Source organism: Pelophylax lessonae (assembly GCF_965119305.1).
Source record: "Pelophylax lessonae genome assembly, chromosome: 1".
NCBI classification, from domain to species: domain Eukaryota; kingdom Metazoa; phylum Chordata; class Amphibia; order Anura; family Ranidae; genus Pelophylax; species Pelophylax lessonae.
In genome coordinates this window covers 317,364,211-317,508,389 of record NC_138768.1, presented here as the reverse complement: position 1 = coordinate 317,508,389, position 144,179 = coordinate 317,364,211, and the positions used below count along the sequence as shown (strand labels likewise).

The 144,179-nt window shown below is 43.9% G+C and overlaps 2 protein-coding genes across 2 annotated transcripts; one reads left to right on the top strand and one right to left on the bottom strand.

Moving 5' to 3' along the window:
• Positions 1 to 28,306: 28,306 nt before the first annotated feature.
• On the bottom strand, positions 28,307 to 81,183 carry RAB2B (RAB2B, member RAS oncogene family). The gene is made up of 8 exons (XM_082264601.1): positions 81,009 to 81,183; positions 59,015 to 59,086; positions 45,500 to 45,567; positions 43,155 to 43,237; positions 39,497 to 39,589; positions 28,665 to 28,776; positions 28,507 to 28,575; positions 28,307 to 28,420 (listed from the first exon to the last, which is right to left on the bottom strand). Exons 1-8 carry the CDS (start codon positions 81,052 to 81,054, stop codon positions 28,319 to 28,321), a joined length of 645 nt encoding a protein of 214 aa, XP_082120727.1. The 5' UTR covers positions 81,055 to 81,183; the 3' UTR covers positions 28,307 to 28,318.
• Positions 81,184 to 81,347: 164 nt separating this feature from the next.
• On the top strand, positions 81,348 to 138,557 carry TOX4 (TOX high mobility group box family member 4). Its single transcript, XM_082264531.1, has 10 exons — positions 81,348 to 81,392; positions 100,825 to 100,883; positions 103,046 to 103,114; positions 121,205 to 121,447; positions 121,534 to 121,794; positions 121,879 to 122,106; positions 122,554 to 122,634; positions 124,864 to 125,562; positions 130,375 to 130,541; positions 138,381 to 138,557. Exons 2-10 carry the CDS (start codon positions 100,857 to 100,859, stop codon positions 138,436 to 138,438), a joined length of 1,833 nt encoding a protein of 610 aa, XP_082120657.1. The 5' UTR covers positions 81,348 to 81,392; positions 100,825 to 100,856; the 3' UTR covers positions 138,439 to 138,557.
• The last annotated feature ends 5,622 nt before the right edge of the window (positions 138,558 to 144,179 follow it).

Sequence of the window (144,179 nt, the reverse complement as noted above, 5' to 3'; positions counted from 1 at the left end):
TTTTTTTTTGGTGTTGGGTTCTACTTAAAATCTATATCAGACCTGAAGGGCCTGGTATAGATTGGGGGGACCCCACGCCTTTTATTTTTTTAACTCTGGGGAGGAGCCTATGTAATTTTTTTTAACATTTTTCTATTGCCAGGCTATGCCGGCATTCTTTTCTTTACATTCATCTGTCAGTGGGGAAGCCAGCTGACAGCTGATGACTCATCAGTTGTTAAGGACGCGGGCGGCCAGCTTTCTGGCCGCTACTTAACAACTAACTATTCTTCACATAGAATTTGAATCGGTCGATCGTTTTTCAACCAATTTGAATTGTTCTGAAAAGTTGGAATTCGTTAGAAAATGAACAAAACAAAACAAATTTTAACCACTTGCCTACAGGGCACTTTTACCCCCTTCCTGCCCAGGCCAATTTTCAGCTTTCAGCGCTCTCACGCTTTGAATAACAATTGCGCGGTCATGCTACACTGCACCCAAATTACATTTTTATCATTTATTTGACACAAATAGAGCTTTCTTTTGGTGGTATTTATTCACCTCTGGGTTTTTTATTTCTTACAAAAAAAAAGAAAAAATACAGAAAATTTTGAGAAAAAAAAAAAGTTTTTCTATTTTCTGTGAGTAAATTTTGAAAATAAATACATTTTTCTCCTTCACTGATGTGCGCTGATGAGGCGGCACTGATAGGCTGCACTGATGGGCACTGATGAGGTGGCACTTATGGGCACTGATGAGGAGGTACTTATATGCCGCACTGATGAGTGGCAGTGCTGGGCACTGAGAGGCGGCACTGATGGACACTGATGGGTGGCACTGATGAGCACTGATGGGCAGCACCATCAGTGCCCACACTCAGTGCCCATAGTGCTGCTAGTCAGTGCCCAGATGAGCAGGCACTGATGGGCACTGACTGGCAGCACTATGGTCACTGATTGTGGGCACTGATGGAATTTTATTTCCCTCTTGTGTAAGATTTTCCCCGATGCGCGCGCGCAGGATCCTGTTACTAGTAGACCGTTTAAAGACGGCCTCCCGGAACTTAGAGCCCGCGCTGTAGCCGTCTTTCGGCTATAGCGCGGGCGGGAGGTGGTTAACTAAAACTAAACGAATTCCATAACGAACCAAAATTTGAAACATAATAAATCTATGCAAAATTAAACTAAACTAATTTTTCTGTTCTGCATGTCAAATGGGGGGATAACGGGTGCTACTGAATCTGGGGGCAGCCAATTAGGGTTTGCAAGGCCTGTACTTTAATTCTTAGTGGCTGTGGTTGCTTTACACTACTAGGCTAGCCACCTCACTAGCTTGTATTGCACTGCTGTAGCTCACCACTTCACCATGAAATACTACATTGTTGGTGTCCACGTACTACTATGTCTATGTACTACGCTGCTGGTGTTTGCCAGATCACCAAAGAGTAGTGTAGCGCTAGTACTTGCGCCCTGCTGCATATAAGCATAATCATGTGTTTCTAGCATTTCAGCAACATGGGGTAGGGTATGCCTTATATTAGCAAGGACCTCTTCACCATCATCCGAGCTAGCTGTCAGGGTGCTGCTGCTTTCTTGATTCTGACAGTGAGGTCTCCCCTTTGCTCTTATCTGTCATGCTTAGAATCCTGTATGCCTCTCACTAGTGTACCTTTTTTTTGGGATATTTTGGGCACTAACCTTACTGGTAGCTAGTGGCGAATATGAGAGGAAAAAAGACTCCTGGCTATCAATCAGGGACTGCTTGCGCCAGAAATAAAATTAACTCCTAGTGCTAGTAGAGATTAGGCCTGATCTTGCTCACAATGCGGTTTTGAGGACAATGTATCAGAGATGGAAGTAAGCAGAAAAATTATACTGACACTGCATTAGTTGAGGGGGGGGGGGGGGACTAAATGCAAGTGCTGGCAGTGATCAGGGCTGATGCTGCTAACACTGCGTTATTGGGGACACTTGTACAGTTCTGTCCCTGACCAGGATACTGACCCGGACAGACACTATACTAGTAATGGCGGTGATCGTGACTTATATAGGGTGACTGTAATAGTGTTGCAGACAATCAGGCTAACTGACATTGCTAGTGACACTAATACAGCGATCAGTGATAATACTGTATACTGTCACTGTACTAATGACACTGGCTGGGTTATAGGAGTGATCAGGAGGGCTATCAATGGGTAACTGTGCTCAAGAAATGTATGTGTGCTGATTTTACTCAGACTGGCGGGCTATTCTTCAGGATTTCAGCTTTGGACAGTAAGTGAGATCAGGGAGCAAAACCAGCCAGGGCCATCAGCAGGTTCACAGCCAAAAACATTGGCTCTGAGCCGGCTGACAAACTTCTGTGTCTAACGACAGCACGAGCAGCAGGGACCACGTGGGCGCTCTTGTAAAGCAGGAAGTTCCCCTGCAACGTGCAATTGTGTGGGAACAACAAAGCTGGCAGCGAGCAGTAAAGCTCCATGTACACTGGGCTTATAAAAACATATTAAAAAAAAAAAAAAAAAACGCTCATAAAGAGCCTATTTGTACAGGAGATTAGGAGAGCTCAGGGGTGTTTATTTGGGAACTCAGGGGACGTGGTCTGGGTTATGACAAGGAAGCAAAACCAATTGTAGTAATAAAAATAATGTTAAATAGTTCATATATTACAAATGAAAATTTGCGTAAAATCCAAAGGTTACTTGTTGCAGTGGCAGCCGGCTCACATAGAGCTAGAAGGGAACTCTGTTAGGGACATGAAATGGAGAATAAAGCACCGCCATCTAAGTGCTGCAACATTTAGAAGAAAATGAAGAAAGAAAACGAAAATGTATATTTAATCTTTATTTTTCAAAACCTTGTGACAAAATTGAATGAGATCTGCAAAATACTCACAATGCCTCTTATCAAATACCTTGGAGTGTCTACTTTCCAAAAAGGGGTAATTTGGGGTGTGTTTGTACTATCCTGTCTTTTAAGGGGCCTCCGAAACTGTGATAGGTGGTCAGGAAATCAAATGCACAACTTAAGTCCTTTGAAAGTCTGAAGGTGCTCATTGGATTTGGGGCCCTTGTACGTAGCTAGGGTGCCAAAAACGTCTCACCCATGTGGTATCCCCACATGTAATTCCACATATACCCATATTGAGAAATATCTTGTTAAAGTGACAACTTTGTGTATAAAAAAAAACAAACTATTTTTGTCATTTTCCAAAAACTTGTGGGAAAAAAATAAAATCTTCCATGGAGTGGAAATGACAATTTGTGTAAAATCCAAAGTTACTTGACTAAGAAGCAGCTGGCTCACATAGAGCTAGAAGGGAACTCTGATAGGGACATGAAATGGAGAATAAAGCAGCGCCATCTAAGTGCCGCAACACTTAGAAGAAAATGAAAAAAGAAAATGAAAATGTATATTTTATCTTCATTTTTCAAAATCTTGTGACAAAAGAATGAAGTCTGCAAAATACTCAACAAACCTCTCAACAACAAATACCTTGGGGTGTCTACTTTCCTAAAAGGGGTCATTCTGCAGGTGTTTGTACTGTCCTGCCATTTTAGCACCTTAAGAATTCTGATAGGCAATCAGAAAGTCAGAGCTGCTTAAAAGCTGCGTAAATTAAGTACATATTACATAGTTTGTAGACTTTCACACAAACCAAATAATATACATTTATTGGGATTTGTTTTACCAAAGACTTGTAGCAGAACACATTTTAGCCTAAATTTATGAGGAAATTTGATTTTACTGGATATCATTTTTAGTCTTTTTTCATTTATCTAAAGAAAAACAGGAAAAGCCAGTGGTTATCAAATACCACCAAAAGAAAGCTCCATTTGTGTGAAAGAAATGATATAAATTTATTTTGTGTACAGTTTTACATGACCAAGCAATTGCTAGTTAAAATGGCACAGTGGCCAAAATATGGTCGAGTCATGAAGGGGGTAAAACCTTCTAGAGATCAAGTGGTTGAAGAGTTCGACAGTCTTCCAGGTGCCAGAAGTAAACAGACCACACAATGAAAGACTGAACCCTGATAAAACAGGTGATCGAAGACTGGTAAGGGCCAAGCATGTTTAAATGCCAGCTACTAAAATGACCCCTTGCTCCCTTTTCTTGAATTTAGACTTGCAAGATAAAGCAAACCCACCAACAGTACTGTTTTATCGAGCACTGTACCAGTTCCTGGGCCGTGTAGAGGTTTATACTGATTCTATGACTTGTACTGTACACAGAGCAGAAATGGCTCTCAAACTGACAACCAATACCACATAAAAACAATTGCTGACACAGATTTTTTCCTCCAAAAACACTTTTATTGTAAATGCATGTCGCACACAAAGTTAAAACATCTAAAGCAAGGGTGTCCAACCTTCTGACCTTCCTGGGCCACATTGGAAGAAGAGGAATTGTCTTGGACCACACCTAAAATACACGAACAATAAGGATAGAGAAATTGGGTGGAGAGTAGTTATCTATCAAAGAAGAGTACCAGCACAATCCCTTGTGAATTAAATGCCAAAAGTAAACCAGTCTCACAGGTAGGACCCTGTAGACGAGGAGGATGGGGATTTTAATTGATCCATCGTATTGTAGGATGTGCTGCAATACACCTTTTAGATACTGTATTTTCATATGCAGTTATAACCATCTTGCCTTTAATAAAATGTATATTTTTATCATTTGTATTTTATTTAACTGTTATTTTTGGGCACATTAAAATTCCCATCCTCGTCTACAGGGTCCTACCTGTGAGACTTGGTTTACTTTTGGCATAACAATAAGGATAGCTGATGAGCAGAAAATGTCAGGCAAATCACATCACTGATATAGATAATGTACCTATCTGAGTAATAAAACTTTTTTTATTTTTATTCTTTTGTAATATTTTTTATTTTAAAAGAAGACCACATAACATGAGTGTGCTATTTGACACTGTGCTCGATAAACGAATGCATCAATATCTGGTTTGATGGATGTAGTAGCAACTCTCAGATATTTCGGTACTAATAACACTTTCTGTGCTTCATCCTTGAAAATAGTTACTCACCAATATAGGTGCTGCTAAAAACTGATGTCATGAATAAGGCGTGACAGTGAAGAGTAGGATATTTTACTTAGGGAAGATAAAACTTATAAAAGTCCAGTAAAAAGACACTGTAACATTTTTCTTTGCCCATGTGTTTGCTAAATGTAAATGCATTTCTTTCCAAAAAATAAACTAAAAATTCAAACATTTATAAGTTAGTATACAATTTTGTGTTGGGCCACAGGTTGGACACCCCTGATCTAAAGCATTTCAGCCTTCATAGCCGTAGCTATGACGAAGGTTGTGTAGGGCTGAAATTCATTAGTGATGCTTTAGGCTTTGTGTGTAACAAGCATCTACAATAAAGTATAACTAGCAAATGATTGTGTGCCAGCGGATGATTTTTGCATTGTGCTATGGTCCCAGGAAGGTTTGAGACCTGTACCCTAAATAGGAGTTATGGGGTGAGATAGGGAGGTTGAAAAGGTATGTGCTTTGTTTTGTCTGACAGCCAAATACAGCAGGATAGATAATCTTCTTAAGGAATCTGCAGGGCTCAGCTGTCATTTTGACAGCCTGTCCTGCTATCTGCTTAAAGTGAATGTAAACAATCACCTTGTAAACCAACCCCTTCAGTTTAAAATATAAATGAAAGGGAAAACATTTTTTTTTGTGTGTGTATGTATGTATGTATGTATGTATGTATGTATGTATGTATGTATATATATATATATATATATATATATATATATATATATATACATACATACATACAGTGCCTTGCGAAAGTATTCGGCCCCCTTGAACTTTGCAACCTTTTGCCACATTTCAGGCTTCAAACATAAAGATATAAAACTGTAATTTTTTGTGAAGAATCAACAAGTGGGACACAATCATGAAGTGGAACGAAATGTATTGGATATTTCAAACTTTAACAAATAAAAAACTGAAAAATTGGGCGTGCAAAATTATTCAGCCCCCTTAAGTTAATACTTTGTAGCGCCACCTTTTGCTGCGATTACAGCTGTAAGTCGCTTGGGGTATGTCTCTATCAGTTTTGCACATCGAGAGACTAAAATTTTTGCCCATTCCTCCTTGCTAAACAGCTCGAGCTCAGTGAGGTTGGATGGAGAGCGTTTGTGAACAGCAGTTTTTAGTTCTTTCCACAGATTCTTGATTGGATTCAGGTCTGGACTTTGACTTGGCCATTCTAACACCTGGATATGTTTATTTGCGAACCATTCCATCGTAGATTTTGCTTTATGTTTTGGATCATTGTCTTGTTGGAAGACAAATCTCCGTCCCAGTCTCAGGTCTTTCTTTATTTCTTCCAGAATGGTCCTGTATTTGGCTCCATCCATCTTCCCATCAATTTTAACCATCTTCCCTGTCCCTGCTGAAGAAAAGCAGGCCCAAACCATGATGCTGCCACCACCATGTTTGACAGTGGGGATGGTGTGTTCAGGGTGATGAGCTGTGTTGCTTTTACGCCAAACATAACGTTTTGCATTGTTGCCAAAAAGTTCGATTTTGGTTTCATCTGACCAGAGCACCTTCTTCCACATGTTTGGTGTGTCTCCCAGGTGGCTTGTGGCAAACTTTAAACAACACTTTTTATGGATATCTTTAACCACTTAAGCCCCGGAAGATTTTACCCCCTTCCTGACCAGGGGGTATTTTGCGATTCGGCACTGCGTGATTTTAACGGACAATTGCGCGGTCGTGCGACGCTGTACCTAAACGAATTTGACGTCCTTTTTTTCCCACAAGCAGAGCTTTCTTTTGGTGGTATTTGATCTCCTGTGCGATTTTTTTGATCACGCGCTATAAACAAAAAAAGAGCGTCAATTTTGCAAAAATAACAATATTTTTCACATTTTTTATATGAAATTCCCCCCCCAAAAAAAGAAAAAAAAGTAAAAATCAAAATTTTTTAAATTTTCGGCCAATTTGTTTTATGCTACATATGTTTGGTAAAAAAAAAATTGCAAAAAGCGTATTTTGATTGGTTTGCGCAAAAGTTATCGCGTTTACTAACAAAGGGAAAGATTTTTGTCATTTTTGTTTTTTTTTTTAACGCGTAATGGCGGCGATCTGCGATTTTTTTTGCGGTACTGCGACATTGCGGCGGACAGATTGGACCCTTGACTGACATTTTTGGGGTTACCAGTGACATTTCTACAGTAATCAGTGCTATATATATGCACTGTTACTGTAAAAATACACGGGCAGTGAAGGGGTTAACTTTATTTGAGAGGGAGGGGCTGTGTGTGTCCCTAGGGGCGTGATTCGAACTGTGATTGGCTGTGGCTTGAGGTGTAGTTACACTGATCAACGGTTCTACATAGTAGAACCGTATGATAAGTGTTTCTACACAGGGAGAACTGACAGGCAGCTTGTTTACACAAGCTGCCTGCCTTTCTCCCTCTACCCCGCCGATCGACCAGCGGACATCGGGTCCGCCGGTCACACGCGCCCGGGGGCCCGTGAACGCGCCGCCGGCGGCGCGCGCTCGCTCCCCAGACCCTCCCAGGCTAGTGACGTACCGATACGTCACTCTGCCTGTGAGGGGCTGACCGCCGCAGTATATAGTCGTGCGGCGGTCGGCAAGTGGTTAAGAAATGGCTTTCTTCTTGCCACTCTTCCATAAAGGCCAGATTTATGCAGTATACGACTGATTGTTGTCCTATGGACAGAGTCTCCCACCTCAGCTGTAGATCTCTGCAGTTCATCCAGAGTGATCATGGGCCTCTTGGCTGCATCTCTGATCAGTCTTCTCCTTGTATGAGCTGAAAGTTTAGAGGGACGGCCAGGTCTTTGTAGATTTGCAATGGTCTGATACTCCTTCCATTTCAATATTATCGCTTGCACAGTGCTCCTTGGGATGTTTAAAGCTTGGGATATCTTTTTGTATCCAAATCTGGCTTTAAACTTCTCCACAGCAGTATCTCGGACCTGCCTGGTGTTTTCCTTGTTCTTCATGATGCTTTCTGCACTTTAAACGGACCTCTGAGACTATCACAGTGCAGGTGCATTTATACAGAGACTTGATTACACACAGGTGGGTTCTATTTATCATCATTAGTCATTTAGGTCAACATTGGATCATTCAGAGATTCTCACTGGACTTCTGGAGAGAGTTTGCTGCACTGAAAGTAAAGGGGGTTAATAATTTTGCACGCCCAATTTTTCAGTTTTTTTATTTGTTAAAGTTTGAAATATCCAATAAATTTCGTTCCACTTCACGATTGTGTCCCGCTTGTTGTTGATTCCTCACAAAAAAATACAGTTTTATATCTTTATGTTTGAAGCCTGAAATGTGGCAAAAGGTCGCAAAGTTCAAGGGGGCCGAATACTTTCGCAAGGCACTGTATATAAAAAACACACACACATTATATATATATATATATATATATATATATATATATATATATATATAACACATTATAATTACCTTTTATTTTTTTATAAATTATCACATGCCCTCTGTTCTCAGCTGCTTAAGAGCTGGGGGGGAGGAGAAGCAGCACTATATTGAGCTTGCCAGTGAATGGATATGCAGCAGGTACAGGTCAGGACAAGTCTGATCATTGGAGAGCACACTGAGTTCCAAGCGTAGCTAAAGAACTGACCACGATGTGCTCTCCTGTGTGTGTGGTCAGTTTTTAATAATAAAGCCAAGGGACTGGCAGGAACACCATGAATTTCACACAAAGGAAGCAAATAGAAAGAGAACAATATTTCTCATACCAGAACATGGTACAGCAGGCACTTATCAGGAATATGAAGAGTTGGTGTCACAAACGCTTTAAGTGCTCATGAAACACAGACTGTGGGGTTGAGATTTACTAAAATTGGGGAGTGTAAAATCAGGTGAAGCTGTGCATGGTAGCCAATCAGCTTCTATCTTCAGCTTGTTCAATTAAGCTTTGACAAATAAAATATAAAAATCTGGAAGTGGATTGGTTACTATACACAGCTGCACCAGATTGTGCACTCTACAGTTTTAGGTAATCATCCCGTTTGTTTTTGCCATTTTAAAGCACATTTAAAGTTAACTTTTTTTTCTTCTAGTTTGATAGCATGGAGACTGGTTAGAACTTCTGTCAGGCTTTTTTTTTTGCTGTATGTGTCCTGGCAGGGAGAGTCACACACATTTCTAATTTTCTAGGTTAACACTGTAATCTAATATTACAGTGTTACTGAAACAGGAATAGGAGAAAGAGGAGAAATTTACCACCTTTGCCAATCTAATAAAGAAAATTGGAAAGATTTCCACTCATTTCTTGTGTATTTGGGACATGAATGGAAATTTAATAGAAAGCAAAAAAAAAAAAAAAGGCCTCTATTTTTGTTGTAAATTATCCACCATGTTTGGATGCACATAGCTGTTCCTCCATCAAAACTGCATGTAAATTCATTCTCTGTGAATATGGCAATAGCGAATGTTCTCAGGGTATATTCTCTGAAAATCAAATGTTATTCATTGAGGGGAAAAAAAAAAAAAAAAAGTATGAATGGGGAAAACGCCAAAATATGGCCACTAGATGATGCCAAAAAGCATACTTCTTTCATACAATGCTCAGCACCACAATGTGGCATTTTCCTCATTCACATTAAAAGAACCCCCCCCCCCCCAAAAAAAAAACTTTCCTTTTTCAGGGAATAAAATTGGATCTGCAGAAAATAAAGCCGGAGAACATTCGATTTTGCCCACAGAGTTAATTTATATGCAGTTTCTATGGCTATGTTTTGTATGAAAACACCCTTTAAATGTTTTCGCTTTTCTAAAAAGAGAAATTTGGCTATGTCTGCATAGTGATATAAGAGATGCGGTGAGAAATAAATTTAGCAAGTTGTATCTTTTTTTTTCTCTTTCTTTGAAATGCTAGGAGAAATGGAAGACAGACAGAAAGTCTGCAGGTCCATCTATAAATAAATGCATTCATTCCAAGTGAATTGTCGCTGGTCATCTGGCTTCAGTACAACGAGTAACTGACTTAGAACAAGGATGCAGATCTTTGAAGCCAGAGTAAAGTCTGCATAGCTGTTTCAAGTTAGCAAACATTTATTATATTGCAGCTTACCAATTCATAGATGCGATGGTTGCAGTAGTTTTCTTTTTTAGGCTTTTATTCTTTTATTTTTATCTGGTGATCTGGCCAGTAAGTCTTTTTTTTTTTTTACAGCACAAGCTGTCCTGAAAATGTCAGTAAAGTCTTGGTTCACACTAGTGTGAATGGAATTTCTGAAACAATTTTCAATGTTATTATGCAGTGAAACTGATGTTTTTACTTTGAATGTGGTTAATATATTTTCTATGAAGCCAAGTCGCACATGAACCTTTTCCATAATCGCGCCGCACATTGATGTAAGGAGGCACCATTAAAAATAATGTGATTTCCCTTGTAATTGGATTCTGTGTGACAAGTCGCACCAACCAGCACTAAGAGTGTTGAGACAAACCATTTACCACCGACAGACGTGCTTACAATCATCAGCTTTTATTTAATTATGTAAAACCTTTATCCCAAAAGGAAAAAAACTGAATTTTTGTAAAATCTTACCTGTAAAATTCCTTTCTTTGAGTCCTCCGACAGTCGCCGCCGCCTCTAAGTCATCACTGTTGGGTATTGACTTCCGCTCCGCAGGAGTAGCTAGGCATATAGACTTAGTCAAAAGACAAAAGGCATTAGCATATACACACCCATGGGGGCTGTCCCATCTGGTCAATACCCCCCTGCATGACCACTCCCAACTCAGTTTGGTAGCATAGCAGTAAGTAAAAAGAACCCCAAAGAGGGGCGGGGGCGGCGACTGTCGGAGGACTCAGAGAAAGGAATTTTTCAGGTAAGATTTTACAAAAATTCAGTTTTCTCTTACGTCCTCCAACAGTCGCCGCCGCCTCCAAGTCATCACTGTTGGGATGTCCCAAAGCAACCGTAGAAAAAAGGCAACGCAGTACCCACATCAGAGAAAGGAATCTTAAATGCAAGAGAACCACCTGGGCAACAGAAAAAACAATGCTCAACAGGAGCAACAGCCCAGGAAAGCAAATGCCAACAGCCAGGGACCCAGAAAAAAAAACACAAAGGTCCATCATGGCACAGCCGCACTGTGAACTTTGTGGCCAAATGAGGCATCAGCTGATGCCAGAACGTCTACTTTGTAGAATTTTGAGAAAGTGTGCATAGACGACCAAGTCGCAGCCTTGCACACCTGGGCCACCGAGGCCCTATGCCAATAGGCCCAGGACGCACTCACAGATCTGGTAGAGTGCGCCTTAACAGGGGAGGGTGGAACCCGTTCCTTCAAGGCGTAAGCCTGTTCAATGGTCTGTCTGATCCATTTGGCAATAGTCGCCGCGGATGCAGCCATGCCCTTCCGAGGTCCCTCAGGAAGGACAAAGAGGGAATCCGTTTTACGAAAAGATTCCATAGACGATAGGTAAACCCTGATCGCCCTGACAACATCCAAGGAGTACAGAGCAACCTCCTTAGGATGCTTAGGCTTTGTACAAAGCGAAGGCAGGACAATGTCCTCATTAATGTGGAACTCGGAGACGACCTTAGGAAGAAAGGAGGGCTGCGGATGCAAAACCACCTTGTCCCGGTGAATCACTAAGTACGGAGAACGGCAAGATAACGCTGCCAGTTCCGACACTCTGCGAGCCGAAGTGATCGCCACCAAAAAGGCAACCTTCTTAGACAGCAGAGGCAACGAGATGTCCCGAATGATTTCAAAGGGAGCATGTTGTAACACGGACAGAACCAAGTTCAAGTCCCACGGAGGTAAGGGCTCCTTCCTGGGAGGAGCCAAGTGTCGCACACCTTGAATGAAGGTGCGAACCAGAGAATGAGACGCCACAGGGCGTTGGAAAAGCAAAGCCAGGGCGGACACCTGGCCCCTGATCGTGGCCAGCGCCAGTCACTGGGCCACTCCCGCCTGGAGAAAAGCCAACACGCTCGACACCGAGTACGAACGAGGGGAGAACCCCCTGGACTCGCACCAGGCGAAGTAAGCCTTCCAGGTACGGTAATAGATCTTTCCAGAGGAGGTCTTCCTAGTCTTGACAAGGGTAGGTATGTCCCTCAGGATCTGGGTCTCAACAGCCAGGCCGTTAAAGCCAGCGACTGTAAAGCAAGATGGAAGATCGGACCCTGAGACAGGAGATCTTCCCGCATGGGCAGCCGCCACGAAGGCTCCACTGCCAGATAAACAATGTCGGCGTACCAGGACCGGCGTGGCCAGTTCGGAGCCACCAGAATCACCAGGTGCGGTTCCGCGGCTAGCCTGTGGAGGAACCTGGACAGCAACTGAATCGGAGGAAAGGCATACATCAGACGATACTGATGCCAAGGGGCCACTAACGCATCCGAGGCGACTGCCAGCGGATCACGCGTTCTTGCCACAAAACTTTCCACCTTTTGGTTTAGCCGAGATGCGAACAGATCCACGTCCGGGGATCCCCACCTCGCACACAGCCTTTGGAATACCTCCAGGTGCAGGGACCATTCCCCCTCGTCCAGGGTCTGGCGGCTCAGATAGTCGGCCTGCCAATTCTCCACACCCAGAATGTGAACTGCTGAGATCGCCGGGACACGAGTCTCGGCCCACAACAGAATTTCGGTCACCTCCCGGGCCGCACGAGCACTCCTGGTGCCCCCTTGGTGGTTGATGTAAGCTACCGCGCTAGCATTGTCCGTCTGTACTCGGACAGGAAGGCCCTGAAGACGGTCCGACCACTGGAAGAGACAGAGTTTTATTGCTCGCAATTCCAGCACATTTATCGGGAGAGAGGACTCCTCCTCCGCCCAAGAGCCCTGGGCCGACAGGTTGCCCAGGACTCCACTGCAGCCCGACAGGCTGGCATCCGTGGTAATCACCGTCCACACGGACGGACGGACGGACTTGCCTTCCACCACCGACGGGGACTGGAGCCACCACAGAAGAGCCAATCTGGTCTGACGACTCAAGGAGACACTCAGATCCAGGGACTGAGGCAGTCTGTCACACCTGGCCAGGATCTCCGTCTGGAGAGCCCGCGTGTGAAACTGAGCAAAGGGTATCGCCTCGAAGGCTGACACCATCAACCCCAGAGACCTCATACAGGTCCTGAGTGACGAGGACGGGTTGTCCCTGAGGGACCTGATCTTGTCCTGCAAGGTCCGGAGCTTGTCCTCCGGCAAGAACACCTTTGCCTGAGCAGAGTCTAGAATCATTCCCAGATAGGGAAGACGAACCGATGGAGACAACGTTGACTTCTGAACGTTGATGGTCCATCCGAACTCCTGAAGTGTCTGTACCGTGGTGGACAGATCGCGCATGAGGTCCTGGCTGGCCCGTGCCCTCAGAAGGAGATCGTCCAGATAGCCCAAGACCGCAATGCCCTGTGCCCTCAGTAGGCCCAGAACCGGCGCCAGCACCTTGGCAAAAACCCTGGGTGCCGAAGCGAGACCGAAAGGTAACGCCACAACTGGTAATGGTCCTCTGTGATAGCAAACCGAAGGTACCGCTGATGACCTTCGAAAATGGGGATGTGCAGATACGCATCCTTCAGATCTATCGAAGCCAGGAATTCCCCTGGACTCAGAGAGGCCACCACCGAACGGAGAGACTCCATACGAAACTTCCGAACACGCACAAAGCGATTCAGAGATTTTAGGTCCAGAATAGGACGCACTTTGCCCTCCTTTCTGGGCACAGTGAACAGATTTGAATAAAACCCCCAAAACCTGTCCCGATGAGGCACCGGGACAATCACCCCCCGAGCAAGAAGGTCCTGTACCGCCTGGTGCAGGTCCTGCAGACGCCCCGGAGGCAAGTGAAGATTTGAGGGAAAAAAATCTGTCCTTCGGCCTGGAAAGGAATTCGATCTTGTACCCCGATCGAATTATTTCCTGAACCCACCTGTCCGATATCCGGAGCAGCCAAGGTTGGAGGAAACAGCGCAAACGTCCCCCCACCCCTGAAATGGGTGAGGGCGCCCCTTCAGGCAGAGGCGGACTGACCCGCCGAGCCGGCATTACCCGACTTATGCTTACCCGCCCAGGGCTTCTTCTGGTTGCCCTGGGCTTTGAAGGGCTTGCCCTTGGATTGGTTCCAAAAGGCACGAAAGGACCCGAGTGGATCTAGGCGCAGAACCCCGCTTGCCTCGAAAAGACTCGTTCTTCGGGTTCTGGGGCAGCATAGTGCTCTTGCCCCCCCGTGACGCCTTTCACCAGGGTATCCAATGCCTCGCCAAAAAGGAGAGAGCCAGCATAGGGAAAATCAGCAACTGTTTTCCGTGAGGACTGGTCGACCGACCAGCTCTTCAGCCATATCAGTCGCCGGTTAAGCACCGCGACACTAGAGAGGCGAGCCACTAAGGGGGCCTCATTCAAGGCCGCATCACACAAATACATGACTCCTTGGTGGATCTGATCCACCATTTCCAACCGGGCAGGCGGAACACCATCAGACACGAGATTGCTCCTAAGCATCTTAGTCCAATCAGCCACTGTCTGCGCCACCAGAACGGACGCGAAAACGGGTTTGAGCAACGAACCCGCCACCGTGTAGGAATGGCGGGCTAGAGACTCCAACCGCCGGTCCGTGGGATCCCGGAAAACCGGGGTATCCTCAGTAGGAACCAAGGTAGCCTTGTTTAACACGGCCACAGTGTGATCTACCTGTGGGGGCACACACCATCGTGATTCCGTAGCCGGCGCAAAAGGATAAAGCAATTTGAACCGACTAGGTACCAGGAATGGACGTTTCAACGTGCTCCACATTTCATTAACAGTGTAATGAAATTCAGCTGGGCAAGGAAAAACCTGCGCCGACTTGCGGGTCCTCTGCGTCCCAAATGAGGACACAACGCCCGGAGGACAGGGCTCATCCTCCAAATGTAAGGTTTCCTTAACAGAAACAATTAACTCATCCATGGTCGCCCGTTCTTCAGGCGACCCTGGGGAGGAGGTATCAACCCCCTCCACCTCAGCCTCCCCCCTCAGACCCCGGGGGGTCCAAGGATGAGCGGGACCCTGAAAAGGGCACGCTCGCAGCAGCCATATCCCCATCTGAATCAGAGGAGAGAGACAATCTGGGCCTCTTCTTTGCAGCACGTTCAGACATCAGCATTTCCATATTAGACACCAAAGTCGCCACCACAGCAGCCAAATCGGGTCGCAGCGGGGCCACAGGAGAACTGGGGACCCCCACCAGAGCTGGGGGGAATTTGCTATCCTGAGAATCCATTGCTCAAGGTTACAGAGACAAACAGTGCAATAAAATGTGTACTGCCCCTTTTAAAAGCGCTGCGGAATGCGCAGCCCACCGCTACAGCTACAAAGACCCCCAAAAGGAGTAGAGAAAACTGAGCCAGAAGCGATAATGCAGAGGAAAATTGAGAGCGATAACCTGCAGAGCCCGCAGAGTGTTGCTACCGATGTCCTGCTGCAGATGGAAAGGAAGTGCTGCTGAAAGTAGGCTGAACTATAGACTGCCAGACTTAGGGAAAATGGCTGCCCCATAGGAATGCATTGGAGGCTACGCCAAAATGGCCGCCGATGATGCGGTCGCCCACAGAGAAGCTAAACATGCCTGTCCATATAAAAGATGGCGGACCGCGCAAAGTCATGCCGCTGCGGTCGCCACACAAAAAACGTCTGTACCCCCAACAATGCACCGAAGTGACACAGGGAAGGAGACCCCCAGAAAACATACAGTATCTGCACAAGTGATCCCCACAGGGACCGCATCAGGGAGCCACACAGGCACAGACATGGGGAACACACAGCAACACAGACTGCCACCCCAGACAGAGGCCCCACACAGAAATACTTACCTGTACCTGATGGCGTGGGATGCCTCTATGAACGGAAAACCGCTGTCCTCATCTGACAGGGAGTGCCCTGAGCCAGGGACATGACACTGCAGCATCGCAGATGTCCTGTGAGGTAGCCACCTCACGGCTGCATCTCTGCAGCGAGCAGGGATGGGTCGTTCGTAATGCCAGGGCGAACCATAGCTGAACGCTCGAAGGCGGACTGGGGGTCCATCTGACCCTTCTGCCCTGGAGAGCCAGGGCGGTCAGTCCGAATCCCAGCACCGCAATGATCCATCTTCATCCAAAGAAACGACTAACACTAGAAGCTGACAAAATAAACAGCTAGTAAAGTAAGAAAAAACTGACATTTTCAAAGAAAATCAAATAAAAGATTAGGAAGGCTGAGACTGAAGCCCCAGCACAGGGAAGCCTGACTACTCCTGAAGCTAGGCAGATTAAAACTGAGTTGGGAGTGGTCATGCAGGGGGGTATTGACCAGATGGGACAGCCCCCATGGGTTTGTATATGCTAATGCCTTTTGTCTTTTGGCTAAGTCTATATGCCTAGCTACTCCTGCGGAGCGGAAGTCAATACCCAACAGTGATGACTTAGAGGCGGCGGCGACTGTCGGAGGACGCAAGAGAAAAAAAGTTTGCTGTAGCTGTTTATAAAGTGTTAGCTGAAGTTTGGCTTCAATATGTTTAGTGTATCTAAATCTGCTAGTACATCTACCACTCCCCTCCCCCCAGGCTGACAAGGCTGATGTGCCTCCTGTGCTCCTTCATTCAGAGTATACTCTATACAAGAGGTTTGTTACATGACCAGATCACCAGGTGAAAACAGAGAGGGGGGAAAAAATTAAAGTAATGCAGCCATCACATCTGATGATTGGTAGGCTGCAATATATTACATTTTTGGTTTGAGATTTAATACCGCTTTCAGGAAGAGGTTATGGATTTTACAGTAGTCCCTGTCAGTAAGTGACCAGGCTGAGTGTCTGATTTTCCCTCAATGTCCCATTATATCCAGAGAGTTTCAAGCACGCCACACTGCGGGGGGGATTTACAAAAACTGGAGCAGTCAGAATCTGGTGCAGCTCTGCATATTAATAAATAGCAAAGGGGTGTTTCTGCGCTATAAAAGTGATGAGTCAACATGTGAAAAATGAATAGCAAGTGAAGAAAGCAGCTAACACAAAATCAACAGACAGTGATCAATGGTACAGTAATGGTAAAATAGTGTAGCGCTAAAAATGACATAAATAAATATTGTACTGATAAAAAATCATCATCTAAAACAATAAAAGAAATGTCCAAGGGAATTATAGTGAGTAAAGTCCCAAACAAGAATATAGTAATGGTGAAAGTCCAAAAAAATCCAAGTGAAGATACTGAGAAAACGCTCCTTTCCGTGACACCCAAGGAATGTGTGGGATGGGGACACCTTGGTGCACAAGTAATAAGATCAGCTTACCAAAACACATGGCTACTAAAATGAATGAGAAAGCCTCGCCAAGCAAAGAGATGTTTCACTTAAATTCAATGGATCCAAGGGAAAATGGATAGCACCATGGAACGGTCAATCCTGTCTTGCAGAGCAGCCACATCTATTCTTGTTTGGGACTTTACTCACTATAATTCCCTTGGACGTTTCTTTTATTGTTTTAGATGATGATTTTTTATCAGTACAATATTTATTTATGTCATTTTTAGCGCTACACTTTTTTAGAATAGCTCTGCATATTAGCCTATCAGCTTCCAACTTCAGCTTGTTCAATTAAAGCAGAGTTCCACCCTGGGAAAGTTTTTTTTAATAAAAATACCCCCGGGACAGTCAGGGCTAGTGCATTCCACAATGGCTACCTCTGATCTGTCCCAGGTTGCACTTACCTTTTAGAAGAAATACTTACCTTGAAAATGTATTGTCCAGCGCTGCCATCTCAGGTGTGGGCAGCTTGAAGCCAGCGCGATCCTCTTCTGTGTCCTCTTCGGTCCCACGATGCACTGCACTGCACCGGCCCCGCCGTCACTTCCGGTGCCGCAGCGTCATCCCTGCACAGCTTCTGGGCATGCCCAGAAGCTGTTTAGCAAGGTATGACGGCGCCTGCACCGGAACTGACGTCGGGGCCGGTGCAGGCGCATTGATTCCTGGGAGCGATGACGTTCAGCTCCCAGGAATCATTGCAAGCCAGGAAGTGACGAATCGCCGTGGCCGCCGAGGGGAGGAAGAGGAAGTTAGGTAAGTATATTTTCTTCTAAACGAGGTAAGTAAAAAAAAAAAAATTGCGATTATCCATTTGTTTTTCAGGTGACCCGGAGCAAGAAGATGGAGGCAAGTATAATTTTAGGGTGGAACTCCGCTTTAAGCTTTGACAATACAACCGGGAAGCCGATTGGCAGCTACACCACATTTTGCACACTCCAGTTTTAGTAAATAACTCCCTGTGTGCTCTCCTCCAGGAGCTGTGATGGTAATATTATCCAGCAGTTGCCGCTCTGCTGCAATGAGTTCTGGTTGATTCTCTTTTACTTCCCTGCTCTTCCATAAATTGATAAAATAATCCTGGGCATAGTGCATGGATTCTTACAGCTAGCATAACTATTGGGAGTAACATTGCTACTGTCAGGGTCCCAAGACAAGGACCGCAGAATCAGAAGAAAATTACAAAATTGGGGAGGATTTACCAAAGGCAAATAGACTCTGCAAGTGCAGTTGCTGCAGAGCTAAGTAAAAGAGCCAAAGCTTCACTTTACAAAGAATTCACAATCACATGCAAGAAAAAAAACAAAGCGAAAAAAAAAAAGTGTTTGCTCAGCTTTGGAGCAACTGCACAGTCTTTTTGCCTTTGGTAAATAAACCCCATTGGGTCTTTATAAAAAAGCAAAAAAAAAAAAAAAAGCACAGAAGCGCCTTTTGTTTAGGAGGGTCCTACATTTTTCCTGTAGCAGCATAGCATATGGGGTGAGCCTGGCACAATACACGTTTTACTGCTCAAGCCAGTCTTCCAAGTGGCTGGCTAACGGACACATAAGTGGAGCAAAAATTCCTCCCGAGAAATTTATTTTAACACAATAAAATCATTACAGAGAATTTTTTTTTTTTTTTAAGTTTTTGATACTGTGGGGATTAGTTAAAACCAGTCAGTTTGTTTTTGCTGTGTGTGTTGAGGAGATTTATCATGTATGCAATAGGAAGGAAGAGGATATCTGTATAAAGTGAAATCAATTGCCCTCTTAGTTGTCACCAGAATTGGTATCCCCATTAAAAGATTTAACCTCACCTCTTGTTCTGTAAGAACTCAAACTTCTGATCTCCCATTATTTTTGGTCTCTGTAACAATGGTCAGCAGAACAAATAGAAAAGTGATTTCCCCAGTAGGCACACAGACAGCAATAAAAACTTGACAGATGTTTTAACCTATCCCCACTATATCCAAAAATGTTAAAACTACACATATACTTTATTGTCCCTTGTGTATAAGGCTCGGTTTCCCCTACCGCGGCTACGAAGTCGTGCTACTTCTAGCGCGACTTCGTAGCTAAAGCTGTTTGCGGCTTTCAGTGAGACTTGTCCCTCATTAGAGGGAAGTCTCACTGAAGCCGGCTCAAAAGTAGTGCACAAACTACTTTTGAAGTCGCCGCAACTCAAGTCGCGGCAGTGGAAACGGGCCGCATTGAAATCAATGGCTTTTGACTTGCTGTGCGACTTGACATGTGTCAAGTCGCACAGCAAGTCGCACTAGTGGAAACCGAGCCTGAAAGTGCTGGGTGGTGTGCGCCATACCACGGAGTATTTAGGATGACCACCAACAAACATAATAAAATGTCGCACAACACTTTAATCAAGTTGGAATTTCTGTACTGGTCCATTGCCCTAAAGAAATACAGGGGTGATTTACTAAAACTTGAGAGTGCAAAATCTGGTGCAGCTGTGCATGGTAGCCAATCAGATTCTAAATTCAGCTTGTTCAATTAAGTTTTGGCAATAAAACCTGGAAGCTGATTGGTTTCTATGCAGAGCTGCACCAGATTATGCACTCTCCAGTTTTAGCAAATTAAACTCATAGTATAATTCTTGGGCAATAACAAAGCCATTCTAAGTCTACATTCTCACATGTGTGCGTTTTATTCAAGTGGTGCGTTAGCAGTGAGTCTTCGGCACTGTGCTAGCTTCAGATTGCGATTTAGCATATATACAGCTACCATTCTTGACTTCCGGAGACCCAATGCAGTGGAGCAAAAAAAAGAAAGCAGTTCAACAAACTTGTTGCTATGTCGCGCGTGGCCAAAACAATTTGATATTAAAGAGGAAGTAAACCCTCCTCTGACACTTTTACCTATAGGTAAGCCTATGATAAGGCTATAGGTACTGTAAATATCTCCTAAACATGTACCATTTAGGAGATATTTACCTTACATGCAGCCAGTGACGTCACTGGCGCATGCGCTCTGAAGGAATGGCCGCTGGTGCCGTTTCTTCAGAGACCCGTGCCGTGACTGTCGGCTCCCGCACGCGTGCACGGGAGTGACGTCACCGCGGCTCCGGCCAATCAGATGGCCGGATGCCGCGATCCCAGAAGACGGGCGACTGGACATGTCGCCCGTCATAGAGGTAAGCAGGCGGCACGACGGGGGCTCGTTCTAAGGTAAGTATTTCATAATGAGCTAGTATGCGATGCACACTAGCTCATTATGCGTTTCTCTTTCAGCTTGTAAAAAAAAAAAAAAAAATGTAACTGAGTTTACAACCTCTTTAAAGGGTCTGTCTGCTTCACTATTAACAGAAGCGCCACACAGCAAAATGCAATAGGCTAAACAAAATAAAAATGAAATATTTAATGGCAATCAAAAAATTTATTAACACCTTGAATGGCACCGAACGGTTGATAATAATAATAATAATAATAATAGTTGATAGTAGTAATAATAATGATATTAAATAATAATAATAACAGTAATAATACATAATAGTAGTAGTAATAATAGTGATAATAATAAAAAGTAATAATATATAATGGCATTCTCTGGTACCTATTTTCAGGCAATAAAGTGCTAAAATACAATGTAACATTTACAATAAAAACATAACAAAAAAAATAATAATAATAATAATAATAATACAACTCTTCAGTCTGAAGAATAATAATAATAAAAAAAAAAGAAGAAGATTAGAAGAGAGCAAAAAACAAAATTAGTGTCTATTCAAGTAGAACAATAAGACAACTAGCTATAGGCAATTTGAATTCTCATGCTGTGTTTCCAGAAAGTTATATGCACTTTACAAAGAAATTTTCACCAAGCAATGGCCAGTATCTTTACTATCTTAACTGTTGGAAAACCAAAGTTTAACTTCTTTTCCAAGAATCCTTCAGTGTGGTTTACATGAGATATGGCTCTGCTCACTTTCAGCAAACACAAGACTTGAGAGATTAAAACGTTCTAGGATACAGTGGCAGTTTAGAAGATGACTATCCAAATGACCAATACCAAGTTGAAACCTGAGGGTCGGAGCTCTTGCCCAGCAGGATTCTTGGAAAGCAGCTCTCCGGTAATAACTCAGATTTTCCCTGAATCATTTTCCATAACAGGATACATTAAAGAGAGTTAACAAAAGGTTACCTAGGATGGGACTACAACTTGAAGCATCTTCCTTCTAAACACCTAAACCTCGTGGGGAGGAGATTGATGGGAAAGAGTCTCATGACAGTATTTAGGACTGACCATGTAGATGACCTGCACATCTGTTGAGATGCACCAACCACCAAACTTTTCTGCCCAGGAGGTAGATAGTGCTCTGGTTAAACGCACAGTAATTCATACAGGGCAACCCTTACCAGCAGAAGTGCAAGTCAGAGCAGTCTGTCTAGCTATGGTGGAATTTGAAGGTCGCTTAGAGTGTAGTTCTGCACCCCCCCCCCAAAAAAAAAAATTAAAAGTCAGCAGCTACAAATACTGTAAATGCGGACTTTAATATTCGGACACTTACCAGTTCAGGCATCCAGCGGTGTCCTCAGCCGAGCCAATTATTCAATCAGAGGAGGCGGACAAGTTGAGCTTCCCCTTTTGGGTGGAGCTCCACTTTAAGTTTTCAAAAATTTGGCAAGCTTTGAGCAGCTTTATTTAAGCCTTTAAATCGCCCTCCTGTTTGTAAATGTTTTACATAGGTCTTAATGGGAGTGCTGATTGTCACGTTAAAACAAGCTCACAGGTTTCAACAGGCTTTCATCAAGTTTTAGGGTGCTTTCACACTAAGGAGATTTTTTTTAAGGGCTTTTGCCATCCCTAAACCCATCCCAAAAACGCTCCTACCCAGTAAAATGAATGGGAACTGCATCAAAAATACCCCAGCTAATAGTTTTTGGTGCGTCTGAGTCACGTCCTTTAAAAACAGCACCGTGAACACTACAAAAGCGCAGCAAAAATAATCCATTACGGCATAGGCATTTTACTGGCAGTTTTGAAGAGAACCAGTTGAAAGAGCCTTTAAAGTGTCGCCTAATCCACATCATAAAAAAAACAATCAATAAATGAGACCTATCCAGAGGAGCCAGGTGGCGTACTCCCTAAAGGAAAGTGTGAACTAAGGAATTGGAGGCTGTTGGAAAAAGATTGCCAAGGCGGAAATCTTTCCCTTGATGGTGACCAGGGCCAAGCGCTGATCTACACCTCATTGTAGAAACTCCAGCAGACGGGACACAGAAAAGAAACGAGGAGAAACCCCCCCCCCCCCCGAGCCTCACACCAAGTAATGTACGCCCTCCAAACTCCATGATAAATCTCCCTAGAAGTAGATTTTCTAGCTTTTAACAGCGTAGGAATTACCGAATCCGACCCTCTGCCCTTCAGCACCTTGCATTCAATAGCTAGGCCGTTAAAGCCAGCGACTGTAAAGCAGGATGGAAGATCGGTTCTTGAGACAAAAGATTGTCTCCAAGGGGCATCGGCTACCAGCCTTACTAGGCCTGCGTACCTAGATCGGCGAGGCCAGTCTGGAGCTCCTAGAATCCCTTCTGCTTCGCTTCTGCGTAGAAGTCTCAACAGAAGCTGTAATGGAGGAAAGGCGTATATGAGACGATACTGGCCCCAAGGGGCCACCAGAGCATCAGAGGCATTGGCCAGAGGATCCCGAGACCTTGCCAAAAACCTCTGAACCTCCCAGTTGAGACGAGATGCCAACAGGTCCACGTCTGGAGTCCCCCACCGGAGACAGTTGTTGAAACACTTCCGGGTGAAGAGACCATTTGCATGGATTCAGCACCTGTCAACTGAGTTAGTCCGCCTGCCAATTTTCCACCCCTGGAATGTGCACAGTAGAGAGGGCTGGAACAAAACGTTCTGCCAACTGTAGAATGCCAGCCACTTCTCTGGCCACTAGGGCACATTTGGTGCCCCCTTGATGACTGAGATATGCATGGCCGTGGCTTTGTCCAACTGAATCCTTACCGGGCACCCCTGCAGACGATCCGTCTACCGGGACAGGAAAAGCCTGATCCCCGAATCTCCAGGATATTGATCGGCAGATTGGACTCCTCTAAAGTCCAAACCCCTTGAGCTGAATCTGTGCCCAAGACACCTCCCCATCCAGCCAGACTGGCATCCGTGGAAAAACCAGGGACCTCCAGCAAATTAAAAAAGAAAAAAAAAAAAAAAAAAAAAAAACACCTCTCCGCAGATCTACAAGAAAATGGTTGCAGCATTGACTTTAATGGGAAACTTCAAAAACATGGCCGCCGGACTACACAAACATGGTTGCTAAGCTCAAAAGCAGCCATCAACAAGAAAATGGCAGCGGGCACGCGACTCCTGCGACCCCTACCGATCCCACAGGTACATGTAGCCAGCCAGGGGGGCCCTAACAGGGACACCCCCCCCCCCCAGGACATTTTTCCTCAGAAAAAACGTCAATGTGAGCCGTTGGCAGCGCGCTCCAACCCCCCTACAGCCCATCACCACATAACACCGCAAACTGAAGGATAGCCTGGCCACCGGGGGGGGGGGGGGGGGCTGAGAGGGGAAGATGAGGGCATTAGAGCAGGGGGACCACCCTTGGGAAGGAAGGGCACATAGTGGGCCTACCAACCTGAGGGAGGGGCCCGTGTCCACCCTGATAATTCCCTAGAGGAGAGGGGGGGGGGGGAACTACTCACCGCACCTTGGAAACGAGCGGGCGCCACTTTGGCCAACCCACTGCACAACCATCTTGGAATTGGGGTGCTGCAGGCCAGAGGTACGCTGCGACTCAGGTCGTGACCAGGGCTATGTGTCCTCGCGAGGCGTTTAACTCGCTGGCCAGACCCCATCCATTGGGGCTACGTCACGGTCAACCTAGCGCAGGGAGTGCTAAAGTTGAGTCGCTTGCCAGAGTGGGAAGACAGTAAGGATCTAAACTATCCAGTGCGCCACCCAATCCGGCTGTTGATTATAGTTCTCTCAGGAACAGAAAATAATGAAAGAAAAAAATTCAGTTTAAAAAGGAAAAAATGCCAGGACCAGAGATCCCAGCAAGAAACTAGGTCCTCACTCCTGACTAGGCAGAAAAAAACTGAAGTCCTATAGCAGGAAGTGGGAGTATACCCCCTGGGACTGCCCTATAGGCATAGTCAATTTCTTTTTCTGCCTAGTCCTACTCCTTTGGAGAGCAGCATAACCCAAGGGTCAAAGAAGATATGGAGCTGTGGCCATCAATGAGCGAAAGAGAAAATACTGATTTTAACTTTGATCTAAAAGAACGAAATGAAACATTGTAAAACCTTGTGTTTACAGTTATCTAGCAGCCCTAACAATGTTGATAAACCTTTGCATTTTTTTTGACAGCTGTGAGTGATAAGAGAACAGCTCTGTAAGAATCGAGGACATGCAGTTTTAGGATTGTGAGAGGGGGTAATAGAGATTGCGATTTTTTAACGCTTAACCGTGCAGCTCTAATGAAGATAAAAGGAGGTTTCACCTCCCCTTCTTATTCTAAGACGCAGGCTGGAGGGTCGTGACACAGCCTGTGACTGTCAGAAGTCCTCCCACATCATGCTATTGCCAAAAAAATAAAAATAAAGATTTGATTTCAAATATATATTTATATGACAATTTAAAACAAGTTTATTGATATTTATTTTTACTCTGTATGCCAAAACTTTTTTTTTTATTTTGAACATGTGACCAGCAGCAGGGGACTAGAAGCTCCTCCTACTTATGTTTCCCTGCAGACAGACTGGGAAAGAGCTGGGTCATGCAACAGCTGTATATCGATTAGGAAAAAGGTGTGGATGTTTTTTTATTAAAATAATTACAGTGCCATCATCCATATACATAAATAGAAGGGACAATGTAAATTAAACAGTGTGTGTTTAATATCACTTTAAGTAGTGCTGAGGCCTGCTAGCAGCTTGCTCAAAGTGACAATCAGCACTTCCATTTGGACCTGTGTTCAACATTTACAAACTGGAGTTATATCCTTCACCAAAGCTCGCTAAGGCCCCTTTCACACTTGTGCAACTCCAAAGTTCCGCCAACTTTGGAGTGCAACTTTGGATATGACTTTGGCTATCACTAGTGATAATAGAAACTGTTGCACACAAGTTTAATTGCATACCATTCAGGAACGACTTTCATGCAACTTCTGAGGGTTAACATTGAAGTCTATGGCTCTCAAAGTTGCTTAGAAGTTGGACCAAAGTAGTACATGAACTACTTTGAAGTTGCTGCAACTTTAAGTTGCGCATATATGAATGGGTATCATTGGAAAAAATGGGGAACAACTTATCATGCGACTTTGATGTCCAAAGTTGCATGACAAGTTGCACAAGTGTGAATGCAGCCTAAAAGCTCTGCAAATGCTTTGTAAAAGCTCTCTGTTCTTCTACAAGCTGTGCATGTGGAAAACAAGCCTTACCCTGCAAGCTGAAGTGATGGCCACTAAAAAAGCCAACTTAAAGAGGAAGTAAACCCTCCTCTGCAAGTTGTACCTATAGGTAAGCCTTATCATAGGATTACCTATAGGTACTGTAAATATCTCCTATACATGTACCGTTAAGGAGATATTTACCTTACATGCAGCCAGTGACGTCACTGGCGCATGCGCTCTGAAGGAACGGCCGCTCGTGCCGTTCCTTCAGAGCTCCGTGCCGTGACCGTCGGCTCCCGCGCGCGTGCACGGGAGTGACGTCACCGCAGCTCCGGCCAATCAGATGGCCGGATGCCGCAATCCCAGGAGACGGGCGACTGGATATGTCGCCCGTCATACAGGTAAGCGGATGGCACGGCGGGGGCTCATTCTAAAGTAAGTATTTCATAATGAGCTAGTATGCGATGCATACTAGCTCATTATGTGTTTCTCTTGCAGCTTGCAAAAAGAAAAAAAACATTTTTTTGGGGGTTTACAACCTCTTTAACCACTTAAGCCCCGGAAGATTTTACCCCCTTCCTGACCAGGGGGTATTTTGCGATTCGGCACTGCGTGACTTTAACGGACAATTGCGCGGTCGTGCGACGCTGTACCTAAACGAATTTTACGTCCTTTTTTTCCCACAAACAGACCTTTCTTTTGGTGGTATTTGATCACCTGTGCGATTTTTTGATCATGCGCTATAAACAAAAAAAAGAGCGTCAATTTTGCAAAAATAACAATATTTTTCCACATTTTTTTATATGAAATTCCCCCCCCCAAAACAATGTAAAAATCAAAATTTTTTAACATTTTCGGCCAATTTTTTTTATGCTACATATGTTTGGTAAAAAAAAAAAAAAAAAAAAAAAAAAAAAATCACAAAAAGCGTATTTTGATTGGTTTGCGCAAAAGTTATCGCGTTTACTAACAAAGGGAAAGATTTTTGTCATTTTTGTTGTTTTTTTTTTTAACGCGTAATGGCGGCGATCTGCGATTTTTTTTTGCAGTACTGCGACATTGCGGCGGACATTGACACTTTTGGGGTTACCAGTGACATTTTTACAGTAATCAGTGCTATACATATGCGCTGTTACTGTAAAAATACACTGGCAGTGAAGGGGTTAACTTTATTTGAGAGGGAGGGGTGGTGTGTGTCCCTAGGGGCGTGATTCTTACTGTGATTGGCTGTGGCTTGAGGTGTAGGAACAGTGATCAACGGTCCTACATAGTAGAACCGTATGATCACTGTTTCTACACAGGGGAGAATGACAGGCGGCTTGTTTACATCAGCCGGTCGGATCCGCCGGTCACACGCGCGGGGGGTCCGTGAGCGTGTGGGAGCGCGCCTCCGGCGACGCGCGCTCGCTCCCCAGAGCCTCACAGGCTAGTGACGTATATATACGTCACTTTGCCTGTGAGGGGCTGACCGCCGCAGTATATGTACTTGCGGCGGTCGGCAAGTGGTTAACCAGTAAATGAAAAAAAAAAAAACAATGACTAGTCAAAGGATTGGTAAACTGTTATATCCCAGTTGGATTGGTCACAAATTGACTCTAGAAAATGCATGTCACTCCAAGAAAGGCGACAGTTTAACCATAGGGGAGCAGGAGGTTTGAGAAATCTGTCCACACCTCCCAAACCAACCAAAGGTAGAACAGGTCTGTGTCTCTGAGGACTCACTAGCCTTCTCTAGTGTATTTGGCTGGAGAAAGAGAGGCCTCCAACACATGCAGCTGGCCTCTGAGGGATCAGTACACTAGAAGGTCAAATAGAGGCAGGAAGCACAAGAACTGAGGTGCTGGCTCCTAGGAGGCCTTCTTAAATCTTTTTCAGTTTTGTGTTCCTTAAGGTGGGCAAAGACATCTCTCAATGTCTAATCCGTATGTCTAAAGCGTAATCCCGGAGGATGATTCTGGGAAAACATACCAGTAGTTTATACCAAGTCACACCTAACTTAATGTGCAGATGGTTTCTGACTGAATGCTATAGAGAGAACAGGCAGTTTGTATATACAAGGAATTATGTGGTTTAATTTGAACGCTCAATTGTTGAAACCCCACATTGCCCTTCTTACTACAAACGTACTGGTTCAGCCAGCCTGTGTACACTGCTTCCTATTGAAGCCTTTTCAGGTAACTTTTTTTTTTTAAACTATAGGTGTCCTAGCTACCTATTGCCATTACATACAATAGATGCAAATTCTAGCCCCCATAGGCAACTTGGTCTCAAGCAGACAATCTATATACACCTTTAGGATAACAGACTGTAAATATTAACCATGGCACTTAATAATCATGGTGATAAATTACCTTTAAAATGTAACACTTCAAATGGAAACACTTGGGAATGTAAACATATTTTCTCTTTCTTCAACCAGTTTGTAATGTAGTATTTATCAATCACACAGATTACTATACTTGCTACACTTAGCAAGAAAATGAATGTTTGAAGAAGAGATTAACTCCTCATATGTGTGCATTGAAATAGCCTGAATAGGGCCAATTTTAAAATATGAAGAGAAGTACAATAGATCAAATAGGGGAAGAGATGCAAGGAAACGGTGAGTCAAGGGTTGAACCCCATTTGCCTCAAATATTATCCATTCTAACATTTTATTTTCTTTTAGCAGCAGCTAGAAGCCCCTCTCCCTTCTGCCTGGCTTTGTCTTGCTCCTCCAAGAGGCTCCAGTAGTGTCTGCTGTGGTCCAACCTTAATACCATTAGCCTTCAGGAAAAGGAGCAAAAAGAAAATGTTAGAATATCATCATGAGCCACATGATACCAAAGAGATGATCACTTCCTGATTCTTACCTCATTGTTTACATCAAAGAGCCCCTGCTGAATTTTCTTGTAAATTTCTTTGGCAGTGCCAATAAAGGCCTTAAAAACAAAAAGGAAGAGTCATGTGCTTAAAGCCATGAAATGTGGTTGTAAAATGCTCATGTCTGTCATATATGTCTAAATCCTACCTCTTCCACATTTGCTGCAGTTTTGGCAGAAGTTTCCATAAATATCAGGCCGTGTTCTCTTGCAAATGCCTCTCCTTCCTCCCTTGAAACATCTCTACGGCCTTCCAGATCACTGAGGAATAATAGGAAAAATCACTAATGTATGGAATACAGTGTATACATTTTAGTATATGCCTACTGCATAGGGATAAGGGCTATACCAAATTCACCAAACTGGCTGGAACCCAACATCCAGCCCATATTGCTGGGGGTCCAAGGTCAGTGAAGGAGTAAGACTGGCTATGCAAGTGCAAGAATGCATTTGCAGATATTGCAGGAACCCCCTAGATTCTCTCATTGGTATTCCTTTCAGGAGACGAGGCAATCCTGTCCCAAGCAGAACCGCTACAGGGATAGCAGAGATGAGTTTCTAACATTGCTTTCTGGCCCCAAGACAGAACTGAATCATCTTTCTAAGGCACAGCACTGGGCAGGGATTGGAGTGTGGGAGGGTAGAAACAGAGGGAGATGGACGGGAGGAGGCGGAGCAGATCAATCCCTCTCTCCTCTTCCGTCAGTGCGGGGGGATATGACGGGACAGTGCTGACCGGAGACGTCTGATGGATGGTCTGCAAACCTGCCCAGACAAAACGTCTATTGGTTGCAAAAGATATGAACATTTGTGTTCTCTTTACTGACCCCCATTTTATTAGGACAACTGCCAAAAAAAAAAAATCACTACTACACCTTAAAGAAGTAATGCAGAGTTGCTTATAAGCTAAAACAGTTCAGATTTGCCTGAATGTTTTAGAAACATTGGAAAAGGAAAGGGTTGCTTTGAAGAGAACTAGCCAGGGAAAGGGTAATGGTACACTCTTAAAGTGATTGTAACGATCACATTGTAAAACAACCCATTCAGCTTAAAATAGAAACGAAAGGCAAAACTTTTTATATAAAAGATAAAAATACATTATAAATGCCCCTTTTTCCCCGATGTAACATTGTTGCTATAGGCCAATAGCGTTGTAAAACTTTGACACAAAAAACTTTATGCAAAAGTACTACCAACTATATTAAAAGAACTAATGCCTGAATGGATTCATTCCGGGTAGAGAGGGGAAAGAGAACGGGATAAGAACGTTACTATTATTACAAAAATCTAGAGAGGCGCTGGTGATCTTTTAGCTGTATATAAATCTTAGTTGGTTACGTATAAAAATCATATATAAAAAAATATATATAGACAATATAGTATATGAGATACGTGCATAAAAAATATACTTATTAAGGTGCTTATTAATATTAATAATTTATGTCCCAAATTTTTAATAGTGTATAAATTATATAAATACGGTATTGGTATTTTAGGTGTAACAAACAAAAAAAATTTTTTTGTGCTTATAGTGCATAAACTTAATTAAAGTGCAAATGCTGACCTTGATTTACCAATAAATTATTACGTATTATAAAAGTGCTTCATATCTCCACCAATAAGTTATATTCACATATAATAAATAGAAAAAATTAATAGTGCTCAAAAATTTGTGAAAAAAGTCTCTATGTTTCTGGATTTTTCATGCAACCAAATTGTGCGTTTTTTGTGATCTTTAATTCTTTCTTTAAAAAGTGCTCCAAGTGCTGGGGTGTGTCACACGTGGCCTCTTACCAGCTTTCCACAGGTCACAAGGACCTCCAGCGCATGTGATCCCTTTAAATTGGGTGGATCAAACCTCTCCTCGGTACTTTGTATATCCTGCTCCTACGTTACTCGAGGTGGACAATATAGTCCATACATATAAAGATAGGAAAAAAGCCTCCAATAGTGAAATATTGTTTATTTAATAAAAAACACAAACTAAGGATAACAATTTGCCTCTTACTCTTTGTTGTGCCCTCCTGGCACTGGGCAATTAAGCAGTATGGGTCACGGGTGTTGGGAAGATATCCTCAGGGGATCTGCAGCTCCCTCATTATGCCGATCGGCATAAACGGAACAGGGAGAGAGATACATGAGGGAGCTGCAGATCCCCTGAGGATATCTTCCCAACACCCGTGACCCATACTGCTTAATTGCCCAGTGCCAGGAGGGCACAACAAAGAGTAAGAGGCAAATTGTTATCCTTAGTTTGTGTTTTTTATTAAATAAACAATATTTCACTATTGGAGGCTTTTTTCCTATCTTTATATGTATGGACTATATTGTCCACCTCGAGTAACGTAGGAGCAGGATATACAAAGTACCGAGGAGAGGTTTGATCCACCCAATTTAAAGGGATCACATGCGCTGGAGGTCCTTGTGACCTGTGGAAAGCTGGTAAGAGGCCACGTGTGACACACCCCAGCACTTGGAGCACTTTTTAAAGAAAGAATTAAAGATCACAAAAAACGCACAATTTGGTTGCATGAAAAATCCAGAAACATAGAGACTTTTTTCACAAATTTTTGAGCACTATTAATTTTTTCTATTTATTATATGTGAATATAACTTATTGGTGGAGATATTAAGCACTTTTATAATACGTAATAATTTATTGGTAAATCAAGGTCAGCATTTGCACTTTAATTAAGTTTATGCACTATAAGCACAAAAAAATTTTTTTTGTTTGTTACACCTAAAATACCAATACCGTATTTATATAATTGATACACTATTAAAAATTTGGGACATAAATTATTAATATTAATAAGCACCTTAATAAGTATATTTTTTATGCACGTATCTCATATACTATATTGTCTATATATATTTTTTTATATATGATTTTTATACGTAACCAACTAAGATTTATATACAGCTAAAAGATCACCAGCGCCTCTTTACCCATTTTTATATCTATTTATTGTTTCAAACAATTAAAGGGGCAGCAGGTTTTAATATCTTTAGAAAGAGCTAGGCGCCTTCCTTAACGTTTTTACTGACAAAAATCTAGAGGTTTTAAGGCCCCCTGATCTGCTATTGTAAATAGATGCAGAAAAAGCATTTGACAGGGTGGACTGGGGGCTATGTTGGAAACATTGGAAGAACTAGGTTTTGGCCCTAGGATGAACCAATGGCATAGAGCACTATAAAAGAACCCGACAGCTTCGGTAAAAGTAAAACGGAAACCTCTCTCCCCCTTTTGGAATGCTTACCAGGACAAGACAGGGGTCTCCACTTTCGCCCCTATTGTTTGTCTTGTCGTTGGAACTATTATTAGCCACCATTCAGGATAATGTAGATATAGGGGGAGTAAAGGTGAGAACTGAAGAACATAAAGTAGCAGCATATGCTGAGGACGTTCTGTTTTACATCACTAACCCTAGAATAACTCTCCCAAATGGAACAAAAGAACAAAAAAAAAAAAAAAGGGGCGTTATCACTTTAAGATTAATCAAATAAAATCAGAAAATTTTGAATATAGAGTTAAATGAGAGAGATGAAATAGCCTTGCAGAAGGAATATCTATTTACATGGGCGAAATCAGAATTAAAATACTTTGTTTTAAAGCCAGATTGGCTAGAATTTTTCCATCCCAGTCTTGTTGGTGGTGCACCTCATCTGGAGCGAATTTTATGCATATATTCTGGGAATGTGTGGCCATATAGAAGTTTTGGCTGGAAGTGACGGAATGCGTTGAGGAGGTTACTACTCTCTGCATTAGGCCCAGTATTGAAGTGTGTCTCTTGGGATTGGTTGATGCTCTAGCTCCAAAGAGGAATACATACACTGCTGACTTTGTTATTTTTCTATACTAGGAAAATTATAGTGCTCTCCTGGAAAAAGCCTAACCCCCTGCCATCCAGGCTTGGGCCGCCTATGTTTTTTCGCAGTGACGGTAGACCGGAAGTGACGTTACGTCTTGAATGCATCTCACGCTGCACTGTTCTTTATGACACATGGCGTACAACACTGATTCTTGACCCTTTCCTTATTATCTGATCTCTCTTTAATGAGGTTTATACATCGTTTTATATTATATATATATATATATATATATATATATATATATATATATATATATATTGAGCAATCTCAAGTTTTGACACAATTGGACTCCAACAAAATGGCGACGTAAACCGGAAGTGATACATTTTTTATTAAATTTATTTTTATATCAAATACTACACTAGGAGTATATCCCACACGATAAAGGAATAGCAACCATCAGTAAAATACTGAGAGAACAAAGCCTAGATGACCCAGCGTTCAACAACTTCATTATAAATATGCTGGAATATATTCTAAGAAGAAATTATTTTACGTTTGACGGCACACATTATCTGCAAGTATGCGGTGTGGCGATGGGCACAAGCTGTGCACCCAGCTATGCAAACCTCTACCTAGGAACCTGGGAACAGGAATTCCTTATGGATGACCGAAATAGACCATACACAGACCATATACTGATGTGGCAGAGATTTATTGACGACATCTTGATCGTCTGGACAGGACCCGAAGAATCCATCCCAGATCTGAGACGAAAATTAAACAACAACAACTTTAACATGTTTTTCACGTTAAATTACAGCAAAGAGAAGATCCCATTTCTTGATACCTGGATCTATAAGGAAAAAGATGGAACACTAAAAACTACCCTATACCGTAAAGACACTGCAGGAAACTCTATCCTGCATGCAACCAGCTTCCATCCAACTCCCTTAAAACAAGCGATCCCTTATAGTCAATTCCTAAGGATCAGACGAAATTGCTCTAAATATGAAGACTTCAAAAAAGAAGCGGATGCACTGACATGCAGATTGATGGAAAGAGATTACACTAAAACATCCCTAAGGAAGGCGTTCAACAGAGTGGTGAAAAAAGACAGGAAAGATATTCTATTCAAGAAAAAGAAAAAGGACCCAGAACCAAAAGAACACAAGACTAGACTCATCATGAGATATACGAACGAACATAATAAAATAAGCAACATCCTAAAGAAACACTGGGCCATCCTCAACGAGGATCCAACTGTAAAAAGATTTATCACCGAGAAGCCACCAATCACATACAGGAAAGCAGGAGCAATCAAAAACGACCTAATCAGAAGTGAATTCTGTGAAGGAAATCGCAAGGACCCATGCAAAGTCAGAGGGACCTATCCATGTGGAACATGCGATAACTGCAGAGTAATAAAAAAATGCACAAAAACCACTTTACCAAATGGAGAGTCTTTTGAACCCAAACACTATGCGAATTGCCACACTAAGGGCATCGTCTATTTAATGAGATGCGACTGCAATGCGTTTTACGTTGGTAAAACAAAGCAAGAATTTGGCAAAAGAGTAAACCAGCATATGAACAGCATGGAGTTATGTAATTTCTATTTACCTTTAGGACGTCATGTGGCCCACAAACATGCCCATAGAATGCCGAATGTAAGCTTCATGGCCCTGGAAAGGGTACACATCCCCAGGAGGGGGGGTGATTGGAACAAGACCCTATTACAACTTGAGATGAGGTGGATTCAACGCCTCAAGGCCACCACACCACCAGGACTAAACGAAGCAGAAAGTTATAGACCATTCCTAGAGGGCTTCTCTTCTGGGAAAACGGACTGAGACAACTGGAACATATAACGCATCAGAAACCTGGGTCATTTTTCTATTTTCTCTATCTATCCATTTTCCTTTTTTTTTTTTTTTTTTTTTTTATCTTTTTCTATCATTTGCTCCATTATTTGGACATGATTTTTACATCTTTACCTCAAAACGCCACGATCGTTGACTTTCCGATCGATGCTCTGACTCCTCCCCCTTCTTTCCTGCCCACAGTCCAAACCCCAGCCCTAGACACACAGGTGGGCTACCAACACCACTGTCTCTTTCGCCGTTTGGCTCCATATCCCCCATTCCTATATCCATTCCCATTTTTTCCCCCTCCCCCCCCCCCCCCCCCCATAAAAACATCTATCATTGCATCCCCCAATGGTCCAAATATGTCGGTCATAGGCCCTCCCAACCTCCAATCCGATTAGTATTCGGGTAACCACCCCGGGGTATATATATATCCCCTTCCCAGAACATCTGTCATCCCATTGTCTATTCAGATCCTATTGCACACTGCTGTTAATACTTTTGCATATAAAACCACTATAGAGATTACACATGTTTACTTCAGTATTTATTCAAATTATATGCCAGTTCTGTATTATGCATTTTTGTATGTGAGCCGCACAGTTATGACTTGATTTACCCACCAGAAACACCCGACAAGGTAAGCCCCTGTCACCGCCTATCAGGCCGACCGGGGCACATAGAAGCAATGAGGCTTCGTCATCATGCCCCCTCCCACACTGTGGAAGCACGCCCTACCTTGTCGGCGGCCGCCAGCTGAGATCCCGGATGACGTAGGGGAGGTTGCGCGCGCAACTCGCGCACGCGCCATACAACCCAACGTCAGCTGAAGGGAATCAGCGAGAGGTACATGCGGCGCGATCTGCGCATGCGCGAACCTCCTTAAAAGGCCGGGGAGCATCGGGTCCTCTCACTCTCACACAGGCTGAGAGGAGAGGAACACCCAGGAGCCGCGACCAGCCCGCAATTGGAGACACAATCTTGCAACCCTTTAAAGTGAGTTACTGGCCCCAACGGGCCAGCACTGTTCAAACATGTTACAATAAAAGAGTCACTATTTTTGCACACTGCATTTCTATACTCCCACTGGGAGTTTTCTTGGTCCTGCATATATATATATATATATATATATATATATATGTGTTTATATATATATATATATATATATATATATATATATATATATATATATATATATATATATATATATATATATATATATATATATATATGCATTTTGCAGCCAACAGCACATACATTTCCTAGCATAGATGGAACCTTACCTGACAAATATTGGGCTCAACATATCAAGCAAACTCATTCATTTTTGCTAACTTTGTACCAGGAATCGCAATGCACTTAGCGACACACAGTCGCTCAAATTGAAGCAACTATCACTATAAAGATGCACGGTTAGATGCTCCCATATATACTAATATAAGAAGTGGCTAATACATAGCCAGAATTTTTAAAGCCCTGAGATGGCTATACACATAGATTATCCAGAAATACAACGAGCACAAGTGGCCTATACCACTATACCGTCCTTCTTTTTCTACATTTGCTGATTTGTTTCATTTTTCATTACATATATATTTTATATATTTTATATATGCTTTTTATATATATTATATTATTTCCATATAACATACAATACATTATATCCATGCATTCCTGCAGATCTGAGCATACCATCCAATAGGCTCCAACAGGCATACAATCAGGTGCCTGACCCCAGCGCAAGTAAGGAACCCATAAGGTACCAGCCTTTGAAAGGGTCTTTTTCATGCCGGTTGCACTACAATTCCCATACACTGAATTTAACTCCTCATTCTTTCAGAGATTGTCCCTGACTGGATACACTATTCTAATCTAAAGTACAACCCAGCAAGATACCCCAGCATCACCTGAATGGGACCTCTCTGTTTGTCCCATCGGGCAATCCTGGGCACCGAAACCAACCACATAGCTAGTAAGTCTAACCCTAATAACACTCAGTACTGGTCGATACAAATATGATTTCCTAAAACTCACTCAATACCTTGCAGGCTCATAAGGCTCACGCTCTCGCTGTTTCTTGAGGGAACTTCATCTCTACTCGCGGCAAAACAAAATGTATGTAACAATATTTTATGGAGATACCATTGCTTGATATACCAATCAATAGGTATCACCAATATGTAACTTAGAGTATCTATCTGACTATTTCAGGAATTTTATGTGACTTACACCCTTGAAAAAGGCTCCAGGAACGAGCCGAAACGCGTTGGGACGCAAAAGAGGAAAACTCTCTTAAATGAAATAGAGAAACTTCCTATCCTATCTAAGTCACTATTTACACACTGTCACTATTCTATTATTTTCTTCACCCTTCTCACTCAGGGGTCTACAACCCCTCACCATTACCATTGTATACTGTATATATATATGTTTTTACATACAGTAAACAAATTTATCTTTACTAAGTATTGTACTCATTTCTACTATCTACACCTTGCCCATAAAGTCCCACCAATTTCTTAGGCCTGAGGTACCTAACCCCACAAACAACACTAGGAGTATCTCTTTTCTATTAGGACCTATACGCATTTGATCGATGCTAAAACTCCATATGTGGAATCCTTGCAGTGACTGGTTTGGTCTTCAGGACTACCAGAGATCAAGACACCAGCAGCTACATAAGTTATGGCTGACCTATAATTTAGATAGCAGTTAGCTCTGGTGAGTGTGCATTTTTTCTAAAAGGTGGAGGACAGCGTTCACGAATGATTCAGTATTTTCCCTTCTGCACCAGGACACTTTAACTGTTTTTATTCATGTTTTAGGTGTATGTATATTTTGCACTATTTTGCTAGCAGCTTTATATTCACATTTTTATTTCATGGGAAAAAAAAAGAGTTAGGATCATGGTTAAAAGAACAAGACATAAATGTATTGTTGAAAACTGCCCATGATTATGTGGTCTATGTACACATCATTGAAATGAACTACAAAGGTTTATCAAGATGGTATAGGACACCGGTAAAAGTACAAAAATGTCAACCAGAGAAGTCCCCTCTATGTTGGAGGGACTGTGGTATGTTGGGCACCATGGCCCACATCTGGTGGGACTGCCCTAAGATCCGTGAATATTGGCAGAAGGTGCAACAATGCATTGGGGAAATCACAAGAGTAGATATTGTCGATGATTCTTGGGTTTGTCACTCTACTCCATAAAACTGGTAACTCAAAAAAAAAAAGAAGAAAAAAGAAAAAAAAAAAAATGTGTACAAAAGTATGATAGTCCCAAGCTTCATAAATGCAGCAAAGGGGGCAATACCAAAAAAATGGTTAGAATCGGATAGCCCAACTAGGGATTGGTGCAAAAGAGTATAATATGGAGTACCTGGGAAGCAGAGAGGAAGATCAGATGGAGTGTTTTACAAATAAATGGGTATATTTTAAGAAGAAGAGAAGATATGTAGAAATTTGGACAGATTAGGGTATGAGTGGAAGGGGATTAAGGAGGGAACTTGGGAGGGGGGTGGTTGGGGTAATTGTTTCGATAAGGAGATAAATGTAATTGTATTTTTGTATTAACTTGAACTTAATAAAATTTTAATTTTCATATATAAAAAAAAAAAAATAATTCCCTTTTTAATATTCCCTCTGTTCTCAGCTGCAAGGGAACTGGGGGGGGGGGGGGGGAGAAACAGTAGCACGCAGCTTCCCAGTGCTGTGCAGCAGGGGCTTGCCAGGACAAGTCTGGTCATTGGAGAAGAGCACTTTGAGTTCCCAGCATAGCTACAGAACTGACCACGATGTGGTGTGGTCAGTTTTTAGCACAATAGGAAAGAAGAGGGACTGGCAGGAACAGCAGGGATTTCACACAAAGGAAGCAATATAAAGATAACAGGGTACTTTCTCATACAAGTACATGGTCAGCAGGAACATATCAGCAATATGTAGTGTTGGGGTAACAAAAGCTTTAAGTTGTTAGGATTGTGCAGCCTTACCTCAGAGACTGGTGTTTATGTTATTATTCACTCTAATTCTCTTCCAGTCAGAGTAGACATATCAGCTCAGTGTCAGGATGTAAAGTCCCTACATTGAGGTGGCCTGGTCTCCTGCCTGAGCTTCGGACCATTGTACAAGCTGCTTGAGGGGGGTGTAGCTATCAGAGACCAAAGCTTTTAGTTTTTGTAAACCGGACAGTACTTTTCTAATATGACATTTTTCTTTATTGACTTACCAGTGCTGCTCTTAAACAGGAGCTAGGACAGCCATACAGCCTAAATTTCCTGTTCTGAAATGGAGAGAATGAAACAAAAACAAAAAAAAAAAAAAATACCACAGCAATCTGTGAGAAGGAAGGCCCCTTTCACACGGGAAATCCGATCCGCCTGTTGGTTTATCAGGCGGACCTGATGGGATGCTCCATTCATCCCTATGGGGCAGCGGGTGTCAGTGGAGACATCTCTGCTGACACCCGCTATCCGATCCAATCCTGTCCGTGAAATCCGGATGGATGGAAACCCTATTTTCCATCCATCTGGAGGATCGGATCGGATAAGAACGGACAGGCGGTCTGTTCTCATCCAATCTCCCCATAGAACAGTGGTTCTCAACTCCGGTCCTCAGGACCCACTAACAGGCCAGATTTTAAGTATTACCTTGGGAGATGCAGACTGGAGTACTGCAATCACTGAGCAGCAAATTATATCACCTGTGATGTATTTCAGTTATCTTGCAAACCTGGCCTGTTAGTGGGTCCTGAGGACCGGAGTTGAGAACCACTGCCATAGAGGACAGCGAGGATCTGACAGCTCTGTCTCTGCACACAGAGAGCAGACGGAGCTGTCATCCGCCTGCTTGGCGGGGATCAGCGGATCAAAACCCCACTGAGCAGAACGGATTCCGTTGGGTGGTGCGCCCGCGTGAAAGGGGCCTAAGCCTGCACTATAACAATTAAAGAACGAAGAGCCACATTATTACAAAGGCCTATGGGTAGCTGGTTTTGTTTAAATGTAGCGATCTCTCCACTGGAGGGGCAAAGAGGACCACCTACTAAATGAGGGGGAAAAAAAAAAAACACCTTTACATTTGGGTACATTAACCCTTTAATAATATTAGGATGCAGGGCTATAATATATATATATATATATATATATATATATATATATACACACACATATATATACACATATATATACACAGTCAAACCTTGACTTTCTTTTGCTCAGCGTGGAAGTAGTTAGTTATGAAAACTATGTATGTATGGCTGAAACAGAAGAGAAGGAATGATACAATGGAAAGCTCACCTTTTGTTCCCAATTAAAATGATCACCATATTGCTACTAGAGTGTTGTCGCGCATCTTCTAACCATGATGTTAAATGGCTAAAGGTTTCTCGTCTGAAAGACAAAAAACAATTCTAAAACATATGCTCCCACATTTTTACACTTGCGTCTCACGACTCCTATAAAATAACTAATTTCTACTTAAGAAAAAAAAAAAAAATAAGGCCCCTTTCACACATACTGTCCGTTTAGTTCATCAGTTCAGTCACGTCAAAATGTATCAGTTTTTTCATTCGTTTTTTTTACATCCACTACCAATGAAAAAAATGGAGGAATAATGGACCGTTTGTCTGTTTACATTCGTTTTTTGTCCGATCCGTTTTTTTGATGGATGAAAAATAGGGCATTCATCCATTCCAAAAAACAGACATTGACAGAAGCGGATGAAAACGGATGTTAATGGATGATCATCCGTTGCCATCCGTTTTTACATAGAGACGCACTGATGTCCATTTTTCATCCGTCAATAGATGGATGAAAAACGGACAAAAGGACCGTATGTGTGAAAGGGGCCTAAAAGTCACATCGGGCAGTTCAAACAGCTCTTATTTCAGCTTACAGGCTAAGTTCACCTTTTTTTTTTTCTAAAATCCAGCCCCCCTATGTACCAATATACCATTAATGTGCCTCGGATGCAGAAAAATATAGGCTCTCTTTAATTTTGAGAACAAGGCCTTACCTCAGCCTTTGCTATATTTATTAGAAAGCTTCAAAGATTCAAAGACTCCCTCGTATACACACACAGACAGACAGACAGAGGAAGGAGTTTACCAGCTGACCTTATTAGCACACCTTCACCCATCAACTACATTTTCACAGCATCCCGGGAATTTCTCCATGCAGTGGCCTGGCTTCCCCAGTGTGCCTTCAGATGGGCTCAGGCTTCATGCTAAACTCCCTGGGGCCACATGCAGTCCACCGGACACCCCTGATGTAGTGAGAGGGCCTGCTTGATTGGATAGATGGTGTCTTCTCCTATTATATAGTTTTAATACATCTAAAGAAGATTGTAAAATCAGATTGTATAGTGTAAGGCCATATTTATACATCATAAATTACCTAGTTGGGCTTTCAGTGTCAATTAGTAATGGCACACTAAACACAGAAGCAAACACACAGTTTGCCAAATCAAAAAACAGGTGACAAATGCAACTAACACCGCGTCAAAACATACCATAATCTATTTTGCCACTTTTAGCGCAGCCTATTAAAGTCAATGGGCTGTTCTATTTGTGTCACTGGAAAAACGAGCCACTATTCTAGGTGTAAGTGGGACCCGAAGTAAACTTAGTGCATTTACACAAATGAGGCTCCATTCACATTTTCCAAAAGCATAGAAAAAAAAAAAAAAAAAGCACAGAAAATGTGCGCTTTGCCATGCATTTCAGAAACGCTGAAAATGTGCGTTGTGTTTGTGTTGTCATTACAAGTTCAAGGCATCCTTAAGTGCGGCAAACGCACCATGCTCTGCTCCTAAAAATTTCTGGAGCCTAAAGGGCAGCCTATTCAAGTAATTGGGCTGCCCTATGTGTGACGAGTGAGAATACTTCAAAATCCCCAAAGCAAAGCGTGCTGGAATGTGAGTTTTCACTACATGGCGATGTAAACAGGGCCTCTCTGCCCACTCCTTCATATGTACTTGTATAAAGATGGCCATACACTACGCAAACTGATTGTACAATCTGTACAATTTCCTTTAGATTTTCAAGAACTATGGAATAGGAGGACACACCTGACCAATCCACTCAATTTCTATCAAATCAGAAAGGACACTGTACAATCAGATTGTATAGGAAGTGGGTGGAAGGTGCTATTGTAATGAGGGAGGTGTAGTCCAGAGTGGTGAATACACTATTCACACCCTCTTCTGTGATGCAACAGGAAAGTGAAACCAGAGAAAGTGATGGATTCTGAAAATCATTTTAAATATACAAATACACTGATTTTAAACCTCCCGTGGATGAGGCAAGTGAGAGAAAAATCACATTACGATAGCTATTTAATATGAAAAGCGAAATTCTGCCTGAAAAATAAACGTATCCTTTAAAGCCACCATATGATACACGGTGCTTCCAGATAGGCTAACAGTCGAGCCTATCGAGTCCGAAGACAGAGAAGGGGACATCAACCCTACGTAAATTCTGACACCATCAGGCACTGTGCTAATAAAGGGATAGGGCTGCTAGGGAATGAAAAGGACGTGGGAGCGTGGGACCAATTGGAAAATCAGAACATCAAAATTCTATTTTCAGCCACAGATAATTTAGTTACTTTAATTTTACTACTACAAAAAACAACAATATGGTAGGAGTCAATTTACACTGGTCAGGTGCATTGCAGTATGCTATAAAGCACATTTACATGCCATTTAAGCCCAATGCACAATGATTAAAAATTTGTATGTGCTGCATTTTTTTAAAATGTGCGTTTACTGCAGGTTGCACTGGAAGGGCATTGGGGCACTATTCAAAATGAATGGCACTGCAACACACATATTGTGCACTACCACAGTGCAGTGGTGTGAATAGGCCCCAAAGATTTACTAATGAATAGACTAATGTTAATTATTGAGTATACATACAGGGGGAGATCTACTAAAATCGGAGCACCCAGAATCTGGTGCAGCTGTGCATGATAGCCAATCAGCCTCTAACTTCAGCTTGTTCAATTAAGCTTTGATAATAAAACCTGGATGCTGTTCTCTAGGACGAGCACTTTAGTCTTAGGCCTCTTTCACACGGAGCGGACCGTATTGCGTTCCGCTTGGCACTTTTTTTTTTTTTCATCCGGTCCGTATGTCCGCATATCATCCCATCCGTTTGCGGATGATATATGGACATAATGTATGTCTATGGGATTGTGGATGTCAGCGGATGACACCGCTGACATCCGATTTTGCGTCCTTTCCGTTTTTTTTAAACAGAAGAAAAATAGGGTTCTGTTCCGTTCCAAAAAACAGAACAGAACTGAAAGGACGCAAATCGGATGTCAGCGGATGGTCATCCACTGAGATCTGCAATCCCATTGACATGCATTATGTCCGTATTTCATCCGCAAACGGATGGGGTGATATACGGACATACGGAAGGCCCGTGTGAAAGAGGCCTTACCTTATATCTTCATACCCAGATAGCGGTCACACCGCAGATGCAGAAATCCTACTCGGTGGGTATGCAATTTTATGGATGTCACCTGGTCTGGGTACAGCTTGTTCCCCTTGGGGGTGCCCGGACCTCTGGGAGGCTCATCCGCCGGCCTCCATTGTGCCATCCTCCTGCCCATCGCAGTTTCTTTATACAAGTTTCATAGTTTACTTATTGATCTATCTGCTGTTTGACCGCTTGGACACTTGTTACGGTTTGATTAATACTTTTTGCTAATCACGTTATTGCATTTGGCTTGTGCTTATATTTTGTGCATTTTATTTGTACACTGTTGAAACCTCAATAAAAGGTTCTTAAAAGAAGAAAAAAAATTAACCTGGATGCTGATTGGTTTCTTTGCAGAGCTGCACCAGATTTTGCACTCTCCAGTTTTAGTAAATCTCCCCTACATAATATGATCCAGAAGAGAGAACTGTGCCAGTGTTACAAAGGTTGCTTCTGTCATTTTCTCTTACCTAGTGATATCATATACAAGGAGCGCTCCTGCAGCACCTCTATAATATGACCTGGTTATAGAACGGAAACTCTCCTGTCCAGCCTGGGTAGAATAAAGGAAGATGGAATATTTGATAAGCATTAACCGACCACAACAAAGATTAGATGATATTGCATATGAAGTATATTACAAAAAAGAAAATAAAAAGCATCAGATACCCAGTAAATACAAATGCATCAGCCTCTTCTATGGAAATAAATATAAGGGAGCCATTCTGAACACTCCAAGATCTAAGGCTGACATTCTGACCCTGGCAGCTCTACCTAGAAAGCTGCTGACCTACAACATACTTCACACTTTACTGGCTGCATGCTTGTTCCAGGTCAATAACTCACTAAAATGGACCCAAAAGTGAGCTTTTTTAATTAATCACCAATCACCCCCATGCCCAGTTCCTATTATCTACTGCATTGGTGAAATTCCATGCATAACATTTGAGTTTTAGATGCAGTAGGCTCCATTCACACCTGGGCGTTTTTGAGTGTTTTTCAGCTCCAAAAACGCAAAAAAAAAAAAACGTTCCAAAACGCCCAACAAGTAAAACCCCATTCATTTAAATGGTCCCTGTTCACATCTGAGCGGTTTGCAAAACGCCTGTAGCTGAAAAAAGTACATGAGCTTCTTTTTGGGCTGATTACCAGCGTTTTTGATAGATTTCAATGCCTGCTTCCAAAAACGCCTGAAAAAAACGCCTGATAATCGCGGTAAAAAAAACGCGGTAAAACGCTACGCTCAAGTGTGAATGCAGCCGTAGAGAAGGGTTGGATCCTTTCTTGTGTCCCCTGTGTAGGATACATCCTCTGACTTCCTGTTTTGATGAACACATGGGGTCAATTTGCTGAGATAAATACTGCATGCCTTTTTGCCTAAAATAACTTTTAGGACATCTAAAAAAAAAAGGAGACATCATTAAAAAAAAAAAAAAAAAGAAAAAAAAAAAAAAAAAAAGCGTTATTTAACAAACTCGTTAAATATTTATGTTTTATGATATTTAGCACCTGCATCTAGTGTTTTTTTCACAGGCTAAGGCTCTGTTCACATTACTGCGACCTGAAAGTCGCACAACTTATGGTGCAACTTTGCCCGAGACTTCCTGGCGACTTTTCTGTGTCTGCCCCCATGGTAAGCCACTTGCTATGTGGGCAGACATGCAGGCTTGCTCCAGAGCTGGGCTATGTGTGTCCATAGATGCACACAGCACAGCTTGGGCCCCCCCCGCTCCCTCCTCACAGGATTTCATTGACAACAGCGGGAGCCAATGGTGCCCGCTGCTGCCTTTGTGCTTGTGAGGATAGAGCGAGAGCAGCAGAGCTGCTCTCAGGCCCAGCGCTGGATCAAACAAGGAGCCAGGTAAGTATTTGTAGGGCACGAGAGCTGAAAGTTACACTCTGTAGATCTCAGTAAGAAAAACTCTGAAAGCAGATTGGAGGGAATGGACACCCCTCCCCCTTCACACAGCACACAGGAACAGAGCTGAGGCTGTCAATCACAGGATGTGCGCTGGATATCCCTCCCCTGTCATCTTTTTCCTCTTGGTGTCAGGAAAACCTGTCAGAATTAACTCTTGCAAATAGCAGAGGAACAAGGCAGCGGACAGAAATGCCACTTACTGCTCTGGACTGAGACAATTACACACTGTAGAGGGATATGCTTTGTTCATATTTCATGTCTGAGGTTTACAACCGCTTTAGGGTAAATAGAACCTTACGCCTTTAGAACCACTAAATACGAACATTACTCATTCTATTGAAAACGTAAAGTGTATGTCATGGAAAAAAACAAAACTATTCAGTACACCTCTGCAATACATCCCCATTTACCAAAATGTTATCCCTTCAAAGAACCTGCAAGTACAGAAAAATGTTTATTCTGCAAGAAATGCATTCAGTATTCAATATTCTGCTGTGTGCTTACAGCACATTGCCTTTGCTGGATTGAACAGCAAGGTATCAATTGTCTTTTGGCTAAGCTTAAGGACAAGACAGCTCTGCATTTCTGACAGAATTAACGGGGAGACCATTCAGGAGGAAATTTTAATCAGACAAGGAGTTGTAGCTATGCGGTCACTTAGGCTAACCCAAAGTGCTTTGGGAATCCACTGTCATGTATTAATTATTTCGGATGATAAACCTACCTTGGCACTGAAGGTAAGTATTGTTGTCCCATGTGCTTTTTTTTTTTTTGTAGGTATACTTAGGCTTTGAAGACAGCAGGAATTTTATTTTCTAATTTATACTTAAAATAAAGCATACAATCTTTTGAGACCTATGTTGTGCATGAATAAAAAAAAAAAAAAAATCTTACCGTATCCCATATCTGCAGCTTTATAGGTTTCCCGTCTATATTTATCATTCTTGCACCAAACTCAACCCCTGAAAAAAAAAAAAAAAAAGTACATTAGTTGAAAATGTTTTCGTTTGGTTATTTTCTCTTTTAGCTTTCACTGATATAATGGAAACATGACTGCTAAAAACTTGTTTTAGCAAAGGTCTAGGGCTCTAGGCTCTTTCTTTTTACCCCGAAAAAACCCTTTGGTCGCTCCAGAGATGCGTGGTCATTTACTTGAAGTGATAAAGTTAGAATGTTACAGGGTCCATAAGGGTCGATCAGAATGTAAGGAGAAAAAAAAACAAACACAACCATAAAATTAAAAGAAATGCGTATAAAAATATAATAAAATGTAACTCATTATGTAGCTTGTGGATACCCAACAATTACACCTATATGATGTTGTTGGAGATCCTAATCCAAAACTATGTGCAGTAATAAAGAGTTGGCACTCCTTTGCAGCTACAACAGCCTCTACTTTGGGAAGGCTTTCCACAGGATGTTGGTAGAACGTCTGTTGGAATTTGTGGCCATTCCATCAAAAACACATTTGTGAGGTCAGGTACATAAGTTGTAAAAAAAAGCTCTTCCTCCCAGTAGCTGCTCCAATTTATCCCAAGGGTGTTCCGTAGGGTTGCAGGTCAAAGTTCTGTGCAGGCCACTTGAGTTGCTCCACAACAAGCTCATCTACCTAGATCTTCATTGACCTGGATTTACGCACAATGGTTGTAACAAGCTGAAATAGAAAGTGTTGCCACAAGGCTAGAAATGCACAAAATGTCATTAGGCTCAATCCTTAGGATCCTTATTTTTAGCCATGTGGTTTTAAGCTCCTGTTCACACCAGAGCCATTTGTCATGCGATTTGACAGTTCCAAATTGCATGACAAGTCACACCCCATTGTTGGCAATGGAACTGTTCATATCGCAGTGACTCAGGTCACAGCAACTTAGAAAAAGGATGCTGCACTATTTTTTGTCAATTTCATTGCGACTTGCATAGACTTCTGTTATATGAAATAAATATTTCTAAATATAAAGTTGCGCTCAACCAAAATACACTCAAATGAATCAGATAAATATAGTTATAAATATAAAGTGCGTATGTGAATATATTCTTCAAATACAAATGCATGATGACGTCAGTTACGCGCTGACGAAACGCGTCGGGACGTTTGGACTGTAATCACGCTACCTCATCACTTCCGGGTCCCAGTGGAACGCGGAAGTGGCGTTCTCACCCGGAGACCGCGGTTTTTGTAATCCTTCTGCTTGAAACAAGGTTTCTAAATGTAAGTGCATCCGATTTTAAATAAATTTGCTTCCTACTACATACTTCACTATGAGAGTCCTTTTTCCTGGTCACGGTATTTAAGAGAATCATGACCGGCGATAAGGAGACATATAGGTGGATATCTGGAGGTGTATGGGAGATGCCAATTGGAATACCGGATATCTATTGTTTGCGATTCCCTGCCTGAATCAACCCCCTATAATCAAGGGGTCTGCGCCATCTGGTAAGCCTCTAGTGCACACCGGGTGATCCTGTTTTTTCTTTTGGAGGTGTAGGAGACTAATAACAAGTGCTGATTTATTTCCTTGCTGATTCATTTCCTTATAACAATCTATATTGGACTTTATCCGATGGACTGTCACCTATTTAAACACTAATATATATTGTGGACTTTCACACTAATTTATTATTTGCAATCAATGTGAATTGTTTGTATAGTCACATTTATTTATTTGCATATTTATTTGAGTTTGCATTTTTGCACATATTTTTGGATTTGAAGAATATATTCACAAATGCACTTTATATTTATAACTATATTTATCTGATTAATTTGAGTGTATTTTGGTTGAGCGCAACTTTATATTTAGAAATATTTATTTCATATCTCTCTACGTTTTTACACGGTCTGTTGCGACCCCAAATAGGAACCAGTTCCTACACTGCAATATTTAATACACCATTACAGGTCCCTCTCAAAAAATGAGCATATTGTGATAAAGTTCATTATTTTCTGTAATGTACTGATAAACATTAGACTTTCATATATTTTATATTTTAGATTCATTACACACAACTGAAGTAGTGCAAGCATTTTATTGTTTTAATATTTGATGATTTTGGCATACAGCTCATGAAAACCCAAAATTCCTATCTCAAAAAATTAGCATATAATGAAAAGGTTCTCTAAACGAGCTATTAACCTAATCATCTGAATCAACGAATTAACTCTAAACACCTGCAAAAGATTCCTGAGGCTTTTAAAAACTCCCAGCCTGGTTCATTACTCAAAACCGCAATCATGGTTAAGACTGCCAACCTGACTGCTGTCCAGAAGGCCATCATTGACACCCTCAAGCAAGAGGGTAAGACACAGAAAGAAATTTCTGAACGAATAGGTTGTTCCCAGAGTGCTGTATCAAGGCACCTCAGTCGGAAGTCTGTGGGAAGGAAAAAGTGTGGCAGAAAATGCTGCACAACGAGAAGAGGTGACCGGACCCTGAGGAAGATTGTGGAGAAGGACCGATTCCAGACCTTGGGGGACCTGCGGAAGCAGTGGACTGAGTCTGGAGTAGAAACATCTAGAGCCACCGTGTAGAGGCGTGTGCAGGAAATGGGCTACAGGTGCCGCATTCCCCAGGTCAAGCCACTTTTGAACCAGAAACAGCGGCAGAAGCGCCTGACCTGGGCTACAGAGAAGCAGCACCGGACTGTTGCTCAGTGGTCCAAAGTACTTTTTTCGGATGAAAGCAAATTTTGCATGTCATTCGGAAATCAAGGTGCCAGAGTCTGGAGGAAGACTGGGGAGAGGGAAATGCCAAAATGCCTGAAGTCCAGTGTCAAGTACCCACAGTCAGTGATGGTCTGGGGTGCCATGTCAGCTGCTGGTGTTGGTCCACTGTGTTTTATCAAGGGCAGGGTCAATGCAGCTAGCTACCAGGAGATTTTGGAGCACTTCATACTTCCATCTGCTGAAAAGCTTTATGGAGATGAAGATTTCATTTTTCAGCACGACCTGGCACCTGCTCACAGTGCCAAAACCACTGGTAAATGGTTTACTGACCATGGTATTACTGTGCTCAATTGGCCTGCCAACTCTCCTGACCTGAACCCCATAGAGATTCTGTGGGATGTTGTGAAGAGTAAGTTGAGAGACGCAAGACCCAACACTCTGGATGAGCTCAAGGCCGCTATCGAAGCATCCTGGGCCTCCATAACACCTCAGCAGTGCCACAGACTGATTGCCTCCATGCTACGCCGCATTGAAGCAGTCATTTCTGCAAAAGGATTCCCGACCAAGTATTGAGTGCATAACTGAACATAATTATTTGAAGGTTGACTTTTTTTGTATTAAAAACACTTTTTTTTTATTGGTCGGATGAAATATGCAAATTTTTTGAGATAGGAATTTTGGTTTTTCATGTGTATGCCAAAATCATCAATATTAAAACAATAAAAGGCTTGCACTACTTCAGTTGTGTGTAATGAATCTAAAATATATGAAAGTCTAATGTTTATCAGTACATTACAGAAAATAATGAACTTTATCACAATATGCTAATTTTTTGAGAGGGACCTGTATTTATTTATATTTCATTGCACGGTTTTGTTAGTGCTTAACACCATATTTTCCCTCAGACTTCTGTTGTATGACGTAGCAAGCCGCAATGAAATCAGCAGTGCAAATCGCACTGAAGTAGCGTGAATTCAAAGCCGCACCGGCGGGAACGGGAGCTTAAAACAAAAGGAAACATTTATTATATTGCAGTTTACCAATTCTTACTTTAGATGTAAAGGCTGTATTAGTTTGCCTTTTTGGGCTCTCTCATCTATTTTTATTGTTTTTCTCTTCTCTTGCAGTTACAAGGATGAGACAGACCATTTAACACTAGTAGAGGTGCTTAACATGTAAAATTAATGTAAAATCTAAATTCCAAAATGAAAAAAAAATGTTTGCTGCAACTGATTATAAAAGTATAAACTGGAATTTGGCTTCAATTTGTTACTAGATTTAAAATTTGCTAGTACATCGAACACTCCCCTTCACCAGGCAGACAATGCTGCTGTCCAAAAAGGTGTCTCCTGTGCCCCTTCATTCAGAGTGGAGGCACTCTAATACAGGAGGTGCGTTACTGGCGAGATCATCAGGTGAAAACGGAGGGGAAAAAAAAAAGTCCAAAAAATGAAAACTAGTGCAGCCACCATTTAATGGTCGGTGAGCTGCAGTATATTACATTTTTGTTTTGGGTATAATACCGCTTTAAATTGTCATTAACAATGGGCACAGCAAAAAAAAAAAAAAAAAAAAAAAAAACACACAATGTTATCCGCTAGCCAACCGCCCACCAACAATGCACTGAAGACAAACGGCCGCTGTAGGCAAAGCGACATACCCGTACATTGCGGCCTACTTCCAGGTTTAGGACGCGCACATGTGTACAAGCACAGTGGGAGCTTCTCAGCAAGTGCCGGCCACTGATTTATGGCTGGGACCTGCTTATCGACATAGCTGGTAAACACTGAGCTCTGTACAGAGGGAGCAAAGCAGGGATGAGAAACTGAAAGATCATTAGTAAAAATCAGCACACTTTACACATAGTTAGGTACACTTTTAACCCCTTGATCACCCTAGATGTTAACCCCTTCCCAGCCAGTGGCATTAGAACAGTGACAGTGTATAGTATTATTAATGATCACTGTATTAATGTCACTGGTGAGGTCAGTACCAGTTAGACAGTTCCTCCCAGCGTCAGTTAGTGTCAGATTGCCCACTGCACTAAACAGTTTCATTATAAAAGTCGCTGATCGCCGCCATTAGTAGTATAAATAAATAAAATATATATAGCTATCATATACACACACACACACACACACACACACACACACACAATATATATTATATATATATATATATATATATATATATATATATATATATATATATATATATATATATATATATATATATATATATATATATATATATACATATACATATACATACACATACATATACACACACACACAGTTTGTAGGCGCTATGACTTTCACGCAAACCAATCAATATACACCAAGTGGTGATTGAATACCACCAAACAAAAACTAGTTGTGTGAAAAAAAAAATATATATATACACATTTTGTTTGAATACAGTGTTTTACGACCGCGCAATTACCAATTAAAGTGGCGCAGTGCTGAATAGCAAAAAATGGCCTGGTCATGAAGGAGGTAAAATCTTCCAGAGCTCAGGTGGTTATGGAAGGTGACACACATACTTTTGGCCATTGAATATACATAGTTCCATACAGTTACATAGTAGGTAAGGTTGAATAAAGACAGTAGTCCATCCAGTTCAACCTGTGTAGGTGAACATGTGTCAGTGTACATATCCATCTGGTAAACAAAGCAGAATGTTTAACTTTAAAATCAAGAAGTGTTCATTTTGATAATGTATGAACCCAAGTCAATCAAACTTTTTTCCATAGCTTGTCATAGTACAAATGTAATTTTGCAGCGTGCATTTAGACAGACAATCCTAACAGCCATGCTGATGGTCAGAAATTATCACACATATTTTAGTCATACATGTAGGGGGCCAAATCTAGGACTGGACAAACCACTCTAATGACCAGAACGAACTTTTCTTTTTTTTTTCTTAATATATTCTGGTAGTCTATGCAATGGCATTACAGACAATAGAGTTTTTTTTTTTTTTTTTTAAAGTTGTACTTCGGTTTGTCAAAAAGCAATATTTGTGTTTATAAACCTTGTTTTTTTTTTGTTTTTTTTTTTAAAAGACATTAAGATCACAATTATTAAACCTGTGTCTGTAGTGCATGTTTAAAACGGTAATACCATAAACAACAACATGTTATTCGATTTTTACTCCAGGAGTATATAATGAGTTTGGCAATTCTAGAGAAACACTTGAATAACGCATTACAATTTAACTAAACCCATTACATTTTAGTCGACTAAAATTAGGACTAAAACAATTCAGATGACTAAAATAGGACTAAAAATAAAATAGCATTTTAGTCAAAAGACTGACTAAAACTAAATAAAATTTTGATGACAAAACGAACAATGGATCCTACAGTTTGAAGAGTATGGCAGGTCACCCTTCAGATAAAAGGTCTAAGTGTAGAAGATCCTAATGCACATGTCACGTTTGACCTCTACCTAGAAAAAAAAAAAAAAAAGCAGAAGTTTTGGCTAGATATACTTTAAGGTTTATTCTTATGCCCAGATGCTGTTAGGATTAGCCATAATCACTATACCCTGTTGCTGCTATAGGTTAATAGGTGTGGGTAAAAGAGCTGTAAGAGAGAACTAGTTAAGAAGTGTATAACTGTATCTATAACCGCTGTATCCATGTTAGGAAGGGTTAGGGGAACCGTATATATTGCGGATGTCATGTGTGTGTGTCATATGTATGGCTGCTTTAGGGGATATAGGGAGCTGCACAGTTCACCAGTCAAAGCTGCATTTCTGCTGGCTCCTAGATTCTGTAACACTTTTTCAGAACTGCTTACAAAACTTAGCAAAGGAGCACTGCAAGTCCCTGTGCTACAAACTTTATAGTTGCAAAAACCAGACAAACACAATAAAAAGGACTGCAATGCGATATCCTTGGGTCACTGCAGATGCAGCAAGCTAGCAAAAATATATCAAACTCATTTATAATTAACAGCGTGGACTGCACAGTCTAAATACAAACCAATGTCAAGTTTAAGTATTACCTTTTGATAACCGAATATGGGGCTTAAACTTTGCAGTCTCCTCTTAAATAAATGAACATGGGGCAAAAACTGTGAAGTTTACATTCATTTCTGAAGTGTGGACCTAAATCAGATCCTGCCAACAGGGCTCACTCTATGGGCACATTCTATAGATATATACGAAAGAGCACAAGGAAATATGGCTAACCAGTTTCACAGAGCTAATTATCTATCTCTGTTTAACTTGGCCTGTTTTTAAAATCAATGGCTTGGGCACCCAGTATAAAATACAAAAAACTTTTTTTTTTTTTTTTAAATAAACCATTTCTGCAATAGACACACATTATATATACATACACTAATATATATATATATATATATATATATATATATATATATATATATATATATATATATATATATATATATATATATATATATACATACATATACACACACACACACACACACACACATACCCTTTTTTTCTGAAAATAAGCCCCACCCGAAAATAAGACCTAGCATGATTTTCAGGGATGGTTGCAATATAAGCCCTACCCCAAAAATAAGCCCTAGAAAAAATTCTTGATCTCAGCCCCTCCCTCTGCAGTATTCGGAGAGGGAAAGTAGAGCTCCAGGAGGGTCATGTGAGTGCCCAGCAGCGCTGTAAATAAGATATTTTCAACAATAAAGTTACAAAAGGAGACACACTGCACATTACATAATCTTTTTACAAAATCAATTACATAATTTTACAAGGGCTTTATCCAAGCTTTATTTTTGGGGATTTCAGAATGCCATAATGCTGACTCCTGAGCTGACAAGGAGAGAGGGGGTGATAACTTTTTTTTTTTAACATTTTATTACAGGTTTTTTAGAACATAGAGAGGGCTAAATAACACAGCACAAGCACTGTGCTGTCTATCATGCTTTAAAGCAGTGTTTCTCAACTCCGGGCATCAGGGCACACTAACAGGCCAGGTTTGCAAGAAAACTGAAATATATTACAGGTGATATCATTTGCTGCTCAGTGATTGCAGTATTCTAGTCTGCATCTCCTCAAGGTAATACTTAAAATCTGGCCTGTTAGTGTGCCCTGAGGACCGGAGTTGAGAAACACTGCTTTAAAGGATCAGGATATTTGTTTGTTTTAGGATTACAATCACTTTAAGATCGTCATTGTACATACCGTAAATAAATAAGACATCCCCTGAAAATAAGCCCTAGTGTGTTTTTTGTAGCCAAGATTGATATAAGACCCGGTCTTATTTTCGGGTAAACACGGTATATACACACACACATACATAAAATACATACATACACACACACACATACATACATACATACATACACACACACACACTATCCGGGGGCTACCACTGCACACAAATCGGTGATAAAAAATGGGTACGGGTGCACAGCAGAGACTGTAGCGAATATAAACCAAAAAAAGAGTGGCACTCACGGGTCTTGAAAGGTGAACGCACAATGACGATTTAATCTACGTTTCGACGAGGCACCTGAGGAAGACAAGCTTGTGCCTCGTCGAAACGTCGATTAAACAATCATTGTGCAAGATAGATAGGTTAGATAGATTATTTCTATGCATTAGATCATGTTCCTCCTCATGAAAGGGGAGGAGATGTTGACAAAAAAACTTTTACAGAGTGAGGCGAGATGGATCTATAAAACTGTCTGCCACTAAATATGCCAGTTTGAATGAGGCAATGAGATTCAAGCCTTTCTTATAGTAGTTATCCCCCTATATACAGGTTTGTAAATTTTCTCTACATTGACTCGTACTCTGACACCACTTTGTTTTCCATGCCATGCCTAGGAGAATGCATTTATTATGCATTTGTAAAATCATTCTCAATGGTTGTCTGATAGTGTACTTGAAGGGCTTTTATTGGAGGTATTAATGAAACAGTATTTGACCACTATCATATTGATTGTCAAAAGGCTGATTGTCAAAAGGCTGATTGGGGGGGGGGGGAGCACATAAAAAACGGGAATGTTGGCAAACACCACATCACCTGCCTGGAACCTGAGGGTGCTGTTATGTCCCCATGCTTGGTGCCTTGGTGAGTAGTAGAGGATTTGGATATGCATTGTTTTTGAACAAACGTTTCTTGTGAACATCTCACAAATTGCATCCCTTGTGGCCTTTGTTTACTTTAGATGGGAGATCTCTGATCATCTGGGAGTGCTATCTTTGACTATCTTTTTTTCATCTATTTTGTAACAACTTATCTAACTTTGGATGAACATATTTGGGAGGATTATCTGACAGCAGTTGAAGGGATTTAAATCTTTTTAGGATACATGTAGATAGGTGGTGTTTTCATTGATGAGATTGAGTTCAATTGAATAAGGCCCATGTGTGAATATTGTACATATTCTTATACACCTAGTGCAAAAAAGGATAAAGTAAGGTGCCGTAGTTTTAATAATAATAGTGATAAAAAAAATACAAATAAATAATATAATGCAACTCAATATTAAACCCATGAGAAAAAAAAGACAGACATTTGTATTAGTCAAGTCCAATGAAAATACTACAAAACATGCAAAAGATTGTGAATATAAATGAAGAACAGCCCATATATCAATAAATAGTGCTCTCCGCTCAGAGACCACAACCCCCATCACGCATGCTTCTTCATATTTATATTGTGCTCCACCACAATAGGAGGTTTGGTTTCTAACGTCACTTCCTGATAACCACTGCCGTCACATCCAGCTACCCAATAGAATGCACGCCGGGCAGCCGAGCGGAGCGAAAGGGGCAGACTGGTCAAATGAGTTTGTATGTGGGATGGAATATCACGCTACTCAAGCTGGTGCCGGTCCAGGCACCATTCATGTAAGCTGCCAACCATTTGTTCTTTCACTCGGAGATACATTTTAATAAACAGGGTTGCACTATTATCCTACTTCTTTGCCTTTTGTGCATAGGATACTGGCCATTGGAGAGGAAATTGGGTATTGGAGTGCATGGTGATATTGTGAGAAGGATTTTCAGACAGCTTGGGTGATCCCATACCGGATAAGGCTTTGTGGTCCTTTGGACCAGGGAAGTTTGGTGAGCATATTTACTTGCCATTTCATGTGGTGGAGCACAATATAAATATGAAGAAGCATGCGTGATAGTGGTTGTGGTCAATTAATGAAGAGAGCACTATTCATCGATATGTGGACTGTACTTCACATTTATAATCACAATCTTTTGCACGTTTGTATTATTTTCATTGGACTTGATTATTATAAATGTCTTTTTTCTCACAGGTTTAAAATGGAGTTGCATTATATTATTTATATGTATTTTTTTTTTTATTACTATTATTTTCTCTACAGCACCTTACTTAATCCTTTTGCACTAAGTTTAATGTGACTCACATTTAAATGGGCAGCAATTAGTGATCATTTTTGTTGGATTGGTGCCTTCAATTAGGTCATATTATATTCCTATACACCTGTATATATACCTTTTTTTCAGCTACCCTGATCAGGTGTGCTCTCCCTACGATCTATTGTCACCGCAGGAGCTGGCTTTCCTCTTTATATCAACCCTAGGATGCCTACTAGTGTTCAACTAATTATGATATATGCATAAGGTGAATGTTTATGTATCATTTTCCTTATATGTAGCACTCAGACTATCATTGCAAATAATGAAAAATGTAAGAATTCAGTATCTTTTTGACAAGTCCCTTGGAAAATACTGGTATATTTGTGTAGCATGCACATATATGCAAAACGTATATTAGCAATAAATGAGAACTGTTACGATTTGTGTGCTTAAGTATGTTGATTTTATCCAATTTGCTGTCCCCTCAAAATAACTCAACACACAGCCATTAATTTCTAAACCACTGGCAACAAAAATGAATACACCCCTTAGTGAAAATGTCCAAATTTGGCACAATTAGCCATTTTCCCTCCCCGTTGTCATGTGACTCTTTAGTGTTACAAGGTCTCAGGTGTGAATGGAGAGCAGGTGTGTTAAATTTGGTGTTATCACTCGCACTCTCACATACTGGTTACTGGAAGTTCAACATGGCACCATCTGTAGAAGAGGCTTCCTTCTGGGATGACAGCCATGCAGATCAATGTGATGCAGCGTGTGGCGTATGGTCTGAGAACTGACAGGCTGACCCCCCACCCCTTCAACCTCTGCAACAATACTGGCAGCACTCGCACGTCTATTTCCCAAAGACAGCCTCTGGATATGATGCGGAGCACGTGCACTCCACTTCTTTGGTCGATCATGGCAAGGCCTGTTCTGAGTGGAACCTGCCCTGTTAAACCGCTGTATGGTCTTGGCCATTGTGCTGCAGCTCAGTTTCAGGGTCTTGGCAATCTTCTTATAGCCTAGGTCATCTTTATGTAGAGCAACAATTCTATTTTTTTTTTCTTCAGATCCTCAGAGAGAGTTCTTTACTGACAGAACTATGAACAAATTCTCTAGGGCTATGACGCTATGGGAAGAATGGAAAGGGGCCTGCCACATTTTGGGCCAGTCCTCAGGGGATTGAAGGACATCTAAATCTGACTCCCATCGTGCTCAGTAAGAGGGTGATGAAGTGTTAGAGGCTCCCAGAAGAGAAGAATAAAGTAACAAGACTAGGCCCTGAGTAGTCAAATGAGCATGGCAACTGATTTTGAATGCAATTGAAGGTCGGGAACTATCCTAATTTCTAACCAGTTGACATGAAATTTTCACCACTGTCGGTAACCACCCATGCAATCCATACATACAAAGAAAGCAAAAACAAAAACATGTTAAGAAGTTTAGTTATGTGTAATTTTTACACAATTTTATTACAAAACTTAAATTTCTGAACTTATTTGTTTTTCGTTTCTTTGTATGTATGGATTGCATGGGTTGTTACTGACATGTGGTGAAAATGTCATGTCAATAGCTCCTAGAAATATAAATATTTAACTAGAAAAATGATGGACGTGTTCAATACCTAATTTTACCCGCGGTATACATACATACATACATACATACATACATACACACACACACACATGAAGGGCATTCAATAATTTTTTACATTTTACAGGAATAGAAAAGGATGCTAGCACGGCGGTACTAAACACAGTAGTAAGTGGCAAGTGTGTCCTATTACTGAATGGAGGCAAAAATGTTGTAGGCCAATCCAGAGACCATTAATCAATATATTAGACAACAATGTTAGTGCAGTGAAAGCATCACCACCACCAAAAAACTTTCAAACAATTGTGTCTGCAGGTAAAGCGATGGCAAGTGTTCTCTGGGACAAACGTGGCGTTATTTATGTGGATTTTCTACCCTGTGGTGCCACTATAAACAGTAAATACTGTTGTGTTCTGAGTGATGTGCACACCCTTTTGTGGAAAAAACAGCCTGGTTTGATCAGTAAAATTGTCCTGTTTCTCCAGGACAACACGCAAGCTCATACTGCTTACCGCACTATGCACATTACAGCAACTCTGCTGGGAGGTTTTGCCACATCCCCTTTACAGCCCGATCCTTGTTCAGAGTAATTTGCACCTGTTTGGACCCCTTAACGATTTCCTCAGAGGTCAGCATTTCAGCACTGATGACGTAGTGAAGCAGGCTGTCTTAGGATGGTTCAGGTGTACTGACAAATCTTTCTATGCTGAAGCTTTCCAAGCATTAATTAAAACGCTGGGATATGCGTATTAACGTTGCAGGGGAGTATGTTGAAAAATAAATGCAGTTTCAACTCCTGGAATTTTTTTATTTTCTTATATAAACTCAAGTCCCAGTTTGACTAAAAATTATAGTATTGACTAGGAATCAGCCGATATCTTTTTTCAGGGCAGATACTGATTATCCGGGCCACCCTTCAGGCCCATAGCCAATATTCTGCACATTTAAAAACATTTTTTTTTTTTTTTTTTACACTGGCCTTTTAAGAAAAAAAAATGTTGGATCACTTTTATTGCTGTCACAAGGAATGTAAACATCCCATGTGACAGTATTAGGCAGTGACAAGTACTTTTTATGGAGGGATCTTTGGTCTAAAAGACCCCAAACCCCTCATCTGACCTTAAAAACGCCAGGTTTGGCTGTTTTGAATGATCTAATTTTTTAAAAAAAAAATCTGGTGCCTTTAAGGCTCCAGTACCCAGATGTGATGTCATGACGTCGCTTTCTAGTTTTTACATGAGAGATCCAAACAGAGCCGAATGTGGCTTTGTTCGGGTCTTCAGCCAGCCGGCAGACGTGCTGGCCGGTCATTTGGATCTCCTGGTGGGACGGGAGACCCGGGCAACGTCCCCTCCTGCTCCTTGTAATGACAATCGAACAGCTGCTCAGCCACATCAGTTGACATTAGAAGAAAGCCGTCCGTCAGCTCTAAACAACGGTACCGGGGTGATGCCTGTAGCTGCACGCATCGCTCCGTTACAACCGCTTAGCAATATCGGTCATATCGACAAGCTTGTGGCCGACACCGATACTTCAAAAAAGCTGAACACTGGCCTCCGTTAATTGGCCCCACCATTAATCGGTCGATCCCTAGTATTGACCTTCTCTTCTAAATAAATTCCAGTCTTACCTGGAGCATTACAAATGAGATTCTAAATAGAATTAGACAGGGTAACATTAAAACAAGTAAACATACATAGCTGCAGTACATTGCAAGAACATTTTGAAGATTATCACGGGACATACTATATAAAGATGGGAAAACACAAGTAAGAATTGAAATAGACTACAAAAATCTCTTGAAACATTTACCTATTGTAAGATCGTGAACAGGCTGAAATCGCTTATCTGTAAACTGAAGTAGAAGACATGACTTCCCAACCCCTATAAAGAAAAAAGACAGACTAGGTAAAGATATCACAGATGAACAGAATATACTCAATTCCCAAACATACTGCTTTATAATACAAAACAATGTATTAGTTGGAAATATATAAAAAAAAAAAAAAAAAAAGTTTTAAGTGTGCCATCAGAACCATGCATGTTTTAGGACCTGTTTACACCTATGCAGGTTGCTGTAGATGCATTTTCTAGGTGTGTTTTGCAATTTTTTCACACAATTTTTTAATGTATTTTTGGAAGGCGCCTGTTGTCTTAAAAGAGAAACCAGCAAAAGCATAGCTGAAACTCATCAAAAAAGCATACCCTGCATTTTTTTTATGTTTTTGATGTCTTTCCACTTAAGTCTATAGAACCAAAAACGCAACCTGCTTTGGAAAAAAATAAATAAAAGTCCCAGACCCTTTCCAAAAAAAGCACTGGTGGAAAAAACAGATGTGAACGTGACAAATTGGTACCATATTAACTGGACAGTAGTGTGCTTCTGCAAAACTGAAAATGCACTGAAAGATGCATAGGTGTGAACCAGGCCTTAAAACCGAGTTCCACTCAAAAGTAGAACTTCCCGCTTTAAGTGGTCCTGACCCCCTGACATTCCACATTTGGCATGTCATTTTTTTGGGGGGAGAGCGAGTACCTAGTTTTGACAGGTACCCACTCCCACTTCTGCTCAGGCAGCCTAGGCGGCTCCTCACCCCTCCCTCCCTGCAATCTTCTGGGACACATCACAGGTCCAAGAAGATTGCCCGTCCATTCAGGACGCGCATGCGCAGTGCGCACCCGGCTGTGAAGCTGCAAGCGGGTGCCCACACTAGAGATGCCACCACCACGGGGAGAAGATGGAGAGAACCGAGGCTCCCCCCAGGCCGCATCGCTGGACCTTGGGACAGGTAAGTGTGTGTTTATTATAAGCCAGCAACTACACTTTTTATAGCTGCTGACTTTTAATAAACACAAAATTCAGTGGAACTCCACTTTAAAGGCATAATTCACTACTTTACTAGATAAAACTGTCTAAGCGGATAAGGGACGTCTGTAGATAGACTGTTATAATCTAAGATCCATACAAAAATTGTTAAACAACTGTATTGGATCACTTCTCAAAATTCTGCTTGGATATAGGTACTAATAAGTGATCATATACATTTACATGCACACATGACATTTTCGAATAATAATGCAGCTGTCAATGCTTCAGGTATCTAAACTCTGAAGAAAACGATCTTTATTACAGAAATTTATTATAAACAATAGCAGTCAATATACAGTATACAGCAAAGCATATATTTATGGGGAAAACCTAAATAAGCCCTAATTGAAGAACATGGGAATTCAAGAGACAAATGTGCACGGCCGCCTGCAGTGCGATCTGTGCAACAGTGACAAGCATGGCTACTCCGTTCTGACGCGTTTCCCTCTCTTACAGGCGTCAACACTCCATTCCCAGTTGACGCCTGTAAGAGAGGGAAACGCGTCGGGACGGAGCAGCCACGCTTGTCAGTGTCACTGTTGCACAATGTACACAGCAGGCGGTCGTGCACATTTGTCTCTTGAAGGGCCCTGTGCTTTGTGTTTGATGTAAGTGCAATAGTTTATGAATAAACCTACTCGTTTTAAAGATAATGCACTATAATAAGATAATCAGCTCCTTTTTCTCTGCACATGATGATATCTTACATCGAGTGAATCCATCGCCTCGCATACAAGCCTCTATGGCTGGATACTTGATGTACATTGGAGCCCGATCATGAGCTGTGTTATATGTGGTGGGATTTTCTATCGTGCTGCATGACCGCAGCTTTTTAGTAAGCGGCCAATATTTAATAATTAGCACAAAGGTGGATCACTGAGCACCTGGAGGAATAACCATTTCAGCACGGTTAACATTGTGTCACTGGCGGTGGATTTTCGCTCTCACTCATGGGACTGAACTTTTTTCATTGCTTTGTTTTATTTTTTTATCACAGAGGCCATTTTGTTTCTATTATTTAGATTTATATGTAGCGATACATTCTGAGACACCAGATACACAGATTGGATTGGTCTCAATTTGTTTTTTATGTTTGTTTTATATTTTCACATTGTATTTTTATACATTTATAAAGTGATATATTTAGATTTTTTTCTAAAAAGTCATGTATATATAGTCTGGATATTATTTTTTATCACATTTAAGTTTTTATATGATCCCAAGATAGCGCAATTTACTTTTCACACATACTTTTTTCAATATTCATGAATAAGTGCAGCAAACTACCCATTTGTCTATAATCAGCGCATCCTCATTCCCTTTTTTTCTATAAACCTTCTTACCTTGTTTGTGCTCAAATAACACTTACATAACCAAGGAATCCAGCGTTGTCCTTCTGTGATCTGTAACTCCCTGCTGCACACTGGGTCCCGTGCCACCATCTTTTTTTTTTTCCTTGCTTCATCAAGAGCTGGAAGTCTCTTTCTGGTTCTTGCAGCTGGCCCGCAGTGATACAAAGCCAAGTCCAGCATTCTGCAGCCGCTCACTATAAGCCGAAACCTCCTGGGATATCCACGTTGGGTAACCCTCTTAGGACATCTGATGTGGATATCCCAGGAGGCTGCTGGAGCACTGGAGCAAAGTACCTGTCATTTGGACCTAGGTAAGATTGGAAGGAAAGAGACTACAAGCAAGGTATTACTGCACTCATGTTCCATAGGGTCTAATGCCTCGTTTCCACTGAGTGGTACGGTACGGTTCGGTTCAGTACGTTACGGTTCGGAACGGTACACCTTGTGTTTCCACTGCCAATAGTACCCTTTCATGATAAGCGTGGTGTAGCAGGAAAGCTGTTATAGACGATTCTCTGTCAACCAATCAAAGTTCTGCAGAGTGTAGCTCCACCCTGTTGGTACGGTACTAATGTGCTTGGTACCCCAACGAAAGGGTCCCAAAAAAGTGGTACGGTACGGTTCGGAATTAGGGCACCATTCACAATGGAACCGGCATAAATAGCATAACCGAACCGTACCAGAAAGCTCAGTGGAAACGGGTCATAAGAGTCTGTCTGCCACAGAGGCAGATGGGACTTGTAGTTAACTTATTTGCAGATCTCTGAATGAATGATGAGGCTGTGCAGGCAAAGCGAAACACAGCCTTGAAAATTTCAAAAGTGACAGCTACTGCAAGGGAGAAGAATCCCTGCATGCTGTCACACATGGGAGGATCCGATGTGCGTCATGTTACACCCTAAATCTAACATTCACCATGGTCCAAAAGGTGGCGCTAGCCTTTAAGATGGCAGGGGATGGGAGCTGAAGGTTGCAAAGATTCTAAATGGTTTTGGGGGGAGTGAAGGTCTGCTTTAAGGTAAACTGAATCAATGTTCTGATTTTTAGCACACTAAAATCACAAAAAGGGATGAAAAAATTAGAGGTAGCTAAACCTGAATAAATTGTGATGATTTCAGAGCACAGCCATCTTAACCATATGCATTATGTTTCTTGTTTTCTGAGTTTACCTAAATTACTACATGACTGCTCGAGTCTCTCACTCCCACCTGTGACCACAAGATCTTCCAAGGCGCAAAGATGAGAGGAAGTTACTTCAAAACCGTTATCAGAAAGTGAAACACTCCTAAGTAGATGTTATTTCGTTAAGACATCATAGAACGTGGGGTTATTCTATATTTAAAGGGCATGCATATTCCTATACTTTGCACATCATGTTAGGCTAGATTGTCCAAAAATGTATTCCTGAAACAGAACGTCACGAAAAAGAGCATCAGAGACATTCTTGATGCATTCCGCTAACGTCTGCTGTGCAACCTGGAAAGAAATTAGGGACTCCTCAATGGCCTTCCAGTTGATCAGGTAAGTGCACACATTTTATAATAGACACAGAGCACAATACACTGTGGTAATAAGGACTGACTATCTCCAAATAGAGACTTCATTTAACTGTATCAGAAACACTGGATACATGTTCATATCTACACATTCGTATTAAAATGCCTGAAAAAAGAAATGTACAGTTACCCAGGGATTATTCCTTCCATATTCCAATGCTGAACTGACAAAATGAAGGGGAGAATCTGTTTTGGCATGCCCAGCTGATATAGGGATGAATGAGGCCTCTATTTGAATTAAGTCGTTATTTTTTCTGCAGTCCTTTCAGAGTGCCCAGCATGCTGTGTACACAAATCTTAACAGTTGATCTAAAGCCAAAAAAGTTTTTTTTTTTTTTTTTAATCTTAATAATTTAACTCACAAGATAAAAAGCCTTCCACTATTTGTTCCCAACTCCCTCCCTTAACCACTTTACCACTAAGCCTATTTTTGACACTTTTTGTTTACAAGTTTAAATCAGTATTTTTTGCTAGAAAACTACTTAAAACCCCCAAACATTATATATATTTTTTTAGCAAAGACTCTGGAGAATAAAATGTCAGTCATTGCAAAATTTTTTGTCACGCGGTATTTGCGCAGCGGTCTTTAAAACACCATTTTTTTGGAAAAAATTTGAAAAATCACATTTCACTGCATTTAAAAAATACTAAACAGTAAAGTTAGCCCATTTTTTTTGTATATTGTGAAAGATGATGTCACGCCGAGTAAATAGATACCCAACATATTACGGTTTAAAATTGCCCCCCCCCCCCCGTGGGATGGCGACAATAGAGATCTCAATCTGCGACGTTTAAAATTTATTTAACGGTTACCAGTTTAGAGGTAGAGTGCAGCTCTTTTTTTTTTAAATTATTGCCCACGCTCTGGCGATCGCGGCGATACCTCACATGTGTGGTTTGAACAGCGATTTCATTCAGGGCTTGACTTGCGTATACGTTTTTTTTTGTGCGCGAGCTAACGGTGATGGGGGCGGCTAAATTATTTTTTTTTTTTTCCTATTTATTTTTTCTTTTTTTTTTTTGACTTTATTACAGGTTTTTAAAAAAAAAAAATAAATCTGATCACTTTTATTGCTGTCACAAGCAATGTAAACATCCCCTTGTGACACCAATATGTAGTGACAGGTACACTTTATGGAGGGATCGAGGGTCTAAAAGACCCTAGACCCCTCCACTACACTTCCCTGTATGCAAAACGCCGAAAACGGCATTTTTGCACACAGCCGTTTTTCAAATGTGCCGCCTTTTGCAGCACAGTAACCCGGAAGTGACGTCATGGACGCCGCCTCCGGGTTAAGTCATCGGAGACCCGATCGATGCCGTTTCCGGCATTCATCGGGACTCCATCCAGCCGGCGGGACGGGATCCCTGAGCGAAGCCACGGAAAGGCGGCGGGAGGGGGGGGGGGAACGTCCCCTCCCGCCCCCCGGGTAACGATCGAGCGGCTCCCGAGCCGCATCGGTCGTTACCGACGGAAAGCCGACCGTCGGCTTCACACAACGATACCGGGATGGTGTCTCTAGCTAGAGGCATCATCCCGGTATAACCCCTTAAAGTCAGCAGACGTAGGTCTACGTGGCTAGACGTTAAGTGGTTAATACTTATCGGAGTCCTGTGACCATCTGTAGCAGTGCTGGTTCTCTCTCCCCTCTCTTACAGGCTCATTGACTTCTGCTGCTGTCAATCAAATGTTGTGTGGAGGGAACAAGGCTAAGCTGCGCTGTGTGTCTATAGATGTACACAGCCCGGTTTGGGAGTGAGCCCGCAGGTGTGCCACCATAGGAAGCAGCTTCCTATGGGGGTGTACAGAGAAGAAAAGGTGAGGGAGCACGGGCAGGGGACCCGAGATAAGGACATTTGGGACTGGGGGTAAGGAGGTAAGTATAACATGTATATTAGGGGTAAAAAAAATAAAAATAAAAATTATATTATATTATATATATATATATACACATACATACATACATACATACATACATACATACATACATACATACACACACACACACACATACACATACATACATACACACACACTGAACAAATTTATAAAAACGCAACACTTTCGTTTTTGCCCCCATTTTTCATGAGCTGAACTCAAAGGCCCCTTTCACACGTCTGTTCCATTTTCTTCTCAGCGGGGGATTGATCCGCCGATCCCCCGCTGAGCAGGCAGATGACAGCTCTGTCTCCACTTTGTGTGTGGAGACAGAGGTGTCAGATCCCCGCTCTCCTCTATGGGGGAATCGGATGAGAATGGACCACCTGTCCGTTCTCATTCGATCCGATCCACCAGACGGATGGAAAATAGGGTTTGCATCCGTCCGAGTTTGACGGACAGGATTGGATCGGATGTCAGCGGACATTCTCCGCTGACATCCGCTGCCCCATAGGATGCATGAGGCATCCGTTCAGATCTGCCTGAAAAACTGACAGGTGGATCTGAATGGTCTGCTTGTGTGAAAGGGGCCCAAGACTTTTTCTATGTACACAAAAGGCCTATTTCTCACGATTGTTCACAAATTTCTCTAAATCTGTGTTAGTGAGCACTTCTCCTTTGCCGAGAGAATCCATCCACCTCACAGGTGTGGCATTGGCATATCAAGATGCTGATTAGACATCATGATTATTGCACAGGTGTGCCTTAGGCTTACCACAATAAAAGCCACTCTAAAATGTGCAGTTTTATCACATAACACAATGCCATAGATGTCCCAAGTTTTGAGGGAGCGTGCAATTGGCATGCTGACTGCAGGAATGTCCACCAGAGCTGTTGCCCATGAATTGAATGTTCATTTCTCTACCAAAAGCCATCTCCAAAGGCGTTTCAGATAATTTGGCGGTACATCCAACCGGCCACACAACCGCAGACCATGTGTAACCACACCAGCCCAGGACCTCCACATCCAGCATCTTCACCTCCAAGATCGTCTGAGAATAGCCACCCGGACAGCTGCTGCAACAATCAGTTTGCATAACCAAAGAATTTCTGCACAAACTGTCAGAAACCCTCTCAGGGAAGCTCATCTGCATGCTCGTCGTCATTGGGGTCTCGACCTGACTGCAGTTTGTCGTCGTAACCGACTTAAGTGGGCAAATGCTCACATTTGATGGCATCTGGCACTTTGGAGAGGTGTACTATTCACGGATGAATCCCAGTTTTCATTGTACAGGGCAGAGGGCAGACCGCGTGTATGGCGTCGTGTGGGTGAGCGGTTTGCTGATGTCAACGTTGTGGATGAAGTCACCCATGGTGGTGGTGGGGTTATGGTATGGGCAGGCGTATGTTATGAACAACAAACACAGGTGCATTTTATTGATGGCATTTTGAATGCACAGAGATACCGTGATGAGATCCTGAGGCCCATTGTAGTGCCATTCATGCACGACCATCACCTCATGTTGCAGCATTATAATGCATGGCCCCATGTTGCAAGCAGGGCCGGGACAAGGGGTGGGCAGGAGGAGCGGTTGCCCTGGGCACCGTGGTTTATTTTGCAGGGATAGGGGGGTGCCTTGACCCTAAACCTAAGTGAAGGGGGGGCGCAGTTTGGCATCTTTGCCCTGGGCACTGGATGACCTTGTCCCAGAACTGGTTGCAAAGATCTGTACACAATTCCTGGAAACTGAAAACATCCCAGTTCTTGCATGGTCAGCATATTCACTGGACATGTCACCCATTGAGCATGTTGGGATGCTCTGGATCGGCGTATATGACAGCGTGTTCCAGGTCCTGCCAATATCCAGCAACTTCACACAGCCATTGAAGAGGAGTGGACCAACATTCCACAGGCCACAATCAACAACCTGATCAACTCTATGCGAAGGAGATGTGTTGCACTGTGTGAGGCGAATGGTGGTCACACAGATACTGACTGGTTTTCGGATCCCCAATACAGTAAAACTGCACATTTTAGAGTGGCTTTTATTGCGGCCATTTTAAGGGTTACCTGTGCAATAATCATGCTGTCTAATCAGCATCTGGATATGCCACACCTGTGAGGTGGATGGATTATCTCAGCAAAGGAGAAGTGCTCACTAACACAGATTTAGACAGATTTGCGAACAATATTTGAGAGAAATAGGCCTTTTGTGTACATAGAAAAAAAGTCTTAGATCTTTGAGTTCAGCTCATGAAATATGGGGGCAAAAACAAAAAAGTGTTGCATTTATAATTTTGTTCAATGTGTGTATGTATATTTATCTATATCAGGGCTTGACAGATTTGCTTGAAATCTAGGAGCCAGCTAAAAAAGTTAGGAGCCAGTTTTTTTTTGCGCATGCCAAATAGCCAGCTTCTGTCAGACCGGCTGCCAAACACAGGCCCAATAGCTGCCAGTTTTTAATGAACTGGCTGATGTTACTCGGCATTCGACCCCCGTGTACTTGGTTTACTTCTTCTGAGAGATATTAAAGGAACACTTCAACCACCATAACCATTTGAAGCGGTCATGGTGGTAGGAGTCAGAAACACTGCACATGCTGGGAAATTTACATTTTTATGCTAGTTGCACCCTTAGCACATGTGACTTACTGCTGGCGGAGAGTGTGGGGAGCGGCGGTGGATGAAGCATGCAGAGCCGATGCTTCCTGTATCTCTCCTCTCACAGGCGCAGTGCATTTGATATCATTCCGCCTGTGACAGGACGGAGCCGGAAATATATAGGAAGCATCGGCTCCATTCTGTCACAGCTGATACAGACAGCCGGGACACTGGAAGACACCCGCATCTCGCAGGAGACTTGGGATGTCTGGCGACTAGACACCTACTGCAGTGTTCCAGGTGCCAGGCCGATGCCACCCGGCACCTGGGGTTTGTCGAGCCCCTATATATATATATATATATATACACACACACACACACACACACACACACACACACACACACACACACACACACACACACACAACACTTTAATATTTAACTATGGTCAAAACAACACAAAGGACAGGCAGTGGCATTAACAACACAGTCATTGTTTTTCCCTCCATAACAGTTTTATTACCTGGTGATCTGGTCAGTAAGTCTGCTGTTTTTCAACTTGCTTTTACAGACCAAGTTGTCCAGCAACTGTAGTTAGAGGGTTAAAAGAAAAACTAATTTGCAGCTGAAAGAGGTGCCTACAATATTCAGCTTTTATTTATGTAAAACTTAGGAAAAAATAAATTATGCTGTAACTGCTTAATAAGTGTTAGCTGGAATCCAGCAGGCTGAATGAAAAAAAAAAAAAAAAAAGAAAACACAGAAAAGCTCAGGAGGAGCAGCTGTACTAACTATGCAATGTTGGACGATTTCTATTGAACCGGGCGATGCCGCCCGACATTCGTTCTGTGCACTAGGCCTAAAATTGGAGAACGCGAAATCTGGCGCAGCTCTGAATAGAAACCAAATCGACCTAACGGTTACAGGTGTTCACACTAAACGCAAGTTTGAAATAGTGCGAGTTCAGCTGAACTCACGATTTCAAATCTGCATTTCAGTGCGAGTTCGGGGGCGATTTGAATGACATCTGTGCGAGTTCATACACAAAAATGTCTATTTAAATCGCCCCATAAGTCACCAAAAGTAGTGAAGGAACTACTTTTGGAAATCGATGCGGCGCAGCAAAGTTGGCATCGCGCCGACTGGGACAGTGCCGTTGTCGGCAAGGCTGCAATTTAACATGTGAATGGAGGCTTATTGTAATAGCTTAATTGAACAAATAGAAGTTAAAAGCTGATTGGTTACCATTCACAGCTGCACCAGATTTAGAGTGCTCCAGCTTTAGTAAATCTCCCTGGGTTACCAGTCGATTGCCAAGGAAAAGGCTAACTCCACCTTTTGGACCAAGTTACACTAGTATTTAGGAACAGTTATAAGTAGTAAAAAGAAGTAGAAAAAAAAAAATATATAGCTTTGTAAATGTAGGCACAACTAACCTTTATTTTACAAATTTTGTAATTTAGATCAACAGACCTGTAAACATATTTGTTAGGAGGTATATTTTTTCCTATAAGGTGATTATTTCCTGTTAGAACAGTGTCTTAGCAGACAGAAACAATGACAAATATCACACTTTCACTAAGGTTCCTTTCACACTTGTGCAACCTAAAAGTCACGCTATTTTGCCGTGATTTTTTGGCCACAATTTTACTGTGATTTTGACTTGACTTGAAGCAATGCCTGTGTAATCTTGAGGTCTATGCATCAAAGTTGTAACCAAAGTAGTGCAGGGACTACTTTTCAGTCATACATATATGAACGGTACTCATTGGAAATCATGGCGAAAGACTTGTCATGCGATTTCGCAGTCCCGGGTCGCACAAGTGTAAAAGGGGCCTAAAAGGTGACCCCCCCTTTCCTATACCACTCATAGAAAAAATAATTGGATTTTTGACTTACCGTAAAATCCTTTTCTCTTAAGCTCATTGACAGACGCAGTCCTCTTTGATTAATATCAGTAGGGTTATACCGCCCCCTACAGGAGTAGGACACTAGGCAGGAAAAACGTTCTGGCCACACCTTAGGGGCAGTCCCAGAGGGTATATCCTCTCTCTCCCTGCTACAGGATGTCAGTTATGTCACAAAGCAGTGTCAGAGAATTTAACCCAACCCAACTCAAAATAGAGGGGCGGGTACTGCGTCTGTCAATGAGCTTAAGAGAAAAGGATTTTACGGTAAGTCAAAAATCCAATTTTCTCTGTCGCTCATTGACAGACGCAGTCCTCTTTGATTAATATCAGTAGGGACGTCCCAAAGCAGTGCCACAAATGAGGGGTGGGATAACGGAAATCAAAATCCAATCCAGAAGGCCCAACCGGTGCCAACCAGAAGTCTTAAATGCTCATCAGACAAAAGGATGAGACTCAACTGAAAACCCAACAAAAAACCCTCGAGGTAGACCACCGGTCTCCTCAAACAGCGGCCTGCAGAACCTTGCGGCCAAAAGAGGCATCCGCCGATGCCAGCACATCAACTTTATAAAATTTTGTAAAGGTATGAACCGACGACCAGGTAGCCGCCTTGCAAACCTGAACCACTGACGCCTGATGGCGGAAGGCCCAGGAAGCACTAAGCGCCCGAGTGGAGTGCGTCTTAACAGGGAACGGAGGAACCCGACCCTTAATAGAATAAGCCTGTACCACCGTCTGTCTGATCCATCTAGAGATAGTCGCAGCAGACGCAGACAACCCCTTTCTAGGGCCATCCGTGATCACAAAAAGTGAATCCGTCTTACGGAAAGATTCCGTAGTAGTCAAGTACACCCTGATCGCCCGAACCACATCCAAGGAGTGTAACGCAAACTCCCGAGGATGACTGGGCTTAGGACACAGGGAAGGTAGCACAATATCCTCATTTAGATGAAAATCTGAAACCACCTTAGGAAGGAAGGCCAGAGCAATGGTGAACACTGGCCTTAAGGCTGACCCTATCAGGGAAAATATAGAGCGGGATATAGATTCCGCTTTACGGTCAACCGGATCCCGAAAAGACGGAGCGTCCTCCACCGGGATAACAGTAGCTTTATTTAATCTGGAAATCGGTGAATCCACCGACGGTGGTACCGTCCATTTATTAAGGAGGGATTCTTCAAACGGATAGCGTCTAGCAATCAGTTTGGAAATACCAGGGGCTCGTTTTGGACGGACCCATTCTTCCTTAATTATATCTTGAAAACATTTGGGCAAAGGAAACACCTTTGCCATCTTGGTAGGCTTGCGAGTACCCAAAGCAATTTCAGTATCAACTGCTTCCGTAGGTATAAGCTCAAGTCTTAAGGTTTCCCGCACAGACACAATCAGTGCATCTACCAGCGCTTCATCTTGCGCTATAGCGGAGGCAGAAATGTCTTCCTCGCTATCCGAGTATATGGGATACGAGGCACTAGCCCCAGAAGAGGGACCTGCAGCCGCTGCGACAGGCTCAGAATCTGTATCTGAAGTGTCAGATGAAATAGGGGTAGGCGGGGGTCGCTTTTTCGCCCCCCGTCCCTGACAGGCCACCTCCACCCGGGATACAAAAGACTCCAAAACCGCTGACAATGCATCAATAGTAAGTGGGGAACTGGAGGGTCCTGCGGCCACCTCGAGGGGATCAGGTGGGGATACATGTGTGGCAGGGTCCATGATAAATCCAGGAACACCTGTCAGCAAAACAAGGATTGCAAAAGAAAAAACGTTTTTTTTTGTATGTAATCTCCCAGCGCAACAGCGCCCCTCACTGCCACCTGCTTCGGACCCCCACAGAGAAAGAGAGAGAGAGAGAGACCCCAAGGGCTCACCACCTGATGCACAGAAGCTTCTACCGAACTGCTCTCAGCGCTGTCCTTAGCGATTTACCCGGGTAAAGGAGGCGTCTCTGCCCCTTTACACGCCTTCCGGCACTCCCACCACTACTCCTCGAGGTAGCTGGGTGTATCCAAGATGGCCGCCGCCATACAGGAGACATTAGGCCAAGCCAAAATGGCGGTCCGCGGAATGATGGCGGCTCCGTGCGGCCCGTGGAAGGATGGCGGTCCGTGCAGCTGCATCGCTTAATAGAGGACTCCCGTGCGATAGGTAGGTGCCTGATAGTATCACCCCTCTGCACGACCGTTTCAACAATAACGCCAGCGGTGCCCTGTCTTCATCCTTGACCGGCATCAGTCATGGATTCCTTAGTCCTTTTGCAATGCATGCTTTCCTTGCAGTGACAGACTCATATAGATTGTCAGCTCCCAAACCAAGTCTCCTGGAGTGGTATACCTTATTCACCAACTCACACTAGCAAGGGGGAGATATGTGGAGTGTGTCACAGGATAGAGGGGAACCCCGGATCATGAGGGTCCGACCATCCACAGAGGGGCCCGCATCTATTCCCAAAACCCGACAGGGGGAGAGGGGGAACATTCTACTCACTATACTGGAACAGGCGGGCACCCACTCCTAACAGAACCCCTCTCCACCGAGGTGGGGGGGCGGTCGACCAATACGGAGGCCGCGACTCAGTTTCCTGACTGGTCGTAGGCGACCTGGCGAGACGTTTAACTCGCGGGCCCAGTCCCCGTCCAGTGGGACTATGTCGCGGCCGACCCAGCGCGGAGCTAGGGCCTGCACGCGCTCGTAGGCTGGCTGGGGTGACCACTGGATCTCAACATCCAGCCCGTCGCCCAGCTCCAGCATAATTGCTTGAAGATCTCACAGGAACAAAAAACTGGAGAGAAAAAGCTAACTAAAAAAGATTTATCTAAAAAAGCTTGCCAGGACCAGAGATCCCAGCAAGGAACTTAGGTCCTTACTCCTGACTAGGCAGAAAAAAAACTGACATCCTGTAGCAGGGAGAGAGATGATATACCCTCTGGGACTGCCCCTAAGGTGTGGCCAGAACGTTTTTCCTGCCTAGTGTCCTACTCCTGTAGGGGGCAGTATAACCCTACTGATATTAATCAAAGAGGACTGCATCTGTCAATGAGCGACAGAGAAATATATATTACATATGCTGCCCATTAAAGTTTCTCTCAGCAATGCAGTTTAAGGCCCCTTTCACACATACGGTCCGTTTGTCTGTTTTTTATCCATCCGTTGATGAATAATGGACATCAATGCATCTCTATGTAAAAACGCATGATCATCCGTTACCATCCGTTTCATCCGCTTCCGTCCATGTCTTTTTTTTAAATGGATGAATGTCCTATTTTTCATCCGTCAAAAAAACAAATCGGATGAAAAAAGGATGTAAACGGACAAACAGTCCATTTTTCATCCGTTTTTGCATTGGTAGTGGATGTAAAAAATACGGATGAAAAACTGATACATTTTGATGTGACTGAACTGATGAACTGAACGGACCGTATGTGTGAAAGGGGCCTTAGTATTGTCTGCTTTACACAAAACACTTAGAAAATATGGGAACATGTAATCAAAGCCCAACTGAACTTTGTTTAAACCAGCTAAATATATGGCATATCTATCCATCTATATTTTTGTTCAAACACTTGCAGTTGGTTTTCTTTAGAAAGCAGCCACAGCCTGAATATAATAGCCTGTCCCTTGCTAGCACGCTGCAGAGAAGTGCTCACTATTTGGAAGCAGTGGTCTCTCTGCAGAGATTTACACACCTGCTCTAACCAGCAGGAGGATTTATGCTTTGCAGATTACAGATAGCATGGGGTGCATTAGACCTGCATTACTGAACTCCTCCAGGAGCTTAAAATGGGAGTGAGCCCAGACTTCTTCTGCCCATAAAGAGGAAGAGACTGGGAGCAAAGATGGATGAGATCCCCCCCCCCCCCCCACAAGGAAAGTGTTTGTAAAGGCAGAAGTTTTTTTTTTTTTATCCTGCATTTTTTGCATTAAGAAATAAAACAGTGCAGAAGCCCTCCTCATGCTTACCTGAGCCCATCTTGATCCAGCGATGTGGTACAAGAGCCTCAGCTGTCCAAGACTCTCCCTCCTGATCAACTGAGACACAAAGCAGGCGCCACTGGCTCCTGCTGCTGTCAATCAAGGTCAGTGAGCCAATAAGGAGAGAGAGGGGGGAGAGCCGAGCCGAGGCTCCATGTCTGAATGGACACACAGAGCAGCGGTGGGCTCGGGTGCTCCCATAGCAAGCTGCTTGCTGTGAGGGCACTCAGCAAAAGTATACCTTGAAGAAAAAGTCAGAGAGGTGAAGGTATCCCACGCTGCGTCTCCTTCCACTAGGTTCCAAGCGATGCGTTACACACAAAGACTGCCCAGTTCTGTAGGACTGCCTTCTAAAGTTTGTAGTGACACGTTTCCTGTTCCTGGTGGAAGAGGTGCCATGTGCTGTCCTGGAAGACACAGGAAAATATGTGGAACTTCAGAGTATGGGTGAGCATATAACTCACTGCCCCTCCCCCATGTGATAATGCTAGCTGCTCTGAGATTGGCCTAGTGCTGTCACATGGTGCTTGGTTCATAGTTTACGCACTGGGTGAGCTCTGACAAAATGGTTTGGAGCTTAAAGTGGTTCTAAAGTGAACATGTTTTTCACCTTAATGCATTCCCTGCATTAATGTAAAAATTGTTGAGCTGAGCCGCAATGTGTGTCTATAGACATACACAGGAAAGTTCGTAAACGACCCTTAGCAAGTGGCTTGGTGAGCTGGCAGACACAAAAGAGGAGGAGCCAAGAGCACCAGTGGGGGACCCCAGAAGAGGCGGTTCAGGGCCCCTCTGTGCAATAGCACTGAACAGAGCAGGTAAGTAGAACATGTTTGTTTTATTTTAAAAAATGTGACTTCAGTAACGCTTTAAACAGGGGCTTTCTTTCCTAGCAACCAACCATGAGAGTGAGGTAACCGAGTATGTATACTGCTGGGGGGGGGGGGGGGGGGTCACTTTAGTGTAAACCTCCTCTAACAAAGCTATGTATTAGCAGGGTACACGAACATACATTATTATATTTGCATTGGTCGAGGGGGCCCACAAACCTTAGGACTAATTTCTAAGGAAGTCTAGGGCTTGTCTGCCCCATCCTGTAACTCCCTATAAGCTTTTTAACACAGCGACAGCTATGTGCCATAGGAAGTTACAGTAAGTGGCAACGAAAAGGCCTGCTCTTGATTTTATCTGAAAAACCACTGCTGGGAGGAAGGAGCAGGGTGAGCTAAGTTATAAAGAAAACAATTTCAGTGATTCTACTGTACTGTGAACCTTGAGGATGATTTGCTCCACAGTGTCTGAATCTACAGAGGTCAGTGAGGGCTTGCTTTAAAGATAATTTACTGTTTATTAAAATTATGTATATTTATAAGTCCATAGCTTGGCCACAGGTTCACTTAATGTTCAGGGAGCACTCATACACGCAGGAACATGTTTGGATTTGTGTTGACCTTGGTTAAGACATCTGCTGTGGTTCTGGTATCAAACATGGATCAACAGGCAGAGAGACCCTTACATAGAGAAAGACGGACAGAGACAAAGAGTGCACTGGACAAAAGCTTTCTTGCCAACAGTAGTCACCTGTAGCCAGATCAGCCACAGTTTTGCTTTAAACCCACCCAAATAAACCCACCCAAATGAACCTTCAGTTTTGATCAGCTAAATACATTTCAGGTGGATCAGCACAAGAGCTGTTAAATGCCTTAGGCCCCTTTCACACAGGCGGACCGTTCAGATCTGCCTGTTCGTTTTTTTGGCGGATCTGAACAGTCCCCCCATGCATTCCTATGGGGCATTGGATGGCAGTGGAGACCTGTCCGCTGACATCCGACCCGATCCGATAAATCTGGACGGATGGAAACCCTATTTTCCATCCGTCCAGCAGATCGGATAAGATGAGAACGGACCGACGGTCCGTTCCCATCCGATTTCCCCCATAGAGATGCATGGGGAACTGACAGCTGTGTCTCCGCACACAGTGCAGAGACACAGCTGTCATCCTCCTGCTCAGCGGGGGATCGGCTGCTCGATCCCCTGCTGAGAAAAACGGCATCCGTCCGACGGACGGATAGTGTGATAGGAGCCTTAAAGTTTGTGTTCCCTGTTAAAGTAGCCACAGCCTGAGTAGTAAAGCCTGTCGGGTGCTAGCAGCTGCAGAGTGGGACCCGTGTTATCTGTGGGGAAGCAGCGAGCTCTCTGTTAAGCTGGATACACACTATACAATTTTCTTTAGATCTTTTCCTTTAGGATTTACCGAAACCATATAATATGAGGTCAAACCTAAACACTTTCAATTTGTATGCAATCACGCAGGCCCTTGCACTACATAGTTGAAGGTAAATTTAAAGGAAATCTAACAGAAGTTGTATAGTGTGTATCCAGCTTTAGGCTCTATTCGCACTTGTATTACTACAAAGTTGCACGACTTTGGATGGGTGCGACATGCATGTGACTTCTTGTCCCTCTGCAAAGTTGGTCCCACTGTTGCATTTTAAACATTCAGGTATGACTTTCATGCAACTTTTGAGGGTAACCATTGAAGTCTATGGCCCTCACATTGCATGAAAGTCAAACCAAAGCAGTGCATGAACTACTTTGATGTCACTGTGACTTTAAGCCGCACATATATGAATAGTTATCATTGGAAAACATGGGGTGAGACTTTGATGTCCAAAGTCGCATTACAAATCGCCCAAGTGTAAATGAGGTCTAAAGGTCTGACACAACCTGTACTGAGCGAGACCTATACCTCTGCAGGTAACAAAGCTCATGTGTGCAGCTGATTAGGGAGTTCTACCTCTGGTTCAGTTGGGGGTGTGCTAGACCCCTGAAAAGAGTTCACTGCTTTGCCACAGACAGTAAGGACCATACAATGCTGGCAGGGACAGGCTTTACTATTCATGCTGAGACTAATTTTGAAAGAAAAAGTGTAAGAATTTACACGTTTTGTTTTGATGCATCTGAAATGTATTTAGTGGATATAAACTTATAGTTCAATGGGGTTTTACATACTAGTATTGCCAATGGATTCAGAGGAGCACTTGATCCCTAGGTTAAAGATCAAAAAAATCTTTATGTATATTTAAAGTGGAACTAAAGGCCCGTACACATGTTAAGAAAATCTGTAGGGAAAATTCGTCCGACGACTGATCTGCCGATTTTCGGATTGTTAGTATGGTGCTTTCGACAGCCGACTCCGACTTTTCGGCTGACAAAATCCTGATGTGCAGGCTATAAAATTTTTGTCGTCCGTAATACAACGTCCGATTTTCGTCTCATTATTACAGATTTCGACGGAAAAGAATCTTAAGAGCAAGACTAGGCATGCTCAGAGACGAACGAACACATGACATTCTGAAGTAGAATTCTGTCGTACGGGAAAATTTGTATGAAAATAACCTCTTCACTTTCCACATCAGACTAGCATGCCACAAAAAACGGACGACAGATCGTTCGATAATCTGATCGTGTGTACGGGGCTTTAAGCTCTGCTGTTACATACTGTGAGCAGGCAGGTTTTGTATTGCATTAGAGACCTGCAATGTCTCTTCTGCAATAAACTGCACCTATCAGCCTGCTCACAGCGATCCCCAGATTGTAAACTGAGCTGCGCATGCACAGTGGCCGGGCCAATCCCTATGTGCTGGAATGACTAGCTCCTGGGCATAGGCAGGAGTGATGTTATGCTATGCCTGCAAATGAAGATAGCACAAAGGAGAACATGCCGACACCAGCAAGGGACCATGGAAAGGTGGATATCGATCCCTGTAGTATGCCCATAATGTATACATTTACTTTACAATAAAAATTTGTAAGAAATAAGGGCGCTGTCCTTTTTCTGAAAAAGAATGTGCAAAAAAGGAGTGGGTTTGGGGGCGCTCTATTCATACTTCATAATGTTAGACTAAAGTTGTTGAAAATCATACCGTGCCCAAATACCATGCCAAATGAGGCAAACAGATAAAGAAAATATATAAATTATACATAAAATTATATATAGTGAATTTTGTTCCAAAAAAGCAAGAGCCCAGTGAATGTGACCAATACTACATAACATACAAACACATGGTAAAAAATCAATTATGCCTTAAATATATAAAGTTACTAAAAACATGTAAAGTGACCAGTGCTACAAGTCCTTGTGTAAAAAAAGATAGTCCATCCATTGATTCAATGTTCCACCCTTCATGTATCAATACTTCAAGTACTGCACTGGGGACAAGGACTGGTGATGTTGTAGCTGGAGAGAGTTTCTCAGAAGCATGCAAAGTGCCCGGTGTCCCCACACGTGCCCTCCTCTTGTTGCCTCACTCACCTGAGATATCTCCCCTCAAAGACCCCCTTTGAGGGGTAATATCTCTGGTGAGTGAGGCAACAAGAGGAGGGCACGTGTGAAGATATCAAGCATCCACAGCTCTTCCTGGCTGTATAAAGATATCCGGGACCGCCCCTAGGGTATTCCTCCTTGCTGTTACTTGCTCTCCTGCCAGGTGAGTGTCACAGCTTGCAGCAATTGATGTGTAATTCACCTGTGTCAGAGAGGAGAGGAACAAACAGAGCACTCAAGAGGAATCTGAACAAGTTTGAGGATTGCCCTGCTGATAGGAAATGGGATGTTACCCGTTCCTCTCTGATGTATTCGATTCTGGGTGAAACATGTACGTTTGAAACTGTTGGAGAGCAAGTAACAGCCAGGAGGAATACCCTAGGGGCAGCCCTGTGGAGGCTGGATACCCCCTTTGAGGGGAGATATCTCAGGTGAGTGAGGCAACAAGAGGAGGGCACGTGTGGGGACACCGGGCACTTTGCATGCTTCTGAGAAACTCTCTCCAGCTGCAACATCACCAGTCCTTGTCCCCAGTGCAGTACCTGAAGTACTGATACATGAAGGGTAGAACATTGAATTAATGGATGGACTATATTTTTCACACAAGGACTTAAGATTGGTAGCACTGGTCACTTTAAATGTTTTTGGTCACTTTATATATTTAAGGCATAATTGATTTTTTTTTTACCATGTTTATATGTTATGTAGTATTGGTCATTTTCACACAAAATGTACTATATATAATAATTTTATGTATAATTTTTATATTTTCTTTATCCGTTTGCCTCATTTGGCATGGTATTTGGGCACGGTATGATTCATGACAACTTTAGTCTAACATTATGAAGTATGAATAGAGCAGCCCCAAACTCACTCCTTTTTTGCAAATTCATCTATTAGACACTACTATGATAGATAGTTTAAGTGGGGGCAGCAGCTATAGAGTACTAACTTCCATAGCGTGGAAACACACACAAACCTTTTTCTGAAAATGCTAGCTGCTGTTATGCTGACCCACTGGTGTCTATACTTCCAGAGTCAGGAATAAGCCCGAAATAGAAAACCTAGGAGGTCCTTGCTCTGTGCCAGTGATTCGAATTACTGAAGAGGGTCACCATGATAGCCAGGCACATTGCGATTCAGAAGGAAAGGTCAGCACTAGCTGCCCCCTTATTCCTCACATGACTTTAGATCAGGGAATCTAAAACCTTTTTAGACAAAGGGCCCGTTAATGGTCTCTCAGACTTTAGGGGGGCTGGACTGTGGGAAGTCAGAGAAAAAAATTACATGGTTCAATAGGAGTAAACCATGCCCAATCTTTGGAATTAGGGAAGGAATAGTGCCCCGTTGCCAGGATCAGTGAGAGGACTTGGACCCCGCTGCTGGTGTCAGTGGGAGGAATTGTGCCCCACTGCTGGGTGCCAGTGGGTGGAACTGTGCCCCCCGCTGCTGGTTGCCCGTGGGGAGCGTAACTGTGTCCCTCCCCCCCCACGGCTGGGTGCCAGCAGGCGTAACTGTGCCCCCCCACTGGTGGGTGCCAGCGGGCAGAACTGTGCCCCACTGTTGGGTGCTAGTGGGCAGAACTGTGCCCCACTGTTGGGTGCTAGTGGGCGGAACTGTGCCCCACTGTTGGGTGCTAGTGGGCGGAACTGTGCCCCACTGTTGGGTGCTAGTGGGCGGAACTGTGCCCCACTGTTGGGTGCTAGTGGGCGGAACTGTGCCCCACTGTTGGGTGCTAGTGGGCGGAACTGTGCCCCACTGTTGGGTGCTAGTGGGCGGAACTGTGCCCCACTGTTGGGTGCTAGTGGGCGGAACTGTGCCCCACTGTTGGGTGCTAGTGGGCGGAACTGTGCCCCACTGTTGGGTGTCAGCGGGCGGAACTGTACCCCACTGTTGGGTGTCAGCGGGCGGAACTGTACCCCACTGTTGGGTGCTAGTGGGCTGAACTGTTCCCCACTGTTGGGTGTCAGCGGGCGGAACTGTGCCCCCCACTGTTGGGTGCTAGTGAGCGGAGCTGTTCCCCACTGTTGGGTGCTAGTGAGGGGAGCTGTTCCCCACTGTTGGGTGCTAGTGAGGGGAGCTGTTCCCCACTGTTGGGTGTCAGTGCGGCGGAACTGTGCCCCACTGTTGGGTGTCAGCGGGCGGAACTGTGCCCCACTGTTGGGTGTCAGTGCGGCGGAACTGTGCCCCACTGTTGGGTGTCAGCGGGCGGAACTGTGCCCCACTGTTGGGTGCTAGTGGGCTGAACTGTTCCCCACTGTTGGGTGTCAGCGGGCGGAACTGTGCCCCCCACTGTTGGGTGCTAGTGAGCGGAACTGTTCCCCACTGTTGGGTGCTAGTGAGCGGAACTGTTCCCCACTGTTGGGTGTCAGTGCGGCAGGACTGTGCCCCACTGTTGGGTGCTAGTGAGCGGAACTGTTCCCCACTGTTGGGTGTCAGTGCGGCGGAACTGTTCCCCACTGTTGGGTGTCAGCGGGCGGAACTGTGCCCCCCACTGTTGGGTGCTAGTGAGCGGAGCTGTTCCCCACTGTTGGGTGCTAGTGAGGGGAGCTGTTCCCCACTGTTGGGTGTCAGTGCGGCGGAACTGTGCCCCACTGTTGGGTGTCAGCGGGCGGAACTGTGCCCCACTGTTGGGTGTCAGTGCGGCGGAACTGTGCCCCACTGTTGGGTGTCAGCGGGCGGAACTGTGCCCCACTGTTGGGTGCTAGTGGGCTGAACTGTTCCCCACTGTTGGGTGTCAGTGGGCGGAACTGTGCCCCCCACTGTTGGGTGCTAGTGAGCGGAACTGTTCCCCACTGTTGGGTGCTAGTGAGCGGAACTGTTCCCCACTGTTGGGTGCTAGTGAGCGGAACTGTTCCCCACTGTTGGGTGCTAGTGAGCGGAACTGTTCCCCACTGTTGGGTGCTAGTGAGCGGAACTGTTCCCCACTGTTGGGTGCTAGTGAGCGGAACTGTTCCCCACTGTTGGGTGCTAGTGAGCGGAACTGTTCCCCACTGTTGGGTGTCAGTGCGGCGGGACTGTGCCCCACTGTTGGGTGCTAGTGAGCGGAACTGTTCCCCACTGTTGGGTGTCAGTGCGGCGGAACTGTGCCCCACTGTTGGGTGTCAGATGCTTTTAGTAACCCCCACTTCCAATCCACAATAGAGAAATCCCAGCAAGCAGAAAATAAAGAAGAGGGAATGCGATCCATAATAAACAATAAGGAGTCTTTGTTATTATGGGTGGATCAGCTGCAGCACAATACACTGGCAGCTGACACAACTTGCTCACCATAAGACACGTACACAGAAGCACATGCAGCACAAGAGCTAGAATTGCGATAAGTGGGAGAAGCCCGCACCTGTGTCGCCGATGATGATATATTTGAACAGATAAGCATACGACATGACTGCTGCACACCAACCACACAGAGGATCACAGGGTGTAGTCTCTCTGCCAACTGGACCTGCTCTCGATGGTCTGACAGGAGACGATCTGCTCTCCAAGCCTCCTCTTGGATGCTCCAGGAAGTCTACACCTATTGGTTACTAGACTACAGATAGAGCCTACGTCTCAGCTCGCCGTCACGATACCACGTGACATCTGTACTACTATACTGGAGCTCGACGCTTGGAAAATGTCAAGGTGGCTTCCGGGGTTTTACCGGAAGCTGGTCTTCCGCCATCTTGGTGGAGGCGGAGAAGTGTGGTTATAAAAAGAAGGGGATAGCCGGTTGAAGATGGAGGTAAGTGGCTTGGTTGTTGCTGTGGGGATACGGAGTGAGTGTTAGGAATAGTATGTCTCTGGTCAGAAGAAAGCGTCCACAAACTTCTTGTTGCTTTGGTAAAGGCAGGGTCCGAAGAGCCGTGTTATTCTATGAGTCTAGTTGGTGGAGTGCTTTGTATGGGCCTATTAGCTGGACTCTGTGTATACACAGCTAGGAGAACCCAAGGGCTCTTCAAACACATCTATATAGAGGGATGTGTGCTCATGGAGTCATCATTGCTGGCATCGGGTGACATTGTGCCAGCTTGTTAGGTGATCTCAGAGAGAGATGTACAGGATCTGACCCTTGCCATGTATAATCTGTGTGCCCAGCATTGTCTGAGTGAAGGTACAATGGAAGCTTGCCCACTAAGCGCTGCTTGAAGAGGAACTATATGCCATCTGAGGTCTACAGGTGCTGTTGATTTATTTTCAATGTTCTAAGCCATGGGTGCCCAAGCTTTTGAAGAGCGAGGGCCTCTTAAGTGACTTGGTTACCAGTCACAGGCAATGAACATGCCAATGACAGGTTCTTGTCCACTTTGCATATGCAGAGCAGACATGGACCCAGCCTGCTCTTATCTGTGGGCCCTCTGATCTGCCCAAATGGAAGAGAACTGACCCCCTTCTGGTTTGGTGTGTTTTAGTGGATCGGATTGGAGGTAGGTGGGTGTAAACTGACACAAGCCTGCTTTACATCTGCCACTCTATAGAGGTGAATGCAGAGTCTGATCGTGTCTGCCTGAAAAAAGACAGGTGGACCCGATTGTGTGAAAGGGGCTTAAGGCTGCTTTCACATTGATGTGCGGTGGTTTACCCACACCATGGGTGCAAGTATGCCTATAGCCTTCCTGCAGGTTAACTGCACTTTGCCATAGACTTCTATTCTATTCTGCAGGTGTGGTAGACTTTGTGAAAGCTGTGCCACACCTGCAGATCAGTTTGAAGCAGCCCGATAACCATTGCAGAATGGAAATGCCCAAATGTACTGCGATTTTAGGATTGAATGGTCTTTCATTCAGGTATGGACAGCTGCTGCTGTTCCCCGTGGAGTACATTTGGTATCGCTCTGCTTGTGACAGGAAGCATCGGCTTATGCAGCCATATGCTTCCTCTACAGCCGGTGTTCAGTGAAAATTCCCTACCCTCGTCACTTCTGGTGCACCTACCTCATTGAACAGCTGAGCAGCTTACTAATGCGCATGCTCAGAGCTCCAGAGGGTAGGGAATTTTCACGGGTAGTGTTTTGTAATGTTACACCGCATCAGCTGTCGCCGCAACATGAAATCATCTCCGCTCCTACCCCTGTCACTTCCCTGATCTCGGCTACTAAATGTAAAAGCGGCGGCAGGTCTATGAAAATATAAATCACGGAGCCGAGAGCTCTGTGATTTATATTTTCATACACCCGCCGCTTTTACATTTTGTAGCTGTGATCAGGGAAGTGACAGGGGTAGGAGCGGAGATGATTTCATGTTGCAGCAGAGATGTTTTAATGTAACTGTGGCGACAGCTGATGCGGTATAACGTTACATGACACTACCCCGTGAGAATTCCCTACCTTCCGGGGCTGTGGGCATGCGCACTGCCATGCTGTTCAATGATGTATGTAAACATACACGAGGGTATGGAATTCTCACGAGGTAGGGGTCTGACCAGCTATCCCAAAGCAGGAGGTCGCAGGGTCGCATCAGGGGGCTCCGTTGGGCACCCCTGTTCTAAGCAAACTCATCCATCCATGTCTCAATGCTTTATCTTGCTGTAAAACCCTCCCCCAGCATTTCTGGCTGTAGCCATATTGGGTGAGGGCAGATAATTGATGCATTTACTTCCTGGAGTTTATCTGCCCTTAGCTCAAGCAGGTATGCTTAGCTGGGAAAACACCTCCTCTCCTCAAGACCCCTGGGATGTATGACCTCATTTGTCTAGCCCAGGTAGTAACTGAAGAAATGGAAATATAATATACTTTTCTGTCTATTTACTAATGTTCACAGTATAAGGATTAAAAGTTGTCACCGTTGAAGGGAAGTTTCTTTATAAATCGATAGTAAGCCCTTACTTTTTAACCCCTTCATGACCAGGGTCAAAACAAACCTTAATGCCCAGACCCTATTTTGTAACTTTGACATGTGTTTTTTAAACTGTACATAGAATTGCAGTTAGTGTAGCCAGGTGTATTATGTTGTGTTGTTTTTTTCAGGACAAATTGGGCTTTCATTTGGTGGTAATGGATATTATCTCTTTTTTTTTTTTTTTCTCAAAGTTAAACCTGTCATAAAATTAAAAAAAATATATATTTTTACTATTTCGTAATTAAGCTGTGCATTTTTGGCTATTACCATAACTTACCACCACAGAACAACCTTTTACCCTTGCCTTAACCACTACCTGCTGAAAGGCCCATCATATGATGTCCTTAGGTTGAATTAGCGCTATCTGCAAGATGCTTACAGTCCCCCCCCCGATGTCTACATAAGGAGGACATGTCATGCCTTATTCCTATTACAAGAAATGTACACATCCCTTGTAATCTGAATAAAAGTGCTATTTTTTTTTTTTTTTTTTAAAAGTGCCCCCTGTCCCCTCGTGCTCTCATGCAAAAGCTTATGTAGGTCAAGCCCACATATGTATACGATGTTCAAACTACCCATGTGAGGTATCTCCACGAATGTTAGCTCAAGAGCAATAATTCTAGCACTAGATCTCCTCTGTAACTAAACTGGTAACCTGTAAACACTTTTAACCGGTTGCCGACTGCTCACAGTATATTTACTGCGGCAGTCAGCCCCGGCCAGGCAGAGTGACGTAGGTCTACGTCGCTTGCCTGTCACTCCTTTTAGAGCCAATAGCGGGCGAGCGCGCGCTCGGCTCGTTCACAGAGGAGTGCGGGCGTGTGACCGGCGGACCCGATGTCCGCCGGTCACACTACGATCGCCGGTACAGCGGGAAAAAAAACAGAGCGGCTTATGTAAACAAGCCGCCTGTCATTCTCCCCTGTGTAAAAATGAAGATCAGACGGTTCTACTATGTAGAACCGTTGATCTTTGTTTTTACACTAGGAGACCTGTCCCCCTACAGTTAGAATCACGCCCCTAGGACACACTTAACCCCTCCCTGTCCAATACAGTTAACCCCTTCCCTGCCAGTGTAATTTTTGCAGTAACAGTGCATATGTATAGCACTGATTACTGCAGTAATGTCACTGGTACCCCCAAAAGTGTCAAAAATGTCAGTCAAGGGTCCGATCTGTCCGCCGCAATGTCGCAGTACCGCAAAAAAATCACAGATCGCCGCCATTACTCGTTAAAAAAAAAAAAAAAACACCAAAAATGACAAAAATCTTTCCCTTTGTTAGTAAACGCGATAACTTTTGCGCAAACCAATCAAAATACGCTTTTTGCGATTTAATTTTGATTTTTACATTTTTTTGGGGGGGAATTTCATATAAAAAAAAAAGTGAAAAATATTGTTATTTTTGCAAAAATTACGCTCTTTTTTTTTTTTTTTTTTCTTTTTTATTTATAGCGCATGATCAAAAAATCGCACAGGTGATCAAATACCTCCAAAAGAAAGCTCTGTTTGTGGGAAAAAAAGGACGTGAAATTCGTTTAGGTACAGCGTCGCACGACCGCGCAATTGTCCGTTAAAGTCACGCAGTAAAAAATCGCAAAAAACCCCCTGGTCAGGAAGGGAGTAAAATCTTCCGGGGCTTAAGTGGTTAAAGCGTCACCTGTTGAGTTATTTAGGTACGGTAGTTTTGTGCCATTTCACGAATGTGCACAATTCTAAAGTGTGACATGTTTTGTATCTATTTCCTCGGCGTAACATCATTTTTTTTATATTTTACCAAAATATTGGGTTATCGATTAGTGGTTTTTTTTTTTTTTGCATTAAAAATCATTAACCACTTCCCACCCGGGCCATTGTACATATACGGCCGGGTGGGAGTCTCGTCCTTCTGAATGGACGTTCCGGAACGTCCTTCAGAAGGAAAGAGATCGCGCCGCCGCGGGCACGCCGCCGCGGGCACGCGCAGCGGCGCGATCTCGATGTGCCTGTGTCCCTAGGACACAGAGCAACAAGACTCGGCAGGAGGACCCTGTGATTGGCCCTCCTGATCACATGACGGCTGTGACCAATCACAGCCATCATGTAATGTCAATACAGCCGTTGTAACGGCTTCGATTTCTTCTCCTCCTGACAGACCCTGTCAGTGTGAGGAGAAGGAGAGGATCGATTCTGCAGCCGGGGTGATCAGTGAGTATTTCTAATTACTCACTGATCACCGGGGGGGTCTGTGCTGGTAATCAGATGATTGATTACCAGTTCAGCCCTGGGGGGAGGGGATGCCACTAGAGCCACCAGGGATGCCCACCCATGACCACCAGGGATGCCCACCATGGCCACCAGGGATGGCAAACAGGGCTCAGAGAGCCTGCCAGTGGTGCCCCCCCTATCAGTGCTGCCCACCAATGCCATCTATCAGTGCTGCCCACCAGTGCCCGTTATTGCCATCTATCAGTGCCGCCCACCAGTGCCCATTATTGCCCACCAGTGCTGCCTATCAGTGCCCATCAGTGCCGCCCATCAGTGCTGCCTATCAGTGCCCACCAATGCTGCATATCAGTGCTATCTATCAGTGCCACATATCAGTGCCCATCAGTGCTACCTATCAGTGCCCATCAGTGCTGCATATCAGTGCCACCCCATCAGTGTCTCCTCATCAGTGCCTGTCAGTGCGGCGTCATCAGTGCTCATCAGTGCAGGAAAAAACGTATCTATTTATAAAATTTTATAACCTAAACAAAAAAACTTTTTTTTCAAACTTTTCGGTCTTTTTTTATTTGTGCACCAAAAAAGAAAAAACCTGGCGGTGATCAAATACCACCAAAAGAAAGCTCTATTTGTGGTGAAAAAATGACATAAATTTGGTTTAGGTACAGTGTTGTATGACCGCGCAATTGTCATTCAAAATGCAACAGCGCTAAAAGCTGAAAATTGGTCTGGGAAGGAAGGGGGTTTAAGTGCCCAGTATTGAGGTGGTTAAAGTGTGTTTTTGTCCCCACCCCAAAAAAAAAAAATTGTTTAAAAACAGGGCTTGAAATCTAGGAGCTGGCGAAAAAAGTTAGAAGCCAGTTTTCTTTTCTGTGCATGCCGAATGGCTGACATTGCAGACCTGCTGCCATACACAAGGGCTGAATGGCAGCCAGTTCTTATTGAACCTACTGATGTTGCCTGGCATTCGACCTGTGTGTACTTTTACTTCTGAGAGATGAAAGAACGCTCCAACCACCATGACCACTTCAGTTATTTGAAGTGGTGATGGAGGTAGTAGCAGTCAGACACACTGCCCATGCTGGGATATTTACAATTATGTGCTGGGGCCTAGTTGCACCCCTAGCACATGTGACTTACTAGCTGGTGGGAAATGCTGGCAGAGATCATGGAGCAGCGCTGGATGAAGCATGCAGAGCTGATCTCTCTCCTTTCACAGGTGGAGTGCATTTGATATTACGGAGCTGGAACTATACAAGAAGCATCAGCTCCAATCTGTCACAGCTGACAGATACCGTTCCTTTGCCAGACATCCCAAGTCTCCCGCATGCGGGCGCGGTACTTGTGGTTGGCAGGGAGTCACAGCCCGCATGCGGGAGACTCCTGTACCTCGCAGGAGACTTGATGTCTGGTGACAAGACTCCTCTGGCAGTGTAACCCAGGTGCCAGGCTGCTAATTCTATTCGCCAATGTGAGCTGGTGCCTGGGGTTTGTCGAACCCTGATTTAAAAAAATTGCTGTGTAAGTACCGTGTGAAATAAAAAATAAAAAAAAATTGCAACTACCAAAATTTTATTCTCAAGGGTCTTTGCTAAACAAAATATATATATATATATATTTTTTTTTTTTTTAGTTTTTATTAGTGAAAAAAATGATTTTTTACAAAAGCGGCCAGAATCGGCCCAGATGCAAGGTAGTTAATCTTCCCCACTGGCCTAGAGAAAACCTTGATCAAGCTATTTTTATTTATTATTTTTTTCTCCGATGCTAAGGAGAGAAAGATACTATACTACATCTTTCTCTCCGTTGAGGCGAAAAAACCTCACAAGGGCTGCCTGCAATCAAAGCGATCCATGTGATGGGGCCTGGGACTTCCGGATGTGGATTGTTAGTAGGCCTAGGCCTCTTGGTCAAAGCCCCATCTCTGTGCTGAGAATGTGCTTCCAGCACAAACACAAGATCACATGTATATGTGGCACACCGGTTTAAATCCTCCTGGATGCTTCATATGTTACCATGTCATAAAGGGGCTCATTTTTTGTTTGTACCTGAAGTAGGGCCAAGAAATAATAGAGCACATTTTGCTTTTTATTTTCTGTTATACAACCTCAAACACGCTTTGTGGCCTTTGACCTGGTCTGTGATCTTTAGTTCTTACTTTGCCTTTTGACACTTATTTAGATTGCCCTTATCTAGCAGTTTTGTGTATGTATGTATGTAATATATATATAATCTCCCTTGGTGTTAGAGGTCAAAAAAGGTTAACTGGCAACTGTGTTGAGCACTGGCTATGGTGATTGGTCAGCTAATTAATGCTACGTACGTGATAAATTATAGCGTATTATTCTCTGTACCAGCTCATTCTTCCACTGACTGCCACTGTTCCTGCGCATTTGTTCATTGACTCACTGTCCCCGCCCACTCCTCCACTGACCAGTACTGTACCTGCACACCCCTCCACTGACTGCCACTATCCCTGCAATTGTACATTGCTGTGATTAGGGCTGGGTTTATACTGTTGTGGTGGATTATTGCATGCATGGTAACGTGTTGTATACCCGGCTTTGTTATTTTTACCTACAGGTAAGCCTAATAAGGCTTATCTGTAGGTAAAATGAATATCTCCTAAACGTGAAGCATATAGCAGATATTCACCCTGCATGCAGCCGCTGACATTAGCAGCACATGCGCTCTTAAGGTCGGGCATATTGTGCAAAATATGCTGGATCTTCAGAGCTTCTTGCAGGAACTGGGGGCCTCTGAGCGCAAGCATACTAGCACATTATGCCGTTGTCTTGTAGCGTATTTTTGGGTATACACCTGCTTTCAGGCAGCCCATTTATTTGAATTAACTTTGCTCTGGCCTGTGCAGTTGGTTGGCTATGATGACAGCCCTTGTGGCAGTGGACGATTAGGTAGGATTTTTTTTTTTTCTCTAATTGCTGGCTTAAGGCTACATTAGGTGATATAGACTGGTGTGAATTTTAGCGGCAGGAATCCGATTCCTGCTGCGGCTAGATGAGGCCGAAGGCCCCATTCACTATGACAGGTTGTTGGAGGCTGTAGCTATTTAGGGCTCTTTGCACAGCCACCAATTATTTGCAATGATCGCTGCTGGACACACTTTGTGGTGTAGTGAGCGTTCAAAGCATAACATGCCGCCTCTTCAATTTTATTTGAAGTGTACCAAATATATATGTACATATATATAGTGTTACTACATGTCGCTGTACAGCAGCGTGATGCACTGCTGTGTAGTAACATGCGGCCCTGTACAGTGTGCTGCGATAAAACGCTCTGGGCTGTGTTGCAGTGTGAATGGGGCATACAGGAAACAATTGTTTTCTGTCTCCTTGTGGTGACAGGGGTTTTACACTGCATTAATGTTACTAAACCCACAACCATAAAATCTGTCTGTATATGCAGTAAAGCTTGCTTGTTATACTTGCTGTGGAACCTAAGGAGTTAATCCTCTGCATTGTGTAAAAAGGCTGTGTGATCCTGTCTTCCCCGATCCTCCTCTTGCATTGTCCCCAGTCCATCTGCTGCTAGAGCAGAGCCTTGGGTGCACTCTGCACGTGCTCAGTTTGGTGTGTATTGGTAGAGTGTTTTTTTTGGGGGAGGGTGCATATGATCAGCACAGAGCCAATCGGCACTGTCCAGGCAGAGGGTCAAGGTTCCTGCAGCCTCTTAGGAAAGTCAGAGTAGGATGTAAATTCTTCCTAAAAGCTTTAACCAGACACTGATAGAAGTCACAAGACTGCTATATACTGCTGATGAGAAAAGGTATTTAGCAGTTAATATTTGCTAAAACTTTTTCATTTCTATGTACTGTGGGAGACCAGATATAGTGAATGCAGGTTCCTGGCTTTAGTAACACTTTAAAATGCTGCTCACAGCACAGAGTGTCAATTCAGCCTTGGCCTTTTTTTTTTTCCACCTGGTTATCCAGCCAGTAACACACCTCCTTGTCATGCTTGTGAATGTCTCTGCTTGTGATTAGCTGCTGGAGGGAAGCCCCATTAAAAAGCAATAGGAGGCTGACAGCTTTCACATCTATTTGCGACTGATCCCATTTAATTGCTCATGCAGGGATTAACTACAGATGATTGGTCCTGGATGCAGCCTATGTCCAGGGCTAGTCATTCACAGCACAGGTAGTCGCTGAATCATCGATCGCATGTGATCGACCTGACCTGTCGGCTTCCCTCCTACATCTAATCATAGGGAACCTCTACTAGGTTTCCTGCATCTATTTGCAAATTGCCTCATTCACAAGTGTTAATGGGGCCTTATGCCCCGTACACACTATCAGATTATCTGAAGACTTTTGTCTGCAGACTTACCAAAACCATATAATATGAGGTCAAACCTAAATACTTTCAATTTGTATGCAATCCGGCAGGCCCTTGCACTACATAGAAAAGGTAAACCTGAAGACAAAAGTCTGCAGATAATCTGCACGTGTGTATGGGGCATTAGAGTGCCTCCTCCACTGTAGGAGCAAAAGAGACACCTTTGGGCAGCAGCCTTGTCAGTCTGGGGAGAGTGTAGGTTAAGCTGGATACACACTATACAACTTTTTTGTTTCCTTTAGATTTACCTTCAACTATGTGGTGCAAGGGCCTGCCTGATTGCATACTAATTGAAAATGTTTAGGTCCAACCTCATATTATATGGTTTTGGTAATTCTAAAGAAAATGATATAGTGCGTATCCAGCTTTAGTGACCTATTTTACCTGCTGAACTTCAGACACTGTATGGTTAATAGCTTCAAGTCTTCTGTGAAGCTGCATGAATAAGATCCTGATGGGGACCTATTGCCTCCTTTGTGAATGGTTGCTTTTATAGTGCACACTGCATGTAATACATTCTGTGAATGCAAGAGAGAGGCCTGAGATCTCCATAGTCTTCCCTATACAGGGATCATAGTACATTGAGTGTACGCTATGAAACAAGGAGGGGGTAGGTCCTCATTGGGAGCTTGTTAACTGAAGCTTTAGAAAGAAGGTTTTATTTATTTTTTTTGGCTAAGCTGAGCCTGTTACCCTTTTATTTTCCTTTTTGGGATCAAGGCTTTACATGAATAAAAACTGACCATTGTAAGCACCCATGTCAGTGATAAATGGTTAGTCTTTACACTCCACATTGGGGGGAAGAATGTAAACAGGCTCACAGGTAAGAGGGCATAATTACATGACGGTATGATGGTCGGCATTAAGAGGACTACCAGTGCTGGACCAAGGAGGAAGTCAGAATCCCTGCAGTGTGGAGAGAGTAACATTTTTTTTTTTTTTGCACACGAGGAGGAGGGGATTAAAAAAAAATTATAATAAAAAAACGAGTTACACTTCTAATAAAAGATGGGCTTTATTTTGAGCCATTGCTCTTTGGACCAGGAGCTCTGCACCAGAAATGAGAGGAGTGGATCCTCCAACACTGGTCGCTAATGTATTGCAGGTTTTTTTCCAAATTTCTTTTAACGCATGTTGGGGGAATTAAGAAGTGTCTGAGGCAAGTTCTATCAGCTTCTGTCATTAATTTTTCTCATGCAGTTTAGAAAACCTAAAAGCTGGTGAAAGAGAGGGCGTGGGGCTGAGTTGTGGCTCCGTGTCTGAATGGACATAGAGCAGCGGGTCGGCTCAGGTGGGGGCACTCGGCTGGAGGGAGGGCCAGCGAGGGTCCTAAGAAGAGGAGGATCTGGGCTGCTCTGTGCAAAACCATTGTATAACATTTTTGTTATTTTATTAAAAAAATACAAGACTTTAGTATTACTTTAATGTACATATTAGTTCCACCACATCTTTAACCAATATTAGGGTTGTCACCAGAACAGGAGCATAGGGGAAATCCTCCAACAGAGACACTAATTCTAGTGACAAACAGAAATTTCCTCACTTTAGAGGCATTTCCTCTCACTTCCTGTTGTGTCTATTGGACAGGAAGTGAAGGCAAATCTCCCCAGTGGGATGTTAAGAAAAAATCCAGACAGGGGTTGTAACTCTCCCTTTCTCTATCAACAATTAAAAAAGAAAAAAAGGTTTGGGCTATAGATTCTAACGACTGTGGCTTTGAATAGTTTGTTTGGACCAAGCTTGCCCAAACAAACTATTTTTTTTATGAACAGATGTGCCCGCTGTGTGCAGTGTATAAACTGTATGCAGCATCTGCTACATAAAGTATACAGCGTTGTGTTCTGGCAGACCCGGTCTTGCTCCTAGAAAAAGTCAGACTGAGTGCTGCTCAACCATTTAGAGGAGGCTTTGCATTCTATAAATGAATACAAGGCTTCCTCTGATTGGTTGGGGGGGGGGGATAAGCCTGGCACAACCTTCACCTCATCCAAGCAGAGGAAGCGTTGTATCTATTCTTTTAAATACAAAGCTTCCAGTAAATTGATGAGCAGCGCTCAGCCTTACTTTTGTTCCGGAAGCAGGATGGAAAGTTCCTGTACTTCGGTCACAACACATTGCTATATACTGTGTGTAGCTGATGCTACATACAGTGTATACAATGCATACATCAAGCATATCTTTTAGGCCAGGTTTATGGAGAAACATTCTGTTTCTCTTACGTCCTCCGACAGTCGCCGCCTCTTCATATTCGTCACATATGGGGTATTAGACTTTGCTCCGAAGGAGTAGCTAGGCAACAGAATATGTTAACATTAAAGCTTTAACATATCCCACCCTCAAGGGGTGGTCCCCTCAGTCAATACCCTCCTACTTCCTGCAACCATATCTCAGTTTTAATGTCTAGCTTGTCAATGCTTCCTTTGGCCGCAAGGTTCTTAGTGCGGCTGTTCCCTAGGGTCCCTTGTTGGGGGACTCCTGGCGGTTGGGATAAGTTTTGTATCCCCTGGTTTTTTTTGTCTTTTCCTGGGTTGTTGCTCCTGTTGAGCACTTATTTTTGCTGTTGCCCAGCTGGTTTCCTTCCTTTGGTAAGGTTCCTTTCTTTGATGTGGAGACTGCGTTGCCTTTCGGCGCGGATGCGTTTCCCACCCCTCATGTTTGCACTGCTTTGGGACGTCCCCATATGTGACGAATATGAAGAGGCGGCGACTGTCGGAGGACGTAAGAGAAAACGGAATTTTTGTAAAATCTTACCTGTAAAATTCCTTTCTCTGAGTCCTCCGACAGTCGCCGCCCCCGCCCCTCTTTTGGGGTTTGATTGTATACTCTACTGCTATTCCAATAAAACTGAGATATGGTTGCAGGAAGTAGGAGGGTATTGACTGAGGGGACCACCCCTTGAGGGTGGGATATGTTAAAGCTTTATTGTTAACATATTCTGTTGCCTAGCTACTCCTTCGGAGCAAAGTCTAATACCCCATATGTGACGAATATGAAGAGGCGGCGACTGTCGGAGGACTCAGAGAAAGGAATTTTACAGGTAAGATTTTACAAAAATTCCGTTTTTACAGGTAGTGATCACGCTGGGTAGGCTTTGGAGGATGGTACCTTGCACTTTTACAATGCAATGCACCGTCTCTCCCCCCCCTAACATTTATCGATGTGACAAAGTGACACTCCATTTCTATGCACTGCTCCAGAGCTCTGCTGCGGTGCAAAAAAAATGCAGGGTTACACAGAGAGCTGCGACTCGTGTGAAAAAAATGCAGGCTTACACAGAGAACTGCGACTCGGTGTGCAAAAAAAATGCAGGGTTACACAGAGAGCTGCGACTCGGTGTGAAAAAAAAATGCAGGGTTACACAGAGAGCTGCGACTCGTGTGAAAAAAATGCAGGCTTACACAGAGAACTGCGACTCGGTGTGCAAAAAAAATGCAGGGTTACACAGAGAGCTGTGACTCTGTGTGAAATAAAATGCAGGGTTACACAGAGAGCTGCGACTCGGTGTGCAAAAAAATGCAGGGTTACACAGAGAGCTGTGACTCTGTGTGAAAAAAAATGCAGGGTTACACAGAGCTGCGACTCGGTGTGAACAAAAAATGCAGGGTTACACAGAGAGCTGTGACTCGGGGTGAAATAAAATGCAGGGTTACACAGAGCTGCGACTCGGTGTGAAAAAAAAATGCAGGGTTACACAGAGAGCTGTGACTCTGTGTGAAAAAAAATGCAGGGTTACACAGAGAGCTGTGACTCTGTGTGAAAAAAAATGCAGGGTTACACAGAGAGCTGCGACTCGGGGTGAAATAAAATGCAGGGTTACACAGAGAGCTGCGACTCGGGGTGAAATAAAATGCAGGGTTACACAGAGAGCTGCGGCTCGGTGTGAAAAAAAAATGCAGGGTTACACAGAGAGCTGCGACTCGGGGTGAAATAAAATGCAGGGTTACACAGAGAGCTGCGACTCGGTGTGAAAAAAATGCAGGGTTACACACAGAGCTGTGACTCGGTGTGCAAAAAAAATGCAGGGTTACACAGAGAGCTGCGACTCGGTGTGAAAAAAAAATGCAGGGTTACAGAGAGCTGTGACTCTGTGTGAAATAAAATGCAGGGTTACACAGAGAGCTGCGACTCGGTGTGCAAAAAAAATGCAGGGTTACACAGAGAGCTGTGACTCTGTGTGAAAAAAAATGCAGGGTTACACAGAGCTGCGACTCGGTGTGAACAAAAAATGCAGGGTTACACAGAGAGCTGTGACTCGGGGTGAAATAAAATGCAGGGTTACACAGAGCTGCGACTCGGTGTGAAAAAAAAATGCAGGGTTACACAGAGAGCTGTGACTCTGTGTGAAAAAAAATGCAGGGTTACACAGAGAGCTGCGACTCGGGGTGAAATAAAATGCAGGGTTACACAGAGAGCTGCGGCTCGGTGTGAAAAAAAAATGCAGGGTTACACAGAGAGCTGCGACTCGGGGTGAAATAAAATGCAGGGTTACACAGAGAGCTGCGACTCGGTGTGAAAAAAAAATGCAGGGTTACACAGAGAGCTGCGACTCGGGGTGAAATAAAATGCAGGGTTACACAGAGAGCTGCGACTCGGTGTGAAAAAAAATGCAGGGTTACACACAGAGCTGTGACTCGGTGTGCAAAAAAAATGCAGGGTTACACAGAGAGCTGCGACTCGGTGTGAAAAAAAATGCAGGGTTACACAGAGAGCTGCGACGGGGTGTGAAAAAAATGCAGGGTTACACAGAGAGCTGCGACTCGGTGTGAAAAAAATGCAGGGTTACACAGAGAGCTGCGACTCGGTGTGAAAAAAATGCAGGGTTACACACAGAGCTGCGACTCGGTGTGAAAAAAATGCAGGGTTACACAGAGAGCTGCGACTTGTGTGCAAAAAAAATGCAGGGTTACACAGAGAGCTGCGACTCTGTGTGAAAAAAAATGCAGGGTTACACAGAGAGCTGCGACTCTGTGTGGAAAAAAATGCAGGGTTACACAGAGAGCTGCGACTCTGTGTGGAAAAAAATGCAGGGTTACACAGAGAGCTGCGACTCTGTGTGAAAAAATTGCAGGCTCTGCCCTGCAGTTTACAGCTGTGTGGAAGTGTGAAGGGGCACACGGAAAACCACTGGTTTCTATGTGTCCTTGCAGAGAGATGTGTTCTTCTAAAGAAAAATGCCCCCTGCCCCCACCTATACCTGGACTTCACAGCAAGGAGCATATGGAAGGGTGGCACATGTCAAACTAAAACTAAGAAAATTCCCAGCTCAACTCACTGACCAGTCTGCAATCAACCAAATTATCCTGTCTAACAGTATGCGTTAAGAACAGAGGTTTAGTTTGCACACATTTGCAAATACATGTGTAAGCTGCAGAGCCACTTCATGGCACCCCAGGATTATCTGCAGTCCTTGCTCTATACATTTTTTGAGAGCCTCCATCGTAGAAGGACATGCATAATGGATAGATAGAGGGCAGGTAAGCCTGGAGGTAACTCACCCCTCCTTAAAAACACAGGGTCACACTGGACACCCAGCACACTGGCAGCAAAGGTCTCCAGTGCGTCCCCTTACCAGTGTTCCAACAATACAAACAAATGGCCCCTGCCCCCACCTATAACTGGCCTTCGCAGCAAGGAGCACATGGAAGGGCGACGCATGTCAAACAACCAATGAAAATTTCAAGCTCAACTTACCAACCAGCCAGCCTACAACTAACTGATCTGTTCTATCTAAAAGTATGTGTTCAAAATAAGAGGTTCAGTTCGCACACATTTACAAATACATGTGAAAGCTGCAGAGCCACTTTATGGTATCCAAGTATTATCTGCAGTTCTCTACACATTCTATACATTTTTATGAAGTGTGAGCTGGCCCTTAGTGAAGAAAATAGTTAATTTGGGCCAGCTCACTCAAAACCTGGCGTTAGGCTCCCCAACTGTGTTACTATGAAAGAAAGAGGAGAGTAATGGGACTTTAAATGAGGCACATGTATATATATGTCTTCATCCTTGAATCTTTAGCAAAAGAAGGGGAATTTATTGGGACTTTAAATGAGGCAGAAAAAATAGTCGATGTTAAAAAACAAGAATTTTATTCTCTAGTATAATAAATATCAATATTCATAGTTTGTTCTCTTGGATAATAAAAGCACGTCATGTTACAATGTGCATACATAGATCTGTAACCATATTCATAGCGGATTGCAAACCAATATATGAAAACTAACAGTCACATAATGGTACATAGCATGATGGATGTAAAGCAGTTGTCCTTAATAACATGAGCCACTTCAGCAGCAGAGTATAGTAGTAAAAAATGGATGGATAGGGCGTAATGAGCCATCTAATAGAACATTGAGCATCAAGTAAGTCCTACGCGTTTCATGGAATTACTCCACTTCCTCAGGGGCGGATGCATCAAATCAATTTAGGCTGAATATGAGGTGAATGAGTCTGCAACAGGACGGCTTCTCCAAGAGTCTGTCTCAGGAACTGTGGTATAGAGGCCCAAGGAACAAGCCGGGAACATGCAAGTATTCCCCAATGGAAACAATATATTCAGGAGTGGTGTGAAGGGGCTCCATTCTTAGCTTGTTATCAAGAAATATATCAAAAGCTGATCCATATCAGACTGTTCATTCTCCCCAGTAATGTCTTTGTTATATTCGCTGGCAGACTGCAGCATGGCTCTGCTGTGGTCGAGGTCCATGTCGGTGAGGGTCCTGAGGAGCCCCGATCAGTACCCACATCCAGCAGCATCTCCATCGGCAGGGTGCAGCTAGGCAGCCCTGGGGAGGTCCATGTACCACGGCGCAGGTCCCTGGGAGCCCCTATCAGTGCCCGCAGCTTCTCCATCCGCACAGTGCAGCTAGGCAGCCCTGGGGAGGTCCATATCCCACAGTGAGGGTCCCGGGGAACCCCGATCAGTGCCCGCATCCAGAAACCTCTCCATCCGCAGGGTGCAGCTAGGCAGCCCTGGGGAGGGCCGTGTCCCATGGTGAGGGTCCCGGGAAGTCCTGATCAGTGCCTGCATCCAGCATGCTCTCCATCCGCAGGATTCAGCTAGGCAGCCCTGGGGAGGTCCATGTCCCGCAGTGAGGGTCCCGAGGAGCCCCGACCAGTGCCCACATCCAGCAGCCTCTCCATCCGCTGGGTGCAGCTAGGCAGCTCTGGGAAGGTCCATGTCCCGCGGTGAGGGTCCTGGGGAGCCCCGACCAGTGCCCACATCCAGCAGCCTCTCCATCTGCTGGTCGCAGCTAGGCAGCCCTGGGGAGGTCCATGTCCCGCAGTGAGGGTCCCGAGGAGCCCCGACCAGTGCCCACATCCAGCAGCCTCTCCATCCGCTGGGTGCAGCTAGGCAGCTCTGGGAAGGTCCATGTCCTGCAGTGAGGGTCCTGGGGAGCCCCGACCAGTGCCCACATTTAGCAGCCTCTCCATCCGCTGGTCGCAGCTAGGCAGCTCTGGGGAGGTCCATGTCCCGCAGTGAGGGTCCCGAGGAGCCCCGACCAGTGCCCACATCCAGCAGCCTCTCCATCCGCTGGGTGCAGCTAGGCAGCTCTGGGAAGGTCCATGTCCCGCGGTGAGGGTCCTGGGGAGCCCCAACCAGTGCCCACATCCAGCAGCCTCTCCATCCGCTGGGTGCAGCTAGGCAGCCCTGGGAAGGTCCTTGTCCCGCGGTGAGGGTCCTGGGGAGCCCCAACCAGTGCCCACATCCAGCAGCCTCTCCATCCGCAGGGTGCAGCTAGGCAGCCTTGGGGAGGTCCATGTCCTGCGGTGAGGGTCCCGGGGAGCCCCGACCAGTGCCCACATCCAGCAGCCTCTCCATCCGCAGGGTGCAGCTAGGCAGCCTTGGGGAGGTCCATGTCCTGCGGTGAGGGTCCCGGGGAGCCCCGACCAGTGCCCACATCCAGCAGCCTCTCCACCTGAAAGGTGCATCTAGACAGTGTGTTACTATGAAGGTGCCCCAGTGAAAGGAAGGAATGTGAGGATAGGGAAGATGGCAGACTGGTCCATTAGTGGAGCTCCTCTAGAACATGTGTGACATGAGACTCTTGGGTGCCTACTGTTATCTCAGTCTACCCTTCAAAAGAAGACCGCATACTATAGGTAAGTACTTGTCCCGCAGCTGCCATTGTCACCTGGCCGCTGGCACCGCGCGGGTGTGTCTGAGGAGAATGCTCCGGCAGTGTAGGTTCGGGCCGATGGGGGGCAGTATAGAGCTAATGAAACGTTCCGTCCGCTGCTCGGGCAGAGTCGTGTATATAAATCCCCGAGTCACGTGATGGGAATGGGGGGAGTGGCGGGATAAAATGTATGTAGTAGTGGCGGGAGAGGCGGCGCTCAGCTGTTCTTATATATTGCTGGCTGATGGATCTTCATTACTTCACGGCTCTGGAGAGCGGGGATGGGGCAGGCCTGTTCTCCGGGGAGGAGAGCTCCTCACATATGTATAGCGTGTATGGGCGCAGTAAGGTGAGCTCCCCTGACACCTCCTGTCATTTATAGAACGGTGCATAGCTAATCTGAGTAAGGAAGGCTTTCTCTGACTAGAGAGATTTCCCCTCACTTCCTGTCCTGGTGACACGCAGGAGAGCAATTTCCATGTTATGTTTATCCAAAATGAATGATATACCTATTCCAAAGCTTCTTGGATTTTCTCTAAGGGCTCATTCACATGGACGTTCAGCCTGGATCGGTCTCAGTTTTTCAGGAGGATCCAGACTGAACCACAACCTATGACTCGGTGCAGGTGGATGGAAATGACACAAGTCTGCATCCTTTGCAGTCACTTGACAAGTCATTCTCCCTGATTTCCACATTCATTGCTGTGTGACTGCACTAGTTTGGTCCAACTTTAATGCGACTTGAGGTCCATAGACCTCCAGATTACACAGGCATTGCTTCAAGTCGCATCCTTTCAGGTGGTACAAGTGTGAAAGGGGCCTCAGATGGGTCTGAGCAGATGGAAAGAGATTCTGTCTGTTTTCTTTTAGGCAAGAAACATTTTTTTGTTTATACTCCTCTCTTCCCTTTTTTACTTGTGGTTTAAAAAAAAAAAAAGGTTGATCTAACATGCAAAACTGATGTGAATTGAAGACCGATGTGCAAACGAATGTGATGACACCCATGTGAAAGGATCGGGCGGAATTCAATAGAAACAGGTTGTGTACAGTAACTGGTCTGACAGCTGTTTGGCCGGCTTCTGTTGAAGAGGCATGATTGGAAAAAGGGTCTGCCAATCGTCTCTCTGGACTGACTGGAGTGTTTTGGCAGGGGTTGTAGCAGAGATTGCTGTACTAATATCGGATTGTTAGTACAGCGGTCCCTCCTGAGCCGTTAGGTTTTTTTTTTTTTTTTTTTTTTTCAGCCCTGCTGGGTTGAACAAAAAGAAGCCTGGTGTGTACTAGGCTGTAGGGCTTGTTCACAGCAGCCTGCACATGGTTGTCAGGGAGGAGGGGTGCGATGTGTCCATAAAGGTCCTTTCACACGGCACGGTCCGTGTTTTTTTTTTTTTTTTTAACGGACACGGATGACACTTTTGTAGGGTCCGCTCCATATGTCTATGGGATTGCGAACATTAGCGGATGACCATCCACTGACATCCGTTTTTGCGGCCGTTCTGTTTTTTAAACAGAAGAAAAATAGGGTTCTCTTCCGTCTCAAAAAACGGAACGGAATGGACGCAAAACGGATGTCAGCGGATGGTCATCCGCTAATGTTCGCAATCCCATAGACATGCATTATGTCAGTTTTTCATCCGCAAACGGAGGGGAGGAAAAATGGACATACGGACCGCCCGTGTGAAAGGACACTTAGGGCTCTTTCACACGGGCGGTCCGATCAGATCCGCCTGTCAGTTTTTTAGGCGGATCTGATCGGATCCTCCATGCAGCTCTATGGGGCAGCGGATGTCAGCGGAGACACCTCCGCTGACATCCGCATCCAATCCTGTCCGTGAAATCCGGACGGATGGAAACCCTATTTTTCCATCCGTTCAGGAATCGGATCGGATGAGAGCGAACAGGTGGTCTGCTCTCATCCGATCCCCCATAGAGAGCAGCGGGGGCTGTGACACCTCCCTCTCCGCACTGCAAGCGGAGACGGAGCTGTCATCCGCGGATCGATCCCTGCTGAGCAGCACGGATCCGCCTATGGAGGCAGATCCGTGTGAAAGAGCCCTAAGGGTTCTTTCACACAGGGCGGACCGTTTTTTTGCTCCGCTCCGGCACTTTTCTTTTTTTTACAGACGCCAATGACACTTGTATCATCCGGTCCGTATGTCCGTTTATCATCCCATCCATTTGCGGATGATAAACGGAGATAATGTATGTCAATGGGATTGCGGATGTCAGCGGATGACACCGCTGACATCCATTTTTGTGTCCTTTCCATTTTTTTAAATGGAAGAAAATTAGGGTTCTGTTCCCTTCCAAAAAACGGAACTGATAGGAAAGGACGCAAATCGGGTATCATCCTCTGACATCCGCAATCCCATTGAAATGCATTATGTCCGTATATCATCCGCAAAAAAATGGGATGAAATGCGGACATACGGAACGCCGTGTGAAAGGACCCTAAGACAACACACTGTATAGGGGTTTTTTTTTTTTCTCTCACAAAATGACACTTCCCTTCAAGTCTCCATCACAACATCTATATCTAATCTTTAAAGAACTACAACAATAAAAAAAACTGACCGACGCTCTTAATTCTTTACACTGTTATAATAATAAAAAATACGCTGTAGCCCCTGTTCACACTGATGCAATTTTTGATGTGTTCCAGAACGCATGGAATCGCAGGACAAGTGAAATACCATGAGTTTCTATGGAAGTCGTTCACATGTATGCAGTGCGAATTCGATGCAATTTTAAAAGGGTCCTGTGCGAGTTTTAGCTCCATAGAGTTGAATGGAAAGCGCATGCAGAAAGCCTATCTGTCCTAAAGTAACATGATTCCAGTACATTTTCTGCCTCCCATCCCGGAGAGAGAGAGATCACACCTGTATCCAAATCGCATCAAAAACTGATTGGAATCACATTTGAACTGCATTTAAAAGCATTGCCACTACCACTGTAGTTTTTTTTTTTTTTTTTTTTTTTTTTTTAAGCCTAACCTAATGTTCTCTCTTTACTTGTCACAACCTCATATTTTAGTGTGTTTTAAAAAAAGAAAAAAAAAAACGCACCTGTAGATGGTATTCGATTTAGTGCATTCTTTTACTAAGAATATAGATTAAACTAGAGGCATTTTGTTTCTTGCGTTTTGGATAGCAGGGTTATACCCCCTGTCAGCTCCTTTTGTTGCCATCTATGTCCCCTTGGGGGAGTTTTCTCTTCATGTTCTGTCCCATAGCCAAAACAGGAAGTTGGAGGAAATTGCTGCAAATGTTGTTGGGGTCCATAGAAATGGTGTCACTATTGGACCATATCGCTGTTCTAGAGACGACCCACATTTTTGAGATTTTACTTTCATTTTCAGGGTTAACAGTAAGTGCCGGTTCACACTAGGTCACTCCGACTTAGGAGACGACCTGTGAAGTCGCGTGCAGCACAACTTGCACGGACTTCTTAAAATGAATGTCAATGCAAGTCGCCTCCAGGTCGCCCCGAAGTAGTACAGAACCCTTTTTCTAAGTCGGAGCGACTTGTGTCGCTCCTATTAGAACGGGTCCTGTACTACTCAATGACCGCGACGGTGCGTGACTTGCCAGGCTGACCAAGTCGCCTGACAAGTCGTATTAGTGTGAACCGGCATTTAACCAGACAAATGGAGAGGGTGTTTCTCTCTAAATGGGACACAGACAGCAATAAAAACCTAACGTGAGTTCTAATCCTCCACTCCATCCAAAAAAAAAAGTTTTAACTTTAGCTATATTTAAATAGTTGCCAAACAACTCCAAGGAATTCTATATGGACACAGTGGAAAGTTTCATAAAACAGTATTACAACAAAGATAGGCCAAGTGGTTTTGAAAGGCCATTATAAGTTGTTGTATGGCTTTACTATTATTTTGGTTAAAAAAAAAAAAAAAAATCTTTGGGTTCCAGGATGGTTTTCTCATTTAGGTCCTCAGACTAAAAGGGTTAAGAACATCTGCATTAGCCATTCACACATTATTTCCAAGGACTTTAAAACCCAAAGGCTTGCCTGCAAAGAGTTATTTACAACTGCTGCTGCACTGACTCTCACCCGCTACCCAGGAGTGCAGGATCAGGTATATGTGTGATCCTGTGCACAGCGGCTGCCATGTAGCAGTATATCATTATAGTATAGTTCTTTATTACTTTTATTCTCAGTTTTAGGTTCCTGTTCAGTACAGTGTGCGTATTTAGCATTATAATTTGTAGGAAAATAAATTGATTGCAGAGCCCTGCTGTGCAGACATGTGACTTCCCTCGATTTCCCTCTGCTTACCTTCCCGAGTGAGTACAGTAGGAGGGGCTCCATTTTTCCTCCGATGAATGCAAGCGTGCAGAAGTGGCTGCACAGCAGGGCTTTGCAAAGAACATATTTGCATTATAATTTTAGGAAAACACACCCTGTACTGAACAAGGACTTAAAACCGAGAAGATCAGTCATTAATGCATGTTTCTTCACAAGCACTGTAGCAGCTGCAGGGAATAGAAATACACAGCCATGAGAGGGGAGAGGAGGAGTTGAGCTCTCACACAGACTACCAAAGGAACGGGGGGGGGGGGGGGGAGGAGATGCAGAGATGATGGAGGCACGTAAACTGACCACGCTATCAAATATTAGTGGCCATGATGAAGGTGGTCAGATTACAGAGGGGAGGGCAGGATCAGCCGCATCTTGTACAACATAGAAAGGGGACATGTCTCGTGCCTTAAAGGGACAGAAGTATTTTTGGTTTTGTTTATAACCACTCTAAATAATACAAATATTATGGTGCATAGATAACCATGGGAGGGGTTTAAACATGTATATTTGTTGTACTGTATTGTTTTTATGCAACATTTTACAATTATCCATATTTTTGTTTGCAGTTTCCAGGGGGTAGTGACAGCTACCTGACCATCACTGGTTCGGGACACCCGTTCCTGACTGGGACAGAGGTAAGTGTGACCTATATTTTTTTTAAAATGGTTCTCATCTAATCGGACTCCTAGCAAATGATCCTCCAATTGACATTCCACGCCTCTCTTAACCGGTTGCCGACTGCGCACAGTATATTTACTGCGGCAGTCATCCCCGGCCAGGCAGAGTGACGTAGATCTACGTCGCTCGCCTGTCACTGGGATTGGAGCCAATAGCGGGCGAGCGCGCACCCGCCTTGGCTCGTTCAGGGAGGAGTGCGGGCGTGTGACCGGCGGACCCAATGTCCGCCGGTCACTCGCCGATCGTCGGTACAGTGGGAGAAAGGCAGAGCGGCTTATGTAAACAAGCCGCCTGTCATTCTCCCCTGTGTAAAAATAGAGATCAGACGGTTCTACTATGTAGAACCGTTGATCTTTGTTTTTACACCAATAGCCATGTCCCACTACAGTTAGAATCACGCCCCTAGGACACACTTAACCCCTCCCTGTCCAATACAGTTAACCCCTTCCCTGCCAGTGTCATTTTTGCAGTAACAGTGCATATATATAGCACTGATTACTGCAGTAATGTCACTGGTACCCCCAAAAGTGTCAAAAATGTCAGTCAAGGGTCCGATCTGTCCGCCGCAATGTCGCAGTACCACAAAAAAAATTGCAGATCGCCGCCATTACTCATTAAAAAAAAAATAAAAAAACACCAAAAATGACAAAAATCTTTCCCTTTGTTAGTAAACGCGATAACTTTTGCGCAAACCAATCAAAATACGCTTTTTGCGTTTTTTTTTTTTTACCAAACATATGTAGCATAAAACAATTTGGCCGAAAATGTTAAAAAATTTTGATTTTTTACATTTTTTGGGGGGGAATTTCATATAAAAAAAAAAGTGAAAAATATTATTTTTGCAAAAATTACGCTTTTTTTTTGTTTATAGCGCATGATCAAAAAATCGCACAGGTGATCAAATAACACCAAAAGAAAGCTCTGTTTGTGGGAAAAAAAGGACGTGAAATTCGTTTAGGTACAGCGTCGCACGACCGCGCAATTGTCTGTTAAAGTCACGCAGTAAAAAATCGCAAAAAAAACCCTGGTCAGGAAGGGGGTAAAATCTTCCGGCGCTTAAGTGGTTAAAGGTTAAGTTCACCTTTGGAAACATGTTACATGTTCAACCCAACGCTGCAGCCGCTGCCCTTGCCCAATATTTTGAGGCAGGGAAAAACCCCACTGCCATTGGGTTTAGGAGCAGTAGTGTTTTGGCAGAAAAATGCTTGACACGTGTAAATGTGCGTAAAAGGGCATTAATGCTAGGTGCGTTTCGTGATTGAGCGTTAAATCATTTTAATGTCCAGCATAAGTTCTAATTCTGACCAGTAAAACGATTTAACACCCAGACGATTGACATGCCTAAACGCATTTACGAAAATGCAGCTTTAGGTGCCTTTTGACACTTTCTCCATCTAGAACGGTGTTCAGAAGAGCTGGGCAAACGCTGGTGTGCATGTAGCCTTTAAAGAGGTTGTAAACCTCCCCTGAACGACATCATGAGCTGGTATGCATCACATAGAACAAAGCCCTTCAAGTGACACCCGCTCACTGCTAAGATGGCTTACATGTTCACATATCTTACTTCTGATTGGCCGGAGCCACTATGACGTCACTCCTGTGCGCATGCCACCGTTCACAGCACAGGGCTCTGAAGGAATGGCACGGGCAGCCATTCCTTCAGAGCGCATGCGCCAGTGATGTCACCAGCTGCATGTAAAGTAAATATCTCCTAAATGGTGTATGTTTAGGAGATATTTACAGCACCAATAGGTAAGCCTTATTATCATAGGCTTCCCTCTGTAACTTTTACCTATAGGTAATTTTTTACTTCCTCTTTAAACATGTATCCCTTTTAAATTATATGTATGTCTTCACACTGGTCTGCTACACTTCTGTTGTGTTAAAAATCTTGTTTGCTGCATTTTTGGTCAATTAAAACAAAAAAGCAGCAAAAACGCACCTCCCTGTTGAAACACATTGAAAATGCTGCAAGAACGCATCAATTGCGCACCTGTGTTAATTTTTTGATGTGGTTTTTGAGTCATGTGACTGAAGAAAAACTGTAAGCACAGTAAAATCGCCAAGAATTTGTGGAAAAATAAAGTGCCTTTTCGGGGCTATTATCAGCACCATTTTTGGCCAATATGTGTCAGCGGCTGAAATTTCGGTGCACCTCTATAAAATAGTATTGTAAAATTTTGTTCTCATTCACGGCATGCTCATGCTGTTTTGGGAAATGGGTAAATCCAAGGGTTTAGTTTAAAGCTTAGTACACACTGCTAGGTCGGAGCTGCTGTAGTGCAGTATACACGGACCGAATGTTGGTTGGTTGGTTTCTATTGATGCGGCCCGACATTCGGCCCATGTGTACAGGGCTTTAGGATAAACTTGCAGTGCTCACAAAATAAGATAAGACTTAAAAAAAATGTTTGCCCTGTTGTTGAGGGGAACAAAGAGCCTCTGACACTCAAAGAACTGTCAGAGGTGATTAAAAAACATTTAGGCCCCGTTCACACTGGGGCGATCCGACTTCCCGGGGCGACCTCCGAGGTCGCGGTGCGAGCAGCGCGCCGCGACCTCGGAGCGGCCGGCACGGACTTCATAACATTGAAGTCTATGACGGTCGCCCCAAAGAAGCTCCAGACCCTTTTTCTATGTCGGAGCGACTTGTGTCGCTCCTATTAGAACGGGTCCGCAGCTTCCCTATGGAAGGCGACATACGGTGACCTGTGAGGCGACCAGGTCGCCTCACAGGTCGCCCCAGTGTGAACGGGGACTTAAGGTTTGTTTCCAATACAGTGAAGCAAAGAACTTAAAGCGATTGTAAATTCTTGTTTTTTTCCCTATAAAAATAACAAACATGTTATGCTTACCTGCTCTGTTGCACTGGATTTGCACAGAGCAGACCGGATCCTCCTCTTTTCGGGTCTTCTGTGCTCCTAGCCCCTCCCTCCTGTTGAGTGCCCCCCCTACAGCAAGCAGCTTGCTATGGTGGCACCCGAGTCGGGTCACAGCTCCGTGTGTCCATTCAGACAGAGCCCCTGGCTAGGTCCCCCTCTCTCCTGATTGGCTAGCTGACTTTGGCACCATTGGATGCTGCTGCTGTGTCTCAGCCAGTCAGGAGGGAGACTCTCGGGCGGCTGAGACCACTCGTGGACATCGCTGGATAGAGAGGGGGCTCAGGTAAGTATTGGGGGGCGGTTGGGGGCTGCTGCATATGGAACGTTTTTTTTTTTGCATAGAATGCATGAAGATATAAAAAAAAAAAAAACCTTCTGACTTTACAACTCCTTTTAAACTGGCCACGGATGGTTTGGATCTTGACTGGTTGAGATTCAATCCACATATGGGCAGGCTGATTGTATCCAAGTCGATCCATTGATTGGATTCCTAGCATGTGTTGCCAGTAATAATCACTGTATTGTGGCAGGGATGGAAGCCAACCTCCCCTCATAATTCTTGCTGTAACCTCCTTCACATTATACAAAAAAATTGGGTTAACTTTGCTGTTTTTGTATATCATTTTTTAATATTTTTTTTTTTTTTTTTTTTTAACATTCCCCCCAAAAAATTGCGTGAATACGATCTGACATAAAATATTGCAATGACCACCATTTTATTCTCTAGGGTCTCTGCCAAAATTGATATATAATGTTTGAGGTTCTAAGTAATTTTCTAGCAAAAAATACTTATTTTAAATTGTAAGCAACAAGTGTCAAAAGGTTTAGGTCTCTTTCACACGGGCGTTCCGTATGTCCATATATCACCCCATCTGTTTGCGGGTGAAATACGGCCATAATGCATGTCAATGGGATTGCGGATGTCAGCGGATAACCATCCGCTGACATCTGATTTGCGTCCTTTCAGTTCTGTTCCATTTTTTGGAACGGAACCGAACCCTATTTTTCTTCCGTTTAAAAAATGGAAAGGACGCAAAATCGGATGTCAGCGGTGTCATCCGCTGACATCCACAATCCCATAGACATACATTATGTCCGTATATTATCCGCAAACGGATGGGATGATATGCGGACATACGGACCGGATGACACAAGTGTCATTCGTGTCTGTAAAAAACGGAGCGCCCGTGTGAAAGAGGCCTTAGACCCCATTCACACTACCGCGACTGGTCAGCCTGACAAGTCGCGGTCCATGCAGTGCTACGGGAACCGTTCTAATAGGAGCCACTCAAGTCGCTCCGACTTAGAAAAAGGGTCGTGTACTACTTCGGGGCGACATCAGAGCGACTTGCATAGACATTCATTATATGAAGTCCGTGCAAGTCGCGCACGCGACTTCACAGGTCGCCCCTGAAGTCGTGCCGCGTTAGTGTGAACCAGCACTTTGTCTTCATCTAAAAGAACGAAATGATACATTGTAAAACATTGTTTGTTTTTACACCGCATTCACACTGCAGCGGCACGACTTCGGGAGCGACCTGTGAAGTCGCCTGCAGCGCGACTTCGGCACGACTTGCGCGGACTTCATAAAATTAATGTCTATGCAAGTCGCTCCAGGTCGCCCCGAAGTAGTACAGGAACCTTTTTCTAAGTCAGAGCGACTTGTGTCGCTCCTATTAGAACCGTTCCTGTACTACACAATGGACTGCGACGGCCCGCGACTTGTCAGGCTGACCAAGTCGCATTAGTGTGAATGGAGTCTTATAGTTCTCCCCAGCCATGGCAATGTTGACAAACAGTTGCCGGAGGCTTTTTTTTTTTTTTCCGTGCAGCTCTACAATTAGCCCCCGTTCACATAGAGGCGACCTGGTCGCCTCACAGGTCGCCGCAGGTCGCCTTCCATAGGGAAGCTGCGGACCCGTTCTAATAGGAGCGACACAAGTCGCTCCGACCTAGAAAAAAGGTCCGGAGCTTCTTTGGGGCGACAAGGAGGCGACCGCCATAGACTTCGCCACCCGAAGTCGGATCGCCCCTATGTGAACGGGGGCTTAAGCAATTTTGTTGCAGAAAATAGTGCAGAATTTATGGCCTTACAAACAGCTGCATACTTATGGTTATGTGAGTACCTTTTTTAGAGCTGAAGTTTAATCTGCTTATATTTTTGTATTTCCTTGTTTCTCCTTTGTCCTCTTATTTATTTTCTATATATATATATATATATATAATATTAAATACATACCTAGTTTTGGACCCAGTAACCCCATTGCCTCATCTTTAGGCCTCATGCACACTGGACATTTTTACATTTTTGGCGTCTTGAGGTTTTTTTTTTTTTCCCCAACAGCCAGTAAAATCCCCAGCATGTTATCCTATGTATCATACACACATAGACTGTAATCAGCAGTTTTTGGCAGGGGTGTTTTCTGGCTGTAAAAACCCCCCAGAACTAGTGGGTTTTAGGAGGCGTTTTTCAGATGTAAAAAACGCTCTAACTCTGATTAAAAGTCTAAAAACCCTGAAAAACTTGGCTATTCGGCATTTATCAATGTTTTTGAGCCATAAGCTTTTGTGGGAATATAGTTTTCCTAAATGCTATAGCTGAAAAAAGCTACTGCAGAAAAATCCTACACAGCTTTATACTGACTTCTGATAACTCCCAGTGTGCATGAGGCCTAAGACCTGGTTCACACTACTCCGACTTGTCAGGTGACTTGGTCACCTGACAAGTAGCGCTCCATTCTGCAATGGAACCGTTCTAATCAGAACGACTCAAGTCACTCCGACTTAGACAAAGGTTCCTGCACTACTTCTGGGCGAAGTCGGAGCGACTTGCATTGACTTCTATTATGAGAAGTCGTTTGCAAGCTGCTATTAAGTCGTGCTGCACGGGCGACTTCATAGTCAGGGAGACTTTGAGTCGCCCCAGTGTGAACCGACTCTAATGCTTCTCTATGTAAATCAGACAAATAATGGCTGGTAGGAGGGGCCGGTAGGGTGCTTTACATAGCTTTCTTAAGTGATACTGAAACCTCTGAAATTTATTTAATGAAAAAGGCGGGTCAGGGACAGTAAAGCCCGGTACACATGGTCTGAAAATCATCCGTTATAGTAGAAACCGGCTGACCTTCGGCCTGGGTACAGCTGCTCGTCTTGCTGAAAAATCAGCAGCTGATTGACATCCAATCAGTGCTTGCAGACAATGGAGGGGGGGGGGTGGGGGGGTTGCTCAAAATCACAGTGGGGAGGTCGCTGTACTAAGATCGCATATTTAGTACAGCAATCTGAGTTGAAGGAAACAAAAACCTAAGGCCCCTTTCCTGACGGACTCCATGGCAGCATACGTTCGGGTAGGCCCCGCCTCCTCTCCTACCTCATAGGACCCCACTCCCATAAATTTTTGCTCCCTTTCAGCATCAGTGTTCCTTTTTCGTCCTCCTCAGTCATACGGTGTATGTTCCTACGATTTTGGTCCTATATATACTGGATGCGGGTATGGGTTGCAGAGCCTCCGCTAAGCCCTGGTTCTTAGCAGGGTATGGAGGGGGCAATAGAAGAGACCCCTTGCAGGAGCTTGGCGGTCCGGCCAAGAGAGCCCAGCTGCTGCGGGTGGCCCATCATTGCCCGAAGATGTAATCTGGTGATGCGTCTCTGGACCTGTCCCTGCTCCGGTCAGGGTGGTAAGCCCTGTTATGGGACCCTTTTTATCTCTATTATGTTGCCTGTGTTTTCATCAGTGTTTACCATGCTGTTTTTAATTAGTTCCTTAAAGCGCTTTACCTGTGTGCAAGTTTCCTTCTGCCCCTCATGGTGTTTCTTAATGATCTGGGGGTATTATGTGCCTTCGGTGTATCCTCCGGTTCTGTAGGGCTTCCTGTTCGGTTCCCATTCACGGCCAATTCCTGGCCGCCGCTTCCGGGTTCCTCAGTGCGTCTGCGCATGCGCAGTAGCGGCCGGAGGATCGGATTCGGTGCGCAGGAGTGACGCGTGACGTCACTCGCGCATGCGCGGTGTCGCTCTAGGGCCGCAAGGCGGCTTATTTAAACGGTCAGCGTTGCCAGATCTGGTCGGAAGGTCGGCGTTTGACAGCCTCCCCCAGTTCTGGTCTCGTTATTGAAGGTAAGGGAACCTGAGCAGTATTTTTTAATAATATGGCTAATTCCCATTGATTGCATGTTGCTTAGCCTGCTGCATCTGTATTTTCTTATCCAGCCTGTATAGAGTCTGCTGCCTTTTTTGTAGCCATGGATGCATCGCCGCCCCCTAGTGGCCAGCCCCCTCATACAAGGTATGTGCTGGGTAGTTCAGGGGGTGGGGTGTCCTGGTGTGTTATTAGCTTCTTGTCTTTCTATGCTATTTTGTCTGTCTCCAGCTCTTCTAGGTCTGATAAGCAGCCCAGCACACGCAGTGAAGACAGTCACTCAAAATCGCATCACCGGCACTCCTCTTCTAAATCCAGACGCAGCTCCCCCCATAGTAGGGGACGCGAGGGCCAGTCTTCTTCATCCAAACGCCCAGATCACTCGGAGCGTCCGCACGGGAAGAAGTGCTGGGGGTGTGGTACCCTTGTGTCAGACGGCTCCTCTCTGTGCAAACCGTGTTATGCCCAAGCTACGGGTGAACGGGAGAGGTCGGATCAACATATTGAAGAGGTAGTACGCAGAGTCCTTAAAGATTCCCTGATGGATCTACATGGACCAAGTACTTCTGCAAGGCCAGCTCACTCTCCTGAGAGAGATCTTCTGGTTCAAGATCCTTTTGAATCTTCCCAGCCCAGCCATCCTTCTGTTCTTCTGTCAGATTCTGAGTCCGATTCAGAGGACTCCGGTACAGGGTTTGAGTTTAACCTCGTCTCCCCTCTAGTAAAGGTGGTGAGGGAAGCCCTTGACTGGGAAGATCCGGCTGTCTCCTCCCCGAAGCAGCGAAAATATTTCAAGCAGTTATGTAAGGAACGCTTGAACTTTCCATTCCTGGGGGAGTTAGGAGATATAATTTCCGAAGAGTGGAGCAAAGTGGAAAGGAAAAATTCCATGACCACAAAGAGGGCGAAGTTGTATCCATTTAAACAAGAAGAGGTGAAACACCTGGAATCTTCTCCCAGTGTGGATGCGGCTGTAATGCGCCTTGTGAAGCATGTCACCCTTCCAATGGAGGATACAGCCTCATTTAAGGATCCGTTAGATAGGAGGATCGATGCTGATCTTAAGCGAGCATACCTTTCAGCCGGTATGGCCTGCAAGCCAGCATTGGCTTTGGCTACAATTTCGAAAGCCATGGAAGTCTGGATCAACTCCTTGGAGGGTACTCTTGGAGGAGTATCGAAGGAAGTGCTCAGGAGCTCCCCAATCCAGGAGCTGAAGATGGCTGCCGGCTTCTTGGGGGAGGCGTCTTTAGACACTGTTCGCCTTTTGGCTCGAATTATGCTGTCTTCTGTTACGGCTAAACGTGCCCTGTGGCTTCGTCCTTGGTTTGCCGATGCTGCTTCCAAACAGGCATGGTGTCGGATTCCCTTTGAGGGTTCTTCCCTCTTTGGGAACAAATTGGATGCAGCCATAACTCGGGCCACGAGCGGAAAATCTGGGTTCCTCCCTCAGGATAAACGCCCAGGCGCTCAGAAGCGCTCCTTTCCAAGGAGACAGAACGCTAATCGTTCTAGGGAAGCGCGCAGCTACAGACCGGGCAAGTCCTACGGAAGAAGCTGGAAGTCAAGGCAATCCACCTTCCAGAAAGGCTCAAAAGGCTCTTCGTCTGGTGACCGGGAGGCCACCAAATCCTTTTGAGGTTGGGCCCGTCCAGGCCTTCCCGGTAGGGGCCAGGTTGCTCCAATTTCGGGATGTCTGGGCGGCCTCAATCCAAGATCCCTGGGTTTTAAATATCGTGTCCCAAGGGCACTCGTGGGTGTTCGACAACGTTCCCAAATCCAGGTTCGTTGCAACCTCACTTCCTCCTTCAGCAGAAAAAAAGAAGGTTCTTCTTGCTTATGTGGACACCTTACTGGCTCAGCGAGCCGTTGTGCCAGTTCCCGAAGCGGAAAGAGGTTTGGGAGTCTATTCACCTCTCTTTCTTGTCCAGAAAAAGAACGGCACCTGGCGCCCGGTAATAGATCTCACATATCTCAACAGATCTATCCGACGGGAAAGATTCAAAATGGAGTCCCTGGTCACAATACAACATTCGGTTCTCCCAGGGGATTGGCTAGCATCGATAGACCTAAAAGATGCGTATTTCCATGTACCTGTGGCAAAAGAATATCATCAGATTCTCCGGTTTGCTGTCGGTCATGCCCACATGCAGTTTACATGTCTTCCCTTCGGGCTCTCAACTTCGCCTCGCACATTCTCCAAGACCTTGTTGGCGGTTGTGGCTCTTATCAGGACCAGAGGTGTCAGATTGCATCATTATCTGGACGATCTCCTTCTTCTGTCCCAGGACAGACTTCAGTTACTCTCACATCTGGAACAGGTGATCTCTACGCTCCAGGAATTCGGGTGGATTCTGAATCTAGAAAAGAGCCATCTGGTGCCAACGCAATCGCTGGTGTTTCTCGGAGCACTATTCAACACGGTGAAGTGCACCATTTCTCTGCCAGAGGAGAAAATCCCAGTAGTTCAGAGCAGGGTGGCTCTCGCTCTTGCTGCCTCCCGTCTCACTGCTCGTCAGTGTCTAAAGGTAGTAGGGACGCTCGTAGCTACCTCCACCCATGGTGAAATGGGCTCTGTGGAAACTGAGACCCTTCCAGAAGGGGTTTCTCCAACAATGGACGACGGAGAACTTGTCACAAGTCATTCACCTGACCCCATTCATGAATGGGTGCCTTCCCTGGTGGTTACGTCGTGCGAATCTAACCAACTGCCACTCAATTGCTCCAATCTCCTGGATTACGATAACCTCCGATGCCAGCAGTACCGGTTGGGGAGCCCAGAAGTCAGAAGTGGCACAAGGCAGATGGAATTTTCCAGGTCACGGAGTGGTGTCCAACATCCTAGAACTACGAGCTGCCCTCAAAGCCCTTCAGGCTTTTCACCATCTGGACAACACCACGGCAGTGGCATACGTCAAGAGGCAGGGAGGAACTCGCAGCATGTCTCTCCTCCAAGAAACAGAGCCGATTATGACATGGGCCCAGCGTCATCTGGCCAATCTTTCAGCGGTCTTTGTTCCGGGAGTGTTGAATGTGGAAGCAGACTTCCTATCCCGATTCCAACTAGACAACAACGAATGGTCCCTCCATCAGGAGGTGTTCAATTGGGTCCTGTCCCTGGGGGTATCGCCAGAAGTGGATTTGTTTGCGAGTCCACGCAACAAGAAGCTTTGGAAGTACTACACAAGGTTCAGAGATCCTCGAGCCTTCGGAGTGGATGCCCTCACGGACAGATGGAACTTCCAGTCTGCTTATGCTTTTCCACCAGTACCAATAGTACTCCAATTCCTGCGGAGACTGAAGATGGAGGAAGTAGAAATTGTAGCAATAATTCCCTTCTGGCCCAACAGGCCCTGGTTTCCCCTGCTGTCCCTTCTCAGCTTCAGGGATCCAATGCCTCTACCTCTCAGGTCGGACCTTCTATCTCAGGGTCCTACTCTGGATCCATGCCCTGCGAGTCTACACCTCAGGGCTTGGTTCTTGAGAGGGGGAGGTTGGAGGCTCTCGGATGCCCAGAAGAGGTGATTCCGACTCTTATGAGTTCAAGAAGAGCTAGCACCAACAGAGTATATGAAAGGATCTGGGCCAGGTTCATAAGTCATCAAGCCCAGAGGTCTGGTCCAGTTGGTACACCTACTATTCAGCAAATCCTGAGTTTCTTGCAATCTGGTCTGGATCTGTCCCTCTCGGTTAGTTCTCTCCGGGTGCAAGTCTCTGCCATTTCAGCCTTCACCGGGATTCAATGGGCAAGTCATCATCTGATTCAACAATTTTTCAAGGGCGCAGTCAGGCTCAGGCCTCAGAGAAGGCCGAAATTCCCAAAGTTGGATCTTCCATTAGTTTTGGACTTTTTCACTTCAAAGGAAGTTGCCTCCATGTCAATTAAGGAGCTTACGTTGAAGACAGCGTTTTTGGTGGCCATTACCTAAGCTAAGAGGGTCTCCGAGATACATAATTTAGGTTGCAAAGAGCCTTTTCTGACCTTCTTTCAGGACAGAGTGGTCCTAATCCCTATGCTGGGGTCAAACCCTAAAGTAACATCTGTTTTCCACGAAAACTCTTACATAGTCCTTCCCACCTTTCAGAACTGATGAGGAATCTTCGGTCCATCCTCTAAACGTGGGCAACACTCTAAGTCAATACTTGGAGTCCACATCCTCCTTCCGCCAATCGGATTTCCTTTTTGTTCTCCATGGCAAAAAGAAAGGAATGGGTGCCTCTTCTAGAGCAGTGGCTGCGTGGATCATCCAGGCTATCCAATGGGCGTATAGAGCAAAGGGCTTGGCTCCTCCAGAGGCGATTACAGCTCACTCTACCAGAAGCATCGCTACGTCTTGGGCAGCTTCCAGACACGTTGCGCCTGATGTGATCTGCAAAGCAGCATCCTGGTCATCTGTCAATACCTTCCTTTCCCATTATTGTATTGAACCTGCTGCCTTATCTTCCGTTAATTTTGGCGTTCAAGTCTTGTCAGTTGACAGTGCCAATTAAAGTTTTCTTTGTTCAGCATCTTCCCACCCGGGAGTGTATAGCGAGTTATTTCCCGAACGTATGCTGCCATGGAGTCTGTCAGGAAAACAGAAAATTGATATCAATACTTACCGTAATTTTCCTTTCCTGATGGACTCCATGGCAGCAGGAGTCCCCTCCCATTTCCTGAGTAGGCTAGTTACAGAACACTGATGCTGAAAGGGAGCAAAGATTTATGGGAGTGGGGTCCTATGAGGTAGGAGAGGAGGCGGGGCCTACCCGAACGTATGCTGCCATGGAGTCCATCAGGAAAGGAAAATTACGGTAAGTATTGATATCAATTTTCCATTTTCACACTGTAGAGTCCATCGGCGGACTCAGTTTTTCTCTGCGGGGGATCGATCCGCCGATCCCCCGATGAGCAGGCAGATGGCAGCTCACAGCACAGAGACACAGCTGTCAGGTCCCCACTGTTCTCTATGGGGGAATTGGATGAGAACGGACCGTCTGTCTGTTCTCATCTGATCTGATCCACTGGACGGATGGAAAATAGGGTTTTCATCCGTCTAGATTTGACGGATTGGATTACTGGGACATGTCTCCACTGACATCCGATGCCCCATAGATATGCATGGGGCATCCGTTCAGATCTGCCAAAAAAAGTGACCGCCTGTGTGAAAGGGGCCTAATGCGTGTGCCAGGCTTTAGAATGGGGAGAAAAAAAAAAGCTAGATGAGGCCAGGCAGTGAGGCATTATCTGACTTGCAGCTTCTAATTCACTCTGTGAAAAGCTTAGCATGTACAGTGAAATCAGAGTAAGCAATTGTAGTAAAGCAGATGAGCCTGTACAACTGTGTCCTAATAGAAATGGGATCTCTTTAAGTCCCATGCACACAGGTTTTTGCAGCTGTTGCTAGGGGTGGCTGACTTTTTTTTTTTTTTTTCTTCTTTTCTCCCTGCCTTTGAATTCCCCTACATGTTGGCCTGTGTCCATGTGCACAAATACTTTTAGCAGCGTATAGAAGCGGGAAAAAAGAACACACTGCAAGTGCGTCCAGGAGCAGCATGGAAAAAACACTTAAAGCGTGTTTAATTGTTTTTCAGTGGTCAAAATAAATGTATTCCGGCCAATGAAATGAATTAAAAGGGGTTGTAAAGTCAGAAGGTGTGTGTTTGTTTTTTTTTTTTTTTTTCTTTTTAAATCTTAATGCAGTCAATGCACTAAGATAAAAAGCCTTCTGTGTGCACCAACCCCCCCCCCCCCCCCCTCCTATAGCTTACCAGAGCCCCCTCAAAGTCAGCCAAAAAGGGAGCGTGGCGGGTCAGAGCTTCAGCTTTGTGTCTGAATGGACACACGGAACTGTGACTTGGCTCGGGTGCCCCCATAGCAAGCTACTTGCTGTGGGGGGCACTCAAAGGGAGGGGCCAAGAGGTCAGAAGAGGAACCCGAGAAGAGGAGAATCTGGGCTGCTCTGTGCAAAAACCAATTGCACAGGGCAGGTAAGTATAACATGTTTGTTATTTTTATTGAAAAAAAAAAGAGACTTTACAATCACTTTAATGCCCAAGCACTTGACGCCAGTAAGCTCACCTTAACGTGTTACACACTTTTTCAAGCACTTGGTGTTTTTTCTGGCATAACGCTGCTGTCAGAAAAGCTTTTAGGAGAGTTTCCAAAAGTGTTCTGTGTGCATGAACCCGAAATGTGAGTAAGCGGGGCATGTAACCATTAAAATATTTGCGTAAATCCTTTTTTTTTTTTTGCCATGAATAAAAACTCTATCCTGTAGCATGTCCGCTGTAATAGTTGTATGAATTGGCAGGAGCTGGGGAGTGATACAAACTAGATTGCATTTAGATTGTTGCAGTTTTATGCAATAGCATGGATTTAAAAAGTATCCAGCTAAAACAATATATTGTATGTGGTTCCAGAAGAGCTATAGGATTGGATATTTTCTGGTAAGGAAAGAGGAAGTGTTAGCAGATAAGTTGCAATGAATGTGTAACGAGCTGATTGGACAGGTCATGTGAGCAGACAGAACACTGTGTAGAAGAATTAGGGAAGTAGCCTTCAGGAAAGGGTAAGCAGACAAAACAACTCGGAAGAAGCAAGCTTTAGGTAAGCCTTCGTTCTGTTTTATTTCAGATGTATTCAAAATCATTAAGCTGATTTCAGTGGAATAATGTTATGCCAGAATTACAAAATTCAGCACTGTTTAAAGAAATCTTTAGTAAGATGATTACAGTGCGTTTGTTTTGTAAATCCACACATGACTGTGACTCAATATAAATGGTTGTTGTAAATGACTGTTCTATGGAGAAAACAAAGCGCACTGGTGTATAGCTTTCCATACAAGTTGTGGAAGCGACATGTTTCTCTATGATTGATTAACTTTAAAGATAATCCTGTTCAGAGCTTGTACTAATTAAAGTCTAAGTGCAGCAAAAATAAAAACAGAAAAACACAAGTACATATTCTACTGACTGCAAGTTATGTCCCATTTGGGGGTGCGTTTTTTTTTTTTTTTGCCTGCTCTTAATTTAATTTTGCTCTTTTAATTTAAAACTATAGTTTTTACCTGAGAGATGGAAAGCAGCAGGAAGATTGTATTTTATGGATACTGTTGGGCTTAATCCGAAGACTAACAGAGATAGAGATATAGATATATATATATATATCTATATCTCTATCTATCTCTCTATGTGTGTGTTTTTGACTTTTTAATTCATATCATATATGAATTTATTGCCGGCCATGATTGGCACCTTTAGCACAAAAAAAGCTCAAGAAAAATGTATCCCTTAAAATTGTATGTATGCCTTCACACTGGTCTGTTGTGGTGTAAAACATCTTGCTTGCTGCATTTTTGGTCAGTTAAAAAAACTGCACCAAAAATGCACCTCTTTGTTGAAATGCATCAATAATGCACCCGTGTTACGCTTTTGATGCAGTTTTTGAGCCACTAGAACCACAGTAGTTCAGTGGTGAAATTGCGTGCCTTTTTGGCACCTTATCAGCACCTTTTTCTCTTAGCAAAGTGTTAATAACACATTTTTAGGCGAAATTTAATTTTGGGTATCTCTTAGAGGATACTAAAACCTGGTACACACTAGGAGTGTGTGTTGTGTTTTTTTTTCTGTTTAACCCAGTGGGCTAAACGAAGAGGGTGGGGGGGGGGGGGGAGGCTCGGGAGGAGCCACTGTACTATCTTTTTTAAATTTCTTTATTGAGAACAAAGCACCGTACAAAAAGGCAGTAGGAGGACGGGAACAAAGTCACTCCAGTTAACAGAAAAAGTCAACAGTGAAATACAGCAGCAGTCAGGCACGAAAGTGAACATGGTGGTAACAAATACGCAGTGACCGTGTACAGATCTATGCAGGTGCCTCATGAGAACAATCTGCAAGCCACTGTACTATCTGATGTTGGCACAGCTATTGTGTTCTGACAGGAGCGTGGCCCTCCAAGAACATTTTCTGGTCAGTGCTTCCAGCTCTCCAATGGGTTGCGGTTGGCAGCCCTTTTTTTTGGTCATGCCCCTTCAACAGAAGCCAGCATATGTGCCGAATGCCAGCCATTTTCTATTGAACTGGCCCATACCGCCCGATATTTGGCCTGTGTACTACCCCTAAGGAAAGGAGGTTGTCTACTCTTACTGCATTATCTTGAATGTAAAATAAGCAGAAAGTCCCATCATGACAGTTGTACTGGGCAGGCAAAAGTGGGAGCCTGGTTACACAGACCAAATGTTTGTTCAGTTTTGGGAGGATGATGAACAAGTTTTCCTGTATAGCTCCTATAAAGAATTAACAAAGCCTGTACTTTGTTTTTGCTAACGTTTTCTCATTTTAGTTAACGGCACATTTATGTATCCAATGCTTTATATTGGCGGCACAAAACCGGTTTTCTTTGAGCCTAAAAGTGCGTGAACATTCCCAAAAATTGGGGCTTATGTTTAATGGCTTTGGACTTGTGCTGATGGCATTCGCTTGAAACCATTCTGAGATTATTCAGAAGCCATTGACAAATGTGTTGACCCTTCTGACTGGCTTCAAGCAGGTTTTCCATGCCTGTAGACTTGTATGGGCTTCCCATCGATACATCTTTAGGGTTAAGGAAAACCCCTAAATCTAAACCCCTCAAAGTCTTTTGCCATTTTACTGTCCTTAAATTTGGTGGCTGCATTAGTTTTCTTAGACAGTCTTTTTTTTTTTTTTTTTTTTATATACCTGTGCCTGTTTTAATCTGACTGCATTTTGACAGTGCACTGGAGCGGACCCGTGATGACTCTATGGGCGGCTGGATGGAAATGGATTACATCAGGCTACCTCCAATCCTTGACTTTTTTTTTTTGATCCAAAATGTTTTAATTTTTTATTTTTTTTTGTGCTATGTCAGCCCATTCAAAGCCCCCACATAGCACTTCTGATCAGGTTCATCTGAAAAACACAGTCAGACCTAATCGTAATCTGTTTTGTATACCAAGGTATTGGGGCTCCTAGAATTTCATTCTATTAAATGAGCATCCAAGGAGACATGGATGCTGCTTTTGTTGAACACTGCTTCTGAAATTGCTAGCTGCTTGAATATATTGAGTTGCTGATCTGGAAAAAGTAGATCTTAAGTCCTTTTTTATATGCATTTTATTCCACATACCTAATGTACATTCTTCCCATGGTGTGGTGACTTAAGCCAGCCATAGACGATTCAAATCTCGGCCGGTTTAACAAGGACCGCCCAAGATTCTAATCATGTATGAGCATGTTGGATCAATAAGGCAATTATTGCCAGCGGCTACAGCCCCTTGCTATAATTAGGGACACTGACTGTATTGATGGGCAAATCGAGTGACAATCTGTGTTTGCAGGAAACAATATCGCACCATCTATGGCCAGTTTTAGAATTTACTAAAGCCAGTGTGTCAGCAGAACAGCCAGGCAGCTAGCATTTTCAGGTCAGCAAAAGCATGTCCCCTTACTTCTCTCACAATAGGTTTATTTTAAAGGGCTTGTTAAAACCAGGACCACTTTTTTTTTTTTTTTGCCTATGTCAACAAGGTAAATCACCTGACTATTTCTTGTATCTTTTAGCGCCGGTGTTCCGTGAGAATTACCTACCCGTGGGAAAAACCTACCCCCGTCACTTCCGGTTCACGGCAGTCTGTGTAACGCGAGCAGTTACATTAAAACAGCTGTGCTGCACTATGAGTCATCTCCGCTCCTGTCCCGGTCACTTCCCTGCTCTCGGCTACTAAATATAAAAGCGGCGGCGGCTGTATGAAAAGATAAATCACGGAGCCGCCAGCCGCTTTTATATTTACTAGCCAAGATCAGGGAAGTGACCGGGACAGGAGCGGAGATGACTCATAGTGCAGCACGGCTATTTTATGTCACCGCCGCGTCGGTAGGTTTTTTTTAACGGACACCGAGATCGTTTCAGACTAGTGCGCATGCGCACTAGTCTGATCCTCAGCTCTTCTATTAGGTATCCGGGGATCTGAGCATGCGCACTGCTGCGCTGCTCAGCTGTTCCTGCCCGGAAGTGACCAGGGGTAGGTTTTTCTCACGGGGTAGGTAATTCTCACGTTACACCGGTTCACACTGCAGCGACGCTACTTCGCACCGCGACCTCGGAGCGGCCGCCACGGACTTCATAACATTGAAGTCTATGGCGGTCGCCTCCTGGTCGCCCCAAAGAAGCTCCGGACCCTTTTTCTAGGTCGGAGCGACTTGTGTCGCTCCTATTAGAACGGGTCCGCAGCTTCCCTATGGGAGGCGACCTGCGGCGACCTGTGAGGCGACCAGGTCGCCTCACAGGTCGCCCTAGTGTGAACCGGCACTTAAGACTGGGTGATATAGCGGTATTTGCATTTCTAAGGCAGAACACCTGCTTTTGGTCATTATGACCTTGCAATCTTCTTTGTTGGGATTTTTTATTTATTTTTAGTTACTATGTAACTTTATATTCTGTATGATATTCAAACATGGTGGGAAGCAGAAACCGCTAGGAATTATGGAAGGAAGTTTTTACTACTAGAATATTTTTAAAATGTAGAAGAGGTCAGTGGCTGACGTAGCCTACCATACTCTGCATGTAATAAAAATAGCACTTTTGGAAGGGCCCTTCTTAGTGCTTACAGCATTTAGTTTTTACTTTTTTTTTTTTTTTTACCTACTGTGTGCCCCCCCCCCCCCCCAATAATTACCTGAGCCCCTTTAGATCCAGTAATGTTGTAGGAATGTCCCCCCCGGCTGAGACTGCGGCACCATTGACTCCCGCTGCTGTTGATCTAAGCCAGTCAGCCAATGAGAAGAAAGGGGGCAGGGCCAAGGCTCCGTGTCTGAATGGACACGGGGAGCTATGGCTCAGCTCGGGTGCTGCTTGCTGTGGGTGAACTAGACAGGAGGGAGGGGCTGTTCTGTGCAAAACCACTGCACAGAGCAGGTAAGTATAACCTGATTGTTTTTAAAGAAAAAAAAGGCTTTAGTATCAATTTGAGAAGTAACATGTTTTAATACTAAAGCGTGTCCCTATTTTTAATTCTCTTTCTGTACAGACATTTCATACACCAAGCCTAGGGGATGAGGAGTTTGAGATACCTCCCATATCCTTAGATTCTGACCCATCCCTGGCTGTCACTGATGTAGTTGGACACTTTGATGACCTTGGGGATCCTACAGCTGTTCAAGAAGGAGCATTTGCAGCACAGTATGGAGTTCAGACTTTGGACATGCCAGTGGAAATGTCCCATGAAGTAATAGAACAGACTGGTGGATTGCTTGGAAGCGGATTAACCATGGTAAACATTCAGTCCTGCAGCACAGTAATATGTTTATTACACTTAAAAACAAAATAGGATGTTTGATTGCTTTTGTCCATATACAGGATTTGGATCATCCCATTGTTACCACGTACAGTGCCAATCCACCAGTTACCATAGATGTTTCAATGACAGACATATCATCTGGTCTTCTGGCTCACAGTCAGCTTACAACCATTGATCAGTCGGAGCTGAGCACCCAACTTGGTTTGAGCCTTGGTGGTGGTACTATATTGCCTCCGGTCCAGTCTCCTGAGGATCACCTGTCACCTACTCCCTCACCAACAAGCTCTTTGCATGATGAGGACATGGAAGACTTTAGAAGGGTTGGTATCATTTCCAAATCACTCTGTTAAAATCATCATATGGGCAGTTTTTGACAATGCAATTCCTGCTATTGTACTTCACAGATAACTGCTCCGAAGAATGTTGTTGTGGAACAAACTAAGAAACAGAAAGCTTCTAAGAAAAGAAAGAAGAAAGATCCTAATGAGCCTCAAAAACCTCTTTCTGCATATGCTCTATTTTTTCGTGACACACAGGCTGCTATTAAGGGACAAAACCCTAATGCCACATTTGGGGAGGTGTCTAAAATTGTGGCCTCGATGTGGGACAGCCTTGGAGAAGAGCAGAAGCAGGTAACCTTTTAAAAATATTTTTACTACAGTCAGAAATCTTCCAATGGTAACACTAGCAATGGTGACCTGGGGGTCCCCAAGAAACTCCCTTAATTTGCAGCGATTTCTCCTCACTTCCTGTTTGGCTATTGGACAGGAAGTGAAAGTAAATCTCAATAAAACGGATGGCAAAAAAAAAAGAATCAGACGGGTTAGAACCCTCCCTTACTGTATCCAAAACGGATTAATTGCTACACGTTATTACTTTCTATTTTTTTAATGTCATGTATTGAATTCACAGGTGTATTTTTAATGTGGTGTAAGCCATACTTATCTTTTTTTTGTTTCTTTTGTACAATTGCATTAATTCCCAAACTAGAATGTGTTTAACATGGCAATTGTCTGTCACTGACTTTTTTTTTTTTGTTTTCTTCTCCCCCTCCCCCCCCCCCCCCCCCCACCCCCCAGGTTTATAAACGAAAAACTGAGGCAGCTAAAAAGGAATATCTGAAAGCTTTGGCACTGTACAAGGAAAACCAAATGTCACAGGTAAAGCTGCCTCATTGAGCCTAAAATTGGCTTTCTGTTTACATGTGTTCCTGTGGGTTGGAAACCAAAGTTATGATGACCTCATTTTTATCATATGAAATCTATTGAAAGGTCAGTGTTTCCTAGCTTTTCCTTAGGGGCATCGATGTAAACATTTTGCTGTAAAAGGCCTTTTTTGTATTTGAGGCCTTGTACACATGGAATTCATAAAGCGTTTTTTCAAAAATCTCAATCCACTTCAAGCAGCTTTGTAAAAGATTTTACTGGAAGTGTTGACTTTCAACAAACTGCTGGTAGGCTTCAGCACTGTTTGAAGCTTGGCAAAAGTAAAGCCTACTATCAGCTTTGTTCTAAAGCATCAGCAAGCACATCCTTTTAACTTCCTCTTTCTGGAGCTAAAGAACGTTTTAAGGACTTTAACCACTTAAAAACCAAGCCTATTTCTGACACTTGTTTACAAGTTAAAATCAGTATTTTTGCTAGAAAATTACTTAGAAACAGTCCTATATAATTTTCTAGCAAAGACCGTAGAGAATGAAATGGCGGTCCTTGCAATATTTTACATCACACGGTATTTGGGCAGCGGTCTTTCAAAAATAATTATTTTTTCTTAAATAAATACACTTCACTGATTTTAAAAAAGTAAATTAGCCGAGTATAAAATATATATATATATATATATATATATATATTCTCCAATCACCTTTCAAGACAGCACATGGAGATAGTGTAGCTCCAGGGGCTGTCCAGAAAGGCTCTTAGAAATACCGTCACCAGTAAGTCTTAAAAAAAAACAAAAAAAACTTTATCGTGTGAAGGATAATGTTCTGCCAAGTAAATAGATACCTAACATGTTACACTTTAAAATTGCACGCACTCGTGGAATGGCGACAAACTACGGTACTTAAACTTTCCATAGGCGATGCTTAAAAAATTAACGTTTTAGAGTTTGAGGAGGTCTTTTGCTAGAATTATTGCTTTTGCGCTAACAATTGCGCCGATATCTCACATGTGTGATTTGAACACGGTTTACATTTACATTTCCTGGATGGGGAAAAAATATATGAAAAAAATTCTGATTACTGTTATTGCTGTCACGAGAAGTGTAAACATCCCTTGTGACAATAATAGGCAGTGACGGGTACTCTTTATGAAGGGATCTGGGCATCAAAGTATTCAAAATGCCAAAATCAGCATTTTTTGAATACCTTGGATTTTTAAAATTGGCGCTGTTGGCTGCTAAGTAAACCGAAAGTGATGTCTCTTCCGGGTAACTACATTCGGGACCCAATCTAAGCTGTCTGGTGGGATGGGAGACCCAGGCAGAGCGGCAGAAGGCGGTGTGCCCTCCTGCTGCTTGTGATAACGGCTGAGTGACTTTTTAGCCGCATCGGTTGTCATCACATGAAAGCCGACCGCCTGCTCTAAAAAAAAAAAAAAAAAATGGTACCAGGGTTATGCCTCCTGGCTGCAGACATCACCCTGGTATAACCACTTCAACAAAATTACATACAGGTAGGTGATATTGCGTAAAGAGGTTAACGAAGCTGCTTAGGGTTTGCTGAAAGCTGTGCAACTGCTATTAGTTTTCTGTAAAAACTGCTCTGATTATGAGCTGAAGCCGCCGGTGTGAACAACGCTTTAGTGAGTCAGACCGGTATTGTTAAAGTGGAACTAGATGTAAGTACGTACGTAAGTATGCACAGCGCACTTGGGCATTATGGCACACTTGCCTCCTAGTGTGACCACCAACACTGATAGGGCTTCACTTCAGTTGCTATTTTGTCCAACTCTGCCACCATCTCCCCCGCTACTTCCTCTATGTCCTGTTCTGCTCCTTTGCCATTGGACAGATATTAATTCTTGTTGCATCATCCCTGGCATCTGGCTGTATTTTCAGTATGCAGTGTTCAAGCAAAATTGATAGGAGCATGGGGCAAATGTTTTTGGGCAAAAAGGATATGTCTTTTACTGAAAAATGTATTTTTAAATTAAAAAAAAAATTATATATATATATATATTTTTTTTTTTTTTTGTTTTTGGGCCGTGGGACCTTCTTTTGAATTGGCCCCATGATTTTCTGCCAGCTCATCTGAAAATGTAATCTGAACTTGAGTATTAGCACCCAGAGCACTGAATAAAAGATTACTTTTGATTTGTCATTTAAAAATATTATTGAATTGAATGTTGTGTAACAACCAATTTTTATTTTTATTTTCTTGCAAACAGGTGGTTGTGGAGACTGTAGATTTGGATCCTCCTTCTGCTACACCAGCTCCCTTGCCCGAATCACCTGTTCATTCTCCCTCAGTAGCAACTGTAGCCAATGTACCCCAAAGTGCTTCACCTCCTGCCCAAACGCCTATTCAAGCACCAACACCTGCACCTGCTCCTCCACCCCCACAAGCAATTGCTCCCCAACCAAGCATTGCCAAAATAATAATCTCTAAACAGATGCTGCAGGCAGGACAGATCCCCACATCTATCGCTATGTCTCAGGGTATGGTGACAGTGATTCCAGCTACTGTGGTGACTTCTCGTGGCTTACCCCTCCACCAACTGCAGCCCAGCCCTCAGACGCGAATCACACGATCCGTACTACAGGCAGCGATGCAGATGCCTCCACGTCTACATCCACCACCACTACAACAGATGCAGCAACCACCACGTCTACAACAGATGGCACCTGCTCAACAACCATCGATCACTATTCTGCAGCCACCTCCACCTCTTCAGCCGATGCAGAAAGTGAGGCTCAGTGTGCAGCCTCCCCCATTGCAGATCAAGATTATACCCCCTCCTCTGCAGCCTCAACCACAGACTGTACAAGTCCAAGCACAAACCATCCCAATCATCAGTGTACCCTGTTCACCAGAAGTTCCGGCCTCACCTGAGCATTTGGAAGTATTGACAGAAGTTGTACAAGAGGTTAGTGTTACATTTGTGTGTGCGTATGTGTGGCTTATAATTGCTGTCTCCCCTACATGGCACACAAGATTTGATTGTATGAGAGGTGGTGTTCTAGTGCTGTGGTTAGCCTGAGGCAGACGCTTAATTAACCAAGTGCCTGTGCCGCCTACATTTATTGGTCAGTCTTGGTATGACACAGAAGGTTGAGGAAGCTCTGCTACTAGTGTGAAACATGTTCCATATGTAAAATCCCCATGGTGTCTGTGATGTTTTTATGATATACAATAAAAGATTTCAAGGAGTGCAGCGATCCCAGAACATCCATAAATTTGTATTTGGAAGGTTTTAAGTTTTAGGAAATCAGCAGGTTGGTTGAACCTGGAGGAGACTTCTGCAGGAGAGAGAAGTATGTATTCCATTGCTTCTAGCTTTTCAGGTAGTAGACTGCTTTCGAGGCAGAGACCATACAGCATAAGTTTCAGTATACACCCTCCCTCCCAACCTCATTCAGTTGCAAAATCCTGTTTTTATTGTAGTCCTACTTTCTTGCTTATCTAGTGATACTAGTGGTCATCTGCTTGCCTTGAAAGTGGGAGGCAGATGGTTGCTGACCTTTGACAGATTGTATTACTGGCCCTAGATAAACCTGAGTCCTACTTTAATAATTCTGACTAAAAGTGGAGAATGGGGGGGGGGGGGAGATCTTGCTAACTGTACTGTGTCCCTATCGATGTCCCACAAAAAGATATAATCCACATGTAACACCAATTTCTCTTTCGTTCATTGATGGACACAGCTCCTGATCTTTTTAACCATTGGGTTATACTGCCCCCTACAGGAGTAGGACACTAGGCAGAAAAAGAACTTGACTATGTCTGTGGCCAGTCCCAGGAGGTATACTGCCCCTCTCTGCTATAGGTACTCGTGGTTGTTTTTTTTTTTTTTTTTTTTCCCTGTGAGATCTACAATCAACTGCCAGACTGGGCGACTGGTTGGATATCTAGATCCAGTGGTCCCCTCTCTCCCCCTGAAGGGTTTTGGGGTGGACACAGGCCATCCATCCCCCCCCCCACCTATACTGGGGTTGTATGGTGGTCTGGCTACCCCCAGGGGCAGGGTGCTGTACTGGTCTTCTGGGTGTCCATTTTTAGCTGTGGGAGCCCCTCCTTATCCCCTGGTTCTTACTCCTGTGCCTCTTTCCTTCCTGGACACCACACATGGAGTGCTTTGATCCTGGTGCTGCCTGGTGGGGTTCTCGCTCTCGCGGTGTTACCAGCAGGTTGGGGTGTCCGTTAGCATTTTTTTTTATTTCTTTTTTTTTATTTGGGGTACCTTTTTTTTTTTTTATTCCTCATCGAGTCCTTGGAGAACGTTTCTCCACCTGACCTACCCCCTCTCGGAGCCTACGGGTCCCTCTGGGTCCCAACCATCCATTGATGCACTGACGGTGGTCCTGGAGTTCTTTGTGTCCTGGGTGGAGGTGGCTTTTGGGCCACCTTCCCCTGCTCTCATCTGACTTTTCAGATTCTGATCTGGCCCCAGGGGATGAAGGCCCGCCCTCACAGGTCTGCAGCCACACGCCCTGAGTTCTCAGATTGTGAGGATGATTCCTCCACTCCTGTAGCCGCGTACGAAAAGGCCCTGGTGCACGCATTGTGTCTGTCCATGAGACTTTAGAAATGGAGTCGCGACCGCTGGAGGCCATCCTGAACGCTCCACTGGACTGACAGTCTGTATCAATGGACAACCTGTATATTTTGGAATGCGCTCTACATCATTTATGTTTGTGAGTACTACAGCCTAAGAGACAGCCTATTAAAATTTCATGCTGCACTTAATTTGAACACAAAGCGCCAATCTATCGCAAGAGTGGAATCGTCCAAAATGTCCTTTTGGTGGTCCCGAAACGATTTGTAGCGATGTACCCATTGAAGAGTCCCTCCTTAAGAAGTGGACTGTTCCACCAGTGGTGGATGCCCCGGTTTCCAGGTTGAATAAGGCAACCATTATTCCAGTAGAAGAACCGCTGGCTTTGAGGGACCAGCTGACAAAGGCAGAGGCTGTGGCCCGCAGTATGTTCACTGTGGCCGGCTTAGCACTCAGACCAGTCTTCATCGTTGCCCTGGTGTCACAAACTCTGACCGAGTGGGCTAAGCTTTTACGCTGGGACCTGGAGGGTGAAGGGCCTCTTTCTGCCTTTGCGGAGCTGGTGGACCAGTTGGTTGGTCCAGGGGCTGCAGTTTATTTGTGATGCCTGATCCCTGATTTCTAGACTGTCTATTTCGGCAGTGGTCCTTAGGCGTGTTTTTTGGCTCAAATGTTGGTCTGCGGACCAGAACTCTTTAAAAAAAAAAAAAAAAACCCTTAACTGACCTTTCTTTTCAAGGAAATCACCTGTTAGGGGCTACCCTGCATGACATCATTAAAGGTCTCATGGGGAGAAGACATCTTTCTTCTGCAGGCTAGTAAGGGTAAGGAACCTCGTCGCAGAAGTGGCCCGTCCTCCGCTCACAGGAAGTGTGTTTTTTTTTTTTTTTTTTTTAATCCCTCCGGGCTGGCTGACAAGGGTTCAAAGCCTGTTAAGGCCTCTTTGGGAGGATCTAAGCCAGGGGTGGGGAACCTTTTTTCTGCCAAGGGCCATTTGGGTATTTAAAAAATCATACGGGGGCCGTACAAAGTTTATCAACTTTAAAATGTACCGGTTATATTTGGTCAAACATTTAATTAACTCACCCCTAATGTGATGGCTGCAGCTGCTTCTCTTTGGTGAGGTGTGTGATGTTAGCTGGTATTGATGATGTTGCAACTCGCAACTAATTTTCCACGATTGCGTCGGTCAGTCTGGAGCGCAGTCGACTCTTTGTGGTGGTAAGTTTTGAAAAGAACTGCTGGCTGGTACTGCTGGTGGGTTCAGCTGGCTGGTACTGCTGGTGGATTCAGCTGGTTCAGGCTGGTACTGCTGGCTTGTACTGTGCTGTGGGTACTGCTGGCTCAGGCTGGTACTGTGCTGTGGGTACTGCTGGCTCACGCTGGTACTGCTGGCTGGTATTGCTGTGTTTACTGCTGGCTCAGGCTGGTACTGCTGGCTGGTACTGTGCTGTAGGTACTGCTGACTCTGGCGGGTACTGCTGACTCTGGCGGGTACTGCTGACTCTGGCGGGTACTGCTGACTCTGGCGGGTACTGCTGACTCTGGCTGGTACTGCTGACTCTGGCTGGTACTGTTGTGAGTACTGCTGGCTCTGGCAGGTACTGCTGGTTCTGGCTGGTACTGCTGCCGGAGAAGTTATTTCCTTCCAATGTGCATCTGTCCCTTGACCGATTGCAAGCCCTCTTCGGGGTGGGGCAAGACCTGTTACTTCAAGGGGTAATTGGTTCCAATTCCAGAACGTTTTTTTTCAGGGGTTTTATTCATACCTGTTCACAGTCCCAAAGAAAGGCAAGGTGCTTCAAATTCTGGATCTCAACTGCTTTCTGCGGGTACAGAAGTTCAGAATGGAGTCTGTTCGCACAGTAGTGGCATACTTTTATCAGGGAGATTTCCTTGCCTCTATCGACATCAAGGACGCTTACTTACACATTGCAATATGTCTGTTACCAAGGCTTCCTCTGCTTTGCCATGGGAGAGGATCATTATCAGTTTGTGGCTTTACCCTTTGATCTCATCTCTGCTCCTCGGGCCTTCACATAGGTGTTGGTGCTGGCATTGTTACGTCAGTGAGGAATCGCATTGCTGGGCTACCTGGACGACCTTCTCTTGCAAGCAGTCTCCTACTGCTCTGATGGACAATGTGGACATGACTATACAGACCTTGAGGGAGTACGGCTGGCTTCTGAAGTCAGCTCTGGTTCCTTCCACAAAACTGAACTATCTGGGTCTGACTCTGGACTTGGCTCTAGCCAGAGTGTTCCTTTTTCTCGACCAACTCCAGAAGTTGCATGCTGCACTCATCTCTTGCTGTCCAGCAGGTGGTTGTCCCTCCGGACTTTCATGAGGATGCTGAGCCTTATGGTTTCTACCTTTTTGCGGTAGTCCCGTTAGCACAGTTCCATATGAGGTCCCTGCAAAGGGAGATCTTGGCCAAATGGGACAAGTGTCTGAAGTTTTTGGACAATCAAATCGGGTTGAGCCAAAAAAGAAGAGTGTCTGTCTGATCTGGAGGCTTAGCTCTCCAGCTCTTCGCCAGGGCAAATCTTTTCCAGTGGGCTCCTGTTACCTGGTTGGCTAAGGTTTAGCCTTGGGAATTTTTTTCTTGCTGTTTTCACCCCTCATGTTTGATACGGCTTTTGGGATGTCCCAATGGTCAAGAAGATCAGGAGCTGTAACCATCAATGAAGGAAAGAAAGTGGGGAAAATCCATTTTTCTCTGTTCATTGATGGACACAGCACCCACCCTTCTATGGAGCTTTATTTCTTCTGCCACTGCTTGTAACAAAACTGAAAATCTATAGCAGAGAGGGGGAGTATACCTCCTGGGACTGCCCAAAGGCGTAGTCAAGTTCTTTTTTTGCCTAGTGTCCTACTCCTGTAGGGGGCATTATAACCCAATGGTCAAGAAGATCAGGAGCGGTCTGTCAATGAACATCAGAGAAATGTATTTTACGGTAAGTCAAAAGTGTATGTTGTTTTTTTGTGTGTGTGATTGTTTGTTTTTTTTTTTTTTTTGTTTTTTTATATAGAACATATACATATTAGTAATACATGGTTGCATAGGTAATGTAAAAAAGGACTGTATTCTGAGTCAAGTTTAGTAATGGTGCTAAAAGACTAAAACTGAGAGCTTTGTATGTTGTACATTGTTTCACCTAAAACAAGAACTTCTTTTTGTAGGAGTCTTCCCCGCCACAAATGGATGTGCAGCTAGTAAGTGGTTCTCCACCTCACAGTCCATCTCCCCAGCCTCGGTGTGTACGTTCGGGATGTGGGAATCCCCCTGTGGAAAGCAAAGATTGGGATAATGAGTACTGTAGTAATGAATGTGTGGCCAAACACTGCAGGTAAGTGAGATTGCTTTGCTGTGATTTGGCTTAAAGGATGGGTTCACCTTTTAAATAAATAAAAAAATAAATAAATAAATAAATGCACATTTCTTTTTGCAGGTAAAAAAAATGCATTTTTTTTTTTTTTTCCGAAGCCTGCAGAACATTGCACCCGCAAACAGCAGATTGGTCGTGAGTTCAATGTCAGCTTCTGCAGACTCCCATCATAGCTGTCTGCCTTTACCTCCTACTGGCAGACAGTTACCTGAGAGCATGAAGATCAATGGAATAAGAGGACGCTCACCAGCATCCTTGCAACTCATTGAAAACTACCAGTTGTCAGCCACAATGGCTGATGGTACTTGTAGGTAACTGTTAATGACGTGGCCGTCTTTTCAAATACTGACAGCAGGTGTGTGGAGATAATCCCCAGCCTGCTTTCACAGTAGGGAAGGGGACATATAACCTGTACTAAAAGTGAACTTGTCCTTTAGGGTTAAAGAAAACTGATACAAAAAAAACATGTATAGGTTGCCATTGCATAAACTCCTTTTTAAAATGCTAGTTGCCTTGACTGACCCTGGTTTTCTATCTCTTTGACCCTGAAAAGCTATTAAAGTATGGTAAGAACTCCCTGATCTGCATGCTTGTTCTGTCATCGACTCCAACCATTACAGATAATGGATCGGTTTAAATGCAACAGCATTTTTAGGTGACCTTGCCAATCAAAAAAAAATAAACTATTGGCTCATCACAGGTTTCTTTAAAGAAAATCTGTCCAGAAGGAAAGGTAAAAGAAATTGTACGATTTTAAGTTGTTTACAACTTGGTTTCGTTTAACACGTGAGCACTGGGAGCTACCTCCCCTATTTGTACATCTGGGCACTTGCTTTTGCCAGTTTTACAATGGAAGGGGTTAATGCTGTGGGGCTGAGTACTAACCTCATCCAATGGGTGGAGTGCAGTGTGTGCTTTCTTTCCCATTCTTCAGCATTGAAGCATCACCCTACTGCTGCTACTGTTTTCAAAAGAGCCACATGGAACTGCCATCTCCGGTCTGTTGCTGCTGCACATCCTTGGTCACCTGTGGCCTCAGACCCTGAATGGCTACAAGCTGCCTGGGTTTGTGAGTACCACAGGCCTTGCCTTGTATCCTGAGTTTAATTTCATCATTGTCACTCGGCCACAGTATTTATGTATTAAGATGCAAGGGGGTTGACTTACTAAAGCTGGAGAGTGCAAAATCTGGTGCAGCTGTGCATGGTAACCAATCAGCTTCCAGGTTTTATCAAAGCTTAAAGGATAAGTTCACCTTTGGGAACATGTTACATGCTCTACCTGTTTTTAGGGTGTAACACGTTCCGAATGCCGCTGCCCAATCTCCCTACCTGTGACAGCAGTAAAGCTCTGTGGAGCGCCATGGTAGTTCATTGATTCTGCCTGTCAGATTGTATCTGCTTGCCCATATGGGATGTGTGGGCACACCTACTCCCAACAGATCTGCAGGAGACCCTGTATTACACCAGTGATTTTCTGATCAGTGGTGCGATGCTTTACAGGCTTACCTGCAAAAAAATGTGCATTTATTTTTCTAAAAATGTAACTTGTCCTTGAACAAGTTAAAGTTAGTTAGAAGTTGACTGGCTACTATGTACAACTGCACCAGATGTTGCACTCTCAAGTTTTTAGTAAAGAAGAGAAAAAAAAACCAAAGCATCAGTCCCAGTGTAAGCTTATATTCGCTAATCAATTCTGGGGACATTTGCCTTCTGTCGGCAGAATTCTGTACTTCGTCAGGAGCATCTACTGCGGTCACAGAATTACTTTGTGGTCAATTTCACCAAATTCATTGAAGTCTCAGATTTTGCACCCAAATTCACGCAGGTCCTCATGGAAGCTGACCACAGAGGCTCTTAAGCTGGCTCCCCAGTCTTCCCTTGCAGAGTTAATTTCTAATCTCATAATGGCCTTGCAGTCTGGGTCTGCTGTCACACTGCTAATCTCTGACTCTTCATAGTCCCTTTTTGATTGTTTTTGAGGAATCTCGGTCCTTTGCTGTTACCCCCAGGTAACTGTTTCTGCCCTTGGTAATGTGGGTTTGTTAGTCTCAAGCCAGGAGTCTTTCAGAACTCCTACAGCTGCAAAGACCTTTCCACTACACCTGGTGTTTGAGGTATTCCACTGATCATATTGCAAGCACCCTCCTAAATTGTACTAAAACCTTTTTGAAGGGCATTTGTTTAAACAGTGGCCTATACCCACTGTGGATCTGCCAGCAACCCAACTTAACAGGAAAACTACTGCACCAGTAGAAGGTGATCTTGCATTCAAGCATTCTTCTGACCAATAGCTGGAATCCCTCTTTAAAACCGTTTTCCCTGGTGAACTTTGCCTTTCACCCTGTTGGGACCTTTAATCAAATGGTGTTAGAATGGGTTCAATTCCTCCAAAAGATCTCTCCACAGCCACAGTTACCCCCTTCCTGATGGGAGCAAATGTCTGGAGCCCTAATCTTTTTAGTTGTGATGTTTACTAGAAATCTGTCCTGTTGTCCATACAGATGTGCAGATCACTCTGGTAAAGGTGTTGGGAGGCAGGTGCTGTATCCAAAGAGCGCCTGACTTTATCTTCAAGAATCGCTTCCTCTTCAGACCAACCCTTGATGGCATCAACTATATCATTGGAGGTTGGAATGTTTACCTGCGTTAGTGTAAAAAGTCCCTGAACAGTCAGCTAAATCCCACCCCACTCCTTCACCTACCCCTTGAGTATACTCACTCAGACCCTCCTAAGCCTGATTTTTTCCCCAGTAGCCTTTACAGCTGGAAGGTAGAAACCTGCTAAGACCTTGATTCTTTTTAGGTGTGCCTCCACTCTTCCAAAATTGGGATGGTTGCTTATCCCTGTGGGACTTTAGGTAGTTTTCCCATCAGAGATCCGGGTTAAGAGACTGCCCCTTTGTTTTACAGGCTAACCCTTTTCCTCTGGGGCTCTCATCAGCTGTCACTCTCTGCTCGCCTCTGTCACTGCACATATGAATAGATCTTCCCCTGCTCCTTGGTGTTACCTAAACCCAGGTACTCTTGCTCTATTTCTTGTCAGCTTGGCCTCATGAGCTGTGTCCCACCCAGGCCACATTCCTCTCCCCAGAGAGCAGTCTTTTTGCCTTGGCCCATTAGTGGTACCTGGTTACCCATCAGTATGATCACCATTCACCTTCCCCCTGGGGACCCCTGGCTTGCTCTGAGAACTGGGGTTTACACTGGCTGTTTGAACTAACAGGGCACTGATTCTGTGGTGGTACCTCTGTACAACTAGTGCTCCTCAGGGTGTTCGCTGCAGAGTGTGCTCTCCTGTGAGGAGAGCAGTTGCCGTGGGTCTTGGCAAATGACATTCCCCTGATAGGCTGATTGCTTACAGGATTCAGCTGGGTCTGATTTAGTCGGGTATCCATTTTTGGAAATTGTCAGTCTCCCTTAGGCAAAGTTCACTAGGATGGTTCTTCAATAGAAGGGCCCATAGCATGTTTGTCATCATGCCCCTCACAGTTTACCTGAAGATTTACCCAGCTCTCAGCCTTTACAGGGGCACCTGATGTTAAGGGGCAATGCCTGAGGCACCCCCCCCCCTCTTCCATACATGTTCGGTCTACCCTTATCCCCTTACAAAGCAGATTCTCCATTTCAGGTAGTTCCTGGCCTGATCACTCAGCTTCCTAAGCAGAGAGCTCATACGGGGGGGTTGTTTCTAGAACAACATAAGCAATAGTATCTACAGTATAATATACTGCCTGTACCTACATTTTGGGCAACACCAAACCTTTTGTATGAAATGCCCCTTGACATTTAATGCAAACAGGGCTTTCCCTTCCAACCCCATTTAAATGTTTTCAGTGGAGTATAATATGTTCTATAGATCAGGGCTCAAAATGTTTAAGTTCTGCACTACTAGCCAGGCCTTAAGAGTTACTTGCCAACAGTTGCCCCACCTAACCCCTACCCTTTGCCGCCCCTAAACACATCCTCCTAATTTATCTCGTGAAATGCCAGTTAAATGTTTCGTGCAGAATTAAGTTACAAAAATAAATATTAACAACTTAATCGGTGCCTCATCCATTGCAGCCTCATCAGTGCCCATCAATATAGCCTCATGATAAGGAAGAGGAGGGCCGTGTGCCGAATCACACAGAGAGCAGATCTCTGCTGTCAAACAAAGTGCCGCCTCCTGTGATAGACCTCACACTACTTATTTTTCCCAGCATTGGACCAGTCTATCCATCATAGGAGCTGTCTGACAGACTGCAGAGATCTGCTCTCCTCTGTGTGATCCGGCGGAGCTCCTCTCCCTTCCCCAGTTTCCTGGCTGATCAAAGAATCCTCACTGCCAGCAGCACCCGCCATCTCCCCCCTCCGATACTGCAGCTCCCTCACCGTCAACTAATTTCCACTCGCCTAATTTGAGCAGGTAAGTGGAAATTTTGAGGGCTGCTATAGAAGATGATTAATAAAGCCAGGATAATCTGTGTGGGAGATAGTTATAGATTCAAACTGTTCCAAGATATAGATTCAAACTGTTCTAAGATACGCTGCTATGACTTTCGGCAGTGGTCCCAGGTTCTTTTTTTTTTTTTTTTTTTCTCCCCGTCTTCTCTTTTAAACCCCACTAAAGATTCAGTTCATCTAACTGCTTCGCTAGGGGTTACATAGCCAGAGAGAAGAGAGTGGAGCAGGTACCCATGTCTTGTTGACCATTAAATAGAAAAAAAATTTAGCCATTAACCTAAATGCAAGCCCTAGGTGCAAAATACAACAATTGAACCCAACTTATAATTTTTTTTTTCCCCAGATCAAATAAGCACAAAACCTCCCTCCCTCCTTCCCCATCAGTTGGGCATCCTTCCATAATTTCAAATTGCCCAGAGTGGGGTCCTCTAACGATCGAGCTTCAGACTTCCCACTCTTCTGTTTTTCCTCTTACAGTAATCACTTGCCTTAAATAACACTCCCCGCAAATGTTTTTATTGTATCCCATACTATTAAAGCGGTTGTAAACCCTAGAAGAAAAAAAAAAAAAAAAAAAACCTGCAAGACAAAGGCATAATGAGCTAGTATGCATAGCATACTAGCCCATTATGTGTAACTTACCTTAGAACGACGCCCCGACACGGACCCCCGGACATCGCTGCGGGCGCTGCCATGATCCCTCGCCGTCTCTTCCGGGTTCGGCGGCTCCGGCGCGGTGATTGAACGGAAGAGACGGCTCCGGCGCGATGATTGGCCGGAGCCGCGATGACGTTACTCCCGCGCATGCGCGCGGGAGTTATTTTCCGGCAAGCTCCCGACAAATAGATTGAAGGTCCCCCCGGACCTTCAGAGCGCATGCGCCGCTCGCGAGAGCGGCTGCATGCACTGTAAATATCTCCTAAACCATGCCGGTTTAGGAGATATTACTTGTACCTACAGGTAAGCCTCATTATAGGCTTACCTGTAGGTAAAAGTGTCAAAAAGCGGGATACTATCGCTTTAAAGCAGATGAAGGTTGGGTGTTTTTTTTTTTTTTTTTTTTTTTTTTTGGATTCCCAAAAAAATGTATTCAGCAATAAAGTTATAAAATCTGACTGTGGGAGCATCTAGTATCTGCAAATACTATGGGGTTTAACCACTTTCCTTGTTGCCCATGGCAGGATTTTGTGTTTTTTTTTTTTTTTTTTTTTTTTCCTTTTCCCCCCTAATGTGAATTTGTTCACTTATGGGCCATACATACTATAAGATTTTCTGAAGACTTTTTCCTTTAGATTTACCAAAACCATATAATATGTGGTCAAACCTAAACACTTTCAATTTGAATGCAATCAGGCAGGCCCTTGCACTACATAGAAAAGGTAAATCTGAAGGAAATCGAACCACAAAAGTTGGATAGTGTGTATCCAGCTTTAGTCCATGGGTGCTCAACCTGTGGCCCTCCAGCAGTTGGAGAACGAGTCCCATGAGGCATTGCAAGGCTGACTGGTACAAGCATGAATCCCTAAGGCAGAGGCATTAGGGGACTTGTAGTTTTGCAACAGCTGGAGGGCCACAGGTTGAGCACCCATGACTTAGTCCATGATTCAGTGCTCCCTTCATGTAAAGGCATTCTCTCTGTTGCCCATTTTTCTTAGTCTTGGGCATTAGGTTGATTTTCCATGTTCTATCTCCAGTAGTGTTGGCTGACTTCCCATCAGGCAAGGGGGTCCATACTCATCTGGTGTTGGTCCTTTTTTAGGTGGATTTTGGGCTGTAGGCAGTGCCAAAATCTGTGTGGTGTTTTTTTTTTTTTTTTTATATAGTACATGACGCCCGCGCTATAGCCGAAAGATGGCTACAGCGCAGACCTAAATTGCTGGGAGGGCGTACATTGACGTCGTCCCGTGCACGAGTGGCCCAGCTCCCTCTGTGATCAGCGAGTCCATAAGTCCAATGACAGCTGATCATGTGAAGTAAACAGCAGCCGGCGATTCAGCTGCTTTTTTTTTTTTTTTTCTCCTCACACTATCGCAGGCTGCTTTCAGAGGGACATCGGTCCCGAAGAAGAGGGCAAATTGTGCCCACCAGTTTCACACACCAGTGCCATCTGCCAGTGCCCACCGGTGCCACCTATCAGTGCCCCATCATAAGTGTCCCCTACCAGTGCCTATCATTGCCCATCAGTGCCGCCTATTAGTGCCCATGAGTGCTGCCTATTAGTGCCCTTCAGTGCCACCTACCAGTGCCCTTTGGTGCTGCCTTATCAGTGCTGCCTCATCAGCCCATATCAATAAAGGAGAAAAATTTGCAAAATTTTATAACCAACTATAAAAACTGTTTTTTTTTTTTTTTTTTTCCCCCAAAAAATTTTCGGTCTTTTCTTTTTGATTTGTGCAGCAAAAAAAAAAAAAAAACTCCTGTAGTGATTAAATACTAACAAAAGAAAGCTCTATTTGTTTGAAAAAAAGATGATTTCATTTGGGTACAGTGTTGCATGAACGCGCAATTTTCATTCAAAGTGCGACAGCGCTGAAAGCTGAAAATTGGCCTGGGCAGGAAGGGGGATTAAGTGCCCAGTAGGCAAGTGGTTAATTGTCAAAACATCCCTTTCTTGAGGGGTCACAGGTCCCACCTTTCTGTTTATGTGCATGCACTTGGTACTGCTCGCTATAACCTTTTTGGCATACTAGAAAGAAAGGGCAACCAGTGTCCAGTCAGCCTGTAGGCAGTAGTTTAACTTGACAGACCGTATGCTACTTCCTGTTTCCCCCTCAATGAAATAAATTATCAGGAAGGGGGGGGGGGGGGGTGAGAAACTGAATCATTCCCTTCCAAGCAAGAAAAGGATTTAAAAAAAAAAAAAAAAAAATCCTGCCCTAGGCTCCATTCACACCTAAAGTAAGTTGGAGCTTTTTTGCTGTGCTTTTTACGGGATATTGTTTTTATTTATTTATTTATTTATTTATTTATTTTTTACGCGGTTCTGTGTGTGTTTGTGTTTGTTTTTTTATGGGCTGATAAATCGGTAAAAACACACTACATGCTTTTCTGCAGCTCCTCTATTTAAGTCTATTGAACCAAAAAATGCAAAAAAAAAAAAAAAGCAGTTTTGCATTTTAAAAGTTCCTGACCCTTTTCAAAAATGCAAAGGCACAAAAATGCATTGATGTGAACATGTTCTATAGGTACCCATGTTAAATGTCCTGCATTTCTGCAAAAAGCATGAAAAAATGCATTGGTGTGAATGGAGTTTTAGGGACACACACCTGCGTAAAAGATGTTAATGTATGTATTTTTTAAAATGTTATGTACAACCTGTGCTATGTAGTGACTTTTTGGTGTTTTCTTTTAACAGAGATACCTTCTTGGCTTTTGTTGCTGCACGTCAAGGGACAATTGCACCTGTAAAATAACCCACGATCCCTTACATTTCGGTATTTGTTGGATCACACAACTCCCATGGATCAAGTGAATTTCCAAGAGACACGTTTTTACTGACTATGTACATATTGTGATATGTGAGGAAGACTGAAGACTATAGTGGATAGGAAAAATGTACGTACTTTCTTCGATCAGACCAATGACCTATTCTGAAGAATTGGTGGATAAAACTAGCCTCTGTCTTTGCAGGAAATCATTTCTATTTCCTGCTTCTAGGAAACGTATTTCCGCTAAACAGATGGAATTTGTCTGGAGGCTGTAAAGTCATATTCTTGTCTGTTTATATTATTGCAAGAATCAAGGGCCAAGGATATTCCTTACAAAACCAAGTGCAGCCTTGTCTGTTATTCCCCAGCCACTGGCACTTTCGCAATCTCTGGAACTTTTTCAAGAATGCAGTCATAAAAGGATCAAACATCTGAAAAAGTATGATGAAGAAAAAAAAATACATAAATAAATCAACATGTATTTTGAGGAATATTTACACAGATCGTGTCAATGAATTAAGCAGTCTGAACGCCTAATTCATTCAGCAGTCTGAAATGGTGTATTACTGGGAATCCAACTTTGTGTCTTTTTTATGTGTGTTTTTTTTTTTCCCCCCTGAGCGCCTATAAGAAAATGATTACAATTGTTTGATTGCAGAGTTTATCATGTTAAATGATACATACCTTATTGGTTTATGTAGCGAAGATAATGAAGAACTCCAAGATTGTGAGATCCCCGAATTAGGTAGAGTAGGTCCTAGCATGTCGGGCTTTGCGTCTAGGCTCCATCGGCCAAGCACTGGTTAGCTGTGTGCAAGGACCCAGCCCTTAAAGTGGTTTTAATTCCAAAACCAAAAATATATTGCAGCTACCAATCACTAGATGTGGAGCCTGCAGCCATCATTTTTTTTTTTTTACCTAGTGATCTGGCCCGTAACACCTCAGAGACACAACTTTGGAGGAATGGGCATAGGAGGCACAGCAGCATTGTCAGTCTGGAGGGAGGGGGAGTGTTAAAATGTATTCGAATTTAGAGCCACTAACAAATTGAAGCCAAACTCCAGCTCACACTTTATAATCAGTATGGTTTTTTTTTTTTTTTTTTTCATTTTGGGATAAAGGTTTTCCCTGGCTAAAAAAAATCTTATCGTTTTAACCCTCTCTGCTAGTGTGGTTTGTTTTATCCATGTAAACTAATACATTCTGCTGGAGCGTTTAAGCTGTGAAAAACACCCTTGCTGGCTGGATCACCAGATGAAAATGGCAACAAAAAAAAGTCATTACATCTAACGGTAAGCTCTAATATAATATGTTTGCTTTTGGGTTTAATACTGCTTTAAGCAGAGGCATGGTGTAGTGTATAGCACATAATTACTTGCCTCATCTAGCGCAAAAGATCTTGTGATCCTGCACATACTTACATTTGCCCCTTCCCACTCCAGAGCTCTTGTAATTTTGATTTTCTTCAAGTAAAACATGCAACGAGTGAATAAAGAGACTTCCATTGCTTTCCCCTTCCTAAAAAAAAAAAAAAAAAAAAAAAAAAAAAATATGAATTGCTTGTTTGTCAAGCTGAACCAATGGCTTTAAAGCTTTGATGCACAGACCTGGAATAAATCTGAAGATCCAGAGTTTTAACTCCCTTGTCACTATCTTATCTAACCTACATCTATGTTTGTTCTGGGTCAGTGGTTGAAAGTATTGGACAGCTTGGCAACAAGTATGATCAGCAATGCCATTCCCTGGTTTGCTTTCAATAACTTTTTGTGGCATAGTTATTTTTATTGGATAGGGTAATGAATATTGCCAGTTTGGCATATACAACCATTGAACCCAATATTTGGGAACTGTTACTTTTTTTTAATGTTTCTAGTGAGGGAAGACAACCAGTTGCTTGAATATCATTGCTAGTTTCCGAGTTTAGATCTCGTCGCCTATCAGATTAAGAACCTGCTCTTCTTCAATGAAATGTGTCTTATTAATGAGTGTTGGAGGGGATATCTCTTGTCACTATTTTTTTTTTTTTCTTCCCCCTCCGACACTCTAAATTTTACACCATATTTGAATATAGGATATTAAAAACAAGTTCTGGATTATTTGAAAATAGGATATTAAAAACAAGTTCTGGATTATTTGGGCAACAATAAATTATTTAAGATAACTGTTTGAATTGACACTCTTTTGGACTGCCTGGTAGTGATTTAAAGAATCCTCAAATGTTCGGGAATTGACTGTTCTCTGCTTCATAGCAGCCCTGTGCGTTCACAAAAGGTTGCTAGTTAGGATCCTTTATGGGGTGTTTTTAAATTATGTCCTTGGATCATATGGTCTTATGCATCAAGACAAAGGCAGTGCATATTTAGTTTTTACATCGCATGGCTTTATTCCTTAATCTCTTCATGAAGGAAAAACAAATCCTAGGCCTGGTTCACACTAGTGCGATTTAAGATGCAACTTCTGTCGCACAGAATCCCATGACCATGAAATTCACATTAATCTCTATGGTTCCTGTTCATATCATGCAGCACAGCAGAGAGTTGCCCCGCTGCCTCTCGTCACTTTCCCTGCTTACTGGAGCTGTTGGTGGTGGGGGAAAATGATCTGGTCTGCTATCCCCTCAGGCAGGAAGTCGAGTGAGGACAAGATGGCCCTCACTCCACTCTATGGCCTTGGAGAACCGGAGTGATGTCACACATGGCTTCCTAGCAATGGTTTTAAAGAGCCTATATATTTCTATTAGAAGGGATGTTTACATTCATTGTAATAGGAATAAAAGTGATCAAAAACATTTCAAAAAATAAAAACAGTGTAAAAATAAAAGATTAAATAAATGGGGGGGGGGGGGGAGAAAAATTAAAGAGCTCCATCCATCCCTGTTAGCTTGTACGCAGCAGCAAGTCGCGCCCACATATGTAAACTGTTCAAACTATACGTGGGCTATTGCCGCAATCGTTAGGAGGTTGAGGGCTCAAAACTATTGCTCTTGCACTAAGTAACTCTAAACTGGTACCCTGTAGTCATATTTGTGTTTATTTACAATTCAGCAGATACAGAAACTATCTGCTTATGTTTTTAAAAGATTCTTCTCTTTCCCAAGATCCAGCGATGTGCTCACTGGAGTGGTTGTCTCAATCCCTCTTCGGTTCTCGGCGCCGGTATCCTACCTGTGTGCACCCGGCTGTGACAGCTTGTGGCTTCACAGCCGGGTGCCCACTGCGCATGTGTAAATTATCCCGCAGCTTTCTTGGACCGGTGATGTGCAGACTGCGGGGAGGGAGGAGGAGAAGAATTTACCAGACAATCCAAACAGAAGTGGGAACAGGTACCTGCCACCCCTCCCCCCCAAAAAGTTCACTTTCCTAAAGAGGGTGGGGTTTAAGTTCCATCTCTAAAGAGGCCACACAGGTTTTCCCTGTGGAGGTGGTGGGCTCTGGCCTGATTAGCAGGGGTCAAGTCTAGTGGGGCAACCAGTTTACTGATAGTCGATCTCATTAACGGCAAAGAGAAAGTTATGTAGGGGGTGAGGGCCCTAATTTTACCTTCTGCAGGTAGAGCGGAACCTGGATGCAGCGCCTGGTCAATATATCCTGACTCTGGTAGACTTGCTCAAGACGCTGACAAATCCACCAATTTGCATGAGGGTTCTGCAAAAGATGGTTATGCCCTTTTTGTCCAGTTTCATTCCTGGATACGGGAAAATAGTTTCTCCCTGTATCCTGGAGGGTCTTAACGACAAATGCCAACCTGGTGCAAAATTCTGGTAAATGTCTGTCCAGACAACGTGGTCCTCACTGAAGACTTCATTGCCTATCCACATCCTGGAATTATGTGCGATTCACCTTGCCCTGGAATATTGGTCAGTGCAGCTAAAGGGTCCAGTTGCACAACATCATGGTGGTGGTGTACAATGATCAAGAAGGCACCAGATGTTGGGCAGCTTAGAAGGAAATGGACCTTATACTATCTTGGATGGAATTTCATGTTCTCACACTGTTTGCTGTCCCTATCCCAAGCATGAAAAATTGGCAATCAGATTTTCTCATCTGCCAACAACTGTTTCTGGGGAGTGGGCTCTACGCCCAGTTGTGTTAGAGGAGCTCTAATAATGGTGGGAAACTCCAGATGTAAGTCTTGTCATCCAGGTTCAATGTGCAGGTGGACAAGTTTGTCTTCAGGAGCAGAGATCCTTGACCTTTCACAGTGGATGCTCTGGTGACACCGTGGGACCAGTTCTCCCTAATCTATGCCTTTGTGCTTTTGCAGCTTATACCAGGTTTGCTTCACATGATTTGAAGGAATTTAGTGTTTTTTTGATTGGCCTGGCCCAGAAAAACTTGGTACTCCCAACATTGCAAACATGTTGGTGAAAAACCCTTGGACCCTTCTGCATCAACCCAACCTACTGTTACAATAATTGAAGAAAAAGGAGAAAAAAATCCCTCAGAGGGACTTTAAGGGGCTACAATCGAATCAACATGTGTAGGAAAAATAGGACAATTTTTATTGTACAAAACAATCATGGCAAACAAATCTAAAAAGGGCATAATAAAAACATGAAAGTTGTGGAATAAAAAGCATACAGTACACAATCCAGAAAGATAACAACCAAAGGGAGCCCAACCCCAAAGATGGTGGCGTATGGGAGGCCAGACGCATTTCGAATACTACAAAACCGATTTAATCTTCTTCAGGGACACAGTGGTTGAATTTTATTCTGTAAATGCATATCAATAAATATATATCTTTAACAGACTTTGTCACTTTTTAAATATCAAGGTATTTTAACCACTTTAAGACCGAAAGGATTTGCCCCCTTAATGACCAGGCCATATTTTGTGATTCCGCACTGCGTTACTTTAATGAACAATTGCGCAGTCGTGCGATGTTGTACCCAAATAAAATTGATGTCCTTTTTTTTCTCCCCACAAATAGCGCTTTCTTTTGGTGGTATTTGATCACCTGTGCAATTTTTGCGCTATAAACAAAAAAAGCGACAATTTTGAAAAAATAAAAACAATATTTCTCTTCTGTCCTCTGACATTCGCCGCCCACTCATACAGTCATCACTTATGGGTATTGACCTCTTATCCACAGGAGCAAGCTAGGCACAAGATTTGTTAAAACACAAAACAATTTGCATAGACACACCTATAGGGGGATGTCCCTCTGGTCCAATACCCCCTCCTAACAGCATTCCCAAATCAGTTTGTCTTTTGCCTAGTTAGGAGTAGGCAGGCTTCCCTGAGCTGGGGCTAAAGTCTCAGCCTTTTCTTCTGTTTTATTCATTTTTATTTCTGCTGAGTGTTTTCTTCACACTGATAGCTTTTTATTTGTTCCTGTGCTTAGTTAGTCAGTCTTCGGAAGAATACAGCGTTTGCGGAGCTGGGAATCGGACTGGTTGTACTAGAGCCTTACGGAATCCCAGCCCGCCATCGAGCGTTTAGCAGGCTATGCGCACGCCCTGGCCTCGCAAACGACCTGTAGTGGCCAAAGTGGCCACTTCGCTAGGATGTCTCAACTGCGGTACGCCGCGTGTTGCTAGAATCTTGTTTTTCTGATGGCACCCCCACCATCAGGGGTGGGAGGCTTTCCGTCGCAGAGAGGCACCCACGCTTTCGCTGGATTGGTAAGTACCATGCTACCCCCTTTGTATGTCCGGGGGTGTATGTGGGCCCTCTGTCTAGGGTCTACTTGGTGGCTAAAGAGCTGGTCGGCTGACCAGACTT

Bases quoted from the DNA above. Each gene is read 5' to 3' on its own strand.
- TOX4 (XM_082264531.1), top strand. From the start codon at position 100,857: ATGAGTTTCTATGGAAGTCGTTCACAT. The intron at 122,635-124,863 runs GTAAAGCTGCCT...TCTTGCAAACAG, and splicing joins AGGAAAACCAAATGTCACAG to GTGGTTGTGGAGACTGTAGA. The intron at 125,563-130,374 runs GTTAGTGTTACA...TTCTTTTTGTAG, and splicing joins TGACAGAAGTTGTACAAGAG to GAGTCTTCCCCGCCACAAAT.
- RAB2B (XM_082264601.1), bottom strand. From the start codon at position 81,054: ATGTCGTATGCTTATCTGTTCAAATATATCATCATCGGCGACACAG. The intron at 43,238-45,499 runs GTAAGATTTTTT...TATTCTACCCAG, and splicing joins AGCTGCAGATATGGGATACG to GCTGGACAGGAGAGTTTCCG. The intron at 28,421-28,506 runs GTAAGAATCAGG...CTTTTCCTGAAG, and splicing joins TCTTTGATGTAAACAATGAG to GCTAATGGTATTAAGGTTGG.